We start from the raw sequence: 144,179 nt of genomic DNA, 5'->3' as shown, positions 1-144,179 counted from the left end.
GATTCTTAATCTAAGAAATTAATTCAAGCTGAGACATTTGCAGGTGACAATGGCTTTTGAAAACATAAATGTTATCAGAAGTTTTTAGTTGTGTATAATATGGCAACATGACAAGGCCTAAAGCCCATATTTTTAAAATGTAACTCCTTTCTTAGGACTTAGACCAGCATGAGCTTCAAATCTGATTCTTACACCTAGTGCAAATCAATGCTAGAGGATTTCAATTTAATTTAATCAATTTAGAGGATTTCAATTTAATTACAATTTCTATTTAAAAAAATAATTAGGTGATTAATTTATCAATTACTAATGAGTAGTCTTTTTATATTTGTGCTATTTTATTCAGTAATATTTCTAAACAGAAATGTTTTCAACAAATTGAAGAACTAGTAAGTTAAAAGCAATGTCACAACCATTCCAATCAGTGGTAAAAGTAAGTCACAGGGAAGATGATTATAACATTATTTATACAAATTTAAGAATTAAAGGTATTTCCTTGCTTACCCAGTCACCTGTACATTTTCAGCTATGTTTCCTTTAAATAAAAGTATGAAACAAAAAGATATCATAGTTAAGCGACTTACCAAATACTCATGCCTCATGTATACTGGGGTCTTATAATAAATTGAAACTTTTTAATCTGAAAATAGATTGAATAGATACTTCTATCTATATGGCTTATTGTGGCGTTCTGCATTAATGAATTTTTGGATTGTACTTTATTGTTCTTTATGTTACGCATATGCTAAATACTGTTATCTCTTGTTTCAAATATAACTACAGTCAAAAAAACAAAACAAAACAAAAAAAGGGCTTCCCTGGTGGTGCAGTGGTTGAGAGTCTGCCTGCCAATGCAGGGGACACGGGTTCGTGCCCCGGTCCGGGAAGATCCCACATGCCGCGGAGCGGCTGGGCCCGTGAGGCATGGCCGCGGAGCCTGCACGTCTGGAGCCTGGGTGTCCGGAGCCTGCGCGGCCGGAGCCTGTGCTCCGCAACGGGAGAGGCCACAACAGTGAGAGGCCCGCGTATCACACACACACACAAAAATATATATAACTACAGTCATACTGAATAATTTAAAATGGGCCTTTTAAAAGCACATATAGGTCTCACATCATTATACCCAAAAAGAATATATCATTGAAAATTTTGTTTATAGGAGTCCACAGAGAAAACTCTAAGTTAAACAGAACCAGAACTCACAGAACCTTCCAGAGTCCACAGAGCAAACTTGAAATTAAATGGAACCAGAACTCACAGAACTTTCCAGAGCCCACTGAGCAAACTCGGAATTAAACAGAACCAGAACTCACAGAAGCTTCCAGAGCCCACTGAGCAAACTCGGAATTAAACAGAACCAGAACTCACCAGGAGGCTCCAGGCTCACAGAACCTTCTGGAGTCCACCATGAATCCTTCCCCCGTCAGGCCTGATGCTCGAGGTGGGCCGCCGCTGCTGTGCTGGGCTGTCCTCGCCGTCCGCACAGCCTGGCCGCTCTGACCCCTCCTGCAGTGCGGAATCTGCGGACATGGGCACTGTTTTGTGTTAGTGCCTCTCACTGTAGCGGGGGTGGAGCCCTAATCCTCCTCCTGGACCTGGATCATGGACTACCTGCCGGCCCACTGGCATCACCTGGATCTTGTTAAAGTGCCGAATCCTACGCTTTCAGCAGCAGATTGTTAAAGAAACTGCATTCAGCAAGGTTTCTCGATTATCTATAGCTACATACCAAATCACTCCAAAACATAGATGCTAAAAACAGTAAACGTTTATGATCTCACACCGTTTCTGAGGGTCAGGGATCAGCTTCATTGGATGGCTCTGGCTCAGTCCTTCCTAAAGCTGCAGTAAGATTTGTCCAAGGCTTGCCTGGGGCTGGAGGGCCACTCACCGTTTGGCCAATTAATGCTGGTGTGGCTGCGGGGGTGACAGCTTCTCATCATGAGGCCTCTCCACCTCACAGGACAGCTGAAGTGTCCTTACAGCATGGCAGCTGGGGCCCCACAGCAAGTGATTCAAGAGAGCCAAGAGGAAATCCCAGTGCCTCCAAAGTCACCTGTGTCATTTCACTGGTTGGCCTCACTCAGACTGGGAGGGACGACCAGGACCATGACTGCTACTGGGCAAGCTCACTGGGGCCAACATGAGGCTGCTGACCATACCCGTTACACTTGGGGAAGCACTAGCTTCTCCCCCAGCTCACACCCCCAATGCGTGGGGGGCTGCGCAGGTTTTTGAGATTCACTGTTGTTGGTGGCATGGGGCCTCCTTCAGGGCAATGGGCTGCTCTCATTGGCCAGTCCTGGAAAGGCCTTGTTCATCCCCTGCTGCAGAAGCCCGTTGGACGAATGCACCACTACTCACAGACCCGCCAACATATGGGGCTATTTGAACAGCACGGTGGCCAGTGAATGCCACTGTCTTTCCAAGGAGTTGAGGCAACTTGCTCTCCCACCACCATCTCCATTCCTCTACATCCCATCAGTGCTAGGTTTTGTTCAATTGCTATTTTTTACCCCTTTGGTGGGTGTGAAATGGATCTCATTGTTTTCACGTGAATTTCCAAGGTTACTAATAAAACTTATTAGCCGTTTAGATTTCCTTTGTGTGAAGTGCCACTCTTCTACTACGCTGTTTCTTCCTTGATCATTGGTGAACTTTATATATTTTGGATATTAATCCTTTGCAGTAACATGTGTTACAAATAAAAAGAAATTCTAATGATGGGTAAAATTACCAGATGCTGGGGGGGATGCAAATGGCTGATTAACTCTCCTCCTATGAGCATTCAAGCCCTAAATAATGATTACTTGACCTCACTCAGTAGCCACAGTCTTGAAGCAGACTTTTCTTTATGAAAAATTAGTATTGGAATGAGGTGCCACTTCTACTGTATAGCCAAGAACAGTCCCTTGGAGGATATTGCTTCATCGCAGAGAAGGATATAAAGACCCTCTAAGTCATGAAAATTTAAGGCAAACAGGAAATCCTTGCCAGTGAAAGTTTGTGTGTAGGTGTAGGTGTAGGTATGTAAAATGGGTATATGTTTATTGCTTAACAACGTTTGCCTTTCCCCTTTATGTGCAATGGGGAGATCCCTTGTTGGGATGTGCCAAGGTGATCCCATGCAGGCAGAGCGAACCAGGCTCCATGCGGAAGACTTATTCCAGCACCTGAGGAGACTGGGGCTGGGTTCTTCTCCAGTGTTTTCCACCTGGCACTGTGCTAAGCATTAGGAGGACAAGGCTGAGCATGTGAGTGTGATCTAAAAGAGAAGTGTCCTCAGAGCTCAGGGGGATGCTGCTGGGGTGATGGGAAGAAAAGAGCTGAATCAATAGTAGTATTGTAGTAAACATGAACAAATTTCCTGCCATCAGAATGTGCAGGACCACCTGTAACCTCACGTGGCAGAGACCAGAGCCATGGCATTAGTGGACTAGCCACGCTTCCTAGTTTTCTCTTTCTGGCTTCTTGCAGCAGGACCTATCTTCTTTGAACTAAGTCCCTAGTGTTCCTGCCAGAGTAGGGTGGTTGGGGGAGGCTTTGGGGAATAAGGGGACTTCCCATCACTGAGGGCAGTTGGGTGCTCATGTAATAAACTGAGTAAATAAAAGTGAGGTGATTGTGTTTGTACTCCAAGCTAGTAATGTGGATCATTCCAGATAAACTATTGACATGGATTTCTACCAAGTGAGTCATTTCCCTTATGGCTTTTCTCTAAATTTCATAAATGTATTCCCACAACACTTGCAATTAAGCCCAATGTTTCTGGGAATATAAGAAGCAAAGCACATAGTCTATCTGAGAAAAATGGATCCAGAGGGTAATAATGAGAGCTTTGAGAACAGGAAATCTGCAAAAAAAAAAAAAAGGAAAATTATGATTTCATAGATTCAGTCATTTCAACAGAAATCAGTAGTCAGTGGCTAAACAATTTTCAGAGTTAAATTAATGTTTTCTACCCTGAAGGATTATTCATAATAGTTATATGATTATGAATATATACTTATAAAGCATAAACATTGCTGAGAAAATTCTGAAATTGGTAAGATCTGTCCTTTGTTTTAGTAAAATTACTTTATTTTCCTATTGCATCATTAATGTATTTCTTATATAGTTCTATCACCTTTATCATCTTTAGCCCCCACTGTTTCAGAAAAAAAATAAAACTTCATGTTTACAAATTGACATTTATTGATAAGAGATGAGTATTTGTTTAAAGTGTTCTGTAATTTGTTTTCTTATGTTGCTTCAATTTATAAAATGCACTGTTTTTAAATAACTTCAAGATACATGGAAAATAAAGCATCATTAAAGAATAGTATATTTGAATAATTATTTAATATTAAAGATACATTTGCTTGTTCTTTTTTTTTTTTAACAGAGATTAAAGGCTCCTATATACTAAGTTTAAAAAACAAAAACGAAAAACAGTGTTTCCCTGGAGATTTGTTTTGAGACTGCACAGCTTTGCCGGTTTCCAAGTGTAGAGGATATTATAAGTGATTCCCCAAAAAAGTGATTTAGTGAAGTTCTTACAACCCTCCCAAGTTGATCCTAACAAGCATCCTCCTGCCCAGTGTAGCTTGCACCAATAGAACATGACCAAGTTCAGTTCAGAAACTAAGGAAAGCTTTAATCTTTGATCGGAGAATGGAGAGGTGTGAGCTCAGACTAGAGTCCACGCTCTGAGAACAGGCTGTGACCGGGATTGCGTTCTAGGGCTCCATCAACGGGGAGGGAAGTGGGCGGAGTTCTCTCCAGGCAGGCACAGCTGTGCTGCTTAGGCTCCAGCTTGCAGTGCCTTGCAGGGCGCTTGCGCGGCGTTTCTGCAGGCCCGCTGCCGCCATCTTGAATTGAAGGTGTTAGAGCTGAGGTGTCGGGCACCGCGGTTTTGCAAACTCTGACGTGAAGTGCCAGTTGCAAAGCCTCTGCGAGCGTCACCTTACGAGCAAGCACAAAGGAAAAAAAAAAGGTTAGACTTTATTTTATTACAGATTCTATTTTTAGTTCCTAGAAATTGTTAACGGGCTTTCGCCCTGACAATGTCTAAAAGGGAGTGCTTACCCAGTAGGGAAAGGGGTTGGATTACCGGAGGAGATGGTGTTAATAAAATTGTGTTTGGTCTGCAAAACTACCAAGCAACCCCTGTTCATCATGGTCTAGTTTTGAACAGAGGAACCACATTTCCTGGAGTAGAGGTTTTCATCCCCCACTGACCAAATGTTCTCGGTTGCCCATTTCATACACTCTGCCTTGTCTTGAACAGACATTAGTCAGGCTTTTCTCCTTTCTACAAGTTTCTGAATTTTAACTTCCCCCAAGTCTAAGCAAGAGCTGAAAGAGTGGTTCATGCCCCTTGTCAGCTCGTCCTGGGAACCAATAGGACCAATTATTTGTTCTGAGAAAATATCCAGGCTGATTTCCATACATGTTCGCCCATCCCTTATCTGTGATACATCCTTCCATGGGCCTAGAGAGCTGGGGCAGATGGAGAATTGCTTGGATTCCTCTCCATATTAGCACTGGAGTAAAAACTCATTTAACAGTGAAAACTTGTGGAAAAGCCTTAGCCAAAACTTATCTATTTTTATTGTGGTCTTCCCCATCATGGATAAAAAGATAAACAAGCTATCTCTTCCTATTTATCTTCATAAACAGAGGCATTGAAGATTAACAAAAACAACCACCATAACAAAATAGTTTGTATCAAGTCTGAATTTATTAACTTGCGAGGAAAGAGAGAGTCATATCACTCTGGAGAGAGTTCAGCGATTCCCTCTGCAGCGTAGGTGCTTGATATAGGACCAAAACAAACTGTTACTTTAAAATATGATAGGCTTCTCACGACATTTTTTGATTGGTTACTAAAAAAAAATCTAAACATTTCTCTTTTGACTGATCATTTTTCATCATGACATTATTTGGGTGGGTATTAAACTGGGGCTCAGCTGGGTGGGTATTCTTAACAAGTTCTGGAATGGTTTAAGAATCATGCAGGCATATAGACATGTGAAGATTTAAGTAGGGAATTCCTTTACAGAAGTCAATGATATGTTTCTGAGATATTAATCTCTAATACAGTAGGTGAAAAATGTAATGGTATCACATTTGTGTCAAATAATGGTAGAATGTATGTTAGGAAAGTGTTATATTGCTAAAGCCCAAGAATACCAGATTTCTCATTGTCAGCCTTCTGCATTCCCATGAAATCTTAAAGGAAGTGTGTATTTAGCATAACATAGACCAATGAACAGAAGTCTAACAAACTGGGTTAGTGTCTTAAAATGTTCCTAGGCCTTAAACTCAAACCATAGTTTTAACATTTAATTAGTTTGCTAAGGCTGCCATAACAAAGTACACTAACTGGGTGGCTTAAGTAACAGATATTTACTGTTTCAAGATGGTAGAAGCTAGAAGTACAAAATCAAGGTGTTGGCAATGTTGGTTCCTTCCGAGGGATGTGAAGTACTGGGGAAATATAATTAAAAACAAAATCCTCACCTATCCAAGAAAATAGCCCCATGTAGGTAAGTAGACAAAGAAAATACCTTTATTATTGAATAAGCATTAAAGCAGAATGGGATGCTCTAACAGGCAATCCCCTAAGAGATTGCAAAGACAGAAAAAGCTCTCATCCTTTTATATAATCAAGCAGATACAACCCATTACCTACATGTTCTCAAGATGAACAATAATAAGTCCTGAGGTAAGAGTACTTGACAGCACCATTTTTCACACATAGCTTATTCTAGACTCATCTGGTAAGTAGGGTGATCACCTTTGTTATCTAACTGGCTTTATGAAGGGAAAAAGCAAACTTCTCATCTTTTTTGTAACAGGAGACAGTTTTGCAATTCAGAAAAATTACCCATAGAGATTAAGCTCCTACCATCCCACAAAAACTGGGAAGTTGGAGGGCTGTCATTTTAGATGATTAGATTTCAAAGAGATGGCTCCCAGCTCCTTAAAAAAGACATTCCTGGGTCATAGAGCTGACAAAAAGCTCATTTAGTTTCTAAAAATATTTACATACATTTCAAAGAGGCAGTGAAAGAACTTATACTTGCAAGTTTTCTAAAGTAAATGATCTGAGAAAAGGGAGGTGGAGGAAAAGTATCCTTATTTATGAGGCAGAATTAAAATCTTATTTTTAATTTTTATTTGTTCTTACAGAGGGAACAGTCTGTTCCAGGCCTCTCTCCCTGACTTGTAGATGACCATCTTCGTTCTGTTTCTTCACATCATCTTCCTTTATGCTTCTCTGTTTCTGTGTCCAAATTCCTGCTTTTTATAAGGACACCAGTCAGGTTGGATTAGGGCTCACCCTAATCAACTCATTTTAACTTGATTTCTTTTGTAAAGACCCCATCTTTATTTTTTTTCTTTTTTTGTAATTCTTTTTTTTTTTTACATCTTTATTGGAGTTTGATTGCTTTACAGTGGTGTGTTAGTTTCTGCTTTATAACAAAGTGAATCAGTTATACATATACATATGTTCCCATATCTCTTTCCTTTTGCGTCTCCCTCCCTCCCACCCTCCCTATCCCACCCCTCTAGGTGGTCACAAAGCACAGAACTGATCTCCCTGTGCTATGCGGCTGCTTCCCACTAGCTATCTACCTTACGTTTGGTAGTGTATATATGTCCATGCGTCTCTTGCTTTGCCACAGCTTACCCTTTCCCCTCCCCATAACCTCAAGTCCATGCTCTAGTAGGTCTGTGTCTTTATTCCCGTCTTACCCTTAGGTTCTTCATGACATTTTTTTCCATAAATTCCATATATATGTGTTAGCATACGGTATTTGTCTTTATCTTTCTGACTTACTTCATCCTGTATGACAGACTCTGGGTATATCCACCTCATTACAAATAGCTCAATTTCGTTTGTTTTTATGGCTGAGTAATATTCCATTGTATATATGTGCCACATCTTCTTTATCCATTCATCTGATGATGGACACTTAGGTTGTTTCCATCTCCGGGCTATTGTAAATAGAGCTGCAATGAACATTTTGGTACATGACTCTTTTTGAATTATGGTTTTTCAGGGTATATGCCCAGTAGTGGGATTGCTGGGTCATATGGTAGTTCTATTTGTAGTTTTTTAAGGAACCTCCATACTGTTCTCCATAGTTGCTGTACCAATTCACATTCCCACCAGCAGTGCAAGAGTGTTCCTTTTCTCCACACCCTCTCCAGCATTTATTGTTTCTAGATTTTTTGATGATGGCCATTCTGACTGGTGTGAGATGATATCTCATTGTAGTTTTGATTTGCATTTCTCTAATGATTAATGATGTTGAGCATTCTTTCATGTGTTTGTTGGCAGTCTGCATATCTTCTTTGGAGAAATGTCTATTAAGGTCTTCTGCCCATTTTTGGATTGGGTTGTTTGTTTTTTTGTTATTGAGCTGCATGAGCTGCTTATAAATTTTGGAGATTAATCCTTTGTCAGTTGCTTCATTTGCAAATATTTTCTCCCATTCTGAGGGTTGTCTTTTGGTTTTGTTTATGGTTTCCTTTGCTGTGCAAAAGCTTTGAAGTTTCATTAGGTCCCATTTGTTTATTTTTGTTTTTATTTCCATTTCTCTAGGAGGTGGGTCAAAAAGGGTCTTGCTGTGATTTATGTCATAGAGTGTTCTGCCTATGTTTTCCTCTAAGAGTTTGATAGTTTCTGGCCTTACATTTAGGTCTTTAATCCATTTTGAGCTTATTTTTGTGTATGGTGTTAGGGAGTGATCTCATCTCATACTGTTACATGTACCTGTCCAGTTTTCCCAGCACCACCCCATCTTTAAGTAAGGCCACACTCTGAGTTTCTAAGGTTTAGGACTATGGTGGGGGGGGTGGGGGGTAGGGATGGGGCAGAGTTCAACCCATAACAGCATCATACTACCACCTGCAAAGATAAGAGACTGAAGAAATAATCATTACAAAAAGAGACAGAAGACACAGATTGCTGGCTGGAAGTCTGATCCAGCAGGAAAAAGGTTAATTCTGTAGCCCACTTTCTCAGCCATAGGAGGTATAGAAAGGCAGAAAGAGTGAGAAGAAGGAAACAATATCATTGTTCTTTACAAGGGAGTTGTCACTTTTCACACTCCTGCTGCATGAAAAGAGGAAGGAAAAAAGATGTTCTTGATCTTTTAGTTCATTATAATTTTATCAATTAGTAAAAGTATCTTAATTAGAGATAAAAATTCAGAATTTGCATCTAAAGCCTGAAAAGATCTGCAGTTCTTTCTGTGGATTGTCTCAAAATTGCAGGCAAACATTTAATTGGTGAAATGTAATTAAGAAGCAATGCCCTTCCCCCAGGGGCCTATGGAAACTCAGGGTTACTGCCCTGAGGCAGGTAACCACTTGTTAAGAACTAGTATATTGTAATCCTCTAAGAATAGGATTTTTACTCATTACAAGAGTATAAATCTTCTTGTTTGATAAAACAGATATAAGAAAATTTGTCTACTCTTTATCAGCCACAAACCAAGAGTTCTGTATTTTTGTACTGATATATTTGTAGAGAAACTTGAGAAACATTATTGAAATTTGCTATCCTATCTGCCAGTCTCTGGTGATGAAAAGAGCACCAGATGGAATATTTTAAATCTTCTAGAAGTGCAGTTATATCAACTGAATTTTGAGCTAAGCCACAAATCACAGACCATTTGTATTAGATGCAGGGAGTGAGAATGGAGAACAGCCAGGTCTCCAATTCTTATGGCCAGTTCTTACAAGAACCATGGCAAATTGTCACATCAGTTCCCTTCATGTGAAACCTAGGGTTTTCAATAGCTAGTGCCTTTATGTTTGTCCAAAACCTTGAACAGAGAAATTCCCACTCAAGACCTTAGAGGAATGTCAAAATCATGGATCAAGTAAAGCTATGAATGCAGGGGTAAGCCAAAGTAAACATAAGTCAGAACAAGGGTCAGGATGGATAATGCATAAATTAGATGAGACAGAAGGATATACAAGCACTAAGTACAAGTGATGAGCTATGAAAACCACAGATTAAGAGAAAAAATTAGCAGATCAAGAACAAACCAAAAAACATTCACAATAGTTCCTAAAAGGTAATTTCAGTCTAAGTTCAAATGGAAAGAAATGCATGTACTTAAGGTGTGTATTTTTTATTAAAAAAAAATTCAATATTTCCCAGTTGTTACGTAGTATACGGTTGAATTAATTTAAAGAATCTGGAGTAGAACATTAAATAAAATATTTTATTTTAGATTAAATTAAATGCATTAAAAGTATATACTAATTTTATCATTGAAAAATACTTTTGAATCAAAATTAATTAACTATGAGTTCTCAGATATCTCACATAAAGAAGAGAATTAACAATATCAATATACACAGTGTACAATTTGATATGTTATTGTATAAAATGTAAATATTATACTAAAGCAAACTGTTTGCTCTGTTTCAGATTCTTTATTCCAGTATATACCCCAGGTATAAAATGGTACAATATATGAGAAAAACACAAATTCAGAAAAAAGTAATTAACAGTCAAGGCAAGACAAAGTTCATTACATGATTAATTTTAACAAAATGGTGGATCAGCAGAACTCAACAATCTGATACATGTATTATACAAAAATATGTTGAGTAATATGTTACCTAATGTTAGTTGTTCCAAGCATGTAATTGAAAAAAAAAAACTCCATATGAAGAATAATTAGCTGTTTAAAAGAGTAAGTTAGATCTTAATTTACTTGATGAGTATCTGTGATTCATTATTAGCTAGAAAAGCATGTCAGAGGGCAGTTTTATTAAACATACATGTTCTGACTTTGTAATGTATGTATGTAAATACATATATACATACATGTGTATGTACATACATATTATATAATACATACATATAAGCATGCAATTTATTTCTGATTTGCTATATAAAATTAACTTTTCAAATTAAAAATTTATTTAACTTCTAAATAAATCTAATATGTAGAAAGATGAAATATGTTCTAGTTTTAAATTGATGAGATGGTGATTTTTGTTGGCCTTCACGTCCCTGCAGAGAATTTTTTTAATGGTCTCTGAGGAAAGATAATGATGCAGTATCCCTGAGTGAGTATCTCAAGAGAGCACAAGATTATAGTTTTTAAATGATAATGTGTTTGAATTAAAGTTTGGCCCAATAATGAGTTTACACCATTTCATTCTTTGTCCTTGCTTAAATCTCTTTTCTGAAAAGGAGGTATAAGACTGTTAACAGCTGATATTGTCAGAGCAAATAATGGTAATATAGACATCTTTTCTGAGGGATTTTGACAGAATGTGTACCATGGAAACAATCTCTCGGCAACAAAATCCAAATTGGGAAATAATCCCCAGGTCTACTTACCCTTTTTACTTTTACTTTTGTGATTTTCTTTAAGCTATTTTAATTTCCCCCATTAAAGAAACTCCAGGGATAAAAATCTATGACTACATTAATGCTGCATTCTATTTGAATTAGAAAATCAAACTGCAGAATCATGGCTTTGAATGTTCCCTTAGAAATAATCAAGAGTAGCACATTCATTTGAGTTATAAGGAAACAAGCTCCAGGATGCCAGTGTGCATTTCCCAAGGCCAAGTAGCTAACGACTGGCAGAGCCTCCAGGGAAATACAACTCTCCCTATTCCTTTTCAGGGACTATTGTACTTAAACTGTAACAAATACAGAATATAAATTGAAGGAGTCATCCATATAATTAGGAATGAAGTATATTTTACACAACATATATTATTTTTTTTAAAAAGGCTTGAGTATAAAATACTTCCTTTATGAAATTTTCCCATTAATATTATGTTTAAAATTCATATTGATTAGAACTGATACTTAATAATTTTTAATGTATATTAAATTGAGTTTTAAATATTACACTATATATGTTATTTCTTGTAAAACACAGCAGAATAATTATGTATAAGAAAATCATTAGGTTGTCCTCAATTGTAAAAGAAACTTTTTTCAAATTAGACCAAGAAAATATGAGTAATGATTTATGAACAGTCATTGGAAGAATAAGTGTTTCCTCTATAGATAGATATATCATTAACCTAAATATATTTTGTTATTTGATTTTAATTTGTGTTATTCATTTATTTTTTATATAGCATGTATTTTCTTACTTGAGCGCCTGCCATCTGTTCAAACAAACAAAAAGTTTGCAGAATCCTCTTTTAGCTTGTGCAATTCTTAACAATTAATTTCAGAATTGCTTCTGGCACCTTGCTTCTGTAAAGAAAAAGAAAAAAAAAGCATGTTTTTGTTAGTTTAAAACCAGAATGTTTCTAATAAGTCTATAATGGCTCTGTCTTTGGAAAGTTATATATTCTATGGAGCACTATTTCTCTACATAAGTGTGTCTGTGTATTTTTATTTAGCTGTCCTCTCAGCAATATTTAATAAGGACATTCTATGAGCTCATTTTGAAGTGGACATTAGTGAAGTAATTGTGAGCAAAGCACACAGGCTCTGCTGAACCTTGTGGAGTCTCTATTTAATGGGATAGACAGTAATCAAGCAAATAATCACAAAATATACAAATACATGTAAAATACCATAGCTCTGATGAAACAGTACATGTAACATTGAATAAATATAAAATAAATGAATAACTTTGAAATGGTGTAAGAGGAGGAGTTGATTGTTTCAGATAGACCAGAGAAATCTTCTCTGGAGATGTGATTTAAGTTAAATTGGAAGGAAGAGTACACTTTTGCAAAGTGGAATGATGTGTGAGGCAAAGTTAACAGTGTCCTAGGCAATGGAGACAACAACTGAAAGTGTCTTTGAACAGAAGCATGTCACATTTGCAGAAATGTAAAAAAGGACAAAATAGCTGGTATTCAGAGAGAAGGGGGGGGTGTATCTGAGGCAAAACTGGAGAGGCATATAGGAGCCAGACCTTCTGTGTCATGTTAAAGAGTTTGAGAGCAATGGGAATGCACTGATTTTTGTTTTTAGTTTTAATTTTAAGGATATGGAGGGACATAAATAAGATTCAAGCGTTGTAAAACTGTTCCTGAATATGGAATAAATAAAATGGTTTGAAAGAGGCCATGATACTTGGAGGCAAATTAAAAGGCTGTTGCTGAAATCCTGGAATGATCTGGCAGCATCTTGGAGAAACAAGGTAGTTTTGCATGTGGAAAGAAGTAGACACATTTAAACAGTGTATAGGAGAAGAAAAATTGACAGAAATGTGAGGATGGATTAGATAAGGAAGACTGCAGGAGAGTGTTATATTGTGGTTTCTGGCTTGTATTACTGGGTGGAATCAGTTGTCATTTACTAAGATAGGGAATGCTGGAAGATAATCATTTTTGAGCATAGAAAGATCATGACTTCATTTTGATCTTGTTGAGTTTAACTTGCCTTTGAGTCAGCCAGGGAGTGATTCAAGAAGGCATGTGGACTGTAGGTCTACAACTAAGAGTATTTTGTGATAAAGAGTTTTATATATGGAAGCAGACCTGGCTAGAAGTAATTTTTTTTTTGGCGGTATGCGGGCCTCTCACTGTTGTGGCCTCTCCCGTTGCGGAGCACAGGCTCTGGACGTGCAGGCTTAGCAGCCACGGCTCATGGGCCTAGCCGCTCTGCGGCATGTGGGATCTTCCTGGACCAGGGCTCGAACCCGTGTCCCCTGCATCGGCAGGTGGACTCTCAACCACTGCACCACCAGGGAAGCTCTAGAAGTAATTTTTTTAAAGTAATTTTGGCAGACAATGTAGAACAGTTATTAAAATTGTGTTCATCCCAACCCAGTTAAATGCAATCATACCCTAAAATCCACTCTCAAATATGACTGTTACGCAAATGAGTAATATCTCCTCTATTTTTAAATTAGTGCTGATCTTTAAACTACTATTTAGGAACATATTTAAATTTCAAGTAAAAATTACAATCTAACAGACACAAAACAAATAGTGGTATCTGAATGGAATACTCCTATATACTTACAGATTCAAGTATAGCCCAAAATAAAGTCCCTCACCCAAGACAATGTCATTGGCTTGATTTGCTTTACTAGTGAAGATTTAGGCTTCAGAAGCACCAAAGACATTTTAAGTACTCCAAGTAGATTACTGAAGGCACTTATGCTGAAACCCTAGATTTCTGAGACTGTGTAAATAGTGCAATTTAGAATATTCCTTATTTTATTTTTTTTAACATCTTTATTGGGGTATAATTGCTTTACAATGGTGTGTTAGTTTCTGCTTTATAACAAAGTGAATCAGTTATACATATACATGTGTTCCCATATCTCTTCCCTCTTGCGTCTCCCTCCCTCCCACCCTCCCCATCCCACCCCTCCAGGCGGTCACAAAACACCGAGCCAATACCCCTGTGCCATGCGGCTGCTTCCCCCTAGCTACCCACCTTACGTTTGTTAGTGTGTATATGTCCATGACTCTCTCTCGCCCTGTCACAGCTCACCCTTCCCCCTCCCCATATCCTCAAGTCCGTTCTCCAGTAGGTCTGCGTCTTTATTCCTGTCTTACCCCTAGGTTCTTCATGACATTTTTTTTTCTTAAATTCCATATATATGTGTTAGCATACAGTATTTGTCTTTTTCTTTCTGACTTACTTCACCCTGTATGACAGACTATAGGTCTATTCACCTCATTACAAATAGCTCAATTTCATTTCTTTTTATGGCTGAGTAATATTCCATTGTATATATGTGCCACATCTTCTTTATCCATTCATCCGATGATGGATTATGTAGTGTCCTTCTTTGTCTCTTTTAATAGTACTTATTTTAAAGTCTGTTTTGTCTGATATGAGAATTGCTACTCCAGCTTTCTTTTGGTTTCCATTTGCATGGAATATCTTTTTCCATCCCCTTACTTTCAGTCTGTATGTGTCTCTAGGTCTGAAGTGGGTCTCTTGTAGACAGCATATATAAGGGTCTTGTTTTTGTATCCATTCAGCCAATCTGTGTCTTTTGGTGGGAGCATTTAGTCCATTTACATTTAAGGTAATTATCGATATGTATGTTCCTATTCCCATTTTCTGAATTGTTTTGGGTTCATTATTATAGGTCTTTTCCTTCTCTTGTGTCTCTTGTCTAGAGAAGTTCCTTTAGCATTTGTTGTAAAGCTGGTTTGGTGGTGCTGAACTCTCTCAGCTTTTGCTTGTCTGTAAAGGTTTTAATTTTTCCATCAAATCTGAATGAGATCCTTGCTGGGTAGAGTAGTCTTGGTTGCAGGTTTTTCTCCTTCATCATTTTCAGTATGTCCTGCCAGTCCCTTCTGGCTTGTAGGGTTTCTGCTGAGAGGTCAGCTGTTAACCTTATGGGGATTCCCTTGTGTGTTATTTGTTGTTTTTCCCTTGCTGCTTTTTATATGCTTTCTTTGTATTTAATTTTTGACAGTTTGATTAATATGTGTCTTGGCATATTTCTCCTTGGATTAATCCTAAATGGGACTCTCTGTGCTTCCTGGCCTTGATTAACTATTTCCTTTCCCATATTAGGGAAGTTTTCAACTATAATCTCTTCAAATATTTTCTCAGTCCCTTTCTTTTTCTCTTCTTCTTCTGGGACCCCTATAATTCGAATGTTGGTGCGTTTAATGTTGTCCCAGAGGTCTCTGAGACTGTCCTCAGTTCTTTTCATTCTTTTTTCTTTATTCTGCTCTGCAGTAGTTATTTCCACTACTTTATCTTCCAGGTCACTTATCTGTTCTTCTGCCTCAGTTATTCTGCTATTGATCCCATCTAGAGTACTTTTAATTTCATTTATTGTGTTGTTCATCGTTGCTTGTTTCATCTTTATTTCTTCTAGGTCCTTGTTAACTGTTTCTTGCATTTTGTCCATTCTATTTCCAAGATTTCGGATCATCCTTACTATCATTATTCTGAATTCTTTTTCAGGTAGACTGCCTATTTCCTCTTCATTTGTTAGGTCTGGTGCATTTTTATCTTGCTCCTTTATCTGCTGTGTGTTTTTCTGTCTTCTCATTTTGCTTATGTTGCTGTGTTTGGGGTCTCCTTTTTGCAGGCTGCATGTTCGTAGTTCCCGCTGTTTTTGATGTCTGTCCCCAGTGGCTAAGGTTGGTTCAGTGGGTTGTGTAGGCTTCCTGGTGGAGGGGACTAGTGCCTGTGTTGTGGTGGATGAGGCTGGATCTTGTCTCTCTAGTGGGCAGGTTCACGTCTGGTGGTGTGTTTTGGGGTGTCTGTGGCCTTATTATGATTTTAGGCAGCCTCTCTGCTAACGGGTGGGGTTGTGTTCCTGTTTTGCTAGTTGTTTGGCATAGGTTGTCCAGCACTGTGGCTTGCTGGTCGTTGAGTGAAGCTGGGTGCTGGTGTTAAGACGGAGGTCTCTGGGAGATTTTCGCCGTTTGATATTATGTAGAGCTGGGAAGTCTCTTGTTGACCAGTGTCCTGAAGTTGGCTCTCCTACCTCAGAGGCAGAGCCCTGCCTCCTGGCTGGAGCACCAAGAGCCTTTCATCCACACGGCTCAGAATAAAAGGGAGAAAAAGTAGAGAGAATTAGTAGAAGTATGAGGAAAGAAAGAAGGAAAGGAGGGAAGGAAGGAAGGAAGGAAGAAAGAAAGGAAGAAGCAAAGAAGGAAAGAAGGGAGGGAGGGAGGTAGGAAGGAGGGAAAGAAGGAAAAAAGAAAGAAAGAAGATACAGTACAAATAAAATAAAGTATAATAAAGTTATTGAATTAAAAAATATTTAGAAAAAAAAGGGACAGATAGAACCTTAGGACAAATGTTGGAAGCAAAGCTATACAGACAAAATCTTACACAGAAGCATACACATACACCCTCACATAAAGAGGTAAAGGGGGAAAATCATAAATCCTGCTCTCAGAGATCCCCTTCTCAATTTGGGATGATTCGTTGTCTAAAGGAGGGAAGGAAGGGAGGAAAGAAAGAAAGAACGAAGGTAAAGTATACTAAAGTTATTAAAATTAATTATTAAGAAAAAAAATTTAAAAAAACCATGGACGGATAGAACCCTAGGACAAATGGTGGAAGCAAGACTATGCAGACAAGATCTCACACAGAAGCATACACGTACACATTATGTGTGTATACACATACATATTCACAAAAAGAGGAAAAGGGGAAAAAATCATAGATCTTGCTCCTAAAGTCCACCTCCTCAATTTGGGATCATTCCTTGTCTATTCAGGTATTCCACAGATGCAGGTACATCAAGTTGATTGTGGAGCTTTAATCCGCTGCTTCTGAGGCTGCTGGGAGAGATTTCCCTTTCTCTTCTTTGTTCTCACAGCTCACAGGGGCTCAGCTTTGGATTTGGCCCTGCCTCTGCGTGTAGGTCGCTGGCGGGCGTCTGTTTTTTGTTCAGACAGGACGGGGTTAAAGGAGCCGCTGATTCGGGGGCTCTGGCGCACTCAGGCCGGCGGGGAGGGAGGGGCACGGAGTGCGGGGCGGGCCTGCGGCGGCAAAGGCCGGCGTGACTTTGCACCAGCCTGACGCAGGCCGTGCGTTCTCCCGGGGAAGTTGTCCCTGGATCCCGGGAACCTGGCAGTGGCGGGCTGCACAGGCTTCGCGGAAGAGGGGTGCGGAGAGTGACCTGTGCTCGCACACAGGCCCCTTGGTGGCGGCAGCAGCAGCCTTAGCGTCTGCCGCCCGTATCTGGGGTCCGTGCTTTTAGCTGTGGCTCGCTCCCGTCTCTGGAGTTCCTTTAAGCAGCGCTCTTAAACCCCTCTCCTCGTGCACCAGGAGACAAAGAGGGAAGAAAAAGTCTCTTGCCTCTTCGGCAGGTGCAGACTTTTCCCCGGACTCCCTCCCGGCTAGCCGTGGTGCACTAACCCCTTCAGGCTATGTTCAAGCCGCCAACCCCAGTCCTCTCCCTGCGTTCCGTCCGAAACCGAAACCCAAGCCTCAGAGCCTCAGCTCGCAGCCCCGCCCGCCCCGGCGGGTGAGCAGACAAGCCTCTCGAGCTGGTGAGTGCCGGTCGGCACCGATCCTCTGTGCGGGAATCTCCCCGCTTTGCCCTCCGCACCCGTTGCTGTGCACTGCTCCGCGGCTTCGAAGCTCCCCCCTCCGCCTCCCGCAGTCTCCGCCCGCGAAGGGGCTTCCTAGTGTGTGGAAACTTTTCCTCCTTCACAGCTCACTCCCACTGGTGCAGGTGCTGTCCCTATTCTTTTGTTTGTTTTTTCTTTTGCCCTACCCAGGCACGTGGGGAGTTTCTTGCCTTTTGGGAGGTCTGAGGTCTTCTGCCAGCCTTCAGTAGGTGTTCTGTAGGAGTTGTTCCACGTGTAGATGTATTTCTGGTGTATCTGTGGGAAGGAAGGTGGTCTCTGCGCCTTACTCTTCCTCCATCTTCCCAATTCTCCGGAATATTCCTTATTTATCATGCTGTGGGAATTGTCTGATATTTAAGCTTATGATGAGGGCTTCAAATTGTATCTCTTAATTAAGACTTCATTAGTGTATAAAGTATCATTTGTTCCTTTAATGAAACATATAGTAAGAGAATAGTATGTGAAAAGCACTGGGCATACTTTGAACTGTAAGATAAGAGTTCTTACCTTTGAGCCACTTAGTGTATCAGAGTGAGACCATGATAAAACTAAAACGCCAGAGAGTGTTACAGAAGGAGTACAAAACTCAGAGTCAAGTAGTAACCCAGAAGAAAGAGTAGTCAATTCTACCTGGGGTCATTTCTACTCTACTGGGGGTTAGAGTCTTAAAAGGGTAAAAGGGAGTAAGTGCTCTTATTCTGGATAGAATTAATTTAAGTACAATTGATAGCAGAGATGTACTCTCTTAGATACCTATGTCACACCTTCTCTTCTCTCCTTTAAGAAGAAAGGAAAGGACTTCCTTTCCTTTCATTTAAGACTTCCTTTTCTTGCCTTGTTCTAAGATAAGTTTAGCTCTTTTCCACTGAGAAAGGGGAAGAATTGAGAAGAAAATTTCTCCCTGCGTCTACCACCAAATCTATCAAATCTATCTGAATCTGTTCTTTGTCTTCTTCCTATCACAGTGGATCACTGTTATGATTCTTTCCTAAGGCAAAAATATCCATTGTGCTTTTTATCCCTTCCCTTCTTTACCATCACTTCAGAAATTATCCCTGCTTTCTACTTCCTCTACCAGCATGTTTTCTTTCTGTTGAATCATTTTCATCAACATATACCTGGCTTTAATATCTCCCAACTTCAAGACTCTCCTTTGACTCTGAACCCCTTCCAATTAGCATAAACTTTGTTGGCTTATCACTTAGAGGAAATTATTTAAATTTGAATTTTTAAATCCTCTGGTCTAGTCCTCCCTTTCTTCTTCAAAAACACTTCAGTCATGATTCATTTCCCATGACTCCACTGACATAGCTCTTCTTGGAATCACAAATAGACCCTGGATGCCAAATCCAGTGGACAGTTTGAAAACATCTTTCTCAACCATGAGCAGCATTTGACAAACTGATCTTTTTCTAGATAATCTTATTCAGTCTCTAAACTTTTAAAATGTTCTATACATTGATGAGTGCAAATTCATATCCCTAGCCCAGAGTCTACTCCTTAACTCCATATAAGTATGTCCTAAGTTCTTGTACTTAGATGCCTAAAAAGTACTTCAAACTTAATGTGTAAAAAATGAAACTCTTGGTAATTTCCCATTAAACCAACACCTTCTACAGTACTCCAATCTAATGAAAATAGACCCTTTTTCTTCTGCTTGCCCAGACTGAATGAATCTGGGGAATCATCCTTGAGCCTTCTTCATCATATTTCATACCAACACGTCAATAATACTGATTGTTCCACTGAAATGTATACCTTGTCTGACCACTTCTCACCACTTCCACTGCAGCCATCCTTGACTATGACACCAAATTTGATCCTTTTAAAATATTTCACATCATATTGCTCAAAATTCTCCAGTGTTTCCCAATCCTCCTCAGACTAAAATCTAAATTCCATATAATGGTCCTCTTCTAGGACCATTACCTGAGCCACTGCTATGCCTATAACATTGTCTCTTACCTCTTTCCCTCTTTCTCAATTTCATTTTGACACCTTGGATTTCTTGCTCCAGAGATCATGCCAAGCAAATTCCTGTCTTGATGACTTTGTGTTTTTTTCTCTCTGCCTGGGAAATATTCCTCTGGGATTTTCGAGCACTTTTTTTCCTCCCATTTTTGCCTAGTATCTGTCTGCTCAAATATTACCACATCAGGAAACGTTTTACTAATACCCTTATATAAAATAATAAACACTAAAAAATACTTGTTTTGCTTAACCTACTTTATTTTCTTCATAGACTTAATCAGCTCTCTATTATATTGTTTAATGTCTATATATTTGTTTCTGTCTATTCTTCACTAAAATAGAAGTTGCATCCACTAGAATATGACTACAGTGAACTTTTCTGTTTTTATTCACAGCTGTATTAATGATGCAGAAATCTGAGGGTAGCACATATTAATCCCACACTGTTTTCTAAATAAACAATTGATTGATTGAATAAACAAATGAATAAATGAAAGGAATAATGTGAATACATTTCAGAGGTTACAGAAAACCCAAGTGTGTCTAGAAATATGCAAACATTAAAATATGATTTCAGAATATAATTAGAATTTGTTTGTGTAGGAAAAAATTAACATGGCTGATCATTGTTTTTCCAGATAAACAATAACTATTTTTCTATGTTCATTTATAAAATCTTAGAACTCAATTTTATTCAGGGTTTCCTGATATGAATAGTTTTGAGTGTCTATCATGTGTTTGACATCACAGTACGTAACTGATATAGAAAAATAAATGAAGAAGACTAGATATCATTGACTAGGGAGAACAACCATCATACAGTTTCTACATAGGAAAATAAGTGCTATGATTGGAGAGAGTAGTTTTAAAGTATACTTAGCAGAGTCTTTTCACATGGTCTTTATTGTAGGCTTTGAAGATTTAGCCATTAGATAAACTGTTTACTTAAAGCACCAGCTGGGCAGGTACACCAGTTAAAAAAATAAACTTATTAAAGTTTTTGATGCCTATAAAGACCTCCAAGAAGTTTTAAGACTGCCTCAATTGTCTTGTTTCTTCAAGTGACACAGATCGCAAGTCTTTAAACACATTTTTCTAAGGATAAGCCTACATCTTTAATTTTATCACCATACACTCAGTACAAGAGCCTTTTGCTTAATGCTTATGACTATATTTACCTAAAAACTGTGAAGAGCACCACTGAAGGCTGATGGATAGAGACATCTGCCAATGCAGATCTAAAATTTTGCTGGATCATTTCAATCTACACGTGGTGGACCATAAAAAGTTAAATGTGAAAGCACTCATTCTATTTCCTACTTTCCCTGACTCCAGTGTCTTCTTTGATTTTGCTCAGCAGCTATAATTGGGACACTTTAGAGTGACCTAACCAGGAGTTTCATTTGCAAGTGAGTAATTTTGTTTCCTGAGGTTCTGATCATCCTTTTGGTATTTTGCCAAGGATCATATTTTTTTAAATCCAAATATATTGAACGGATTCCTAAGAATACACAATGTTCCTACTGTGCAAAAATTGGTAAAGTAACCATCCTCCAAAATAAAGGGATCACACTACATAATGGAAAGCTATTTTGCATTGATATTATTATTACATGAAGTGAGATAGAATGACAAGAAGAGAGTCACAATAAGTGACAGAAGCAAAATCTTCAGAGAGAAAAAAGTGTGAAAAAGAAAGATCAAAGGACATAGAGAATTTATAAATTTTCTCAATAAGTAAAATGAAAGTTTAATGAAATTAATCCTTTTTACACATTGGATCATTTCAGAGAAATCTCTTGCTTACAGAGTACATTGAAACAGGTAAAAGTCAATAGAGGGCAAGAAGGCAATTTGAATCAAGATAGCTCAGAAAGAAGTAAGAAATTTCTAAAAATCCATCCCAAAGTAGAGAGTTTTACAAACTACCTAGTGAATACCTTGACACAAAATTGAATACACTTTTGCTGATAGGTGTTTTTTTATTTATGTGAAATATATAGTATTTAATGTAATGACTTAATAAATTTAAATATACATTTAATCATAAACTAAGTTCTTTGTGCCACATTCTATATTGGGTAAATAATACAGTATGTTTTGATTGACTTAAAATGAGGACATATGTCAGATGACGTAAGCTGAGTAAATAACTTTGTATTATTTTCCTTATTGTCCATAGTTGTCATGGAATAAACCCTTTATGATGAATAACAACTTAGTTTAGTTTTGTACAATTTTTCAGCCCTGGAATTGTTGATTAATTAAATTAATATGCTTTTTTCCTATTTTTCTATAATTGTAAGTTAGTATTTTTAAATAATTATTTTATGTTCACAGATTGTCAGGGAGCCATCTGGAAAGATCAAAGTGGAGTTTTATTGTAAGATTGATTCAAGTGTTTTATTGTAAACTTGATCCAAGATTACAGTGTTAGTTGATATATCATATAGTTCTAAGAATTCAGAAGAAGAAAATAAGAATTTCAGATGATAATATTAAGAGAAATATTACAGGTTCCCACATTCACTTCTGAGGAGGGTAATTGCCTTAAATGATATTATGAAAAATGTTTATGGGCTTATGCAAAAAGGCTAATTTTACATGAGATTGGAAATGATTCTACTGAGTTGACCTATGCAGTAACTTCTGCATGCTTTGGGGAAGACTTTTCTTTCAGCAGACTTGAAGAATTCTTTTGTCTTCTTAAATGAATACACTGGAACTTTTACTTCAATAAATAGCCATAAAAATCATGTGAACCTCAAAGAGTTATACTTTTGGCCCTCATTCTTTCACTCTGAAATGTAATGGGCCAATCATTTTACCATTCTCTTCCATCCCAATTCTTTCCTATGTCTTCAGCCTCTCCAGTTTTACTTACTTTTACTCTTGTTCTCTAAGTGTTTACTCTTCTCTAAGATGTTAAAGTGGAATTCTATCAGAGACACAGTGATATGATTAATGCTGTGATATCAGTCCCAAATACAAATTGACAAATGGTCAAAATTGTTGCCCTAGACCCTGTAGCATGAGTCTGGAATCTCTTGGATAGAAACCTTACACTAAACCTGAAGTAGTAAAATTACAAAGAAAAATTAATAGCAATGATTTTTCTGGAGACATATTTGGGGTGCTTTGTCTAGAGCGAAAAACTTCAGTGGGACCAGTAGAAGAGACTGAGAGGTATCATTGAAGTTTGCAAGACACAGAAGTCTGGGGTTTGTTCAGAGAATAGCTATTATTTTGTCTACTGATTCACTAAAATAATTTATCTTTCTTCCTTTGACTATATATAGATGACGGTTGCCCACTTCCCTTACATGTGGCTGTATGTTTACCTTCTGGGCACTGCAATGTGGAAAGGAGTTAGATACAATACTTCCAAGCCTTCCCCCAAAGACCCTCCTCTCTTTCTCTCTCTCTCTCTGTCTCTCTCTGTCTCTCTCTCTCTCTCTCTCTCTCCCTCTCTCCTGTCTGGCCAAATACAAAGGCTGATAGAATTGCAAAATGGAAGAGCCTAGTTTATTTCTTGAATGGCTGTATGGAAAATCACCCTCAGTATAACCACTTTGAACTAATGGATGAGCATAAAACAAACGTCACTTATTAAGCCGTTGGGACATGAAGGCTGTTTCTTCCTTATTGGTTAATAGAAGTAATTTTTGCCTAAGAAATTTGGAGGGCTTAAGATTTATACCGATGAGATACTTTGAAAGAGCTGTATTGAGGAAGCACACTGCTACATCTGGAAAACAAATATTTGTAGACAAAGTTCCAAGTATATGTGCATGTTTGTTTAGAAGTACCAGATGTGGACCACACAGAGAAAGAACTGAGCTATTTTATAGCAGCCTTCTTACCTCCCCTTCTTAATTTTTTGTGATCCAAACCTGGAAAGGTCAGGACTATTAGCTACCCAGTGAGGAAGGAAATATCAAGAGATATGATGGAACTAAACTCCAAAACAAAGAATCCACAGAACATTCCAAAAACCTATAGACACCATGTTTTCAACATTTAATAACTTTTGGCAATTTTTTGCAAGCTAGAAATGTATCTCTTTATCATATAAAAGTCTGAGCTAGTATTTTGGCTCTGCTTCATCTATTTCTTTCACCACTATCCCTAGTAATTTACCTTTATACATATATTTCCAACTTTCCTGCATTAAAGGCAGTGGAAGAGGCAAAGAGCACCACTACAGTGGTTGAACACATGAATCCTGCTCACATTCAGTATCAGTGATATGGCCACACTTGCTGCAAGGGACACTGAGGTATGATATTTATTGTGCATGACCATTTGCTAATCAAAAAGTATTACTACTTTGGAGAAAGACAGTAATAGATATTAGATAAAACCCAGCAATTTCTACCGTATTTTACTAAATTAATTTTAAAGAAGCAATTGCATTTGTATTATATCCCATGGGGCACCTTTCTTTAATATACTAGTAACATGTACCAAAAAAAAAAAGAAAACCTGAAAAGAAACCAACTAAATAAATACAATAAGACCCCTCTTTTATCAGTTCCCCAATTTTTAGATGGAATCTTCTGCCTTTGTCTTTTTTTCTTAATCTCTCATCCTTTAATTCACAGTAACATGGTTCTGCTGACACTATTTTACTGATACCACACTCATAAAAACAAAGCAAAACAAAATCTCTTGTTTCCAGCTCTTGTTCCTTATAATCTTCCTGTGTTATAGCTGCTGTGTATAGCTGTCAAGGTGACAAAGATAAAATGAACATAAGCCAGCCACTTGTTGCCTGGTTGGTGTGTGTGTGTGTGTGCATGCATATGTGAGTATGTGACGAGTAGGATACTAACGCTGGATTTCCAGATAGAATTTACTAAGTATGGGGCATTTCATATAAATGGCATGAGGATTCCAGTGCTGCTAAGGATAATATTTAGTAAATGTCTGAAAATCTAAAATGGCTCCTATTCTATATTTGGAGGACAGCAAATAGATAAGCTAAATTCAGTTTTTCTTCCAAATACATGACTTATTTGGTACTGTTAATTACACCCTTTTCTAATGAGAAGACTTGAGTTAAATTATTTACTAATCATCTTTTTTTGGTCATGGTAAAGTTATGTTGTAACAGAGAGATACAACAATAATTTAGTTACTTAAAAAGGATAGAAATTTCTTTCTCTTTCGTGTTATAAATCAAGGTCAGTGTTACAGTCAGCTGATAGCTGTGCTCCACACAGGCATGGCTCTGTTCTCTATGATCTCCAGCTTACGAATTCCGGCTTATATTTGAGGCTTGTGTATCTTCCTATTATAAACTATAATATTTAACTTATTCAAGAACTTTTTCCATCTTTAGACTCCATTATTTATCCTTAAGGGAGCAGATTTTTGGGTTGACTAAAATAAGCAGTTTGGAAGCTATGATAGCCCTCTGGTAAACTACTCCTGGATTATTATATAGTGGTTACATCTGCAGGATTTAGAGGCCGACTTACTGGGGAATATTTTCAACTTTGTTATTTATTAACTGTGAGAAGAACTTAAGCGAATTATCTAATCTGTGTCTATTTACTTATATCAGAAATGCATGTTTGGGATTGACATATATACACTCATATGTATAAAATAGATAACTAATAAGAATTTGCTGTGTAAAAAAATAAAATTCAAAAATTCAAAACAAAAGAAATGCATGTAATAACAGTCCTACCTCAATGATAGATTGAATCAATTAATAGATTTAAAAAGCTGAGAATAGTAGCAAAGCCATAGTCAATATTCAATAAGTAATATTGAATAATGTCAACTAAAATAATAAGCACTTTTAAGTAGGGTAAGGAATAAGGTAAGGTGTTGTCTCTTTTGTTTACTATTTTATCTCCAGTGCCCAAAAAGCCTGGTATGGAGTAAGCACTAAAATGTTTCTTGGGTTAATAAATTTTAAGGTATTTCACTAAAATATCTTCCATCATTTATATTTGTTAACACAAAGAATTCAAAACTCAAAATATGGTTTAATGTAATTGATGTATTCATCCCAGATATTTTCATTCATGTAACCAACAAATATATGTAAACTAATTCCAGAGTGTTGGCATGTGCTAAGGATAAGTGAATAAGTAGGATTTGATCTGTGTTATCCTGGAGCTGCCACACTGGTGCAGTAGACGGCCGTAGAAAAATAAAAGTAAGAAATGTAGCTAGTGCATTTAAAGCTTATATCAAAGGGATTTAATTTGTTAAATTTTTAAAAACAAAGGGAAATGTATACATCTCACCTGGGATGTTAATTGGGTTAACTTTTGAACTTCATGAATGTCCCTTACTTTACTGTCAGTTACTATATTTTAAGACAGTCTGTTATCAAGAAATAGGAATTATTTATTTTAGACATATAAGATCATTCACATATTTTCTGCTGAAATAGTGCTAAGATGAATAAAGTACAATAACCCACTAAATAAGCAAAAAGAATATTTTCTGAGAATTTATTAACTTCAGACTGTAGGAATCCAGTAATCTTTACATTTTTGCAAGTATATTAATATCAAGAAGTTATTGCTTTAACAGTAAGATCTAATACTTCCAAGTGATCTTTTTGATTTTGGTGTAGTATTTTTTTTGGAGTATGGAATAATTGCATAATCATAGTTTGACCTTTAGAGTGTTTTATAATAATAGACTTCTATACATGTAGGTTAACCAAAACTATGATTAGTTGGAATGTTATTACCACTAATATAGAAGTTTGTAATGCCATCCCAGACATATAAAATTGGATATAAATTAAATTGACAAATTTCTTATCAAAACTGAAATCATAGAATTAATATGGATTGACTATTCTGATAATACTCTTTCAAAAATAATTTGAAATCACTTGCTCTTCAGATTATCATTTGATTTATAACTGATATGACAGTTTCTTATAAAGTCTCTGAAGCAAATCACAGTCCCGTAATATCATGTTCAGGTTGATAGGAGATACTGTCTGCCTTAGGTTATAAGAATGCTCACCAGGGTTGGGGCCTTTGGGAAGAGTTGACACAGTTATTCAGCTTGTTCAGAATCCCCTTAGGAGATTCGTAGGAGACAAGTTTAGGCCAATTGACTGAGTGATCTGCTGACTGAACAGCTACTAGGTATGTATTAAACAAGTTTTAGTACAAAGCACTATGCTAGAGTGTTCTTCCAGGTGTTAGGGGAGAATTGTTGTGGAATCCCCAGGGGTGGAATGAGTGTGACTGTCTCTTCTAATTGCACTGAGCATGTTTATAGGGGTAGCTCCTGGCTGAGTCTGCTCAATGTTTGTGGGAAATGATAGGGATATAGTGCTTATACCTCTAGATATTCGGGTTCCTTTTGAAAAACCTGTTTGAACTTCTGCTAATTAATTTCAGTGGTGCTTTTTAGCTCTAGGTTTCCAGGGCTGTCAACATTACTTATTTAGCCAGTGATGATACTATAAAATCTTTTGAAAGCAATGCAGGGAAGTGCACAAAATCATATATTCTGGAGCCAGAGTGTCTTTTGTTTGAATCCTCAATCTTCTTCCTTTTAGCTATGTGATTCTGGTAAAATATCTCTCTGTGCTTTGGTTTCCACAAGTGAGGAATAGGGACAATAATAATACAAATCTTATAGTAATTTTGAGAGGAATAAGTGCATACAGAGACATAAAGCACTTAGCAAAATGCCTGGCACATAAGCTCATTCGGGAAGCATTAGCTTTATGTGTGTTAGATGGGACTTACACTAAGATCTCATAATAGACCTTTTTTGTTGTCTCTCCAGATAAATTTTCCAAGCTTCTCTGATCTGCTGTGTTGACTTGCTCTGTGCTGCAGGATGCTAAAATATAACAGTGTGTGACTACATCACTGGGCTTCCATGTCTTTTAGCTTCCTATAGCATTTAGCTAATGGAAGACACCAGAAGTAGCTAAGAAGAGAGAGATGTCAAAATATTGATGCCCCTCTCCCCTTGCTTTGTGTGTGGTATTAGACAGATTTCTCGATACAGATCCTGATTAGGAACCTTATTCCAAATTTTGTTCCTGTCACATTGCTTTAATCCGTATTGTTTTTGGAATTGGGGGAAAGTCTTATTGTCATTGGTCACTGGGTGCTTCACTCTCTCTTGTTGGTTCTCTTAACTCTGTTCTCTCATATATAATCCCTTTCTTCAGTTAAACACATGGAACATGTTGGATATGACATCTTTTTTGATAAATTAAATATAAGATGAGGACAAAAATATGTCATTAAATACTTCTCTGAAGCTCACTAAGAGATTCCTGAAATGTCTTTGCTCTCCAGTCACCAAGCACCTACTCTTCATCTAATTTTATGTGCTTAAGGTTACAGGGAAGCAGAGGGATAACATGAGACGTCAGATTTACGAAGGATCTTGTTCATGGAAAATTGACATTTTAACTTGCCTCCTCAATGTGCCGGGTAGGAAATGATTCTTCCTTAGTGCTTTCACTATTTTTTTCTGTATAATAAGCCACCCTAATACTTAGTGCTATAAAACAAAAGCACTTTCATTTAGGTCACCATTCAGTGGGTTGGCAGTTTGGACTAGGCTCAGGTGTGTGATCCTTCTCATATTGGCCTGGATATTATTTTCTGGACTTGATCACGATTCTGGGGCATTTGCTGGAATAGCTAGATGCTCTCTTCATATGAGTGTGATCTCTTATCCTCCAGAAGGTTAGCCAGGCTTGTTCAAGTGAGGGAGGAATAGGTCTCAGGGAATGGGCAGAGCTGCAAGTCCTCCCTCTTGAGGTATAAGCTTGGAACTTGTACAAATCACTTCTTCCACATTCTGTTAGATTAAAACAAGTTGAAATGCCAGTCCAGATTCAAGGTATTGGGAAATAGATTACTATTGTGGTCTGAGGAGTTGTAAAGAGAATCTATGTCCATTTTTTCAGTCTACCGTAGTCCTACCTCCCAAAGTCAGGTGAAGTGTTACTCCAAGAGAATCAAGCATAATTCACATAAGCAGATCAAGGATATCTGTTAAAAATAAAATCTGACTTTTTCTTCTTAATTAGATGCTTTCTAAGCTCCTGAATAGGTGATTTGCTCTAGTGCTGTCAAAGCAGAATAAAGAAAATGGACCAGAATACCTTTTAGGGAAAATCCAACATGTATCTCCTGATTTTGAATGGTGAGCAAAATTCTGGAGGCTCTTTCCACTACTGCTTATATTCTTAAAACTATTATACTGAAATAGCTCATGATGGTGGGGTGAGAACAAAGTAGGAATAACTGCCTGTGGAAAAGATGGAAGCTGTCTCTCAATTTCTCAATCCTGCCCCCTTCCCCACTTTCTCCATGACCCTTAAGAGTATCTTAGAACTTTTGAAATTCCATATGAAGGACTACAGAAAGCACAGAGAATTTTCCTGAAGTAAAATGACTAATGATCCCTAGAAAACAAGAAAATTTAAATCTGGGAGTGAGAAGACAGCTGGTCAAGTCAATAAATAGTACTATACAGAATTGCCTAATGGCAAGGAGGTGACTTTTTTACAGATACTGTTAGAATTTGATGGTAAAAATTTTTATGTTGTCTTGAGTTTTTTAATTCCATTAGGTGTGCTATCAAAATTTTAATATTTAAAGTTGTGTTATTAGCACAAAAATTTGACCATCATTGTCCTAGTGGGAATATACTTTCGTATCAGACATTAAGCTACAGAGGTTCAAACCCTATTGTCATTTGTGCTCAATTAATTTCTAGCATAGTGCCTGGGTCTAAAACACATGTACACAACAAAGCAATTAAATGTTGTGTCCATGCAAAAGTCTACAGCTTAGTATAGAACAGATTTTAGTGTAATGACCTTAACAGTAGTTTTTGTAATGTTTATGTTTGTAAGCATTTGTTTTTATTTTCCCTTGAAACTACCTATGAGATGCTAATCAGAATATAATAAAATGCATGTTCTGTGGTGTGTGTGTGTGTGTGTATATATATATATATATATATATATATATATATATATATATATATATTGTATGTTTACACTTGATTCTTTTCCCATTTGAAATTTTATACTTGCTCCAAGGAAGTAAATTTTCTAAGAATTTTTATCCAGATTTTGATTCCAGAATTTATTTTGCCCCTTTGTACTTGACAGTCATAATATACTCATATGCATATTCCTATTCATTATAAACAGTTTCAGAGCTGAAGATTTCTCCTTTGGCAATGTATATTACTGAGTAAGCTAATGATGATGGACACTTGACAAATCCTAAAATGGAAATGGTAAAAAACATAATTTAAGATAAGCAAGATAAACCAGGGGAAGATTTATGGCCTTTCTTCTTATTTACTGTCTCCCTGGCCACTTATTTTTCTCCTGTCAATATGCATTGATAGGCTTGTATTAGTAAAGAACATTTGTCTAGAAAGTTGATGAATGCTATAAGAGAACATGAAAACTTTCATATGAGCATATTATTGCTTAAATCATTGTCATCTTGGTTCTCAGTAGATTAGAACTTAACTCATTTTTCTATGATTGATTTTATTTTATTTGGGATTTAATTTTAAGTTAAAATTTAATGAGGTAATTTCCTTTCCCTCATAATTGAAGAATAAGGATAAACTTTCTCCCCTTTTTCTCAGAACAGTATTCTCCTTTTGGAAAAATTCTGAAAATGCAACTACCTTTTGAGGTTTGAACATATTTTTTAGCTTGGGGCTTTTCTTTTTGTTCACTTATATTTCACTGCCTTTCCCTCATATGAATCTGTAAAAAGAGATTTTCCCTCAAAGATGAGTAGAATTTCCTCTTAATCTTAAATTCACATCCTTGATCCCAATTCACAAAGGTGTTTTTACCGCATATGCAGAAATTTATCAACAATAGATGCCCAAAATTGTTAAGTACACATTTGTTTTTCTTCTGAAATATTCCTTTATTCATAGGCTTCTGTTGCCTGGTGGCATGCATATTTATTCTTAAAAGGAAGGTGAATATAGTATTTAGAGAATAAATAGAATATTTTTTGTTAAGCTGCTGAAAATAACAAATCATGCTAATTAATTAATTTGTCATATATGAACTAACAGCAAGCAGTTTAACTCTACTAGTTTCAACTGAATTAAAGTCAGTTTTTAAATAAAAATTTTTAGGAATTCAGATCACTCTTCCATTTAACATCGATTTGCATTTAAATATCTTTTAACATTGTTTCTAAATTATTTGTTATTCAGTGAGCAAAACTGATGGTTATTGCGTTAAAGTTTTAATGAATAAAGGTTGAGAATATTTAATATAATTTCATGATAATATGTATGAGAGTAGATTATTAATGAAAAATGCAGAAAATGTTCTGTCATTATAGCTGGAAGGTTAAGGAATTAATTTTACAGACCATGAAATGGAAGTAACTTCCCCACTATTTTATTAACCAATGCTTAGATAAGTATAATCAACTCCCCTGTTCAGAGCATGTCTCTTCTCTTATTTAGTGACACTAGATCGACATTTCCATCAGTTCATTAGGTTAATATAATTCAATAAATAATACCCAAGTAAGAACCAGATCACATTACATGATTATTTCTTGATAAGATGCCTTATTTCATTAAGCAAATACATCAACAATTATGAAAGTGCAACAAGTGTGAATCTGTTAACTCCATTTTTTATAAGTTATGTAGTTTATTAGCATGATGGCATCAATACAGGAAATCAAGGGGATACTTAGAATAAGCTTCACAGATAGTTTTTCTCTATTGTTTGGATAGTTGTAATTTAAAGTATGTGTTTTTCCTATAAATGTTAAAATCGAGTATAAAAACATACTCAGATAACATATGAACTGTCCTCTACATTTTCAAAATATTTCATTATGTAGATGCCAACAATGACTAGGAATCAGTAAATGAACCTGCTTAGCACAGTATTATTTTAGTTTTACCCTTGGCAGTGTTTCGAATTTTTCATCATTGAAAACTTGTCTCAGCACTTCAGAAATATTTGGATTTAGACAAATTTAAAATCATGCTGGGGAATGGGTGTGTGGGGCAGAGGGGAGGGCCATCAAAATGCTACCTTGGCTTACCTGTGATTTGATTTAATTGAATACACATGGCAGAAAAATAAATAAATAAATACATATATTTTATTCAGTGACCAGAGAAAGAGGTAATGGGACTACTGTCACCATTGCCCATTTCCCTTCTTTCATCCTTGTTAGAGATGCCCAAGTTCCAGATTGTCCTCTTTAGAATTAATATGGCTAATGACAGGTATAATGTACAATAACCCTTCTTGGAATTAGATTTAATTGCTACTAGGCCCCATCTTCATTGCTTGCTCCACAGACTAACTCAAAGAGGTCTTTCAAAAGTTTTAAAGTATCATGTGGAAATTCAAAATGTAAGGTCTCACTTCTGACCTCAAATCCCTGCTCTTTCATTGTGCTTTCTCTGCCCAATCCTGTGCAAGGAAACAGGGCAAGTTTCCCACTGTTACCCACCTTCAAGGTATGAATACCTATTGTTGTTAGTTTTAACAGAAGATTCAAAATAAACTCAACTCTATTTTAGCTTTTAAAGAAAAGTAGACATATTTAATTCTATACATATTTCCATATTACTTATTTTTCAAGGCAAAGTAATAATATACATAATTCTATGGGAATTTCTCCAGTCACAGGTAATTTTCCCACCTAAGGAAAAATAACCAACACAAATATTGTTCATTTTGTTGCATCTTAGTTTTGCTGTCAGTGATATTGTTTGGACACTATCCTAACATTTTATTATGTTTAAATAATAAAAAATATGTATTGACTCTGATTCTTTTCTATAATTTAGAGATTATTATATATGTTGTTATTTAATAGTAAGCATTTCAATGATGAAAGTTTCCATTGCTCCATCCAGCCTATGCTTGATGTTCATGCCATTAAAGAATAGTAATGAAGCACTCAGTCCTTGGCTCACTCCAAGAACACAATAAATCTTCGTTGTATGTGCTCCCCTGAATGGCTTGTTTTATACTATAGCAGCGTATACATTTTTAATACTTTGTTTTATTATATTGTAGTTCTGTTAGACTTTGCTATTTATTATTAGATGGCTTCAGTTTCACATATTATTATTATCTAAAACTTCTGTAATCAGACGCCTCACTGTGTTGTGGGTAGAACTTTTCAAAACCTTTGAAAGACCACTTAGAATATATATGTATATATATAAATATATATATATATGCACGCATACATATAATGGAATATTACTCAGCCATAAAAGGAATGAAATCTTGCCATTTGCAACAAATGGATGGGCCTAGAGGGTATTAAGCTAAGTCCGCGGTCCCCAACCTTTTTGGCACCAGGGACCAGTTTCGTGGAAGAAAATATTTCCACAGGCCAGTGGTGGGGTCGGGGGGGGGTGTTCTAATGCGAGTGATGGGGAGAGATAGGGAGCGGCAGATGAAGCTTCCCTCGCTCGCCTGCCACTCACCTCCTGCTCTGCAGCCAGATTCCTAACGGGCCGCGGACTGGTACCAGTCCACAGCCCATGGGTTGGGGACCCACGGGCTAAGTGAAAGGTCAGACAGAGAAAGACAAATACTGTATAATTTCACTTTTATCTGGAATCTAAGAAAACAAATGAATAAATATAACTTAACAGAAACAGATCACAGATACAGAGAACAAAGAGGTCATTGCCAGAGGGGAGGGGTTTGGGGTGGGGAGGAAAAACATAGTTGAGGGAGATTGAGGTACAAATTTCCAGTTGCAAAATAAATGAGTCATGAGTATGAAATCTACAGTGTGGGGAGTATAGTCAATAGTTATGTAATATCTTTGTACGGGGATAGACGGTAACTAGACTTATCAAGGTGATCATTCTGAAATATTAATCACTGTGTTGTGTTATAGGAACTAACATAGTGTTGCAGGTCAATTTATACTTCAAAAGCAAACCAACAAATAAACTCATAGAAAAAGAGATCAGATTGTAGTTACCAGAGGCGGGAGGTAGGGGGATGGGGAATAGGATGAAGGTAGTCAAAAGGTGCACACTTCCATTTATAAGATAAAAAAGTACTAGTGATGTACAACATGATAAATATAATTAACACTGCTGTACATTATTCATGAAAGTTAAGAGAGTAAATTTTGAGTCCTCATCACAAGGAAAAAAATTTTCTATTTCTTTAATTCTGTATATGAGATGACAGATGTTCACTAAATTTATTCTGGTAATCATTTCATGATGTATGTAAGTCACATCATTATTTTATACATGTTAAACTCATATAGTGCTATATATCAATTATATCTCAATAAAATTGGAAGAAAAAATATAATGGACTACAATATTAGACACAAATAAGCAGTGCCATCACTAGGTAGATATGTAGACCAAATTATTTTCAATGCGCTGGGGAGAAGGATCAGGGAAAGCAAGCTGACATGACATGTGGGAATCAGGACATAACTCTGAAGGAGAGATCCAGGGAAAGCCCAGGTTGATCAGGGGAGGAGGTACCTGCATACAGTTGGCGTACAGGGTAATTAATGTCTCAGTTGAGTGGTTTAGTGACTGAAGGAAAGATTTCTTCAAGGAGTGAAATTGGTTCCCTACATTTTTGGACTTCTAAATTTCTAGAGAGAAAATTTAGACAATTGACACAGTTTGGAGTTAAACTAGCAATAAGGACACACAGAAAACCAAGCCAGAAATAGCAGGGAAACCATAAACCATAGCATATATCATTTTGGTTATATTGAAATAAATTATAGTGAAAACACAAGCCACATATTTGTGAAAGATACTTGTAATATACATCACTTTAAAATTATTGCTATCAAAATTATATAATTATGTGTTTAGAAACAATAAGAAAATAAAAATATCTAAAAGAAAACTATTCCAGACATGAATTGGCAATTTGTGAAATTAACTGAGTGACACATACACATAAGAAAAAAATGCTTAATTTCACTAGTAAATTCTTCAAGAAAATCTAGAGGAAATAATTTATAAGTAAAATATCTTGAATTTTAAATGCTGACAATAATATGGTGATCTTTATGCATGTTATTAACCCTAAGTTAGCTAACAATATCCCATCAAACAATAGCAACAAAGACTGCAAATCAGATAATGTTGGTGCATTGCTATTTTGAATGTATAGATTTAAATAATGGGTGTTTCTATTTCATATAAATTATCAAATAATATTTATTCTTTAAAAATAAGCACATATTATTACTGAAATTTATTTAAACATATTTAAGTAAGAAAATGTTTTCTTAGATTTGGTCAGTTACCTTCACCCTTACTCTACTATCTAAGTACTAGAAAATTGTGGGCTGAGAACAGTTTAATTATTAGAAAATTGTAAAAATAATTAAAACAGCAGAAGCAAAAGATATTTATTTTATTCCTCCTTTGTGTTGGCTTCTGTTTTGATTCTCACATTTGGAACTGATGACCTGAAATCTAGTAACTCTCACTACTATATTCTTTGAGAAGCAAAGATCATTGAGTGTAATTTTAGTTCAGTGTGAAGCTTTAAAAAAAAACTGGAAAAATTATTCATGCTTTTTTTGTAATTTTGAAAAGGCCTTTTCAAATAGTAACTTGATGATTAACCAAAATTCAGTAAACAATATTTTGATTTAAAATCTAGGCTATAATTAATATCATATTGAAGGCATGCACACTTATAAATTTGAGTATAATTATTTTTGTTTACATTTGTTTTTTAATCTCCTATGTATTCATAATATTTTACCAAATTAATTATTATATCTAAATTTTGCACATTCCTTTCCCCATTTGTAAAATATTTGCTGCTTTTCAACAAGGTATGAGGCACTAACCTAGACACATGGGATATTTTAGTTAATATAGCATATGAAAAGATTATAATATCTGAAAATTGTCAACCAGAGGTACCAGTCATTGCTGGAGGAAGTTATCAAGAGGATGTGACTGCTGGTTAACCTGCACACTGGACCCGGGCAATTGGAGGCTCCACACCCACTCTCCGCCCTTGGAAAGCACCTTCTGCCAACCATTCCCACACCAAGGAGTTGTTTTAAAGACACAGCCTTGAGAGAGTAAGGTATGTTGAGACCATCTGGATTGAATACGTGACTGGACCCAGGTAAGGCTTCTATATAAACCTTTAAGATTTTGGTGGGAGATTGCAGAGATCTACTTGTCTTAAGGCCACAAAGGCAGGTCTCACATGTAAGATTCCTTGGTTATTAAAACTGCCACATATTAATCTGGGGTAGCCTGCCTCTTCTCTCCTTGTCCTACGTGTACAGGGTCCAGTTTAAGAACCAAAAAGAATTCTAGTAGAAGTGGGCAGACAACAATTAGATGACCAACAAATTATGTATAATGTTGGATGGTGATATTTGCTGAGAAAATATTTATTTTAAAATAAATGTGGAAAAGAGAAATGGGTTTGGAGGATTGCAGTTTTAAATAGATTGTTTAATATAGTCCTCATCTAGAAAGTTAGATTGTTTAATATAGTCCTCATCTAGAAAGTGGCATCTGACCCAAGACTTACAGAAAGTTACACAGTTAATTTCATGGCTATCTGGGGAAAGATTGTTCCAAAGAGAGTGATCAGTCAGTTCAAAGGGAAAAATGTTAGCATCTTTAAGGAACAACAAGAAACCCAGAATAACTGAAGTGACATGAGTTAAGGATATAGAGGCAAATAAGATCAAAGAGATAATATGATCAAGATCTAGTAGATCATTTGGGAGGACTGACTAATTTTGAAGAACAGTTGATAAGTTTTGAGTCAAGAAATGAGATGCTCACCCTTATCTAATTAAAATAAACAAAAGAAAAAAGAAATGCAACCTGCTTTGTATTTGGTGTTCAAATAGATGGTAGGGGCAAAGGCCAGTAAGAAAGAACACTTAGAAGCATATTGCAGTTATCCAGGTAATACTTTTAGGCCAGGATTGTAGCAGGAGACGTGATGAAAAGTCATTGTATATCAGATAAATTTGAAGGTACAGTCAACACGATTTTCGAAAATATTGGATATGAATGAGAGGAATGAAGGATGACTGTAAGGTTTTTGGCCTGGGCAAGTAAAAGATCGATTTGTCATCAACCTACATAAAACAGGTGGAGAATAGGATAAATTTTGGGTGAAAATTAAAAGTTAAAATCTGGACATATCCCACTTAATTAGACATGCAAGTGGAAATTTAGAATAGTTAGTTGTATATATGTTTGGATTTTAAGAAAGGGGTAAAGATGGGAGGTCTAAATTTCAAAAATTTCAGTTTACGTCTGTAATTATTGCTATATCTATATCAAGATACAGATATAGATATGTATAGTAACTGAAAGAATAAGTAAGATCATCAAGGGCCAGGATTTAAATAGAGAAAAAAACAGATTAGAGCCTGGATTACTCCAAAATATGGAGTTAGGAAGAAGAGGAACCAGTAAAGAAAACTGAGTAAAATAAAAGAAAAAACAGAAGAATGAAGAATCCTGGAAGCCAATTGTGCTTTTGCCAGGATAAAAGGAATAATCAACTGAGGTCAGTTCAACCACTGGCTAAGGTAAGATGTTGTTACTTTTTTTGTTGTATTTGTTGGCTTGTTTTTGTTGTTAATGCTCTTTAGTTTTCTTTACTAAGTTTGATTTTTAAGTCATTGGAATCTATTTCATATGTCTGAGAGCAGGATTGAATGTAATAACATTCAGGTTGTGTGTTAAAGTTCTAATAATGTAGGTAGCTTCCTCTCAATGAAAAATATTCAGATATGAATATAGACAGATATTATATTTTCTGAAAATTATTGAACATGCAAAATAAAACAATTATTGTTTTAATTATATTTGGAACAGTGGTTACTCAAATGGCTTTACTTTAATTCTATCTCAAGTGTAAGCAGTCAAAGCTAATTAAGTTATTTTGTTTGAAAAGTAAGCACACATTAAGTATTAATTTCCTCAGATATTACCAACTCCACAGACAAAGAGAATCAAGTGATTGAAACTAATATTATCGAGTGTATTGTGTGCATTTAGTGAAATAAAATTGACCAAACCAATAGGGTAAATATTTTCAAGTCTATTTTTCTGGAGAAGTTAGGTAATTTTTTTACTTGCCAGTAAGGAAATAATAAAATCTCATCTGACTCCTAAATACATTTTTCCACTGAAGGAATTTCAAGCATTACTGGAAAATTATGGGAAGTATCAGTATTACACAGATCTGGTAATTTATTTGATCAAATCTGACCCTCCAGTTTATAGCAGAAACAATCATGTACCTATTAAGTATGAAATCTGTTAACTCTGCCCTTATGAAGACTCCAGTAGTACATCATTGATTTCCAGATGAAGGAAAGGAATAACTCTGAAATTAAATTCAATATTTAATTGCCAAAAAATGGTAGTTAAATTAACAATTCTTCATAATCAAACTTAAAAACTTAATATGCCTTATCTGGTATCAGTATGATTTTCTCATAGCAATTATAGGTCTACAACTGAAGCTTGGTTTGTTGTGGTGCTCTTAGTATTTATGGCATGGTGAACTCAGGCAGGCGATGCAACTAGCAATTCCCCCATTTCTGATTTGACATAATCTCTTCTTTTATAAATAGTTGTTACTCATATGGTAATTATGGGCCTTCTTAGAATGTGTTTACTTATTGTCACTTATCCCCCTGGTGATTATAGAATAAATGATTATAAGGGGCATTAATAGGCATCTAACTCATTTTTTCTTACTACCTTAAGCCACTCTATGTAATCCTCCTCAAATATTTGTCTGATTTATGCAGGAAGACTTCTAGCAATGGAGAAACTAATTACTTATTAAGTTTAAAAACTAATACTTTCTTAACTAAAACTAAAAATTTTCTGTTTTCTGGGCAATTCCAGTGATAAGAAATTTTTGATTATTTTTTAAATACCCAGTATGTTTTTGTTTTCTTAGCATTAAATTAAACCTTTAATATGTGTTAGGTACTGGTGGTAAAATTATTGAAATAGTCTTGGTCTTTAAATATTTTACAACATAGTAACAGAATACATAAGTGCCTATTTATAAGTTAATAAGTCGTTGCTATTTTAAAAGGCTTGCTAACAGACTAGTCAAAGCCAAATTTCTATATAAATTCCACCTAGAAATTACCCTGGGCAAGATATTTGTTCCTCAAAGGAACAATAATACAGGAGAAAAAGAGGATAATTCATGACATAGAAAATGGATATCATGTAATCTCCTTGTGAAGTTTCTGTCTTTCAGTTTAGGTTTTATTCTCCAGGCTAATCCAGGGCAAGTTTTCTACATTGCAGTCTTTCAAAATTTGCAAATGATTACTATGCACAATTATCCCTCTCTATTCTTATTTCCTATGTCTTAGGTTGTCTATATTCTGTTTTCTGGACAGTCCCAATCATTAATAAAACTTTACATTCCTTAAGGTTCCTTATCTCCAGTCTACCTGTCACTAGTTTTTTCAAGATTTCTTCAAATACAGTGGCTTCCAACATCCTCAACAAAATTATCAATAAAAAAAAACTCCACTAATTTGTTAATGCACATTTTAAATGTTACCCAAATTATATTTCATCAATTATCTAATCATAAAGAGAAAAGTTGGAACTATCATTTCTCATTCTGAAACTATACTATTGATGAAGGAAGAGTGGTTTAGATTTTTTTCTTCATCTACACATCACTGACACATAGTTCATTTACTCTCAATAAATTTTACTGGTTGATCCCATAGGAAAGGATTGTACAAAAAAATTAAATTGTTCACAAGTATATTTATAATATTTTTGTATTGTAAATGTGTCTCACATCCTTATCGATGGGTAGACATCAGTGATTCAATAAACACTTGTCCATATTCAAGTGGTTGCAGGAGAAAATCACAACTTGTACCAAAGCTCACTATAGTCCTACCACATTCTATTTCCAAATTACATGCAATAATTTAGCTGCTTTTTCCCCTGAGTAAATCATGTTTTACCTTTAAAGATGTTTAAAAAATGTTATAAGTGAGATTAGAACTGCTTCTAGGAATTAAATAAAGTGAAATTTATTTTTATAAATACTATTTTATTTCACAAAAATATAAAAATATAAATATACATTTATAAAAATATGAATGAATTAACAGAAAGACATTCTTCAACTAAATAAATATGGCAGTAATAGTCATTCCTATTTCTTTAGAGATATATTTTTTCATATTAATTTACAAAGCAGTTGCACAAAGTTTCATTTAATAGTAAAGGTGACTGTCAGTCAGTTAAGAAAACATTATTTATAAAGTTCTTATATCTAAGCCAAGGCACAAAAAGCCTTTTATGTACTTTTTATCGGTTATTGATGTGATATACTTTCCTTCAGAGATTGTTAGTCAAAGAGGGTGAACTGGTTATTATTACTTTTTAAAATCTATGTCATTCGTGTTCATTCACAGAAACTTACTGATTAAGCAAACTTTTACTAAGACAACACCTAAGTATTGTTTGTAATTTTGATTTTTAAAAAATTTTCCTCCAAGGAAGAGAATGCAGGCCACTCCATCTAGTAACAAAGAGAGTACTTCCACTGATGTCCATGAAGTCATACCATACTCTTAATCTCGGTCACTATCATCACCCCCATACATATCAGCAAGTTTTTTAAAACGAGGCCCCCAGTCGCTGAGGTAACCGTAATCTTGGTTACAATCTACTGTGGGAGATTCCAGAGAACTGAGTGAATCTGCTATGGAATCATTTCCTTCATAGGCGTACGTTGCCAGTGAATCATAAGGAGGTGCACTTGGGTCTGAGTCATTTTCTTTTAATCTTCGATGGATAAAATCTTGCACATCAATATTTTCCCACAGAGGTACAGTCCTCCTTATCTGAAAAATTGTTTCAGGCATTACATCCCTTCTAAATTTACTATCTTCTCTTGCTTCTGGATTCCTTAATGTGCCAATGTCAAAAGCTTGGGTATCTTCTTCCCCGCCGCCTTCATCATTGTAGGTCACAATGTTGTCCCGGACATCGTCTTTTGAAATTATCAAAGGTTCCTTTTTTCTTTGCCTCTTCAATGCAGCAAACAGCACAACTAAAACTATTAACAAAAACAAACAAAAAAACAAATACAACAACAACAAGAAGAAAAAACCAAAGAGAGAAAATTGTGAGATTCCATGATTCGGGTTTAAATTAATATAGTGCACTTTTGTATTTGTGACCTTGGTGTGGTGTAAGAAGTGTTAAGTTCATTTGGATATAAAGAGTAACTATCCTACACAAATACAGGATGATTTGGGCCAGTGACTGGATGTACTATATTGATAAAGAAACAGATATTGCAATGCCATTTATTTACTTTCAAGACTCAATCTCCTATGGGGCTCTGGCACTGAAAATCTTCAGTTATGGCGAATGCATTTAGCCAACTATAAGTATGTAATACCTCATTCTTCCCCAATGCATGTTTGTTTCAAAATACTAAAATTCTAAAGCTACAATCATTATTATCCCAAGAGAAATTCAGTACCAATTTAATATTATCTTAAGGACTCAAGGGAATACAGGCAAAGTATTGCTCACATATATGCATATGTCATGTGTATATGTATGTATAATACATGTTATGTGTATATGTATCATACATATGTACACACACACACACATAAATATATGCTACTAATCTCATCTATTCCCATATGTCACATCTGTTTAGTTAATTTCTTTTATTGACCTGGTTTTGAAAGCCTGCTTAAAATCTGAAATATAACTCTATAAGCTACAGTATAAAATTAAAACTCAAACTCATCCTTACCTTGTTCTCATCTTACAGATATTACCCTATTTCTGAGGACTTCCTTGATATATAGTTGCATTCAAACTTTGGGGCTGAAATGTTAATTGTGCTCCCTGTAAATGCTGTATTATTATTTACATGCTTATGTTATCAAGTTAACTATGAACTTCCCCACATATGACATACTTCCTTATTTCTTGTTATACTACTGGAATTTAAATTATTATGCATGTATTTGACAATGAACATTTGAAATATAAATATATTTTGAAATTAAAAATTACATTTTAAAACATAAGAAAGATCACATGATTTCCAACAAAATACGTTTCCATAGAAAATGAACCAAGTACATAATTTTATACATAAGAAAGTTAAGAATTAAAGAATATTTTCCAAAAGCATACTTATTTCTGGGGAGAAATAAAAACCAGGTTTTCCTTACTTTATGGAAGTTAAATGTTTTGTCAATACTACTGAAGTCTCACTGAAAAATAAGAACATGTTGCCTCAGAAACCTACCATTCATTTTCTCTGTCTTTGTTTTGAGATTACACAAACTCATTTCCATTGAGACTGCACTTCACCATGGCCCTTGAGGCCTCTGTAACTACACTTAGGGCCCATACAATGCTATTGTCATATTGGCCAATACATTTTCCTCAGCTCTTACTAATTGGTAATAAGAAAACAAAAGATTCATTAGAAGTATCTTCACTAACCTCTGCAGATCAGGCTTTGGGTGCCGAGCTATATTCAGAATCATGTTGAAGACATTTTAAAAAACTTTTCATTAATAATGAGACATATCTATACTGTCTTCTGTTAAAGGATGATCATAAATTAAGTCCAACATAGACCTGAAATCCACAAATCTAGTGAATCATGCAGTAGAAAAACAGGGTTCTTCCTAAGTTTAATACTGAATGAATTAATTTATAAATTCTCTATGCGTAGAAGAACAACCGTATAGTCAAATAGTTTTAAGGTTTTCCTAACTAATATAATGTTTACGAACTTTCACAAATGGTCCTCAGAATCTGCTCTGAGGGTTTTCTGCTTTGTCAGGCCACAATTATCTGCTGCTTTTCCCTTGACTGAGGTTTTTAATCTGGTGTATGTGAACGGAATTCAAAGAGACTAAGGTAAGGAGTAGAAAAAAATGCTATATTCTGTAATATAGAAAGTTACATTTTCACTATAACTTGAATTTAACATTTTTTTCTATTATGGATATCAGCATAAACTGTAGTGATAGTAACAGTATGTGTGACTTTTAAACCAATAGAAATCACAGATACTTTATATTGTATTATAGTTAGGATATATTACAAATAATCATTAGACTTGTTCTAGAACAAAGCTCATATAACAATAATTAAACACGTTTTGCTTTTATGTATTTTGTTTAATTTGGATAAATGTATTTCCTTTTGTGTTACATGTCTTATTTTTATAAATTTAAATTATTATTCTAAATAGGTCCATAGCTTCATCTTCACTATGAAAGGTGTCCAAGGAACCAAAAAGATTAAAAAGCCCTGCCCTAGGTTTTAACCCGCTACTTTGCCTTGTAACATAGATATAAACTATGAATTACATTTCTTCAAACTGTATAGCAGGATAGGTCTAAAATATTATTGTCCATGCTATATCACCATTTTGCAAAAAGCAGACTCTTCTAACTTCAGAGATATAGAAACTATGTCCAGCCATTAGTATAAAGACGTGAAATAACAGCAAGGATGCTTAAAGAACTTCTATAATGAAACCTTATGAGTTAGAACCCATTTTAACTAAAATAATAGAAAATCATTCCACATTTAGGCAATAAATTGAGAAGGTAAAATACAGGAATTGTGTGCCTTCTATATTTCCTGGGGCAGAAAGATGGCAGACTTTTCAGAATAAAAGAAGCCTTCTAGGATTTCTGCATAGAGAAAAATATTATCCAATTTAGTTGGATAATGTTATAATATCTAAACCTATCTTTTTGGGTGGATTATGTTCCCTCATGTATGCATGCATGTCTTTATGTGTTAGTATGTGTTATATTAATATTGAAATTAAAAAATCAAATTTGAAATATACATATTTCCATATTGTCCTAAATTAGGAAAGTAGAACTATTTGAGCAAATAAAGCAATATGATATCAGTAGCACTTAGCTAAAAGCGTAAGCCAACATTTAATCTCCATGAGGATACAAAAATATTTTATGGAGGAGTTGAACTTTCTAGCAGCAGGTGGAGATGTGGACTGCTGCTGCTGCTGATGGTAGTAGTGTGTTAAGTTCTAAACCATCCTACGAAAATGTTTTTCTAAATAGTTGGATCATCATAACTGAGACAAATGTTTTCCCCTCACTTTCATCAGTTCCCCACTGAAGTCCTGCAAGAATATCTGGCCAAAGGGATTTTATCCAGATAGCCTGAGAGGATTTGCAGTGAAAAGGAGCCAGCACATATGAGCACTGGGACATAAATTTGGCTAGCTCTCCTGCCCTAAGCATTCATTTTGGATGAATATTTGATGGAAACAAGTTTTGGGGGAATGTGTTACAGTGGAACAACTGTTTAATTGAATTAAATCATTGTCCTGTTAGGGCATGCTCAAAGAAAGCATTTGCACTTGGAAGCATGACTTTATTTAGAAAATATTGCTGGAGTAGGTATGACCACAATGCCATAGTGATATTTTAAGAAATGAGCTTAAAATTTGGTGTGTTGTGCCTACATTTAACAAATTTTATGAAAAAAAAAAGTTTATCTTACTGTGACAAGTTAAATGCACTGGCCAATTCCATTTATGATATACATAACTTAGTATTTGTTAGGAATATTATTTGTAAAGTAGTCTTTTGTTTTGAGGATAATGCTTAGAAAGGTGGATTCTGAAATAGAATAATCTGGGTTTTAATGCTAGTTAAAACACTTTCTGAATGAGTGACTTTGTGTAAGTTATCTAACCTTTCTGTAGAAGAATAAAAGCATTTACCTTATAGAGTTGATATGAAAATTAAATCAATTATTAAATGAAATGTCCTTAGAAATGGGACGATCTTAGTTAACACTAAACACTATAAATATAAAACATATTTTAAAATATACGTATATATCACTAGCTATTATATCCTTGTTTTCGGTCTCTTTAAAGCTAGAACTATCCACAGTCAAAAACTCAATTGTTTTTCAATTGGAAGAACAATTTTAATAACAAGTTAAAATTTTCAGCCTTTAGCTCTAAAGAAGAGTGCTTTTCAGTGTGCAATCACTGGGTAATGAGGGAGAGAATTCCTTGAGTTGAATGAGCATATCTCAGGGGCATATCTTTCAGGGGCATAGTTTACCAAGTAGTATGACGACACAGAGAAGGATAGCGATGAGAGCTCCCGTGCTCAGGCCAGCAGAGAGGACCAAGGCCTCGGCATTGCAGGACTGCATGTTACCTTGATTATCACAGGCACACACACGAATGGTGAGTGTGCCAGTGCTGCTTTGGATTGGATAATCATTGTCAAAGATTAAAATTGGCAGCAGATACGTGCTCATTTTGTTGCGGCTATACCCATCTTTTCGAGTCATGATTCCTGCTGTATTATCTGAAAAAACAAAGTCAGACCAGTTTTAAAATTTTGCCTCTTAAGGTTTCATAATATTTGTCTTCAAAAATGTTCTGTACCTTTATTATCTACAATGGTGAAGTTTGGATTGAGGGGAAATTCTGGCACTGGTTCAAAGAAGAATTTGTGGCCTCGGGGAGGATCATCTTTGTCCATGACACTGACAGTCTGAATCAACTAAAACCAAAGAAAAATTAATTAAATAGAGCACACAAAGCAACTCTTGTTATTACAAGATATTTTAAATCAGTGTTTGAGCTTTAAATATATCACTGAAATTAAACAAAAAATTCCATTTTCAGAAAATTTTGCCAAGATTTTTTTTGTAGTTCTGTCTAATGTAACTTATTTAATGAAGAATGAAAAATGCCCATCAAGTATCAGTTTGCAGAGCACCTCTATGGATCATTATCTGATTCCTGGCCACTATAGTATCCAAGAAAAGAAAAGAAAAATTTGATCACGCTAGTCTTTTGTCTTTTAACATTGTTAATATATACTACCAGCCCATTTTATTATGAATTGGTTACCAATATGTTGCCTCCACGAGATAATGATTGTTTCAAAGGCAAAGGACATAACAGAGGTGTTTTTTTAAAAAAAAACAAAAGTGCTTAGCACAACCACTCCTGGAGATTAAGGAAACTATAAATATAGTTTTGGGAATATGAGCAATATGCCATATAATATGAGAAAGGAGAAGATTTTAAAGCTGTGGGGCACCATAATTACAATCATATTGCATACTTTATTCAAATTGTTTGCTCTTCTTTTTAATGGTATTTGCAAAATTTAGAAGAATATACAAATAAATTCTTCTAAAGTTTTGTAAAATCATTGTTGAATTTGAGAAATTATAGCACCTCTCCCTCCGCTGTGCTCCCTGTAGGTCAGAGGTGTACCATAGTGTGAAGATGGAGCAGCAAATGACAGGTTGGGCAGAAAAATTCCATTGAGCATTTTATTGTGGATAAAACACAGAGCTACACATCAGGGTGCCTGTTTTCCAGTCCTGGGTCTGCCGTCTGTGTGATTTATAATTACAGTCATTTAATTACCATTACTTTCAAACTTCTCTTCTACAAAAACAAATAGTGGCACCACTTCCAGGTATAATAGTCTAACATTCTGTGATGAAGAATTATTAGAATTTCACAGTAGTTTAATGTATCCATTGTTTTGGTTATTGTGTATCTTCTATGGCCATACCAACCTGCATACTCACTAGTTAATACTTTTTCCTCTTTGATATTAACTATAATTTTGTTCATTTTATTGACAGAGACACATGTAACCTTATGTTTCTTTATACAATACTTCTGAAAGTGCATAATTATTAATATAAACTTGATATGATTTTTCTCCTTACAAGATTGGCACATGACATAGAAAAATTTATATAAGATCTAATATTCTTGCTCAAACTTCTGTTCCAGAATAGCAGTAATGTAACAAATATTTAGTAATATTTTAATCATAAACATCATTGATCCTTTCATTGTATGACTCTGAGTTCTTGAAATGATTAGATGAGCCATTGTTTAAACATATTTTAAGAGAGAATATATATCAGTAGCTTGACATCTATATTATGTTTTATTTTTAACCTTGTTAATTTTAACAGGAAAATTGTTTTCCGATTATATGAACAATGACATAGACATGTTAATAGCAGTAGTATATATTAAAAGAATTTTAATTAGTTAATATCAATTATACTTTATCATTATCAAATATTTTGTAATATATAAATAACTCACATGAAACAAAAAAGCATGCTAATAGATAAATAAATAAAGAATATCTACAGGCTATTTTCAGTTGACTTTGTGTGCCTTCAAATTATATGTTTAAGACCTAATCCCCAGTACCTGTGTTGTGACTTTATTTGGAATAAGCTCTTTGCAGGTGTAATCAAGTTAAGATGAGGTCATACCGAATTAGGGTGGACCCTAATCCAGTGAATGGAGTTCTCACAAAAAGAGGGAAATATGGACACAAATAGAGATACAGAAATAATATCATATAACAATGGAGACAGAGATTGGAGTAATTTGGGTCCACAAATCAAGGAATGCTAAGAATCACCAGCAAACACAGAGGCTAGGAAGTGGCAAGGAAGGATCCTCCCCTAAAGCCTTCTGAGAGAGCATGAACCTGCTGACACATTGATTCTGGACTTCTAGCCTCCAGAACCGTGTCAAAGAATACATTTCTGTTGTTTCAAGCTATCTAGTTTGTGTAAATTTGTCATGGTAGCCTTGGGAAACTAACATAGCTATAAAATGTTTAGCCTCAATAATTTTGGAGGAATTCATGTTAAAATTGTTATGAGGGCTTCCCTGCTGGCGCAGTGGTTGAGAGTCTGTCTGCCGATGCAGGGGACATGGGTTCGTGCCTCGATCCGGGAAGATCCCACGTGCCGTGGAGCGGCTGGGCCCGTGAGCCATGGCCGCTGGGCCTGCGCGTCCGGAGCCTGTGCTCCACAACGGGAGAGGCCACAACAGTGAGAAACCCATGTACCGCAAAAAAAAAAAAAAAATTATTATGAGATTTTACATATTGGTAGATAGTATTTAAAATATAGTGTTGCCCAATAAATGAGCAATTATACACATTTGGTGGAAGTTATTACTAGGTATATAACATATTCTGAGCACTATTTGGAAGCATTGATGAGTATTTATAGATAAAATTTATTTCTTCTTTGAGGATTTCATCAAAGAAAAATGATTCCAGGTAGTATACAACTATACATGTATTATAATGCTCACTGTAGTGCTGTCTGCTAGAGTAACATTTTGTTGGTAAACCAAATTTCCATTAATAAATGGGTAGTTGAATAAGCTAACTAATGTGTAGCTATGCTCTGAAAAGTAAGCAGCAAATTAAAAATAATCGAACTGAGAATATGCCCATTACTTGTTACGAAGTGAAAAAAGGAAAACAATTTTTTTTTTTTCTGCGGTACGCGGGCCTCTCACTGCTGTGGCCTCTCCCGTTGCGGAGCACAGGTTCCGGACGCGCAGGCTCAGCAGCCATGGCTCACGGGCCTAGCCGCTCCGCGGCATGTGGGATCTTCCTGGACCGGGGCAGGAACCCTTGTCCCCTGCATCGGCAGGCGGACTCTCAACCACTGCGCCACCAGGGAAGCCCAGGAAAACAATTTTTAATCCAAAAAACTGTGTAATGATTCTTTGCTGGTGAAAAAAAAAATAAAAACTTCATTTGTATTTATGTGTATGTAAGTGGAATGTGGTATGTACCTCTTTCTTAGTCTGCTTGAGCTGCCATAACAAAACACCATATACTGAATGGCTTAAATAGCAGAAATTTATTTTCTCACAATTCTGGAGGTTGGAAGACCGAGATCAGTATATCAGCATAGTGGGCTTCTAGTGAGAGGTCTCTTCCTGGCTTTCAGACAGCTTCCTTCTTGCTACATCTTCACATAGCCTTTCCTTTGATCGTGTGTATGACAATAGAGGGTGATCTCTCTGGTGTCTCTTCTTTAACGGACACTAATACTGTCAGATCAGAGCCCCACTTTATGACCTCATTTAACCTTAATTCCTTCCTTATAGACCCCCATCTTCAGATGATACAGCCACACTGGGGGATAGGGCTTCAACATATGAATTCTGAGGGGGCAGAAATATTCAGTTCATTACAATCTCTACTGGAATAGAAGAAAGACTATATTTCACTTTATTTTCTATATTAAAAGAACATGATAGAATAGAATTATATATGATTCTTACCATCTACCTACTTTTTCCTTAAGGAAATATCTAAATAACTCGTTAAAATTTCTTTCAATAACATTTATGTAGTTTGTATTTGTAAAATACAGTATTTGTATTTGTAAAATACTGTAGTAGTGTAAAAAATGAACATATTCTGCATTTTCTTAAAATTACTTCAGAGATACCTGAAATATTACTTTATATGAGGACTTTTTAACTCTTGTACACTCTTTTTTATCTCACTAATATTAAAGTCAAAAAATCAGAAACAAAATATAACTTGTCTCAAACCAAAATGTCCTGATTGAGCAACTCAAAGTAGCAAAATGTAATCAACAAGACAATTATTATGATTTCCTTTAGATTAACACAATTTTATTTTCATACTTCATGTTTTATTTAATAATGTATGTTCATTCTATTCATGATTATAGCTCAGTATCAGTATGATTATGAATCCAGGTAGGAAATTTTTATATATGTGATATTCATTATGTACCTAGTCTATAAATTAAAGCATATATTATAATTTTTCCTATTATATCATAGATTATAAAATATTTAAAAAATCATCTTTTTAAGATTATTGTGATTTTTTTGGTAAGGAGAGATAAACAAGTGACAAGGAAGACTGACAATAGTTTGCATGAAAAAAAATGTGCAAGTAAATTAATGTAGTGTCATCTGCCTTTGTGAAGAGAAAATTTTTTGTTAAGTTTATAATAACTTACCTGCCCAGGTTTTGCATTTTCACAGACAAATGTTTCATAGTACATGGCAAGTTCTGGAGCATGGTCATTTATATCCAGAATTCTGATGAAAACAGGAATGCGACTACTTTGTTTTGAGTTATCTGCAATGAGAACATGTGTAAGATTTCAGTCTCATTTACAGAGTAGTAGTGATATTGCTTGCCCCGTTTGTAACTTAGCAACAGATCATTTCTGAGGTGTTCACTTCTTGATTGGATTGCTGATGGATATCTCAGCTTTCTTACACGGTTCAGATGAAGAGCATGACAGAAAGAGGAGAATATAATTGAGAGTGAATATTATTTGTAAGAGATAATTTTCTTAGACTGATTAATTATTTTTATGAGGTTAGATTATATTTTTATCCTACAGTGAGATGTAAAAGAAAATCAAGTTTAAAATAAAATGAATATTTGATAATCATTAAAATAATTTAAAAATCCAACACATTCTAAATCATTTCTCTCAGCTCTTGCTGAGAGAATTAATTCAGCAAGAGTGGAAATTCATTCCACTCAAGTAAAAGAGTCTACTTAATGCTATTATTTTACTATTTTGGTGAAAAATAATGTGTTCAGGTGGATGTATTTCCAACTTACTTATCTCTGTGGCTGTAATGGTGATGTTATGCCAAGGGGTTGACTCCCGGTCAAGAGGCTTCAAAGTGAAAATAGAACCATTTTCTGAGTGAATACTGAAAATGCGGTCCATATCCGAATGCCGATCAACAGAGTATCTAGCAGAAAAGAGACTCATAATTCCAGGCATTGTTTTAAAATTATTAATTCATCTACCATTTCTTAAAGTTATAGGCAGTTCACAAGATGGTCTGATAAATATGACAAGTAAAATACCGATAATTTTCTTGAATTTTTATTTAATGTAATTGTCATTTAGATAATTTGATGTAGTTGGCTGTTTTCATTATTACTATTCTATGATATGTGTACTTCAGAGTCCTTAGTTACACTCATGAATCCTTGTGGCAGCTTTTAAGTGAGTTTTTAATTGTCACTTGATTAATTTATCCTATCATAGACCTATTGCAGTGCTTGAGACATATTAAAGTCATATTAAAGTTGATAGAGTCAATTGCATTGGATAAATTGAAATTATGTTGAAAATAACACATAAAAACATATGTCCACAGAGTCCTTAATAAGTGAATATGCAGAGGCTGTTGTAAAATACATGGCTCTTGAATGGTTCTCTATTCAAAGATCATTTCAGCTGAATCAAAGGTCTTCCTCCAATCTCTCCCTTTAGCCTTTTCCAAATAAAAACTGAAATGACAAAGAACCACAGATGTACTAGCTACCATTTTTGCATGTTTGAGATTTCTGCTGCTGAGTGTTTAATTGAGCCGTGTAGGAATCTAATTGTGTCTCAAACATTAATGTTCATATGAGTCATATGGGGATCTTGGTAAAAACAGATTCTGATTCAGTAAGTCTAGTGTGGGAACTGTTATTCTGCATTTCTAAAAAACTCTTAGGTGAATCCCATGTTGTAAAGTCCATAGATAAGGCTTTGTATAGCAAGGTTAAGACCATGGGATAAACTGGTTAGAATAAGGACAGCCAAAGGAGCAACAATGACAAGAGAACTAACACACTAATCAGCATCTGGTGGCATCCTCATTTTTCTAGGTTTCTATTAAAGACACTTAGCAAATGAACTCCCTTTTAATCTGGTGAATTAGGGAATTAACAACTCCCATTTTAAATCCATAATATATCCACTATCAGGCACTGACTTTGACAAAAAATAAACATTTAGGTTTCTAAACATTGTGAAACATTGGCAATTTTTAAAATATTGGATAAAAGTACATTTATCTAAATTCGATGATTTCTTTGGGTTATTTTAATAAAGAACATGTGACTTAGTCCATTATTATAAGGACTGTGCTTAACTTAAGGGATCCGTTAGTAAACTCAGATTTCAAAAATTTTAACAACTTAATATAGTATATGATGGTGCTTACCTAATTTACTTTCTGCTAAATTTTGTAAAATTATTGTTTCAAACTCAAAAATACTGCTTCAAAGTGAGTATTTGGGCATGTGGAAAATATACATATTACATGTATATATATATTAGATTTCATCTCAAAGATAAAATAGCTAAAATCTTAGCATAGTTGGTCTCAGATTTCTTCCTGTACCTCACTCCCAAAATAAGAAACCAGGACATTCACCTTGTTATCCTTTGGAAGTGTTGTGCAGTGTACAATAGAGCTACGTGGAAATGGTAGTATTCCCTTATTTTTGCAATAATTATGATTGTAATTTTTCTACATGGTTGCTATAAAAAGAATTTGGGGATTTAGAAAAAAAAAAACTCATGTGACATATGGTCGCTGCCCAAGATTAACTATCCTTCTGGGGTGGGAAATCCTAAGTAAATAGAGAAAAATTTTAAACCTAAATATAAAAATAATTATATAAAAATGCATAGTAGTGTATATATTTCCTAGAAGCAAAAGTTATGTTGAGTTTTTACTAAGCATTCATTGTCAGACAAGGATCTGAGAAAGTTCTTATTTTTTAAAATACTCATTGATGTACTAAGATCAAGAATAAAAGTCATATGAAATTTTCTTTTTAATTTTTATTCCTTAAATAGTGCTAAGACAAAAGATAATAGAGTGTTTCCTATGTCTACATTTCAATCCTCCTACAATTTAGTTCCTAATGTGGCCTGAGAAACATTGGAACATTTAAACATTAAACATTGGAACATTTAAAAAATGGGTTTTTTTTTCCTGAAGTCCTTACACCAAATTCTGCTTATGAATACAAACAATCCTAAAAGGAACACAAAGAAAGCAAATAAAAGAGCATAACCACATAACCACATCTATGTGTTGAATGAATCTCAATTCATAATATTCACCTGTATATATTTATCTCCATTATTGGAAAGGTCAGTCGTTAACCATTATCTGCTTATCGCTGAATAGATTTTGGATTCCTTCCTATCACTTGCATCAAAGATCAGAAGTAAATTAAAAATCACTTTTTACCCATTGCTACATGCCCTAGAGATTAGCATGGAGATTTCTATGATTGAGGAATAGTTAACAATTCTAACATTATACAAATCTAGCTTTGACTCACTTTGAGCTTATGTGGGATCAAAATAGGTCTGTGTTTCTGGCTGCCCTACTCTTAGGTTCAACCTTGAAAAGCACTGTTTTCAAGTTAATAATTCATGAAGGAGAGTCACTTTGATGATTTTTAAATAGTTCACTTTAACATTAACACTGCAAACTTCCAGATCTGTATTTATAAATTTGCCCCACTGCAAATGATGTCTTGCAGTTTTTCAAAGCCCAGAGATAATTTTCATTTATTTATCAGCCAGTGCTCTATTTTCAACACAAAATAGGATGTTCTGGTTTACCTATTAATAATAAGTACACTGGATTACAACAAATGACCAAAAAGAGCCTGTTAAACACATAACGCGAGACAAAACTGTCTCTATATCCCAGCAGATGGCTTATTAAAACAATACTTTATTGATCTCATTATATTGAATTTATAGCAATAAGTTTTAAAAAAGATCATTGGCATAATTTTTTGAATGAATATGTTTTGCAGAAACAGGAGCCAATCACATAGGCAGCAAAAATAACAAGGTAAAAAGATCACAAGTGAGCTGACACTGTGGAAGCTGAACTCTGGTTCTAGTTTGTTTGTTTGTTTTTTAAGCTCTACAATTAAGAATTAAACACATAGCAGATCCCTATATTTTCACCTACTACAAAAAAACATGTAAATTAAATTACACCAGAACAAATCAGTAATATGTAGGAATACATCAAAGATAGTATTCCTTTTCCTTTCCTGAATTCCAGGTACATCTTCCACTAAGTCAATATAATTAGGCTATGAGTTTGCTCATTCCTTTCCAGGTACTGCTTTCCAGAAATGTGTTTTCTAGCTACAAACTATGAAACCTTCCTTGAGAATGGCTATACTGCTTCAACAAATAGTTCAAACCTTTATTTTTTTCCAAATATTATTGACATGATTTTAAAATTACTATTATTTTACTCTAATAAAATCAAGCAAATATTAAAGAAGTACTGGTATATATGAAGGCACTTATTCCAGTTTATGGTGGAATCATGTACATTTTATGGTGACATAACTAAATTTCTCACCAGCAAGTTTGTTTTGTATTTACTTCTCTATTTGACTGTGGTAGAACTGATTTCTTCTAAAATTCGTTGAACCTTTAAATATGTTGAGCATAAAATTGGTGTGAAATGAGACAACATGTTCTTTCAGAACCTGTAAAGCTATAATCAACCCTATAACTTAGGAAATCCATGATTACTAATGAGGTGAAGTGGAGCTGACAACAGCTGCTAATTGTAACCATAATCTTATGTTGCAAGTGGCAGATGTATTTCAGAAAATATGTTTGTTGAACAGATTTACTGGTGGGTGAGAATTACTTCCCAAACTGTCCCTGGAAAATGTTCCATGATGTTTATCATAGCCTATTTCTGCTCTGGGGATCAGTCATCCTTCTAAATGCTATCAGAGCAAATGAAAGAGTTAAATATTATAATGTCTCCTTGTTGAATTATTGCTGTTTTTTCACACTATAATTGAATATCTAAAGCTTTTTTTTTGCATACATTTTTATGCTAACAGGAGTCAGTCTAATGTTATATTTTCAGGCATGGCCTTATATTTTGTCAGACTTGACAGTATAATTTTAGGAACATAATTTCAGATTCATTTGTTCTCCAAATATTTTTCTTCCCTTTGTCATAATTCTTGAGATTTTACAGGTAAAACTACTGCTCATTGTTTTTTCAAGACTTGAGTACCCTATAAAAAGTAAATATTTTTGGAAGAGCTATAGACTTAAAAAGGTATTAGCCACTTTTATATACCATAAAACAAGGTTGCAAGTTTTACTATCAGTCTCTGATCAAGAAATTTTTCTCCTAAAATTGTATCATGAGGAAATTATCAGATATATATCTCCAGACAATCTAAATTTTCATCAGTGATGCATTACCTACATGATAGTATGTTATCTATACAATAGAAGTTTATCAAGAACTGTAATGACATTAGCAAATATTCACAATTAGTAAAATACATAAACCCATATATATTATATAAGCTCTACTTAATTAAAAAAATAGGAGATTGATAAACTGTTTAAAAGATGAAGTACTTGATGGAAGTAGAATAAATAGCACTGGAGTATCTACTGAGGGGAGAATTATAGATGTCTTATTTGCTACAAAATTACCTATGCAATCCATTTTTTCTAAAATGAATGGCTACAATTATATTATCAAAAACATGTTCAAAATGATATTTTGAATGTCCTCTTCAAATATAAAATGACGGGCTGGATTTACCACACACACACACACACACACCCTGCCAAAACCCACTAAAATCCAAATAAAAAATATATATGAAACAATTATTTTTGAAGCATTGGATACCAGGAGACAGAGAGGGTAATTTCTGAGAAAAGAGGAAGAAATGAGGTGATCCTCAAAACTGGCTGCTGCCTGGGAGGGTTTCTAAACAATAATGCAGGAAGTGGGAGCCCAGATGGAGCCTGTCAATCCCTTGAATTCAGGAGATAATGCTGAGAGTCCAGGGAGACCAAGGTGGGTAGAATTTGCTGGGCAGAGGACTTCATAGGATAGAGCTTCACAGAGAGAGAGCCACAGAAATATTAAGAGGATCCTGCTCAACTCTTCAGCTGAGTGCTAATCAGAGCATGCATGAGAGCAGATAAAATGAAGCCATAGATGTAACCAATTATAAGGGCCAGAGGGAGCACAATTGAACTGGCATGTGTCTGGAAATAATTCCCATCAGCCAAAGTAGAAAACTCATAACTCATGGGGCTTTGATAGAATTTCAGAAATGTCTTACTTGATTTATGGGGCAAAATTAGATCTAGACAAAGGGCTGCTAAAGCAAGGGCCAAAAGGTTTAAGCTGTTTCAAGTAACTTAGCCATACATCTGAACACAGATCAATAGTATTTATAGAAATGAAAAGCTATCACACAGTTAACACAGCATAAACACAATACTTGTCAGGCAATCAAAAATCACAGGTAAGCAAAAATGGGAAATGTGACTGCAAAGAAAAATCTGTCAATTGAAACTAACCCAGAAATGACATGGTTGACAGAATTAGCTGACAGTGGTATTTAAAAAGTTATTTAAAATGCATTCTCTATATTTAACTAGAGGAAAGGTTAAGGAAATAATATAGGTAGATAAATAGATAGATATAGATATATATCTTCCATAGAACTTCTAGAGGAGAAACTACAGTCTGTGAGTTGAAAATTATACTCTGATGGAATTAAAGCAGGTTAGATATTGCAGGAAAAAAAATAGTAAACTTGAAGATGAATGGGAAACATTTTAAATAATTAAGGTGGGGGGATTAAAAATTAGAGCACCAGTGAGCTGTGTTGCACTTTCAAGACACCTAACATAATTAAATGATCTAAAAGAGAGGAGGGTAGGGTAAAATTATTGAAGAAAGAGTGGTTGAAAAGTTTTCCAAGTTTGAGAAAACTCATAAACTCACAGATCCAAGAAGCTTAATAAACTTCAAGTACAAAATATATGAAGCATGTTATAGAAAATCACATCATAATCAAATTGCTTAAAACCAGTGACAAAATTTAAATGCATCCTAAGGAACAACTAAGTTACAAAGAGAAAAAATAAACATAAAGGCAGTGAAAAATCTTTACTATAGAGCTAGGTAAAAAAAAAAAAACTACCCTCAATCTAAAATTCTATACCCAGCAAAAAAAAAAAAAAAAAAAAAAAGGAAATGAAAGAGTGATAACATAAAAAAAGGAAATAAAAAGGAATGCAAAATAAAATACAGTATTAATCCAAAGAAAGCAGAAAATAAGAAAGATGAAACAAAGATTGAGCAATAAGAAAACAAATAGCAAGATGATAAATTAGACCTAATAGTATCAATAGTCACATTAAATATACATGGTCTAAACATCACAATTAAAAGGAACAGAATGTTACATTGTGCAATAAAGCAAAACACAGCTATATGATTCTTTAAGGAACATATTTTAAATACAAAAGCAGAAATTGACTAATAGCATTATACTTAATAATGAAAAACTAATTTCTTCATAAGGCAAGGAGGAAGGAAAGGACTTCTCTTCTTATCACTTCTATTTAGCATTGTCCTGGACATTCTTGCCAGTGCAATAAAGCAACAAAAAATATAAAATATGTTCTTGATATATAGACATAAAACCACAAAACATGGCTGAAAAAACCCTCCATGAGTGGAGAAATGCACATTGTATATGGATTAATATATTCAGTATCATTAAGTTATTATCAATTCTGCCTACATTGATCAATGGACTCAACACAATCCCAATGAAAATTTCAGGAGACTCTTTTATAGCACTTGATATATGAAAATGTAAAGGGCCTAGAATTACCAAGCAACTTCAGGTAGGAAAAAAAAAAGTTAAATGATGAATACTACCTAATTTACAGACTTTTTTTATAAAGCTATACAACAGTATGCCATTTTTGTAAACATAGATAAATATATAATTGGAATAGAAGAGACAGTCCAGAGTTAGTTTCATACTTATATAAACAATTGAGTTTTGACAAATGTACAAAGTTTATTCAGTGAAAAGTATAGTCTTTTCAACCAATGGTGCAGGAAACATATAGGAAACTAACCATATACAAAAAAGAAAAAAAAAACTTTGATCCATAACTCACACCATATAAAAATTAACATAAAATGAATCATAGATATAAATATGACTAAAAGCAATAAATCTCCTACATGAAAAAAAACAGAATGAGAATTTTGAGATTAGGCAGATGCTTCCTATATAAGACACTAAAAGCTTCATCCATAAATTTAAAAGTTAATAAACTGGATTTTATTAAAATTGAGAATTTTTGCTTTTTGAAAGTCACTTTAAGGAAATGGATATACAATCCACTGACTTGGGGAGAATATATTTGCAAATCATATACCTGATAAAGGACTTGTATCCAGTGTGTGTGTGTTTGTGTGTGTTCGTGTGTGTGTTTGTGTGTGTTTGTGTGTGTGTGTGTGTGTGTGTCTTCAAATCAATAACAAAGACATAACCCAGTAAAATTTAGGCAAATTTTGAATAGACACTTCATTAAAAAACATATATTGGTGACATATAAACATATGAAAAAAATGCTCAACATCATTAACCATAAAGGTAATGGAGATATTATTATACATCTATTAGAATGGCTAAAATTAAAATAGTTGACAGTACCAAGGGTTGGTGAGGATGTAGAGAAATTGGAACCATCACACATGCTGATAGGAATTTAAAATTGTATAACCATTTTAAAAGTTAGACATATAACCACCACATGTTCCAATCATAACCCTCCTAGATATTTACTCTAGAAAAGTGAATGCATGTAACTATACAAATACTGATACACAAATATTTGTATGTGTACTTATATACAAATGTGTGTAAATGTATTATAATATCCAAGTATTTGAAACAACTCAAAATATCAATGAATAAGTACAGATAAGCAATGAACAGATAAGCAAATTGTGGTATTTCCACACTTTGGAATACTATTCAGCAATTAGAAAATTAAACTATTAATGTACACAACAATACGGAAAATCTCAAGATAGTTATGCTAAATGAAAGAAGTTGGACAGAAGAGAATAAATACTGTATGATTTCATTTGTATAAAGTCAAGAAAATCCAATCAAATTTAATCTATATTGCCATAAAGTAGTTCATTGTTTGCCTGGGAACAGGGTTTGGTTCCAGGATGTTTGGGAGGGAAGTATTACAAAGGGGAATTAGGAAACTTTGGGGGACGATTTTGGGGATATTTTAATAGGTGTACTAACATGCTTCACCCACCAGTGGGCTGGTACTTGCCCTGGGACCAGCCTCATCAGCCAGTGGGCAGGCACAAGCCCCAGGACCCCCTGGGCGCCATCCCTACCCCACAGAAGGCTGGCACCAACTCTGGGACCCCTGGTCCCTGAAACCAGAGACTCCAAGACCCAGCTCTGCCACTAGTGCCCAGAACTAGCCACAGTACCCAACATCACCCACTTGTGGGCAGACACCAGTCCAGGGATCCCCTGGGACCTCGCCCTGTCCAACAACGGGCTGACATGAAATTCAGGATCCCTGGCCCCACAATCACCCCAGTCACCAGCTCTGCCCACCTGTGGGCCAGTAATAGCCCCGGGATATCTGGGGCCCCAGAGCCAGCTACCATGTCACCCTGCCCCTTGAGACCCAGCAGCCTTCAGCCTCCACACAAGGCAGAGCCTGGTAACCAACTAGACCTGGGGCCAGCCACTCCTACCAGACCATCTGCAATACTCAATCTGCCTCAACAGAAGAACCATGCAGGCCACATGAGGGCACCCCTAGAGGATATAGCTCTGGTGACTAGAGGGGAGTGCACTGCTGGAGCACATGGGATATCTACTATAAAAGGTCACTTCCAGGGTCAGGAAATGTAACCAACCTACCAAATACATAGAAATAAAAACAGCAGATTAGGCAAAATGAGGTGACAGAGCAATATGTTCCAAATGAAGGAACAAGATAATACCCCACAAGAAGGAGTAAGTGAAGTGGAGAGAAGCAATCAACACAATAAAGAGTTCAAGGTAATGATCATAAAAATGTTCAAAGAACTTGGGAGAAGATTGGATGAACAAAGTGACAAGTTAGAAGATTTTAACAAAGAGTTAAGAAAATATAAAGAAGAACCAAAATACATGAGGAATACAATAACTGAAATAAAAAATAGACCAGAATGAATCAACAGATTAGATGATACAGTAGAACAGATCAGCAAGCTGGAAGAAGACAGAGTAGTGGAAATCACTGAAGCTGAACAACAAAAAGAAAAAAAATAATAAAAATAAAGGAGGACAACTTAAGAGACCTCTAGTACAACATTAAGCATACTAAGATTCACATTTTGGGGTCCAGAAGGAGAAGAGAGAGAAAGGGGCAGAGAACATATTTGAAGACATTATAGCAGAAAACTTCCCTAACCTGAGAAAGGGAACAGGCATTCAGGCCAAGAAGCAGAGTCCAAAACAGGATCAACCCAAAGAGAACCACACCAAGATATATTATAACTAAATTACAAAAACTAAAGCTAAAGAGAGAATATTAAAAGCAGCAAGGAAAAAGCCACAAATTATGTACAAGGGAATTCCCATAAGGCTATCAGTCAGCTTTTCAGCAGTTACTATACAGGCCAGAAGGGAGTGACACAGTATATTTAAAGTGATGAAAAGGGAAAAACCTACAAGCAATAATACTCTCCCGGGCAAGGTTTCATTCAGATTTGATGGAGATATCAAAAGTTTTACAGACAAGCCAAAACTAAAGAGTTCAGCACCACCAAACCAAATTTAAAGAAAAAGGATTTCTCTGAGTAGAAAAGAAAAGCGGAACTAGAAATAGAAAATTACAAAAGGAAAAATCTCTTTTGTAAAGATAAGTATACAGTAAAGGTGGTAAATCAACAATGTATGAAGCTAGTAGGAAGGTTAAAAGACCAAAGTGGTAAAATCATCTATATATATATAATAAATAACTAAGGGATACACAAAACAAAAAGATGTAAAATATGATGTCAAAACAGTAAATGTGGAGTGGGGCTGGGGAGTAAAAAATGCAGGGTTGTTAAAGTTTGAGTTTAAGAGATCTGAAACTTAAAATAATCATATATATATGGATGGCTATATATAAACCTCATGGTAACAACCTCACGGTAACTCTCAACAAACAAAAGTTCAGGACCAGATGTCTTCACAGATGAATTCTACCAAACATTTATAGAAGAGTTATTACCTATCCTTCTCAAATTATTCCAAAAATTTAAAGAAGAATGAATAATTGCGAACTCATACCAAGAGGCCAGCATCATCCTGATACCACTCAAGCATCTATAGCAGATACATACATGCAAATGGAAAGGAATCCAAGCAGAACACTAAAGGCAGCCATCAAATCAAAAGGGAGAAGAGAAAACGAAGAAGAAAGGAACAAAAAAGAACTATAAAACCACCCCTAAACAATTAACAAAATGGCAGTAGGTACTTACCTCTCAGCAATTACTTTAAATGTAAATGGACTAAGTGAAAAAAACATAATGACCCAAAACCTTTGGGATACAGCAAAAACAGTTCTAAGGGGAGGTTTATAGCAAGAAAAGCCTATCTCAGGAAACAAGAAAAACCTCAAAGAAACAACCTAACTTTACATCTAAAGGAGCTAGGAAAAGAAGAAAAATTAAAATCCAAAGTTAGTAGAAGGAAAGCAGTTATAAAGATAAGAGCAGAAATAAATGAAATAGAGACCAAAAAAAAAAAAAAAACACAATAGGAAAGATCAATAAAACTAGGAGCTGGTTCTTGGTAAAGATAAACAAAATTGATAAACTTTTAGCCAGACTCTTTAAGAAGAAAGAGAGAGGGCCCAAATTAACAAAATCAGAAATGAAAAAGGAGAAGTTACAACCTACATCACAGAAATACAAAGGATCATAAGAGATTATTATGAACAATTATACACCAAGAAAATGGACAACCTAGAAGAAATGGACAAATTCTTAGAAATGTGCAACCTCCCAAGATTGAACCAGGAAGAAATAGAAAATTATTATTTTATTACCAGTAATAAAATTGAATCAGTAATTAAAAAAAAAATCCCAACAAACAAAAATCCAGGACCAGATATTTTCTCAGATGAATGCTACCAAACATTTATAGAAGAGTTAACACCAATCTCTCAAACTATATTCCAAAAAATTAAAAAGGATAAGAGGTCAGCATCATCCTGATACCAAAACCAGATGAAGATAACACAAAAAAATTACAAGCCTATACCACTGATGAACAAAGATGCGAGAATCCATAACAAAATGTTAGCAAAATGAATTCAACAATACATTAAAAGGTTCATACCCCATGATCAAATGGGGTTTATCCCAGGGAAGAAAGGATGGTTCAGTATTTGCAAATCAATGTGATATACCACATTAACAAATTGAAGAATAAAAATCATATGATCTTTCAATAGATGCAGAAAAAGCTTTTGACAAAATTCAACATTCATTTATATAAGGAAAAAACTCTCCACAAAGTGGGTGTAGATGGACTATACCAAAATTCAACATTCATTTATATAAGGAAAAAACTCTCCACAAAGTGGGTGTAGATGGACTAAAGAAGGCCATATATTACAAGCCCACAGCTAAAATCATACTCAGTGTTGAAAAGCTGAAAGAGTTTCTCTAAAATCAGTAACAAGACCTGGATACACACTTTCACCACTTTTATTCAACATAGTTTTGGAAGTCCTAGCCACAGCAGTCAGACAAGAAAAAGAAATAAAAGTCATCCAGATTAGAAAGGAAGAATAAAAACTGTCACTGTTTGCAGATGACATGATACTACACTTAGAAAATCCTAAAGATGCCACCAAAAAAATACTAGAACTCATCAATAATTTGGTAAAGTTGGAAGATACAAAATTATTGATAATATACAGAAATCTGTTGTATTTCTAGACACTAAAAATGAACTATCAGAAAGAGAAATTAAGAAGACAATACCATTTACAATCACATCAAAAAGAATAAAATACGTAGGAATAAATCTAAAGAGGTTAAGGACCTGTACTTGCTAAACTATGCAACACTGATGAAAGAAATTGAAGAATACACAAACAGATGGAAAGATATACCATGTTCATGGATTATAAGAATCAGTTCTGTGTATAATGTATATAAAATATCCATATTCCCTAAGGCAACCTACAGAATCAATACAATCTCTATCAAAATACCAAAGTGATTTCTCACAGAGCTAGAAGAAATATTCTAAAATTTGTATGAAACATGAAAGACCCTGAATAGCCAAAACAATCCTGAGAAAGAAGAACAAAGCTGGAGGTATCATGAGCTCTGATTTCAAACTATACTACAAAGCTACAGCAATCAAAACAGTAGGGTACTCGTACAAAAACAGGCACATAAATCATTGAAACAGAATAGAGAGCCCAGAAATGAACCTGCACTTACATGGGCAATCTACCACAAAGGAGGCAAAAATATACAATGGAGAAAAGATAGTCTCTTCAATGAGTGGTTGTGGGAAAACTGGATGGATACATGTAGAAGAATCAAACTGGACTACTTTTACACACCATGCATAAAAATAAATTTAAAATGGATTAAAGACTTAAATGTAAGAACCGCAACCATAAAAGTTCTAAAAGAAAACATGGGCAATAAGCTCTTTGACATTGGTCTTAGTAATATTTTTTGGATATATCTACTCAAGCAAGGGAAACAAAAGCAAAAATAAATAAATGGGACTTAATCAAACTAAAAAGTTTTTGACCAGTGAAAGAAACAATCAACAAAATGAAATGGCTGCCTACTGAATGGAAGAAGATATCTGCAAATGATAGATCCAGTAAGTGGTTAATAGCCAAAATAGATCCAATAAATGGTTAATAGCCAAAATATACAAAAACCAAACAACCTGTTTAAAAGATGGGCAGAGGTTCTGAATAGACGTGTTTTCAAAGACATGTAGATGGTGAACAGGCACATGAAAAGATGCTCAACATCACTCATCATCAGGGAAATGCAAATCAAAACCACAGTGAGATATCACCTCGCAACTGTCATAATGCTATTATCAAAAAACAACAAACAACAAAGGTTGACAGGATGTGTACAAAAGGGAACTCTCATGCACTGTTGGTGGGAATATAAATTGGTGCAGCCAATGTGGGAAACAGTGTGGAGATTCATCAAAACTATTAAAACCATACTACCATATGATCCAGCAGTTCCACCTGGATATTTATCCAAAGAAAAAGAAAACACTCATTAGAAAAGATATATGCACCCCTACGTTTATTGCAGCATTGTTTACAATATCCAAGATATGGAAGCAACCTAAGTTCCCAGTGGTAAATGAATGGATAAAGAAGATGTGGTATATATGCATATATACACAATGGAATATTACTTAGCCATCAAAAGAATGAAATTATGCCATTTGTGACAGCATGGATGGATCTAGAGTAAATAAAATAAGTCAGACAGAGAAAGACACATACTGTATGATTTTGCTTGTATGTGAAATGTAAAAAGCAAAACAAATGATCAAACATAACAAAACAGAAACAGTTATAGATACAGAGAACAGATAATTTCCAGAGAGGAAGGTATAGGGGAGGAAAGAAGTAGGTGAGGGAGATTAAGAGGTACAAACTTCTACTTAGCAAATAAATGAGCCATAGGTATGAAATGTATAGTGTGGGGAATATAGTTAATAACTGTGTAATACCTTTGTAAGGTGGCAGATGGTAGCTAGACTTATCATGGTGATCATTTTGAAATGTATAGACATTTTGAATTACTATGTTGCTCAACAGGAAAAAACATAGTGTTGTAAGAAAATTATACTTCAAAAACAAACTCATAAAGATCATATTTGTGGTTACCAGAGGTGGGGCTAGGTGGAGGGAGAATTGGATGAAGGCAGCCAAAAGGTACAAATTTTCAGTTATATGTAAGTACTAGTGATATTGATATAATACACAACATGATAAATATAATTAACACTGCTGTATGTTATATATAGGTGTTGTTAAAGAGTAAATCCTACGTGTTCTCTTCAGAAGGAAAAAAAAATTCTGTTTCTTTAACTTTGTATCTATATGAGGTGATAGATGCTCACTAAACTTATTGCGTTAATCATTTCATGATGTATGCACATCAAATCGTTATGCTGTACACCTTAAACTTTTACAGTGCTATATGTCAATTATACCTCAATAAAGCTGGAAGGAAAAAAAAGAAATTGCCTATTGTGGGAAATGGAAAAAATGATGAAAAACTAGACCAAATTCTCAGGGACAAAAGCCATATTTTGCTTTTTGTATAATTTTGTCCTTGAGGCTTTGCTTTGTACCACTGAGGTCGGTCAAAGCAGTTTATGAATGTGAAACAATATTAATTATCTCTAATTAATAATTTGGTCAGTAAGAAAGCAAAATATATCTGCTAAAGATATATTGGCTGTGCATTCAGATCATCAGTAGTTTAAACCTCAGTCTGCTAATTATTTGTTCAGTGTCCTTAGTAAAGTTCCTTAAACTCTTTGCATCTCAATTTATGGTTTTTAAAATGTAGGTGTACTTGTCAATTCCAAACTGCCAATCTATCCCTCCTCCTCCCCCTTCCCCCCTGTTTAACCATAAGTTTGTTCTCTAAGTCTGTGAGCCTGACTACTTTATTTAAAATTAGATAATCAATAAGGACCTACTGTACAGCACAGGAAATTTGGCTGAGTGTTCTGTAATAACCAAAATGGGAAAAGAATTTGAAAAAATAATAGATACATAAATATGTCTAACTGAATCACTTTGCTGTGCAACTGAAACTAACACATTGTTAATCAACTTTGCTCCAATATAAAATAAAACTTTTAAAAAATGTAGGTGATAACAGTTATACTCACCTTATAATGTTGTGATGAGGTTTAAATGATCTAATAAATATAAAGCTCTTTGGATAGTCTCCAGCTCATAGCAAGGGCTCAATAAATGATAACAATTATTTTATAGAGGAAAGGATAGGCAAAATATTTGTCTCATGTCATGAATCTGGTGCCACAATTGAAGTAGAAAAGACATTGACTACTATTTTTTGAAAATTGCAAAATCTATCAAGAACAGATACTGAGCATTTATAGCTATTGGTATGGACATTCCCTTATCCATTTTTAATATAAGTGGTGATTTATTTCTATTGCAATATTGCAAAGAACACACACAAAAAATGCACATATAAGAGTTGCCAAAACCAATCAGCCACACTCAGTTTCAGTAAAAAATAAATAAACATTTTGGATATAAAAGTGCTGGAACATATGTGTAGACCACTGGAAAACTAGATTACTTATTCATTTCATTTTAGGAGTTTTGTTTTATATAATACGAAAATTTTAAATTAATCCATTTCATGTATGCTGATACAAAAGTGTCAGTAAAATAATCTTTTATGCATTGGTATCATTATGTCATGTTTTTAAATTAATTAACAATACACAAAATATATAATTTAAACCTGAACATTTATTTAAAAGAGGAAGTTAAGTCAATTCTATTCTAATTAACCTAAAACTAACCAAATATTTCAAGCTAAACTCTGAGTACTAACTACAGATTAAAATTTCACAAGCTTTCTTTATTTTAAAAATATATTAATTGACCAACAAATTAAATATAAACTAGGGCATATTTAGTTCAACAAACATTGCTTTGTAAATTAACATGAATAGTTATTACATCTTAAACTAAATTTAATACTTATAAACTCAGTATTGTGCTCACTGATTTTCTATGTGATGGTATGACATGAATTCCAGGAAATCTGGGCATTCCCAATAAATATTTAACCATTTATTTTCCTTAATTAAAAATTAAATTTGATCAAAAAATTTATTGAAATATAGTTTATTTACTACAATATTGTGTTAGTTTTAGGTATACAGCAAAATGATTCAGTTATATATACATATAAATATATATATATTTTTTTTACATTCCCTTCCATTACAGGTTATTACAAGATACTTAGTACAGTTCCATATGCTATACAGTCGGTCCTTGTTGGATAAAAAATTAAATTTTAAACAAAGCATAATTTTAGGTATTTTACTAGCCACACATTAACAGACAATATATTATTTGTCTGTCTCTTTTGTCTTCATCAACATACCTACCCATCTTCATCCACCCATCCTATTCATCCATTTATGTCACAACTATATTTATATTCTCCTTAAGCATAGTTTCTGGCATATTTGAAAACTTTTAAATGGTTAATACAATATTCAAATTTTGGGAAAGTATTACACTATTCTGCAGTATACTATACCAATTTTTAATAGTTTTACTGTTCTCAAATATCACTCATTTTACCAATTCTCTGTTTTATTAATGGAATATAATTGATATTTTGCTTCTCAAAAATTTTGATGTAAAATGTGCCTAGGGACTATTTTCAAAAGACGTTTTTCATCAGTTTTCAAGGTATCTCTTAAGCTTTTCTAGAAGAACTTCTTTTCAAATGTATTTGTTTAGATATCTTATTATTCGAACTATGATTTATCAAAGAAGGGCAATGAGACAAGAATTACATCAATAACTAAGGGATTAGAATCATGGACACTGGAGCCAAACAGCCTGAACCTCAAACCCAGCTTTGCCAGTGACTAATTATTTGGCATTATTTAAATGTTCAGTACCTTAGTCTTATCATTTACAAAAATTATAATAACAGGAGCTACCTTGTAATATGTGATAAGAGTCAAATGAAATAATATATCCAGAGCACTTAGAAGACTGCCCAGCTAAAAGTCTGTGCTATGGAAGTGTTTGGTTGTATTACTGTACTTGATCATACATGGTACATTTTTTTTTCACACAGCTTATAAATAGTGAGGTTATCATTTTTCTTCAAACTTAAGTTTTCTCAAAATACTTACTTTATTAAATTGTTCATGGCATCTGGGTCATATGCTGTAACCTGTCCAATGATGCTGCCTTCCTTTACATCTTCATCTACTTCTATCAAGTAAAAAATTTTACTGAACACAGGAGGCTCATCCATATCTTCCACAGATATTTTGACCACAGCTGTGTCTTTGAAAGGTCCCAGGTACAGGAATCGTGGATCAGGGTGAGTGTTACTTGCATCCACTTTTAAAGTGTACAGCATTTTGTTTTCATAATCTAAATTCTGAAGTTAAATAAAATAAGAAAAATTAGTATAATATAGCAGACATAAAAATGGAAGACAATTTCAAAATTTAATAACCACCTCTCTTAATAGTCCCAGTAATTCTGGTTAAATAACTTTCCCAATTATTGCTTCATGGGTATAACAAATAAATTAGGAAACTTTTTTTGCCTTACACATTTATAAGGAGTAATTCAATATAATAGTATACACATTAAGATTGATTCACACTTAGTAATGCATTTTACATTTTGGTAGTCATAGGTAAATGAAGTATTATCTAGTAAATACATAGGCTATTTATTACTATATTATTATTATTAAAGTTATAAAAATTTTAAATCAGCAGAAACATAAAATTGAGATTTAACAAACCATTCACATAAGTTGCTTCCTTAAGTCCTACAGTTCTAAAACTGTTTTAAAAAGAAAAAAAAATTATTAATCTGACCACTGTGGAAAAAAAGATGTGAATGAAAGCAGGGAAATTAGGGTGATATAAAGTAATCAGTATTTAGCTTGATTATTCTGTGTAACACTTTATAATGTTCTCCTCTATTGCTTTAAAAATCAAGCATCTTCAGGCTTCATCTATTTTAATAAACCATCACACTTAACAATTTAAATATTTTAAACAGTGAATGAAATAATATAATGGAGAAATATAAAACAAAGACTTTTGAGAGTATCTAATCCTTGTTTGATTGTTGTCTACTATAAGCACAAGCTATTGAGGTTTTATATCAGTTTTTAAGTGTCAATGATAAAGATGCTTAACTTATTTGAAGTGAAATCGCAACTATTCCCACTTATATGAAGGATAGAAGCATGTAAAGGATGGGAAAAATAAATCCTAGGCTTTTCTTCCTTGAAAAGCAAAAATAAACTTTATAAAGCACTCAATGAGGAAATGAAGACAGCAAGAAGAAACCTGTTTGACAGTTATAATCCCTTCCTGTGTATCCTTGTCAGTGATGACATCAAACATGTCTGCTCCGTCTCCTTCAGCAATGCTGTATTCCATCTCAGCATTTTCCCCCACATCAGGGTCATTGGCTTTTATCCTTCCAAGATGAGTTCCAAGAGGTACAGACTCAGGAGAATAAAATTGATACGTACCTGAAAATTAAATCAAAGCTGTTTCATCTTTAGATAACAAAAATCTTTCATTTCCTCTGCCTTTTTTACTTAAATAAATTAATTTCAAATTAGAGTTTTTCATCATATTGAATTGTAAGCCATCAAAAATTATAGATTTATTAAGTTAGAAAAATAATTTATAAAGGCAGAGTACTCTCATTTTGTAAATGAGAAATATATGTTCCAGAAAGATTAAGTGAATGTCTCAAGGTTATTTAGATAATAGATGGTAGTCCTGATATTAGAATCCAGAACTTTTGACTTAAGAGGGCAAGGACAACAATTATTTACTGCTTATCTGAAGCATTCAACGTTGTCATTACACATCTTTACTTATACTAAATGATTTAGAACATGCATTATTCTTATATTCTAACTCAGGGATAGAAAAAACGAAATCCACACACAGCAAGTTCGTTCTTTCTTTCTTTTTTTTTTTTTGCTTGTTAATGTCTTTAAGTGGGCTATGAATGTTTCTGTCTCCTGCAGTTTCAGCCATTACATTGTCCTGTTCATGAAAGCATTTTAGTTTGTGAGGATTTATTTAAGAGATAATAGGAAAATATCACAAAAAATGTTAATGAAAGTTAGAAATGTTTTAAAACATTTAATGTATGTTGAAATCTATATAAGGCCAAAGGCCCTCTATGTTAGTTTATTTAATTCTAACATTAGTCCTTATAGAATGAAGGCAGGTGTATTATCTTCAGATAAGGCTCAAGGAAATCAACCTTTAAAGCTGGGAAAAGCAGAAGGCAAAACTAAGTCTCCCTGACTTCAAAGTCTGTTCTTTTTCCAATTTGCTTGGTGGTTAAGAAGAGGGACTTCTAAATCCAACTGCCCTGGATTTGAATTTTCATCACTAGGCAAGTTAGTTAAATTCTCTAACTCTTAATTTACACATCTATAAAATAGAGATGATGATAGCTATTAACTCATAGGTTTGTTATGAAGATTCCATGAAATGACGTCTTTAACATGCTTAGCCCAGTTCTTAGTTCAAGAACATTTTTACTATTACTATTAGAGTTCCAAACCTTCTGCTGAGATTATAATAGATCATAAAATTATAGAGTGGCAAGTCATTTGAGAATTCATCACATCATACTTTTTCAGTTTATGTTTAAGGAACCTGAATGCAAAGTTTAGATTTATGTTAATTAGTCTTATTATTTACATTCTCAGCAAAGTTTATTTTTTAATATTTGTCATTTGTACATGTCCACCATCTAGAGCTGTATCATCAAGTATTTCAAATTTGATTAGCTTAAAAAAAATGCTTTACTGTATTGGAATCAACGTTACAAATTGAAATTTCAGGGCCCTTAACAGAACATTTCAAGATAGGACTTCTTATAATTTTATTTGCTGCAACATAGAAATATTTTCAGCAGAGAATTAGTCTGTTTTTGTAGGACCTCATGGCTTGCAAAGAATCCATGGTTTAACATAGAAATCGTGACAACTGAAAGGCTATTAACTGATTTAATCATCACAGGTAGGTAGGTAACAGATACCAGAAAACTCTAACATATCTCAGATGCCATCACAACCAAGTTATTTCATGAGATTATGGGCCAATAAGAAAGAAAAATGTGGCTAATTAAACTAACTTGCATTGATTTTAATATAGTATCTGATTTCAGAGATGTTAAAACATCAACAAACCTGTGTTTTAGAATTGATTAAATAAGGGATTATAATTCTTACATACAAACAAGAGAACTGAGGCAAGACAAGTGATAGACATGGGATTTGCAGCCTGGTGGTCAGACTTGACAGTCCACACTCATAGCCAGGAAATAGATGAGAAAAAGAACTAGATGATCATAGGAAATGTTGGGAAAGGTAGTCCGGAAAATTTTATAACTCTTCAAAGGTAGAAGAAGATAATTAAAGTTGCCAAAAAGAACCTCATTTCCTTGTTTTCTCCATTACCTACTCAATGATGAAATGATCCTAGTCACTGTTAATAAATTTGTGGGAAATTGTGATATTCTGTGGGAGGAGGGGTTGTGGATTCATCTTTATCCATAAACTAGTAGTGAAACTACTAGTAAAAGTATTAAACTGTTCATAGTGTGTTTGAGAAACTTTCCACATGGTATCACTGAAACCTCTCTTACTCTGGGGAAATCGAGGAGGATTGTTGTTGACGTCTGTCAGAGTGATGTTCACTGTGGTGGTTCCAGAAAGGCCTCCCATCTGGCCACCCATGTCTTTGGCTTGTATAACCACTTGGTACTGCTCTCTATTTTCTCTGCTCATGTCTGGTAATGCAGTTTTTATTATGCCTTTTGGAAAAAATAGACAAATATTTTGCAGTTCAATCATTGTGTTTTAAAATTAAGCCATGCAAGATCCATTTTACAGACATTAATTAGAACACACAGATGGTAAGATGTCAGTGTACCTAGATAAGTTTTTCAATCCATACGTAACCAATTTAACATAATTCACGGAACAGAAAATAATTCTTCCATGGGCTGTTGTTCAGGAAAAAATTTTTGCTAGATCAATTTAATTATCCTTTTGACTAGAAAAACTAACTTTAGTCAGAAGTCTTTAGATGAATAAGCTTAATTTTGATGATTGTCACATTGTTTTTGGTTTTGAGTATTTCCTAAGACATGTAATGTGTTGAATCTCTGTGAAATTTTGTATTTAATGTAATAAATTTAAACTCAATAAATACTAGTCTAAAGGGCTAAGGATTCAAATCTTTTTAAATAATAGGAATTCTGCTTCTGTATCCATGGAATAACTATCAATATAAGGAATAAATAAAAACATGATACTTAATAGCTTTTTAAATATAGAAAATCTATAAATGTGCATCCAGATGTATTGCATAATGAGAAAGAGACCAAGTATTAGATGTTTTTACCTGATTCTGGGTCCACTGAAAAATATGGCTGTCCTTGCAATATGCTGTAGACCACTTTGGCACTATTTCCATAGTTGGCGTCATCTGCATCTGTTGCAGTCACTTGTATAACAGATGTACCTATATGAATCCCCACCCAAACACAGACACTTAAGTACTTATGAAACCATATTACTGGGAATGTGGTGTGTTAAACCATGGTACATGTTTCAAGAAATTTGTTTAAATTATGCTGCTAAAACTCACTTATCTTTCATTTTTTTAAATGTAAATATTCCTTAATAATATTGTTACTATTATTGAGCTATCTAAAAAAGTCAAAAGCAAAATTTATCATAAAGATGAATATGCACTAATTGGTTGAAAATACTGTGACAGAAAACAATTTTTCACTGAATACAGTGCACATACAATTTTCAATTAATACATTTATTGCTAACTGGAAATGTGAATTCAAAGATAAATCCAACATTGAAAGCACTCCTACTGCTTTTTATTCTGATAAATTAACTAAATAATGTAAATTGAAAATAAAGAGGTCCTGTTTTTATCAAGACACAAAAGGTAAAATTGCCAACATTTTTGGTATGCAAGATATATATGATTATTGTATCTGTGCCTCTCACTGTAATGTAGTTAACATAGTCATATATAATTATACCTATTGATATGCTGTGTATTATTTGCTACACATATGTAGATCAGCAGATATACCCCTCCAGAGTTAAGAAAGTGTATAATTGTCTCACATGCAATACTATAATTTACCAATACTCTCAGTTTAATTTTATTTTATAAAAATTAAATTATTTTCTCTTAACCTTGTCACATATAATTATGTTTTAAAAGATAAAAGCTTTAAAGGAGCTAGTTTTAGGAGCTAAAGGTAATGTAATATATTGATGGACCTTTCTTATATTTTCTAGAACTCTATAAAGATTCAAGGCATGATTCTAAAACTACCATTAACTAAAGCCTACCATGTATTCCTTGAGCAAAATGAGTTTGTAGGACATTTTCTAGTATATTACACACAATTTTTCAAAATGTTGACTCTGATACTTACATAGATTTTAAAATTCTTTAGAAAAAGTGAGTTCCACGTTGGCTCTGTAACCTACTTTAATATCCAGCATACATTACACACGCATAGCTTGTCTAATTGAGTTGTAGTGAATGTTTCTCAAATTTTGCATATATTTGCTTATGCAGATTCTAGAAATTAATATATTGAACATTAAGATTAAACTAACAGCTTTATTTTCCATCAGTATATTTGAATATATGAATTTAGGAAGTATTTTTATGTTTTCTCAAAATTAATTAGTGTAAGATGAGAACTTGAGCTCTTCCTCTTGAAGCCTCTGTTTCCTCAGCTGCAATGGAATTGATATGTCCTGTGAGAGGACACAGTACAATTTACTCAGTCAGTCCCAGGTGTACTGTTTTATCATTTAAAAAACATCCACTCGTGTCCCAGTTAGACCAAAGCAGAAATCATAAAGAGATTTCCATCCCACAATAATGTTCAAATGTTCAACTAGAGTGGTTTTCAGATTTATATTTATTTTTATATAACCTTATGTGAACATAGATTAATAATTGCTTTCATACTTGAAGGTTATTTGAAATATGAATTATTAAGCATAACCAAGATGCTAAATGCAAGTAGTTAATTCATTGATTTCATGACATTTCTTTTGCTACCAGACTCATTTTTCTTTGGCTGTGGCTATCATTTCATAATGGGCACAGGTAAAAACACACCTTTATCCTTTTTTGACACTTTTAATAATATGTTTGTTGTTAAATTTGTTTTGATCATTTGCTCTTTATCATGGGTATATGATCTTCGAACCTACCTGAAAATACTTGGCCTAAAAATAATAAAGAATGGAAATCAATCCTATAATGCAGCTAAAATGCTACAAATACCCATATAAAATACTGTTCCCCCTCTCAGAATTATGGTAATAATTAGAATGTTGTTAAACACTAATAAACGCTGGTAGCATATCACTGATACGTTATTTATAATAGCAAAATGAGAAAAAGAAAAATATGTAGTGTGTTGAACTCTAGAGAATCGCTAGATTTTTCCTTAAATATAAGGACATTTTACAGTTCATACTATTTAGTAATAAAATTAGATAGAAAATGGTTTATGTGTTTTGTACTAATTTTATAAATATTTGCTTATAAAGACAGAATAAAAGGAAATACACCACTTTGATTTTTATATCCCTCTAAATTTTCTGAGCTATATATGCTTCATTTATTCTCAAATAATTTAAAAGAAGTATTTACTTTTTTTTTTTTTTTTTTTTGCGGTACACGGGCCTCTCACTGTTGTGGCCTGTCCCGTGGCGGAGCACAGGCTCTGGATGCGCAGGCTCAGCGGCCATGGCTCACGGGCCTAGCCGCTCCGTGGCATGCGGGATCTTCCCGGACTGGGGCACGAACCCATGTCCCCTGCATCGGCAGGCTGACTCTCAACCACTGCGCCACCAGGGAAGCCCAGTATTTACTTTTTTATTAAACAAATATTAAGTAAAATATAGTGAAGCCTGAATGACAAATTTATGTCATTTGTTATTATGTAGGTTTTGTGTGATGTAAACTCTCCAAAGGAAAGGGCTATGTCTGCTTTTGTTCAACATTTTATCTCTAAAGCCCAGTAGAGTTTCTAGTTCAAAGTCATAACAAGATCTAACATTTACAAATTGCTTAACGTAGACTAGGCAGAGTTCTCAGCAGTTGATTTGTATTATTATTTTATCCTCATGATAAACATGGGATGCAGGCCTTGGAGCATATAGAGGTTGCTCATGATTACACAGCTAGTAGGTGATAGGATGGGATTCGATCTAGCCAGTATAAAGAAGCTTCATTCTAAATACTGTATTAAATGGCCTGTCTAGACATATGATTAGACACATATTTGAATCTACAGGCAGTGTACCTTGAAGAAAGGGCCTAGTTTAGGACATGAAGCATTCAATGGTGAGTTACTTGTGTGATCTGTGAAAAATTACAGATAGATTCCTTGTTGGGCAGACAGTGTGGGAGGGGAACTGGATCAGTTTTTGAGGGACCTACCCAGTCAATGAGAAACCTTCAAAATTGCACAATAGGAATTTGCCTTGAGGGAGATGAATGCATGCAAATACAGAAAAATAATAGATAATCTTTAATCAAAGTATAATGACCACAAAAAATGGAAAACATAAAATGTAGGAATCTGCTACAAATACCTAATTCAAAGTGTATCTCATTTTCTTTCACTATATATCCTCATGTATCATCCAGATTAAGTGTTCTGATCAGAATATGCTAATGTGTTTCAGATTTAAAGAGTTCATTGGAGTCATTTGATTTTAACTACCAATAAAAGGGATGGGGAGGAATATGTCTGAACCAAAATGAAATGTGGCGTATTTGATAGAAAGAAGCAGAGGCAGAGGGAAAAAGCAAGGAGAGGATTTGGTGAGACAGAAAAAGAAAAGACAAATATATTAAGACAAAAATAATCACGTGGGGGGGACAGTATAAAGGAGAACATTGGACTACAATGTTGGAAAGAAGGAGAAAATGGGAATAAAGAATTTTTATATTTTATTCCATTAGACTTCATTTACCCTCAAAGTTAATAATAGTAGTTTTCAAGTGTTTGATTTAAATTAAAATCACTAATATAATGAAAATAAGGTTAGAATTCAATAATTGTACATTACTTCATTTAGAGAGGAGGCATTCTTTATTATGTGATTATGCACAGGCTTTAGCTGTTAATATATGGGTTACACATAGCCTGACAAAGTTCCTAAGTATCACCCTTTACATTTCTCTGTAAATGGTTATGTGTATAGGTAAAAGCAGAGAAAATCACATCTATAAAACTATAATACGTTTATTTTCCTTTAAATCAGGTAGGAGAGTTACAAAAGAACAATACATTTTCAGGATATAAATACATATACTTTTTATTTAGACATATATTTTATGTGTATACATATTTAATATCAATCACTCAGTAAAGGTGGATATGTTTGTTTTTCTTTAAGAAATTATTTGACTTACCCATGTATTAATTACAATAATGTCAAAGTTATATACTTAAAACTGATTTTGAAATAATATTCAACTAAATGTCAATTTTTCAAAATCAGTTACATGTTTGGGATATTATAGTAAGTTTATATCACTTATTTTTTTAGAAATATGATTTAAGAGTCAGCTCTTATCTCATTAACAAATCTAAACCTTTCATATAATTATAGCTAAATGTAGTTACATATACAGATAAAAACATTGCATAATAACAAATGGCATTTAAAATTATGGGCAGGCTTAAAAAATGAAATGATTATTTTCAGTTTTCAGGATAAACCATTGCTGGATGGAACATATCTAAAATAATATTAAAAAGACTTGGGATATTGTTGTTATGCTACCAGGTTATTTGATCTTAATTCAGTTCCTTAATCTTTCTGAATCCAGGGTTCCTAATTAACAGAATGGGGATTTAAAGTTCTATTTCCCATGCCTACCACATCAAGTTGTTTCAATGATCAAATGAGATGATCAAAAGAAATTTATCAAATACAAGCATTAATTGTTTTTATGCAAAATAATGCAAACAAAACTGTCTAATACTGCTGACACTATTTGATATTCCTTTCATTTCAGGCCAAAATACATTAAACTTGACTGCCATTTGAATAGCATTTGAGTAAAGGTAAAGACGTTTGTTGAAATGCAATGGAACAGTTGTTCTCAGTAATCATTTTAGATGTCAGTTACAAAATAGCAGGAAACATTAGGAAACATACAACCGAAAATAATTAGAAGTGAGATAGCTAACACTAAATAGTAGTTTCAGTTATAGTTCTTATCTTGAAAGAGATCACATCTAACTGTATGTCCATGATAACTACCTTAGCAAAAAATAAAATAAAATAAAAAACTTAGTTTACATGGATTAACATATACCTACCGACTCCAGACATTTCAGGAACACTGGCAGTGTACAAGTCTTTTGTGAATTTTGGTTCATTGTCATTGATATCGTGGATTTTAATTATAAATTCAGATTCAGGCTCCACCTGCCGCCCAGTCTTTCTGTCTATAGCCTTGGCACGAAGAACGTACAGGGACTTTTCTTCTCTGTCTAATTTCTTTGCCGCATGAATATCTCCTGTGTTTTCATCTATTACGAACAGACTGCCAGCCCCATCTCCTGTTAATATGTATTTTAAATTTCCATCTCCTTTATCTTGGTCAGTGTGAAGCTTCAGAGAGGTAGAAAAGAAGAGTTCTATAAATATATGAATTGTTATTACAGAAAAAATAATTTTGGCAAATATTAATTTATCTCTACATGACATCACTGAAACAATGATTGCAATGGTTATCTTAATTTTCACTGTGGAGAGATTAAACATTTTAGTTTGATCATTCTCAAAATTTTTAAACACTTATTTGTATGAGACTACATTTGAAATAAAATAAAAAGTATATATATATATTTCTCAAAACACAGTATTTCCAAGACATTTTTGAATAGAATGCTACCAAGATTTAAATGTCTAGTACATTAACAAAAAAAATCCATTGGTCTAATAAATCTTAAGTGTAAAATATTAATATACTCGATTACGTCAAAAATCACTAAACTCAAAGAGGTGATGTGAGAAATTTCTGACCTTATTATGATGATAAGTTTAGGATATATACCATAATTTTAAATGATTTTACCTCCCTTCAGTATAATATCACTTGCAGATGCACAGGCTCTGTCATCAGAGACCAACCAGAGACAGAATATTAATCTCATAGATTATTCTCTACATGACTTTGGGAGAGTACTCTTTCAACCAGGATGTTCTCACTTTTGGAAGTTGATGTATTTTATAGACATTTGAAATTTCAAGTGATATAAAACACACAGGGCTTTTCCATTGGTCATATAAATAATTTGATGAAAATATTAGGATTTTTTTCATAAATTATCTTCCTTCTATTCATTCCCATCTTAAAAGTAAACTTCTTAGTATAGAAGATTTTTCACTGAGTATTTAAAACAGACAAACGGATTGTGTATTTACAGAAATTTTGAGTTGGAAAAAATCCTAATGTTTTTGCAAACCTAACACTGTTCTGAAACTTGAATCTTTACTAGCCTATGCCTGCTCTGTTTTCTTCCATCATATACTTCACAATTCCCAATACATTCTTACTCCATCTATTTCTTTAGTGTCCCATTCCATCTTTGAACAATTTGACTATTTGAATCTATTTTTTATGGTAGCCAAAATTACAGACTTGAGATTCATACTTTACTCCTCCTTTACCCAATGTTAAAATAACCATATGCAGCCTTTTCTTCTCTGAAATATCTCCCCCACCCATCCATCTGTCTCCATCTCTATGGCTACCACCCAGGTTTTGTTCATCATATCTTATCTGTACCACTGCAACAATCTTCTAATTGATGCCTACCTCCCTCTTGTTCTACTCCAAACAATTTTCCATACTAAAGAAGCTGATTTTTCTATATCACAAATCAAGTCATATTACTTCTTAGCTTAAAAATCTTCAACCAGGTACAGTGCATAAGAACCATGAATCTAAAGTCTTATAAACCAGGCTTGGTCTCATGCAAATTTCTGTTATATTGGGCAAATTGTGTGTGTGTGTGTGTGTGTGTGTGTGTGTGTGTTTAATCTAAGCCACTTCTATTAAAATTCTTTTTTAAAAGAATCGTTACTTTTATTGTTATTCTATTTCCTTGGACTCTATAGCCTTACTTATGCATTATCCATAATCTTGTTCTCATCTCCAGATGTGTTTTCTGTCACCTTTATCCACTTTGCTATACACTCTGTACATACCAATTGTTTTGTTTTGCTTGTTTTGTTTTTTTCATTTCTCAGAAGGCCTGTTCTAGCTTTCATACCTGATGTTTGCAGATGTTTCTCTCACCCTTTAACACCCTTTCTCTTCTCTGTATTTTCCCCTAACTAAATATTTATCAAATCTCATTAAAAAATTTTTTTCTTAAGGATGCTTTCCCTAACCCTCTCGACTAGAATAAATATTCCTGCTCTGTAATTATAAAGCACATTTCACTTTCCTATCATGATACCCCATTTGGTAAAATTGTTTGTTGTGCCCACTAAACTGTAAAATCCAAAAGAGAAAGATTGATATATATATAAAAAATTTCTATGGCCTCAACACATATTTCTTAAAAACCAAATATTTTCTTTTTTTAACAATATGTTTTTACATGTATAAAGCAGGTTTAGTTGTCAGTGATTATTAGAAAAATCAGATTATAAATAACATAAAACTTGCCTTTTTTTTATTAAAATTACATCTTAGAAATCTCTGTATGTAAATAAAATTATTTTAATGATTGCATTTTTCAAATAGTTTTTTCAAGCTACTTTATAATAAATATTTTTGTACATTTATCTTTGTATTGCTAGTACTTTTATTCTAAGAGGAGAAAAAGAAGATACTTTTAATGGAAGGAAATAATTAGGAAAATATGAAAAAGATAGATGTATAGATAGATAATTTATATGTATTAGAAGCTTTATTTAATTTGGCAAAAAATGTTGAGACAACTAAAATGTTCACCTTATTAATGTTAGAATGTGTACAATGCTATTATAGTCATTAAAATTATGGTCTACATATATACTGTTGGATGTAAATCATTTAAATGAGATATTATGTTAAAATACAATGTCTAGAGTATAATTTCAACTTTTTATACCTTTATTTTTCATAAAAATACTCTTAACATATACATAATATTGCAAGCAGTTGTATAGTTTTAAAATGTTTCCCTTTGTTTTTAAGTTGTACATGTTTTATACATTTTTATGAATAAATTTGTATTAATTTCTCCATAAAATAAAGGAAAACTAAATAAAACTAGTCTGGAGAGATATAGGAAATAAACTACACGATGTCTCCCACAACGTGTAGTCTAGTGTTCTCACATTTATACACAGAAAAAGAAACATGAGAGATTAGTCAGTTATCAATATTGTCAAATATATTGTCAGACTGAAACAAATATAATCCAGGGATAATGCTGCAATTTACTGAAAATTGTGGAATATTAAGTGCGGTGGGGCAAAGATTGTGTATTGTCAGGAGTCCCTATCCCATGCTTATATTATGGAAATTATTAATAAGTAGCCAAAATAAAAGGCAGGAACGCATTTATACTGTTACAGAATTTCTGTGGAAATTTGCATATGTATACACAAATGAAAATTAGTTTAAAATTTTCTATATCCCTCCCCACTATCTTTCCATATATTTAACATAACACTATAATAAATATTGTTATATCTTTATTTTCTGCATTTAATAAAGATTTAACATTCTATTGTGATGATTAAAATGTGCAGGAAACTGAATCTGTGTCTATCACACTAAATTATATATGATTCTACATGTTGGATTCAAACACCTGTGGAAACAATTTACTTCTCAGAGATTTTCTACTCATTCAAAATATGTTGACGTCTACAAAAGTATTTAGTCAAACATAATAATAATCCTAGTAATTATACTTTCCTCTGAATGGTTTTATATTCAATATTTAAAATTTCAAGGAAAATTCAGTATTATAATATGGTGCTTGGACTGAGGATTATGTCCAAAGGGAAATTAAAATATTTATGGAATTACAAGACTTTCAGAATAAGTATGTTGTCTGAATATATTAAATTTTAGTTACTAAATCTTTGCAACAAACAGTAATATTATTTTAGTCATTCATATATTGAAATCATTGTAATTTAGATTTATTATTCTATTTCTACCTGTTTTAAACCCTGTCCCAATATTTCATATATATTCCTTATTCTGTTAATTTAAAATGCCATTTTAAAAGTACTATTTTACACAAAGTCAAACACATTTTAAAGCATTGTCTTTAATTCACAATTTCATTTTAAGAACAAAAGCTCCCAATAGTTATTTCCTGGTGCAATATAACAAAAATGAAAACTACTAGCTTAAAATACTGAATTTCTCTATTATGTACATTATTAATTTTGAATTATACATTTAGAATTGATAGTAAAACCTATCATACAATAACTTAAATATAAACAAAATTCTTAAAAAATAAACCCAGAATTCAACATTTTGTAGTATCATAAGAAAATAGAAATCTTGAAAATATTGTTTATCTATTATAGGACAAAGCCCACATAAAATCCCTTAAGAAATAAGAGTACCAAAAAGTAATTATTTTCTTCAGACATCAATAAACCAAATAGTCTTCGTTTCCTGGTCATAACTTAGTTGCCTCTTCTGAACTTGAATAAATACACTGAAAGCAAAATAAATCATGGATAAATATTTTAAATGCTAACTATTATTTTCCAACATTACATTTTTAGTTTTGCTCTGCTACAATTTTTTTGTTTTTAGAAATTTTGAAAAAGTAAATATGTACATGCAAAATAGGCTAAGAATTTAAACTGTGATGGTTAATTTTATATGTCAATTTAACTGGGCCACAGAATGTCCAAATATTTGGTTAAATGTTATTCTGAATGTGTCTATGGGGATACTTCTGGAAGAGATGCACAACTCAATCTGTAGACTCTGTAAAGTAGATTGTCCTTTCCTAAAGTGGGTGGGCCTCATCTAATCCTTTAAAGGCCAGAATACAAAAAGACTGAAAGTGGGAGAATTCACTCTTTCTGCCTGCTGTCTGTGATTCAGACTGGAAGTTACACCACTGAGTCTCCGGTTCTCAAGCATTTGGACTTGGACTTGAAATATTCCATCAGCATTCTGGGTGTCCAGCTTGCCAACTGCAGATCTTAGGACTTTCCAGGCTCCATAATCATGGGAGCCAATTCTTTACATATATATGTTTATATAATAATATAATATAAATGTGTATTGGTATATAATAATGTAATGGATATGTATTTATATATTTTTTCCAGAGAAACAGAATTAATTTTGTGTGTATTTATAATATATATACATAATGTATATATAAATATAAATATATATATATATTACAATTTATAAAAATAAAATCTGTGTTAGTCTGGGTTTTCCAGAGAAAGAAAACCAATAGTCTTTAGGGAGATTGGAATGTTAGAGTAGCTTTGTCGTTTAAGATCTAGTCACCCACACTGAGAGGGTCCAGAAGACATCTTTCACCACTATGGTGAGAAACAAATAGTGAGAGAGCCCAGGCATCCTTGAAGAGCTTTGTGATCACTCTTTTCTGTAGGCCAGATCTTATAGTGGGAACTGCTATCAATGAATTGGGAAACCTATATGCAATGGGAGTAATTGGATCCCAGAGTGACGGAGGCTAAGTTCAGCACTCACCTGCCAAAAGATAGGTGGCAGGATTATCATAATGGACAGCAGAGTCAAAGCAGCAGTCAGAATAGTCTGACTCGCACAGACGTATGGCATTGGCTAATTGATTACAGTGTTCCTAGAAGTAGATAGGAAGGCTACTAAATCCGTACTTAACCCGTAAAAGCAGAAAAGTTCAAGGTCAAGAGAGCAAAACACCAACATAAATCATAAAAAGAGTCAATCAGTTCCCAGTCCTGAGCCAGTTTACAGACTCAGAATCTCTTGAATAAAGAGGATGCCAAGTCTTCTTGAAGAAGGACCCCAGTACCCACCAAAAATTTGTACTCTTAGTCTTTTTCCCAGCCTTCCCTAAAAAACCTATGCCTTTTACCAGGATAACTGTGCAGTGAGGAAAATAAAATAATTGGACATTTTGGTATTACTGGACACTGACTCTGAACTAATATTGATTCCAGGAGATCTAAAATATCAGTGTGATCTACCTACGCAAGTAGAGGCATATGAAAGTCAGGTGACGGATGGAGTTTTACCTGAGGTTCATCTCATACTGGGCTCAGAGGGTCCCTAAACCCATCCTGTGGTAAATAATAAATTGTCACTTCTGGCCCATCCTACAACCAAAAAAGAGGCACAATGGCTAGTGGGCCTCTTTGGACTTTGGAGGCAGCATATTCCTCATTTGGGTGTTTCATCCCTATCCATTTACCAAGTCACCTGAAAAGCTTCTGGCTTTAAGTTGGACTCAGAACTTGAGAATTCTCTGCAACAAGTCTGGACTGGTATGCGAGCTACTCTATCACTTTGACCGTATAATCCAACAGATCCAGAGGTGCTTAAAGTGTCAGTGGCAGATAGAGATGCTGGTTGGAGCCTGTGACAGGCCCCTATAGGTGAATTGCAGTGCAGACTCTCCTAATTTTGGAGCAAAGCCCTGATATCCTCTGTGGATAACTAATCTCCTTTTGAGAAAAACCTCTTGGCCTACAAACTGATTGCTTAACTGTGGGTACCAAGTTACCATGCAATCTGAGATGCTCATCATGAACTGCATGTTATCTGACCTATCAAGCCATAAAGTTGAGTGTGCACAACAGCATTCCATCATCAAATGGAACTGGTACATATGTGATCAGGCCTGGACATGCCCTGAAAATGCAAGTTACAAGAAGTAGTGGCCCAAATGCCCATGGTCCCCACTCCTGCTACACTGCCCTCTCTCCCCAGTCTGCACCTGTAGCCTCATGAGGGGTTTCTTCTTCAGGTGATGGAAGAAGAAAAGTCTTGGGTCTGGTTTAAAAAGAGTTCTGCATGATTTTCAGGCATCACTCAAAACTGGACTACAATACTACAGTCCCTTTCTGGGACATCCTTGAAGGACAGTGCAGAAGAGAAATCCTCTCAGTGGACAGAACTTTAAGCAGTGCATGTATATATACGTGTGTGTGTACATAAATATGTTAACATATATATAACCTATTCAACATGTTATATGTGTTCTGTTTCTCTGAAGAACTCAGAGTAAAGTTTGCAAAATCAAAGTAAATTCATCTCTAATCAATCTTCCTTTAAAAATTAGAAATAAGGGTCTTTTGCTTGCTTATTTTAATTTTTGTTTAAAGTGTTTTTAATTGCAAAAGTATGCCATATTGCCCAACTCTTATTATGAACAATCAATACACATCCTTAAAATTATATTTGGAATCTTCTAACATCTTGCTCAATTTTTAATGAAGAAAGCCATAGAGCTGTTGCTGACAGTTGCTAAAAATAACCATTAATAACAATTACAATATATTTCTGATGTTTTAGTAATGTTAAAATGCATTTCCAATATATTTGGAAATATATTCTGTGTCAGTCTTAACAGTATATTTTTTGTGTTTGTTTCAGATAAAACAATTTATTATCTTTAAGTTTACTTATATTAGGTATGGGCTTCATGACTGTTATATTAATATCGAGTTTTATGATAAATAAAACCTAAATAGAAGGCCACTGATATGCAATATATTTACACCATAAACATTTCCAGTTTGGGCTAACCTGGGTTAACTGGGCTTACCCTCTCATAGTAAGCAACTACAAATCTGGACAAAATATATGAAGCCAATGTTTTCGAGAACTGAACAGCAGAGGGCAAGCAACGAGATGAACTATAAATTCACTCTAGCCTAGCATCCTGCCTGCGAAGAGTTTTACTGCAGGGAAGTGGAGCCTATACAGAGATTAGTGATTCTGCTGGACATATATCCAATTTCAGTGAATTTCAATCAAAATAATTAGAAAAAATGTAAATCTGGGCACATCATTGTCAAATCGATGAAAACTATGATTTAGAGAAAATATTCATATTTCTTAATTTTTTGTGATTTCCTCTTTGATTATCTAGAAGTGTACTATAAATTTTCCAAAATTTTAATGTTTTCTAGTTATTTTTTGATCAGTTTTAAATCTGATTCTATTGTGAACAAAGAGATCTTTAAAGCATCCAAGGAATAAACATATATTCAGGGAAAAAATATAACAATAAAGACAGCTGAATTCACATTAGAAGTGATAAAACCCAGAATTGTTCAGTAAAATAACCTTCAAAAATGAAGAAATAATAACATTTTGAGAAAAAGAATGGCGAGAGAATACACTGTAATAGGACTTTCATTTCAAAAAATACTAAATGAGTATCTTTAGGCTGCATAGAAATATTCCTAGATTGAATCCTTGACATAAAGAAAGAAATGAGGAGCCATGGAAAGGGCAAAACAGTTGCTAAATATGAGACGTTAAAAATATTTCTTAAAGACAATTGACTGTTTAAATCTAGGATAATATCAATATATTATGAGGTTTATACAACACAGTAAAAGTAAGTTATATAGCAATTATCGCCAGGTGTGTAAAAGGTAAATGGATTGTACTTTTTGCAAAGTTATAACATTTTGCAATATGGCATCATATTCCAGTTGGACTTAAGTAAATTAAGGATGGATATTTATCTTTATAATCCTTCCATAATCCTTAGCACAACTGGTAAATATTACAAGAAGATAAAGCTGAAAAGATAGTAAAAGTAAAATGCAATACTAATTAGGGGAGAAAGAAAGATGGGGAAATTGAAACACTGTTCCATAAAGAAAGGCAAGAAATAAAAAAAAGAATAAGTAGAACAAATGTAATACAAGTAAATAGTCCAGTACATATTAATGGACTAAAACCTCAAGTAATAAAGAGATTTTGAGAATACACTAAAAAATAATTAACTACATGTAGATTACAAGAGCCATGATTTAAATATAACCAAGAACACAAATACATCTGAAGTAAAGAAATAAAAAACATAGGAAATAATAATTGTAAGGAAGCATATGGGGCTATATTAATATCAGACAAAATAAACTTTGAGAAATTATAAAGAGGAATGTTTTATAAAGATAAAAGGGGCATTATCTCAGAAAGATATAACAATTATTGATATTATTGTGGATGGAACAAAGATAAATTTTAAAATACATGAAGCACATTTCATAAAACTAAAGTAGTAGACAAATCCAAATCACAGTTGAATTTTATTATGGAGATGATTAGCTTTTATTTCTTATAAGAAACTAATACATTAGATATATAACTGAAATTATGAGATTTTAGAATAGATCACAGTGAGTCATTATACTATCCACATGTAATTAAAACAGCAAATTAACAATTTAGGTACAAAAAGCAGATAGGTTCACTTAATATTGTATGTGCATATTAATAATGTTTTTAGAATATTTTTTGATTTACAGGAAAAATACAAAGATACTACAGTTAGTTCCCACATACCTCACACCCAGTTTCTCTCTTATTAATCTCTTATATTATTATAGCATATTTCCTACAATTAATGAGCCAATATTGACAAATATTATTATTAACTAAAGTCTGTATTTTATTTGGAGTCCTTTACTTTTAGCCTAATATCTTTTATCTGTTCCACATTACGTTTAGTCCTCGTATTCCTTAGGCTTCTCTATACTGCGATGGTTTCTCAGACTCTCTGTGTTTTTTATTACCTCCATAGTTTTTAGTCATGTATTTAGTAGTATGTCATGTATTTAGTAGTATGTCCTTCTAATAGGATTTATCTGATTTTCTTTCTCAAGATTATACTAGGATTATGTGTTTGGGGAAGAAAGACCACAGGGGTCAAGTGCCATTTCATTACATCATATCAAGGGTATTTATTTTCAACATGATGTATTATGGTTGATGCTAACTTAGTTGATTTAGTGTTTGCCCAGTGTCTCCACTGTGAAGTTACTCTGTTTTCTCCCTTCCCTTAGTATATTCTTGTAAGGAAGTCACTATGTTCTACCAACATTTAAGGAGTGAGGAGTTATGCTTCACCTCCTTGAAGGAGGAGTATCTTCCTAAATTACTTGGATTTGCTCTACGTGGAAGATTTGTTTATTCTCTTCCATTTACTTATTTATGATTATGTATTAATATCAGTATGGTCTCTTTGGATTTTTATTTTATTGCTCCAATGTTTGCATCTTTGCCCTTTGGGAACCCTCACAGTCAGTTCTTGTGTCCTTTTGACACACCCTCATCTTCACTGTGTGTTTCTGTGTGTGTGCATTTTCTCAATTTCTAGCAATACAAGATATTCCAGGACCATCTTGTGTATTTCCTTTCCAAGTCCTAGAATCAGCCATTTATTCAGTAAGCCTTGGTTCGTTTTACTGAAGAATGGCATTAGAAACCAAGATCTGGATGCTAGGTTGCTACTAGGAATTTCTACTGGAGTATTGCTTTTAGAACTGCTCAGCAGTTCATTGATAGAACAATGAAATTATATGTGGGTGTATACTAAGCCTTGGTTCCTTTTACTGAAGAATGGCATTAGAAACCAAAATCTGGATGCTAGGTTGCTACTAGGAATTTCTACGGGAGTACTGCTTTTAGAACTGCTCAGCAGTTCATTGATAGAACAATGAAATTATATGTGGGTGTATACTAATCCAGGTATATGCATATATCTATATGAAAGTAGCTGTATCAATATAAAGTTCATTCTATATTTATGCTTGGATATTTTAATATACTAATTTTAATAATTATAGAACAAAAAGACAAATACTAGTAAAGTTATAAAATATTTGCACAATGCTATTAACCAAATCAATCCCAATAATATTTCTATAGCACAAAAACTAACATCTGCACAACACATATTTTTTTCAGTTACACATGAAACATTCACCACAATGTGCTCTGTGCTAAATTGGGCTGGGATTGACCAAAATTCTGGCCCACAGCCTGTTTACATACGATCTGTATTACATCTTTCCTCTCCCTTCCCCAAAATATATATTTAACAGTTTATGTCATATATGGAGTCAATGCAAACTCTATCAGAATTCCAGGAAGTATTTTTAATAATACATTGACAACCTAAAATTAAAATTAACATGAAAATACAAATGGCCTAGAGTAGCCTAGACAATCTCGAAGAAAAACAAAGTAAGAGAACTTATATTCTATATTCCAAAACTTATTGTATGCCTACAATAATGAAGCCAGTGAGGTATTAGAAACACAAACAAGGACAAACAGAAAATCTAGAAATAAACTCACAGGTATACAGTCACTTGTGTTTAGAAAAAAGTGCCAATGCAATTTCATTTTGAAAGAATTCTTAGTAAATCCTGCTGAAGCAACTTGATATCAGTATTTTAAAAATGAAGAAACTTCAACCATACCTCACATCATCCACAAAAATTAATTTGAGATGTATTACCGACTTAAATGTGATAGCAGGAACAAAACATTTTGGAAAAAAAAATGACTTCATGATACAAAGGTAGGCAAATATTTCTTATACAAAACCAGTAAGCACTAACAATAAAGAAAATGAAACAATATTTTTGATTTAATAAAAATTAAAATATACTCATCAAACGACAAGGAATTTTGATGTTATATGGTTTGGTGCATACACATTAAGTGCTGTTTTGCCTCTTTGGAGAACAGACCTTTTTATCATTATGTATTGTACCTATTTATTCCTGATAAGTGTTTTTGATCTGATATTGGCTGTGACTGAAATTAATGTAGATCCTTCAACATACGACTACTCCTAGCTTGGAATATCTTTATCTCTTCACTTTTAATCTTCCTGTATCTTTATATTTAAAGTGAGTCCATTTAGACAACATCTAGTGAAGTTTTGCATTATTTATCCATTCTCTATCATTGGTGTATTTAAACCATTCACACTTAAAGGCTTTATTGATGTAGTTGGTTTAATATCTACCATATTTGTAATTATTTTTATTCATCACCCTGATTCTTTGTTTCTTTTCTTATTTGTTTAATCTTTTTCTGCCTTTTCTGGTTTTATTAAACATTTTCTAGATTACATTTTCTCTCTACTCTTGGCAAATAAATTATAATTCTTTAAAAAAAGAGACATAAAAGAAATTTAAATTCGTATTACTAAGTGAAAGAAGCTAGTCTGAAAAGACTATACACTGTATGATTTAAATATATTATATATTCTGGAAAAGGCAAAACTTAAGAGATAGAAATATATCAGTGGTGCCAGGGCCTTGGGGGGAGTAAGGGAAAGATGAACAGAGGGAGCACATGGGATTTTTAGGGCCCACTACACTGTATGACACAGTAATGGTGGATCCAAGACATTATCCACTTTTCAAAACCCATAGGACTGTATGACACAGAGTAAACTCTAATGTAAATTATGAACTTTAATTACAATGTTACAATATTTGTTACATCAATTTTAACGAATGTATGGCATTATTGCATGTTGTTAATAATAGGGGAAGCTATATGGAGAGGGAACTCTTCTTTTGGATCCATTTTTTGGTAAATATAAAACTGCTTTAAAAAATAAAGGCTGTTAATTAAAAACAGAACAAAAAATGCAAAATCACAAAAAAGTCAGTGTAAAGAGAGTGAAAATCAAGCCATAGACTGGAATAAAATATTCGCAGAGTACACATATTAGGACAGGCCTCATCTCTATAAATATGAAAATATGACAAATCAGTAAACCAAAGAAAAAGAATCCAACCAATACAAGATGGGTAAAAGAACAACAGGCATTTCATAGAAGTAGATACTTGAATAGTCAATAAACATAAAAACGTTCTCAACAATGCTATTCTTCATCAAAATGCTTCAACCTTGAAAGCTCAATGGGTAATACTACACATCTTCCAGAATACCTGAAATTGAAAACTAAATTGACAAAGATAGGCTGTGCAAAACACTGTCCAGTTTGAAGGGTAACTTATTTTACAGATCTGATACACTATTTTGCAGTTTTTAATAAACTCAATTATATACTACTTATCCAAAGACCAACTATAAGCACTCCTTAGTATGCACCCATATATGACAATGCACACTTAAACACCTGTATAAAAATTTTATATTGTATTATTCATATTAATTTTTATTGTATCAAATTTTTCATATAAATTTTATGCAAAATAATCTGACAATTAATAGACTTGATAAACAAATTATGTATATCCATACAGTTAAACACTACTCAGCATCAAAAAACAAAATGCTGGGGCTTCCCTGGTGGCGCAGTGGTTGAGAGTCCGCCTGCCGATGCAGGGGACACGGGTTCGTGCCCCGGTCCAGGAAGATCCCACATGCCGCGGAGCGGCTGGGCACGTGAGCCATGGCCACTGAACCTGCGCGTCCGGAGCCTGTGCTCCGCAACGGGAGAGGCCACAACAGTGAGAGGCCTGCGTACGGCAAAAAAAAAAAAAAAAAAAAGCTGATGCATTCAGCAACATGTATGCATTTCAAATACAGTACAGTGACTAAAAAAAATCAAACATACAAATGAACATCCTGTATGATTTTATTTATATAAAGGTCAAAAACAAGCAAAACTTATTTAGAGGATAATAAATCACAATATCAGTATATCGATTGGAAAGGTCAGAATGGCACTTTCAGAAATGATGGAGACTCTATACCTTGTTCTGAGAAGTGGTCACAAATGTGTGTGTATGTGTGTGTGTGAGTACATGCAAACATATATGATATCATCAAGCTCTTAAGAATAGTTGAATAGTTTACTGTTGTATGTAAATTATGACTTATAGTCACTATAAAATGATGTTCTTTGAACAATATTAAAAACAGATGACAGCTCAGAAAGGCAATAGAATGCTAGGGCAGTGCCCTAGTTAGATTTATAGAGCTAGCTATTTGGGTTAATGAAATGAAAGGACATGTTGGGGCTCAGCCAATCACTGATGGGTTGAGAGATAACAAATTCTCCTAGTACCCTGCAAAATATCTTATGTGTCCAGAAGTTCATTCAATATCAACAGAAAAGGAATTGCTTGAAAATGGCTGTGGCTAAAGTTCCTAAGAACTAGGACATGACATAGCTCATAACACATGACCTCTACTGGTAGCCCTAAGGATTACAAATATGTGTTAGCCAGGCCTGACACCAATTCTCATTTCAGTTTTGCTAATCACGTAGTAGATGTACATCAAAAAATACATGGAGAGGTTTAGAACGGCAGTTTTCTGTCAATGTGGCGTACATGGGTATAATTCTTCTATTCAAGTTACACATTTTTTTACATTGTTATTGCCATACTGAAAGAATCAGGGAAACAAATTTTTTGAACATATCACAACACTTATTACACGTAGAGAACTGCTCTATTCAATAGACAATAGAAACACTTGTTATTAAAAATGTGTGGCTAAAAAGACTGGTTTGTCTTAATCATTTAAATGAATATGTCCTAAGTTTGAGTATGAGAGGAAGTAATGTGAGATCCTCCCTGGAATTGTTTATAGAATCTAGAGGTAGGAATTGAGGAGTGGAGGAATGCAATTATGAAACACTCCATCTTTCCATCTAAGAACATTTTTCTTCCATTATTCCTTCTCCAGTGATGCCAGACCCATTTAAAAATGGTGTATATCTAAAGAATGCCTAAGGCTTGATTTAGATGTCATTAAATTTACTGTGCATATTTCTAAAGGTATTTAGGGATGAGTCATAATATCAATCCTTGTGGCCTAATTATGCCTACCTATGAAATGTGGTTCCATTACCAAGCAGCAGGGCTTGTCCTATTCAAATCCCTCATCTGCCTAGAGATAAGGGTGGGAGAAGTCAAGTATTAATAAGGCTGCTTTTATTACCAGCTCTATGTGTACATAAGCCTGCTAAGCTTAAAAGTCATTCTTGGGTGGAAAAAAAAGTAATAAATAGAAATGGGAGACATAACAAATGAAAAAGATACTCATAAAAGGATTTAAATACTAGGGAGCGTGCAACTATGCAATTTCCAAATGAGCATCTCAGCCCAAGAGAGTAATACTCTTAGTTATTCCCCTCATATCTAATGATGACCAATGGCAAGTAAAGGGAGAAACCACAGGACTTGTTATCCCCACAGAATATTGAACTCCTGCTCATTATTCCATGGCAACAACATATGTGGTGGCTTGATAAGCACCAGCCCCATTGTTTCAAATATACTGTGGGTATGTTAGGAGCTTGTCTGGAGATTCTCAGTAGGATTGAAATAATATTCCTAGAATGTTGTCAAGATGATGAAAAAGTCTTTACACAAATAAAGGCATTAGAAAAGCTATTTTCCAGGAGACTGGGAATGGCTGGAAATTGGTCTTACAAGAAAACAAAGCTCTAATTATGTGGATTAATTTAATAATAACTTTAGCAGAGCTGTCAACAATGGTGACAGAGGGCTTATTCAGTACAAGCATAGGGAATCAGATATAATCCCTGATGGCTTTAAAGGTCAGTAACTGTGTGTCTTAGAGAGCCAAGCAAAGGAAGTTCAATTGTATGAATACCATATTAAACTTAAACGAATAGTGGATCATTGCAAAAAAATGTGGCTTTTATCATTGTTTTCTAATGGCCTGAATATCATAAATTTAAAAATTACAACAATTCAATTCATTGGGTTTGAATAAATAGAGGAGCAAAACTGTGTCATCACTACTGGGTATATATAGATGGACTGTGTAACACACTAACACTTGGACTCCAGTGTCCTAAACCTTTTCCTATTATCACTGGAATATGTTATGTTCACAAACCAAGTGAAACCCAGAAGTCACAGTATAATGTTCTTCGGTTACCATCTCAGTCAGTCAAAAAGTATGATACATAGGGATATTACTACATTAACCTCTCTGACAAAGCTATACAATGAACAAATGCTTTGAAAATTGATTTATAGAATTAAATTAAAACCAGACTTCTGTAAATGATAATTCATCAGGATGAGAAAATATTTTATGATCTGAATTGAAGCTGCCACTTGATGAAAGCCCTCTGAAAACTGTCCAGAAGAGGAAGTAAAGTTGGCCTTATGAAAATTAAACATTCAGTAAATGCTTACATTAACACATATAAAAAGGTCACATGATTTTGGTCACTGAAGGAATAAGAGTAATTGCACTGACAAAAGAAGACTAAAACAACTCTGAAGACATATCATCATGTACAACAAGTTTTGCAAAGGAAATTCTTATTAGTGTATGACTAAAAAGTCCAGTTCATTGTCATCACGTTAGTAAGATTCAACTTTGTAGAAAATATAACACAAAATATAAGACAGAAAATGAAAATGTGTCTATGAAGCATACAGTATGGAATACTGACTGAGGACAGAGGATAAACTGGGAAATAGTTCACCTATAAAATGTTTTCTTTGCATTACTGAAGAGACACTCCTTAGGTTGAAAGAAGACAGGTGAACATGATCTAATCTCATTGCAAACATGCAAAGAATAGATGTCCTAAAAAAAAACTAATGGTATTTAGTAGGAGGAAAATACTTACCTTCAAAGTGCTTTAGTAGACTATACCTTGTTTAGGGTTGCCTTTGGTAATTAAATCAAGAATCTGTGATTAATGAGGCATGCTGTCTGGAAAATATCATGTAAGTTATATCAGTATAAAATGGAGATGCTTCATAACCTAAATACACCATGTTTTATAAAGCAAGTGACTGCCCTTCTTACTTAGACCTATTCTTTAGATGTGGGCTTGAGATGCACCAAGTAGGGATCTGGGAAGCCACACTAAATACCCTGCACCTCTCCCTCCTTCCTATTTTTCCATAGATTGTATGTGTCCTTGAAACCATTAGTAAAGCTTACTGCTGGGCAATAATCTCTGATTTATGTGAGTCTGATCTGACAATTCTCTATCATTTGTCTTAGCTCAGAAGGAAAGGACAATCATTTTTCATTTCTTAATCAGTGACATCACAATGCTGTTCTCACAGATTCCACTTTTATTGATTCAAATGTGCCTACGAAACTTCCATCTTCAACACATAGGTCCAGTTAAAAAAAAAAAACCACAAGAAAACAATTCTCCTTAGGAATTTTGCTGTGCTAAAACTAACGTTCATGGAATTAATCCAAAATGTTTCCATTCCTTAAGGAACAAACAGTTTAAGAAAAAATAGTCAAAGTTGAACAGTGAGGCTGTTTTCAAAACAGTAAAGGAAACTAAAATAAATATGTAATTAGGAAGCATGTTATATAATTAATATTCTATGTGGTATCAGCATAAAACAGACCACCTGTGGTGGATTCTTCACACCAACTTCAGTGTAACCTCAGTGTTTATAGAAGCTACACATTTCCTCATTTTTATTGGAAAACAAAGTTCATACTTAGTAATATATCATTCTTCCTTAAAAAACCTAATGAGACAGTAATTTGACATATACAGACATTACATAACTTTGATTAAATTATTACAGAGTGAATTTGAAAATTTGACTATCATTCTATTAAATTTTTCTCTATTATACTTCAAGAATATTTTTTAAAATAAAACTTATGCACCTAGTGCACTGCAAGTGTGCTCATAAAGCATTTTCTCCTAGACTTTTCCATGGATACTGCCTTAAAGAATTTATTATTACACAAGAAGAAGAGCCCTTATCCCTGTCTTCTATTTATACTTTGTCTCTAAGTAGTTCACCTATTCAGATATCTACATACAAATTTTTTGTGAATGATACCACATGTGACATCTCCATGCTAATTTTTCCACTGTCTTTTCAAATCTAACATTTAAATGCCTGCCTTTCATACCCATCAGTTTGTCAAATAAGCCATTTAAAACTTTATATAGTCCCAAAAGAATTCTCTAAGTCATCCACTGCTCATCCCCTCACCTTGCCTTTTCCAGTAGACTCCATTGTGGCCAGTAGTGCTACCCATTGTTCAACTGATCACATCAAAAGTATTTCCTCTCTTTTTCTCATCCCCTTTATCCAGTCTATCTGCAAGTAGTCCTATCATCACACTTTTTCTGTTAATATCTTAGTTCCAGCCACCACTGTTGATCACCTATAAGTAATCAGTGGACTCCTAATCAGTCTCCCTGAATCTGTCACTTTTAGAAACCATGTTCCACACAACAACCAGACTGATTCTTTCCAAAATAGGATCAATTTATGTAAAAGTCGCTTGGTTAAAACATATCCATGGCTTTTTATCTTTTCATTGTGCTAAATCACACACATATACACACACACACACACACATACATGCACGCACAAAGGCGAAAGCTTACCATGGCTTCCAAGAACCCACATGGCCTTGACTCCTTTTACCTCTCCAAATTTATCTAGGCATTATTTTCCTCCTTGCTCACTAAACTATAACCGTATTAGCTTGCTTTATTCACCATGGATCTCTATATAATTGAGCACAACCCCTTCAATTGAGAGTGACAGATGAATTACTGTGTCCAAGGTCATGCTAGCATTTTATTGCAGAAACGTATTTAAATCAAGATTTCCTGACTCCTCATCATTGTTCACGCCTTTTTATAAATATGTAAATTCCAATTAACAACAACACTTTCCACAGCTTCCTTCACTTCTGATTAATTATCAATGAACATTAATTCTCTACCTAACTAGATTTCTAGAAATTTAGAGTGTTTTCTTTTTGGTAACTACCCAATTTTTCCCATTCTTGAAAAACTAAATCACCGCTCTTTGCATCTTAAAAACCCACCTCCTGGGGCTTCCTTGGTGGCGCAGTGGTTGGGAGTCCGCCTGCCGATGCAGAGGATGTGGGTTCGTGCCCTGGTCCGGGAGGATCCCATGTGCCGCGGAGCGGCTGGGCCCGTGAGCCATGGCCGCTGAGCCTGCGCGTCCGGAGCCTGTGCTCCGCAACGGGAGAGGCCACAGCAGTGAGAGGCCCGCGTACCGCAAAAAAAAAAAAACCCAAAAAAACAAAACAAAATAAAAAAAAAAAAAAAACCCACCTCCTGAGGTGAAGGTAGAAAAATACAATGATAATTTAGAAAAAAATGACAGTTTTCAAATTATAATAACTTTGACAAAGCTTCATAAAATCAAATGCTGACTGTTATGTATGTCATCATAAACTTCAATTTAAATAACAACTTAAAATGGGCTGTTAGAATATTATCATAACAAGCTGTTAAACAGTCACTGTAAACTAAAACCAAACATCACTAGTCTATCATTCCACAATTATTCTGTTCCTTTTTAGCTGTTGGCTCTCTCTTTACACACATTAGCTTCCACTATCTGGAATGTCTTCTCCCCACTTCCCTGAAGCGTTAACTTCTGACTGTTCTTCAAGGCTCAGGTTAAATGTTACACTATTGAGAAGCCCATAGTTATACCCTGTATTCGTTTTCTGTTGCTGCTGTAACAATTTACCACAATCTTAATGGCCTAAAGTGACACAAATTAACTATCTTCCAGTCCTTACAGTTTTCTAGGTCAGAAGTCTGACAGGTCTAACTAGGCTAAAATCAAGATTTCATCAGGGGTGCTTTCCTTTCTGGAAGCTCTAAGGGAGAATCCACTTTCTTGCCTTTTTAAGTTTCTAAGGACTGCCTGATTCCTTGGCTCGTAAACCCCTTCCTCCACCTTCAAAACCAGCAATAGCAAGTCAAATGATTTTCATATGGTATCTCTCTGAACTTTCTTTTGTGGTTACATCTCTCTCTCTCTCTCTCTCTGTCTCTCCCTCTCCCTCTGGCCATCAGAGGGATTAGCTGATTAGCAACCTCCATTTTCTTTTGCCATATAATGTACCAAAGTCACAGATTCTGGGTATTAGAATATAGGCATATTTGGGACCATCATTCTGCTTATCATATATTTTCAGGTACAGTTTCTTACACTAATTGTTCTACAGTTAGCAGATATACTAGTTATATACCATACACTAAGCTAAACTGAGCATCAGTATAATGTAGTGGTTTAAAGTATGTTTCTTAGAGGCAGACTGACTGGATCCAAATCCTAGGTCTGCAAATTGATATTATGTGACCTGAGCAAGTGATTTAACCTTTTTGTATCTCCATAAAATCATCCTAACAATAGCAGTCATTGTTAGAATTGAGGAATAAATTCGTTAAAATATATAAAAAACTTAGAAAAATTCCTAGACCATGGTTAGTGTTCAATGAACATTAGACATAATCATTAGCATAATTCAATGAAGTTGTCCTTCCATGTGCTTTTTTCACTTATCTGAAGACATTTAATTATGTTTCTATCCTTAGTACTTAGCTTTTAATATTTCCTTAAAATATTATAGTGGGATTAAGTGAATAATTTCTGTATATCTGATTTTTATATTTCATTAACTTGTTCCTTCAAAAATATCCATTTATTTAGTTGAATTTTAATATTGCATTATTTATATTTAATGGATTTTAATATCACATATCAAATATTAAATAAACGTCTCTTTGAAATTTATAATCAGGTTTGGTGCTGGCAAATTTGATGCACAGCAATAGGCATGCTGCAGATTCCATGCTATACAACTTTATGCTTTCTTTAAATTAGTGAATACATTCTGGCACTTATCTTATTTTAAACAAATTACCATTATTTTATATGTGAATTCTATTTAAAGCTTACCTCAAAGTCATTGAGACTTCTAATTTAAAAAGACAGATTAAGGAAACATTTAGTTTTCTGTTCTTTCTCACAAGCCAAATGAAATATGAAAAAAATACTCAAGTGAATGAATTTAGAATAATGTTGAGAACAAAGATGAATACAGTAATTAATTCTAGCCAATTCCTGGAGTGGAGCAAATGGGTGGGAGGATTTACTAACACGTGATTCTGAGAAAAGAGACACAAAACTTACAGAGCAACAACGAAGAATACTCTAGAGAGGAATGGAGAAGTTTGTTTTGTTTATTTTTTACATACTAAATCCTGAGATTAACAGAAAAGGAAAGTGAAAATGAGAAGAAAGATGAACATTGAAGAAGTTAATCCAAGAATGGTTTAAGCAATTGCATCATTGGTTGATTGAGTTTTATTACCCTTTTTCCCTAACCAACATGGGGGAAAGAGGCAGTTTACCTTCAGATTGAAACAGGAGATCTAAACAAGAGATTGAAGCAAGGCTCTCTAAAAAATCAGAAATCTTTCTTACACTAGTCTCCCTTATTTATTTAAGGAAAGAATGTCCTCCTTGTTTGCCTGCGTGATTCCCATATGTGCCTCCTGAGATAAAGTCTGTTATTCTGTAGAGATCTCTCATATGCACAAAGGGAAAGGTCACCTACAAATTATGGAATAGGGGGTATAATAATAGACATAGATATGAACAGACAAAAATGCTTATGATTGGTTTGAAGAAAACTGGTGACTTGAAGGTAAGTAAATTAAAATTTAAAAACTGCACCCAGAAGATAGTGCATCCGTACAGTGAAGACAAATTTACTTTAAAAAAATTCTAAATTGTATGTTTATTATATCCAGGAAGAACATAATTCACCCTAGTAAAATATTTCACTCTAAAAGAAGTGCAGTTAGAAATCCAGAAGGAATCTATGTAATAAGAACCTATGCAAAAATATTAATAGAGTGACTGGTCAAAAGTAAGGATAAAAATAACATGGTGTCAAAAATTAAGATAGATCAATGACCTAAGTTTAAGAGCTAAAAAATATAAAACTCTTAGAAGAAAACATAAAGGTAAATCTCTATGACCTTGGATTTGGCAGTGGATTCTTACATATGACACCAAACTTACAAGCAACAAAAGAAGACTTAGATAAATTGGATGTCATAGAAATAACAAAAACAAACAAACAAAAACTGTTGTGCATCAAAAGACACTATCAGGAAAGTAAAAAAGTAACCTACATAATGGGAGGAAATATTTTCAAAACACATATCTGATAAGTGTCCAGTATCTAGAATACATAAAGAATTCTTACAACTTAACACCAAAAGACAATACAATTAAAAAATAGTTAAAGGACTTGAATAGATTTTTCCCAAAGATGATACACAAAAAATCAATAAAACATGAAAAGGTTTTTGTAACATCAATAAGTGAAAAATATAATTATCATATGCCCCAGCATTTTCACTCCTAATTGTATACCCTCCAAAATTAAAAACATGTATTGAAACAAATACTTGTACCTGAATGTTCATAGCAGCACTATTCACAATAGCAAAAAAGTGGAACCAGAGATCCATTACTGGATGAATGGATAAACAAAATGTGGTGTATTCATATAATGAATATTACTCAACTATAAAAAGAAACAAAGGACAGATATGTGCTACCGTGTGTATGAACATTAGAAATATTATGCTAAGTTAAAGAAGCTAGAAATAAAAGATGATATTATATAGATTCCATTTATATGAAATATCCAAAATAGGTAAATACTTAAAGATAGAAAAAAGGTTAGTAGTTGACAGGGCTGGAGGTAGGGGGACTGGGTAATGATTGCTTAGTGAATGTAGGGTTTATATGAGGGGTGATAAAATGTTTTGGAACTAGGAGTGATGGTTGCACACTGAAAATGTATGAAATTCCATTGAATTATATACTTCAAAATGATTAATTTTATATTAGTAATATTTCCATAAAAGTTTAAAAGATGATAAAGTGATGAAACATAAGAATTTGGATCCTTTTACTTTTGAATTTCTTTCTCTCCTGTTATCATGAAGTTTTACAACACTACATAAAGAGAAGGTATCCTAGATGCTTCCAATGAGGAGATCACCAGCCCAGGAATATTCTTATGAACAGCTTTGGACATTAAAAGACAAAGGAGTGATCAATGCTACTCATGTTCATGTTGAAGTAATTTTGAAAATTAATTCTATACTCAGTAAAGTTATTAGTTAAACGTGAGAATAAAATCAAGACAGTTCATTCATGGACACAGTTTACCTTCCATATGCCATTATCAAACAACTGAAGAGTTTAGACATCACATTAGACTTTCCAATTAATCATATTGTTATGGCACTGGAGGTTTCCTGTTGAGAATGGTATTCATACATTTTGTCAACATAAAAAAGACTAATCAGTTACCACAAAAAAATAAATTCTCTGTAAAGTATCAATAGTTCAATTAAGAAACAAACTAAAGAGTAGCATGATTTTAATGACTAGTAGATATTGAGGAGAAAATTCATATGATCTTGAAGCTTTGCGTATTTTCATTTGTCATTTAAGTGACACTAATTTTCAAACATACATTATAGCTCCCAGTTGTAAACTGGTGTATCATTTGGCATATTCTGACCTTTTGAAATTTTAGATAGAACTGCACTAACCTCTTCTAATGTCCTACTAAAATGCAGAGTCCTCTCCATCTAGCTGAACATCCCATTTATAATATTTTTAAGTAAATAAAATGAGAAAAAACTTGACAATTTCTATCCAAGCCAATCAATGAACCAACCAACATACTACTAATGGATCCATACATAATTTTAATTTTGTTGTAGGAGATTTTATTTATTATATGAAAGCCCTAGCACAGCATCACCTTGACCACTATACAGAAATTTAGCACTATGTGTTCATTATCTTAGAGCCCTTTCTGCTGTCAAATGCATGGTGTTATTACTAACTTTTATTGACCTTTCATCAAAGCAGTTAGCCTCCTGTCACCAGCAGTCTCCTTACCTCTGTCCTCTTCTGTTGTACTACCCACCAATAGGAGCAAAAAGCCCTAGACTTTCTCATTTTACTATATTTTGTGTTGGGTTTGATTTTGCTCTAAAGATCTCACTCTCTAATCTGTTTAACAATTTTTTTCTAAATAAGAATTATTTTCTTAATATAAATAACCTTCCTAAAAACTAAGACATTATATTTTCCTACAAAAAAAATCTATTCTCTTTCAACAAGTTAATATGCAGTGATTTCATGAGGTTATAAAAGTTAAAAAACTACACATGTTACTATTATTTGCAAATATAGTTACTATGATACATGTGAGTACTGAATAATAATTGATCAGAACTCACTAAATCATATTAGAATTGATCATTTAGAACTACTGGTAATTATATAATCTTCAATCTACAGCATTTAGACTTTTTTCCTTTTAAAGGAATAGTGCTTCTTTTGTCTAGAGGAAAATGTAGAGCATAAAACAGTACCCAAATAATTTACATTCCTTTGTAGGATAGCAGCTAATCGAGCTTCTGGCTTCAGTCCACTTCGGGGTGCTCCCTGCTAGACTACTTTTAAATCTATTTTGGATAAGCCATTTAGGTCTTAGACTCCCTCAAAATATATAGAGAAAATAAGGCTAAGTACAAAGAATGTCAGTTCTATCTTTCCTTGTTTGTGGTGACAGCAACTGTTCATTGCTGACATTTGAGCCCAACAAGAGCATTACAGATTAATACTTTATAGCTTGCTACAAAGATGTGAAATGAGCACCAAGTCAATCATCAATCAATCAATAGCCACCATTAGCCTTCTTCTAAAAGTTCCTGGAATAGAAAAACCCAGGAGCTTTTACTTCATTATTGTAGATATTATTCTAGAGTGATGGGCACAAATGCAAGTTGACCTTAACCATATATCATATGAACATTAGTGCAGATTGGTAATTATTCCTTTTTAAAATAATACAGTATTTCACTGGACATTGTGAAGTGTTCCCCAGAGATCACTGGACTATATGTGTGTGTGTGTGTGTGTGTGTGTATGTGTGTGTATATATATATATATATAAAATCAGGCACTTTTTTAGGCGTTAGGAATATAACAATGAAATACATGAGTGAAAATGCCTGCTGAATGGAGTTTACATTCTATAGAGAGAAATGGTGAAACAGTGAAAGGTACTCACACTATCTTTTTGAAATTACACCCAGCCGTTTAAACCTCTATTTGTTATTTCTTATAGTCTTCTTTTACTTTTTCATTAGATGCATATTATAGACCCTACTGTGTACCAGCAACTATGCAATACATTGTATCTGCAGAGGTAAAAAACATAAACATTAATTTAATGGATTAACATTTTAGTGGAATGCAAAACATCCAAACAAAGGAAATATAAAATGGTGTTATTAAAGTATATATAGAAATATGTTCAGAGAAGAGGAAACCCAGGGAAGATTTGAGGGTAACTTTTCTGGAATTGGTGATATATGAGGTAAATTTTGAAAGATGAATAGGTGTTATATCCAGTTGATGGGAAACAAAAGAGGTGAGAGATGGTTCAGGACACTTAAAAAAGAACAAACCATTTATAAAATGCTGGAGGTATAAAAAGCATAATCCAATCTAAAGACAATAATGATTTTGGTATGATTATGATTAGGCAGTCTAACCTTTGGTAGGGGAAGAGCCTAGTATTTAAAGAGAATGATGGGGCCAAGTCTGGACAGGATCTCATGCCAGGCAAAGTTGAATTTAAGTGTTAGTACTTTTCCTTACTATGAAAGCAATATGTGACAATGATAAAGAATTAAGATATCCTACAAACTGTATATAAAGATCCCATCTGTCTTACCTCATTGACCTGAAATACAGTCTAATATATCAGAGGTATAAATATGCAATATTAACTGGTGTTGTCTGTCCTCCTAAAATTTGGTGTCCTGTACTTTTGTTTTTGTTTTTCTTTTTTTTTTACTAAATAATTTTCCTTGGAGAGCTTCTCATATCATTTTAAGTAGTTTCCTATACTCATTTTTCTCTGTGAAGGTATTGTTCATTCTTATTTAAGCAATTTTCAGTGAATGGATGTTTAAATCGTTTTTGTTGTTGTTGTTGGTTATAATATAGAGTGATATATTGAATAATAAATACTCACATACATATAGCTTCAAATATTTCTGAGCTTGTATCTAATGGGTACACTTCTGGTGGGAGAGTCACAGTATCAACTATTAACTATTTTATCTTTTGTCATTTTTGGATACTTATAGCTAAAATACACTTCAAAATCCTTGCCAAGTCTCAAACTTTTTCATTTTTACAAGGCTCATTGGAAAAGAACAACATTTAATAATTGTTTGGATATTATTTTTGTTATTGTGAGTGAAGTAGAGAATCTGTTCTTATGTAAATTGGCCAGAAAAAGATTTTCGGGATGATTATCATTTTAAATTTTGGAAATAACATTGTGATAAATTAGAGCATGGAAGTAAGCAAAAGCAGAGATTCCAATTAAGTGGGTTGTTAAAATAAATTTAGCTTTTTCCCTTGGGTGTATGCTCCTGATCCCCATGACACTGGGCTATAAGATTTTTGTAAACATTCATTGTAAACCTTAGATGTCATATAGCATAGTGCCTAGAACTAACAATACATAGTTGTAGCATTTAATTATACTGTATTAATACTTTAAAATTGAAAATTTCCTTTGCCTGATATATATGCTTATTATTTCTTTTAATTCCCTTTTTCTTGTTTTATTGCTAACTGACCTCAACAATTCTATATTTTTATTTTTCTTCTACTGATGGATGGGTTAAAAATTTATATGTGTGTGTATATATATATATATATATATATATATATATATATCTTTTTCAAGGTAAGTCATGGGTCTAAAACTTTCTTCATAACAAAACCAATTTTAAGTTCTTGAGCATTTTTAATGACACTTTGAATTTTTAAATTAAAATGAATGTTTAAAATATAGTAGTAAATCCTGAATTCTAATATTTTGAGAGATGTCAGGTTTTTGTTTTTATGGAAATGTCACAAAATTAAATAGTCATTGACTTTTTCTTTATACATATAATTGAAATTATATAGTTACCGACCTTAAATTACTCTTCTGTGTAATCAGTTAAACTTTTTCAAGTAGCTAGGTGAGTGACCATAAGGCACATTATTTTACTGTAAATAATAATCTTTATAGATTTATTTATAGCTTTTCTAACAAATTACCTAACCTTAGAAATATATGAGAAAAAACAAACTCACTATATCAATATATATACATATACATGATGTACGTGGCTCCACATGTCATATAAATAATCTTCCCAACACTGTGTTGCTTGGATATTTATGACCAAGCTTCACTTTTCAAGTTATGTCATATTTACTTGGCTAGTTAGCTAAAATAAACATAGAAAATAACTAAGTCATTACAATCCAGAGAAGTATGACAGAATAATTGAGTATACCTTGAAGATTTTTCATTAGTAATCTTCATTTCTCTGCCCTCACTGAATTTTTCCATATATTTACATAGACTGCATCTTATTTATTTGAGAACAAACTCACTTTGCAAATTTGACCTTGTCTTGTATACTAGTATACATATAAATAAGATGATATTTCTCATAAATGTTTCAAGTCCTACAGTAATTCAGATGTCTACTGTGAATACAGTAAGAACAGTCCTGGGATCTTCACATATAATTCAAATTGAATACCAACATAAACTTTCATTTCCTCTAACTTTTCTGATCCATAGTGAGGAAAAGAATGTTAGCAGTAAAAAGTTCAAAAAGGCTTCTGACACAGAAGAGGCCATTCTTATCACAATTCACACATTTCAGCTACCTTTTATTCTATGAAATTCCTTGTAACATAAATGCCAACTCTGCTTCTTTTCAGCTTTATGCAAAGCTAAAAAAGGGAGCTTCTATTTCTAGCTTTGACCAAAAGTCAGAAAAGACAATGTGTACTGTATGATTCCAGCATTGTTCACCATAAAAATGGTCAAGATGAAGCACATATTACAAGGAGTGAAATGACATGAGAGAAAATTAGGATTCATTTATCAGTCATATTATATCTCATAGAATAGAAATGAAGGTTATAGCCTTCAACACTTCATTTTAAAAAGTCAATTTTTATACTCTGGGGAGTGCTAACTTCGGCAATGTATTATCACTCTCACTATTTTATTCCAACTTTAGAGAAATAACTGTTTAGTAGGAACAACTTTAAATAGTATTATCCATTATTATCTCAATGCACAAAATTCATTAAATATAAAAACCTGCAAGTCAAAAAGAAGGGAGTTTAGAGTGAATCATTATCATGCATCATAGTATTTGTATATGTTGCTAAAATCAACTACATGGTTGAAATGTACTTTAACAACAGTATTTGTCTTAGAATATTTGCTTGCAAAGTTTAATCTCCTTACAAAGAAAGCTATTCTTATTGCTCTGATGTGTGTGTGTGCATATGCCTGCACTGTACTAGGGGCACTGAATTTGAAAAGGACTTTGTTTTTATTCACAGCATGTATACAACTGCATACACACACACACGGATACAACTGTGTGATAAGAACATTTTAAAACCCTATAAAATATACAGTAACATCACAGAGAAAACAGCAACTGCTAACTGGCAGATGGATAAATGAATCATAAAGAGTGATATTAAATATAGACCTTTTAAATTGAACAAGATTTAATAGTCAGAGAATTGATTGGAGAGGATAAATAAACTGTGAAGAGATGGGGGTTAAAGGGCACTTTAAACATAGTGTGATTATGCTTGAATAATAGTGAATATTCAACTGTTAACAGTTTTAAAAGAATTGTAATCTCATTCAGATTTGACAGAGAAATCAAAGCTATAAAGACAAGCAAACGCTAAAAGAATTCAGCCCCAACAAACGAGCTGTACAACAAATGCTAAAGCAACTTTTTTAGGTAGTATACACAAGAGAAGGAAAAGATCTACAAAAACAAACCCAAAACAATTAAGAAAATGGTAATAGGAACATACATATTGATAATTACCTTAAATATGAATGGATTAAATGTTCCAACCAAAAGACACAGGCTCACTAAATGGATACAAAACCAAGACCCATATATATGCTGTCTACAATAGACCCACTTCAGACCTAGGGACACACACAGACTGAAAGTGAGGGGATGGAAAAAAATATCCCATGCAAATGGAAATCAAAAGAAAGCTGGAGTAGCAATACTCATATCAGATAAAACAGACTTTAAATAAAGAATGTTACAAGGGACAAGGAAGAACACTACATAATTATCAAGGGATCGATCCAAGAAGAAGATATAACAATTATAAATACATATGCACCCAACATAGGAACACCTCAATACATAAGGCAAATGCTAACAGCTATAAAAGAGAAAATCAACAGTAACACAATAACAGTGAGGTACTTTAACACCTCACTTACACCAATGGACAGATCATCCAGACAGAAAATTAATAAACGCAGGCTTTAAATGACACAATAGACCAGATAGATTGAATTGATATTTATAGGACATTCCATCTGAAAATAGCAGATTACACTTTATTCAAAAGTGCACATGGAATATTCTCCAGGATAGATCACATCTTGGGTCACAAATTAAGCCTCTGTAAATTTAAGAAAACTGAAATGATATCAAGCATCTTTTCCGACCACAGTCCTATGAGATTAGAAATCAATTACAGGGAAAAAAATGTAAAAAACAGAAACACATGGAGGCTAAATAATACATTACTAAATAATCAAGACATCACTGAAGAAATCAAAGAGGAGATCAAAAAATACCTAGAGACAAATGACAATGAAAACATGATGATACAAAACCTATGGGATGCAGCAAAAGCAGTTCTAAGAGGGAAGTTTATAGCAATACAATCCTACCTCAAGAAACAAGAAATATCTCAAATAAACAATCTAACCTTACACCTAAAGGAACTAGAGAAAGAAGAACAAACAAAACCCAAAGTTAGTAGAAGGAAAGAAATCATAAAGATCAGAGCAGAAATAACTGAATTAGAAACAAACAATAGCAAAGATCAATAAAACTAAAAGCTGGTTCTTTGAGAAGATAAAAAAGATTGATAAACAATTAGGCAGACTCATCAAGAAAAAGAGGAAGAGGACTCAAATCAATAAAATTAGAAATGAAAAATGCAAAGTTACAGTGGACACTGCAGAAATACAAAGTATCATAAGAGACTACTACAAGCAACTCTATGCCAATAAATTGGACAACCTGGAAGAAATGGACAAATTCTTAGAAAGGTATAACTTTCCAAGACTGAACCAGGAAGAAAGAAAATATGAACAGACAAATCACAAGTAATGAAATTGAAACTGTGATTAAAAATCTTCCAACAAACAAAAGTCCAGAACCTGATGGCTTCACAGGTGAATTCTATCAAACATTTAGAGAAGAGCTAACACCCATCCTTCTTAAACTCTTCCAAAAAATTGCAGGGGAAGGAAAACTCCCAAACTCATTCCATGAGGCCACCATCACCCTGATACCAAAACCAGACATAGATATTACAAAAAAAGAAAATTACAGGCCAATATCACTGAAAAACATAGATGCAAAAATTCTGAACAAAATACTAACAAACAGAATCCAACATAAAAGGATCATACACCATGATCAAGTGGGATTTATCCCAGGGATGCAAGGATTCTTCAACATATGCAAATCAATCAATGTGATACACCATATTAACAAATTGAAGAATAAAAACCATATGATCATCTTAATAGATGCAGAAAAAGCCTTTGAAAAAAATTAGCACCCATTTATGATAAAAACTCTCCAGAAAGTGGGCATAGAGGGACCATACCTCAACATAATAAAGGCCATATAGGACAAACCCACAGCAAACATCATTCTCAATGGTGAAAAACTGAAAGCATTCCTCTAAGATCAGGAATAAGACAAAGATGACCACTCTCGCCACTATTTTTCAACATAGTTTTGGAAATCCTAGCCACGGCAATCAGAGAAGAAAAAGAAATGAAATGAGTACAAATTGGAAAAGAAGTAAAACTGTCATTGTTTGCAGATGACATGATACTATACATACATCCTAAAGATGCCACCAGAAAACTACTAGAGCTAATCAGTGAATTTGGTAAAGTTGCAGGATACAAAATTAATGCACAGAAATCTCTTGCATTCCTATACACTAACAACAAAATATCAGAAAGAGAAATTAAAGAAACAATCTCCTTCACCATTGCAAGAAAAAGAATAAAGTACCTAGGAATAAAACTACCTAAGGAGGTAAAAGACCTGTACTCAGAAAACTATAAGACACTGATGAAAGAAATCAAAGGTAACACAACAGATGGAGGGATATACCATGTTTTTGGATTGGAAGACTCATTACTGTCAAAATGACTATACTATCCAAAGCAATCTACAGGTTAAATGCAACCCCTATCAAATTACCAGTAGCATTTTTTACAGAGGTAGGACAAAAACTCTTAAAATTTGTATGAGACACAAAAGACCGCAAATAGCCAAAGCAAAATTGAGGGAAAAAACAGAGCTGGAAGAATCAGACTCCCTGACTTCAGACTATAGTACAAAGCTACAGTAATCAAGACAATATGGTGCTGGCACAAACACAGAAATATAGATCAATGGAACAGGATAGGAAGTCCAGAGATAAACCCATGCACCTATTGTCAACTAATCTATGACAAAGGAGGCGAGGATACACAATGGAGAAAATACAATCTCTTCAGTAAGTGGTGCTGGGAAAACTGGACAGCTACATGTAAAAAATGAAACTAGAACACTCCCTAACACTGTATACAAATATAAACTCAAAATGAATTAAAGACCTAAATGTAAGACCGGACACTGTAAAACTCTTAGAGGAAAACATAGGAAGAACACTCTTTGTCATAAATCACAGTAAGATCCTTTTTGACCCACCTCCTAGAGAAATGGAAATAAAAACAAATAAACAAATGGGACCTAATGAAACTTAAAAGCTTTTGCACAGAATAGGAAGCCATTAAAAAGACGAAAAGACAGACCTCAGAATGGGAGAAAATATTTGCAAATGAAGCAACTGACAAAGGGTTAATCTCCAAAATATACAAGCAGCTCATGCAGCTCAATATCAAAAAACAAACAACCCAATCTGAAAATGGGCCGAAGACCTAAATAGACGTTTCTCCAAAGAAGATACACAGATTGCCAACAAACACATGAAAGGATGCTCAACATCACAAATCATTAGAGAAAGGCAAATCAAAACTACAATGAGGTATCACCTCACACCAGTCAGAATGGACGTCATCAAAAAATCTAGAAACAATAAATGCTAGAGATGGTGTGGAGAAAAGAGAACTCTCTTGCACTGTTAGTGGGAATGTAAGTTGATACAGCCACCATGGAGAACAGTATGGAGACTTCTTAAAAAACTAAAAATATTACTACCATATGACCCAGCAATCCCACTACTGGGCATATACCCTGAGAAGACCATAATTCAAAAAGAGTCATGTCACACAATGTTCATTGCAGCTCTGTTTACAATACCCAGGACATGGAAGCAACCTATGTGTCCATCAATAGATGAATGGATAAAGAAGATGTGTTACATATATACAATGGAATATTACTCAGCCATAAAAAGAAATGAAATTGAGTTATTTGTAGTTTGGTGGATGGACCTAGAGTCTGCCATACAGAGTGAAGTAAGTCAGAAAGGGAAAAACAAATACCGTATGCTAATACATATATATGGAATCTTAAAAAAAAAAAAAAGTTTCTGATGTACCTAGTGGCAGAACAGGAATAAAGACACAGACGTAGAGAATGGTCTTGAGGACACGGGGAGGGGGAAGGGTAAGCTGGGATGAAGTGAGAGAGTAGCTTTGACATATATACACTACCAAATGTAAAATAGATAGCTAATGGGAAGCAGCTACATAGCACAGGGCGATCAGCTCGTTGCTTTGTGACCACCCAGAGGGGTGGGATAGGGAGGGTGGGAGGGAGATGCAAGAGGGAGGAGATATGGGGATATATGTATATGTATAGCTGATTCACTTTGTTATAAAGCAGAAACTAACACACCACTGTAAAGCAATTATACTACAATAAAGATGTTAAAAAAATTTTTAAGTTAAAAAAAGTTTATATTTTTATCATTGAAGTGATACCTAATAATGAGATGGGTCTTTCAAATTAATTACTCGATGTGCTTTCCATATTAGTTCTATACTATGACTTCAGTTAATGGCCTAAGAAATTGGAAAACCTAAGTTACTAAGTTCAGTGTAGCCTGTGGAAAGTCCTGCTAGATATCTGATTACATAATTATATCACTTGCTTTTGTACTTTAGCTTGCAGTCACCTTTATAGCCTCTATTTTTGTTTGTATTCTTTACTTCAAAGTTTCCTTGAAGATTAGCAGTGCAAATCATATTAACTATTGATATACATTTGAGACTGAGTTTAAATTCATCACAAACATATAACTGTAAAACAATATCCAATTTCAACTCCTTCCATGACCAAGGCTTTTCAAGTAATTCTAACAACAAAACCAACAGCAAGAAGTTTCACTGATTTGAGTGTGTGTCTCTCTAGCGTAATATATCTTCAGAAACGTGTCAATAAATATTTCTTTGTATGGACTTTCATTTTTGTACTGTGATTTCATTCTCTGCTTTAATATCATGAATGAATTTAAGGTTAACACAGTGTTTATAATGCATCTTTACTTTTTAAATCTCATTATAAATTAACAAAGTAACATGTATTGCTTATAATATTTAATGTGGCTCAATTTTACTAACTTATTTTGCATAATATATTTTAAGACAATTTTTCCCTCTTCTGCTCCATTTTGTTAAAATCGTCTTGTTGTTAAAGAAAGGCCATCTTTAATGAGCAAAATAATGATTTTTGTACTTATGAAAATTAATACATATAACATCACGATATGTGATATTTCTTTCCTTTTGCAAAACTCCATTAAAGCAGTTTAATGAGTTTGGAAGACATCCGCCTGTTCATTTTCAGTTCTATCTTGTGCTTAATCAGTGCAGTGATTATAATAGTGATGATAACATCACACTCTTGTGTTCAAAAACCTAGATTACTTTCAACATTGAATTGAGTGCTAATAAATGCCAGACACTGAACTAGGGGGAATAATCTATATTTTCAAAGAATAAGCCAGTCTGAATGGATATAATGGAAGTATTTTTATGAAATGCTCTTTATGTTTATTTTATATAACCCTGTTATGTACATAGTAGAAGAGTAGATAGTTCAAAAGAGGCAGGCTAACTAGTGACACCTGACTTCTGCCCTCATGCTCTCACTGATGTACTGGTAGATTGAGTGGTGGTGTTCAAAACTGCCCTGGAAAGAAGGGACATCTATCATTGTTCTCAGTGGGCATTTGAGATAGGAATGGAAAAGCAGAAATGTGACTCTAAAATAGGCTTGCTGGTCCAGACAAGAAGTGAATAGAAAACATTTACAAATGGCCACAGCAAATTTCCATTTGAAGGTCTGAGTTCTTTGTCAGGAAGAAAACAGTGCACCATCATGTTTCTTAACATGCCAGAGAACCTTAAAATACCAAGGATCGTATTGTTTAGAGTAACATATCACAGTAAGGAACTAATTCTCACTACCACTTATGATATAAAACACTCTGAAAGTCCTACCTGATATAGTAAACCATGAAACAGAAATAATAAGTATACCTTTGGGGAAAAATAGAGCTTATTTTGACTTAGCACATTTGAAATATTTTTAAATCTTACAATATTGTAATAAGCCTTACTGGTTCATGAAATGTGCATAGTCACATCATGATGTGATTTCTCAAAAGCAGTCTTGACGTTTAGGTTTTTATCCTCACAGGTAATTTCACTGGACAAATATATCCACTGAGAATAATTATGGAAGCATGACCCAAATAAAGGATATACAGACAGACAAAACTGCTTGATGACAGGAAACACCAATCAAAAGAGGTGGTGTTGCAAAGCCTATGACCTTGAGTTAAATTTTTGTGGCCTAATATCATTACCAGACTTTTCCTCTAAGGGTACTTTCCTGATACAGTTAGGAACATATAATTAGAGCCCAAGCAGGAAGAAGCAGTATTACTGGGCTGAGGAGACACTGATTGGAGTTTGGGTTTGCCAGGGTAGATAGAAACTGGAGAGCACAATCTTAGGGAGGAGAGGGTCACAGAGAATGGAACCCTCACGTCTCTGTTAACATCTCCAAGTTGATATCTAAACTTCACATGCACAATATCCAACTCCAAGAAACTTAGTAGAAGATGTCAGCAAGAAGGCTAAGGAGTTGTGAATTTCATCAGCAGGAAACAGAAATTAGAGTTCAATCTTGCCGAGTTATTGTGGGTTTGCAACTACTCCTATAGAGCTCAGAAAGAGACAAGTCCTAGAAATAATGACAAAACTGAAATGGTTCAGCCACAATATAAAATCTGTATAAATAAAAAGAGTGATAAAACAAAATGGGTGAGATGTTGATAATTGGTAAATCTTGCTGAATGCTGTATAGTTCTTTGTACAATTTGAATGCCCCTCAGAATGTTTGAAATTAATTCTAAATAAAGTTAAAAGAAATACATGGGGATATTGATTATGATGGCATTTAATCTTTAGATTATTTTTTAATCTTCTAATCCCTAAGCATATTGTATTTCTCCATTTTGGTCTCCTTTAATGTTTCTAGCATTCATAGTTCAACTAGAATTCATTGAGAGTTCCAGCTTGTTCATATCACATTCACTTGGGATTTTCTGTCATTTTACTCTTGGTCATTCTGGTGTTTGAGTGGTTTAAATCTACATGTCCATGCTGTTTATTAATTTTGTAGAACTGGCCACAAAAATAAAATGATCGTACATTTTAAAATTTGGTGCAAAAAGATCTACTGGTCTAAGAAGGCCAGTGAATACCAAGCAGGATTAATAAAACACATTTGGTATCAAAGTAAGATACTTGCTAAGACAAACTATTGAGAACTTTAAAAGCAACCAGAGACAAATACTAATTATATACAGAGCAACAATGGTAAGAATAATGACTGACTTATTAAAAGTAATAGAATCCACAATGCAATGTAACAAAAATTTAAAGTGCTGAAAGGAAAAAGTAAATAAAAACTGTCAAATCAGTATATATTTCTATAACCAATTAAAATATTTTTCAAAATTAAAAGTCAAATAGTGATATTTTCAGATTAAAAAGAGGTAAGAAAATTTGCTTCCAGCAAATTCACACTACAAGTGATGCTAAAGGAAGTCTTCAGTTTGAAGGGAAATGATAGCATACAGAAATTAAGATCTACATGAAAGAATGAAAAGCATGACTGGAAGTGGTAATCATGTAATATAACATATTTTTTTTAAATATTTGCTTTTAAATAAATAATAAAATGCCTAAATAATAAACATTAGCAATGTATGATGCACTTTATAATATATACAGAAGGAAAATATATGACAAAAATAGAATGAAGTCCTACAGGCAAGAGAAATTATATTGTTGAAAGATTACTGTAATAATTGTAAACATGTTATAAACAATTATAAAATATATAATATTAATTCACTTCACAGTATAATAGGATAAGGATGAATTATAAAGGACATAAATTCAGATATTTAAAAATATGCAATTAACAAAAAAGATGGTAGGAAAGCAGAAACAAAGGTATGAAAATAAATGGGCAAAAGAAAATAAGAAAATGGCAGACTCGAATCCAAGTATATCAATAATTGCATTTTATATGAATGGTCTTAACATTCCAATTAAATGTTAAATATTATCAGACTGGATAAAAAAGCATAAACCAACTCTGAACTGTTTATAAGAGCTGCATTTTTACTATAATTACACAGAAAGACTGAAAACAAAAGCATGGAAAAAGATAAACAAAAACACAAACATAAGTGAGTTGGCATGGATAAATTTGGATCAGGCAAAGTAAACTTCAAGCAAGTAGTATTATCAAAGATAAAGGTGATGTTTCATAATAATGAAACATCAATTAATCAGAAACATAAAAGATAATTGGCCATGCACCTAATACTTGCATAGAAATAAATGAAAAAATCGACAAACGTAAGAAGAGAACTTTTTAAATGGAACTGTTTAATATTCTTCTAACAGTAAGAATTGGACAAAGGAAATACACAAATTTTAATGACAGAGAACTGAAAAATACCATCATCATCTTTACCTAAGATTGCAGAATACTATACTCTGTAACTAAGCAATGCACATTTTTTTTCAAGTATTAAGACACATTTACCAAAATAGTTTTTAAAATGTTTTTTTCTAAAACCAATAACACACAATAGCAACAAATCTTGATTGTATTCATAGAGAAAAAATAGAATATACACTGGGGGAGAATGTAATTTTAATTTACAAAAACCTTTTGTTGTTAGAAAGTACTGAGGGAGTTGAAACTTCACAAAATAACAAACATATCACTTCCCACTGTAGGAGAAGAAGGCCTCTTTCCCCTTAGATTTGCCAAGTTACTTATTCATTAACCTTGAACCCTTGTTTTTGCCTCTAATTTTTAGTTTATAGTTCTAACTATGATGATTTATAGCAATCACATCACTAGGAAATTCTGGCTGAGAAACAGAATATTTACTGAGGAAATTCCACTAATTATAAATTTAATAGCATATCTAGAGTGACCACAATTACTTTATGATTTAAATCAGTGTAAAGAAGGCTAGACAATTTTTAGAATAACTTTCTAACACCTTTCCCATGAACACCACCATCATAGCTATAAGACCCTTAACGTGAGTTATTAGGATTTATTGTGGACAAATTACAAAATGTTTGCACGAGGAAAGTTTGAATATTTGTGATTATCTGGTAAAAATGTCTGTGTTCACTGGAACAGGGAAATATGGCAGTTCCTAAATTAATGAATAAACAAACATTATTAATTTAGAGAATGATTCCAGTTTAGGTGAAAGTTTAGGTATTAGGAATTCAGTCCGTTGGATAAGAAAAACAATGTGTCATCTTTCCCCTAAATTGAGACTTCTATTGGGTCTTTCTCCTAGCAGGCCAGCAATAATAGCATTTAGCTTATTATAGATAGAGAATTTCCTATCTACAATAAGCTATTTCTATCTCTTTCGAATATAAGGACCAGTTCATCTTATTGACTCCTATTTTTAGGACTCAGCATAGTGTCCCACATTGAACAGCATAGTGTCCCACATTGAACATAGGTGTTCAGTTTTTCAAGCTAATTGAACAGTAATGCACAGGGTTAACATCCATATTAAAATACAGTGATAAATTTACAAATAAATATCCAACATACAAATATACTATGTTGTTGAAAGAGAAGTCATATAAATTTTCTGAAATGCAGTTGACTAATATACATCCAGAACTTTAAACTCATTCATATCTTTGATTCTGCGAAATTCACTTTCAATAATTTATCCTAAATAAAGATAATTTTTTTGAATTTTTAAATTCTATTTTATTTTTTTATACAGCAGGTTCTTATTAGTTATCCATTTTATACATATTAGTGTATATATGTCAACCCCAATCTCCCAATTCATCCTAAAGATAGTTTAAAACACACTAAAAATTATCAGGTACAAAATTTTTATCACAGAGAGATGTGAGTGTGTGTGTATGTGTGTGTGCGTGTGCATACGCATGTATAAAACCAGACAGTCTAAATAGAACATTTGGAAATTTTTTAAATGATTATGATTATGTATACGACATAATATGACATGGCTAATATTGACATTTTAACAATATCCAAAAACACAACATCGAATGAGAAAGGCAAAATAAAATATTCATAAACAATAGAAAATCAAGAATGTTAAGAAAATACAACTAGTAAATAAGTAGAAATATGTAAACAATTTACCTTGTCTTGGTGGTATGCTTATAGTTATCTTTGATTTTTTTAATTAATTTTTAATTTTCTAGACCTGTTTTTTTGTAGGTAGCACAAATTCCTTTTATTACAATGATAATAATGATAATTACTACTACTACTAATAATGATGCTTGTGCTTAAATACTTTCCCCTATCGCTCTCCCTGTACCCTCCTGAAGAATCTACTACTTCTATTTCTTTCTTTTTTCTTTTGTTTTCTTCCTTTTTTAACACTGATGAGTATGTAAGGGTGCATTTGATCCTCTGAAAGTTTGGAAGTAGAGGAAGAGAATGTTGGAGTATTAGAAACAGTTCAAAAGCAGCGAAATTGGTAGAAGATATCAGGAAAAGTCACACATATAATTGGGAATCATACTAATAAACATTTTCTACCACATTCTAATATTTTTTAATGTTTTTTTACTTATATTCCAGAAAAAATATGCTCACTAATATATTTTAAATGAAAATTTTCCTAGAAGTAGTTATAATTCCTAATCCATCAGAACTTATTTAACTTTTAATTCTAAATACTTGTGGTAGTTATTTTGGAGTGAAATGATTCTAAACTGTATGTGCTGTTTTGAGGTCCTAGAGCAAAATGGGAGGGGCTTGGTTACAATTAGGGCCCTCAAGTATAACAGAAATATAGAAAGGGAATCAACTTTGGTGTAACGTGTCAGGAACAGGAAATATATTTCTTTTAATTTTGCTCTTTCTGTGCTTTATAGTGTCGATCTCTCAGGACCCAGATTAATAAATACTCAGTAAAGATCTATTGAGATATCAACTGAATATTAATTTTGAGTAAATATGTCAAATATTTTGAGAAAATAAGAAAAAAACCTTAAATCTAACACTGATTCAAATCCCAAATGTCACAGATTCTAGGAGATAAATTACTAGACCAAGATAATTAAAATTGTGCCATAAATAAGGTTTTGATAGATGATTTCATAGCTTTGACAGGAAATTCTAGCTGGGGAGAATGAAGATGGGCTTAATGTAGGAGGATATACTTGATGTAGGACTTAAAGCAGAGAAGAGATGAGATTATGGAAAAGGATGTTAGATACTCTGTGGAAAAGTGCCTGTGAACATGATCAGATAGAGGTCAAGTATTTGGAAAAGGAAAGCTTTCACTGTTTTAGGAGCCAAGGCTACTTAATTATAGGAATATAGAACATAGGCAGGAATACACAATGATACTGAACTCTGAAATCTACCTAAGTAAATTTAGGTTATTTTTCTATATACATTTTGTCCAAGAGATTGATATCATTCAAGAAACAGTGTATAATATATTTTTGAGAATTAAAAACTAAATAAAGTCAAGTGAAAAGACTATATTTAGTGTGCTGATGCAATGGTGCAGAGATGTGGTATTACAGTACTGGCAGCGAGGGGATTGGCAGTAAGAATGAAATGATAGCACTCTATTGTAAAAGTAGATTTTGTAGAATTCAGTATGAAATAAGCTTTTGTAGACTGTCCTGAGCACCTAGCCTTAATGCTTAATATTTTTCTCATATGTTCTTAGTTTTAAACAATGAAACTGTAAAGAGCGTTTTGGGGTACAGTGTGCCCATAAATCAGAAGCAGCTGGTACATGTACTGCACCATAAGTAATGACATTCTAAAACCTTTATAAAGATCATTTATTTAGATTCTGAAAAACACTATAATGTGCTGTAAAAACTTATTAAATATCCTTCAGGAAATTTCAGACTTTATTTCTATCTCTGTACAAATCATACTGCCATACTCTAAAAGCCTAAGAGAAAATCGCTTATCCAAGAACATCATTTTATATATGCTTTGGGAAAATATCCATATTTAGTGCACACATCAACATATGAAAGTTCAAGAGAGAGAGTCATCCCACCATTTGATAATCAAATATAAACCAGATTCCTAACGATTTGGCAACTGGTGTTTCTGTTTCCCATCATTTTAGTTAACACCTACACCAGTACTATCCAGTTGTAACCAAGAGTTTCATGAATGTTAGAATTCTCTTCCAGTTCAGAATTCTATGATTATACTTTGGATAATTTCAGCTGTGGAATAGTAAACGTTTTGGAATTAAAACTATGAAAAAATGAGAGCTAATTCTGTAAAAAAGATACCTTATTGAATTTAGATGGTGACTATTTATAGGCAGTTCGACAATTGCACTTAGCAAATCAAGTACAAATACATACCTCTGGGACTTCCCTCGTGGTCCAGTGGTTAAGATTCTGTGCTTCCAAAGCAGGGGGGGCGCGGGTTTGATCCCTGGTCAGGGAACTAAGATCCCACGTGACGCGTGAAGTGGCCAAATAATTTTTTAAAAATACATATCTTTTAACTAAAATGTATTGGTCAATTAAGTTGATATTTCAGAATTATTGTATGAATACTGTTTCCTTTAGAATTAATAAATACTATCTCTGTAAATTTATCTCTTCATGTAATAAATATGTTTTAACAACCAGATATTAAAATACTTAAATCTGCTCAGTTCTCAATAATTATAGACATGTGAGCAATCGATTATTAATCCATGATAGCTATGGATTTTTCAAGATCTAGATCTAATGTGTAAAAAATCAATTGCATATGAAGTTTCTCTAACAGAATAGTAGGAGACTTTGCTATGCTTCTTGTTAAATTTAATTCTTCTCTTGAGCAGTATTACTATTCTGCCCAAGTAATTCAGTCACATGTGTCTGTTCAAATTACTGTGAAACTACATGGCAATTGTTATTACTTTGTAATCTTCCTGAGTAAGAACCAAAGGTGTCCCTTATTATAGAAAACAGAATTAGTAAACTTCAGTTTGCATTATTGTGAAAACAAAAATTGCTCTTCATTTCAACACTTCTGACTTTTCTCTCTTATATTGCAAACATCTGAAATGACATAAAATATTCTACAGTATTTCCTTATAAAAAATCCTGATAATTCATCCTCTTGGTCCTTTGGTACACCCTGACACTGAAAGCAAATTGATCATCCCAGATTTGTGCTCCACCCATAGTGAATTTGTACAAGAGAGTTTAACACAGATTCACATCCCATGCTGTGTGTAAAAACATCTCAGCGTGTTTGGGTGTTTCATAGTAGTGGTCTGACTTCATCCCATTAGACTAACATTTGTGTAGATGTGTGCATGTGTGTGCACATGTATATTTGTGTTTCTTTTCTCTGGCCATATGTAATCCCACCACCTTGGATTTATCCACGTGCAATTTTTAATTTTTTTACTAGCACTTCCTTCCTACAGACCCAGCTCCCTCCACAATCCTAGAAAATATCAGAAATTGGGAGTTAAGAAATCTTAATGACATTTTAATTTAACTTTTTTGATAAATTATTCATCAGCAGAGACCAATACATTTTGGTAACTTTTGGTATATTGCAATTGCATTTTGCTTTGCTTCATATAACACAGTTATTATTTACCCATAACTTTAAATTTCGAAGAAAGTTTTTTTTAATCATTTAGGTGCACATGCATAATATTAAATCATATCTAGCTGATTAATAAGGAATTAAGTCCACAAATTAGTTTTTTTATTTTGAGGCTTACTATGGTTACTGACCTAAACTAACTACCTGAATAAATCACATTCCCCACACTATGCTACCGAAAGAATTTACATGATGCCTTCTGCACATCGCCATTTGTCAAATATTTTAAAATAATCATTAGTGATGTGGAAAGCTGCTGTAAAAAATAACTATCACTTTCAGCTTCTAGACTTATATAAAAATTCTTACCTTGCCTACATATTGTGTGTCTGTACCTGTGTACTCTTCCAACAAGAAGAATTGATTCCACATCCAGCCACGCTTGGTGCGATGTAGCGTTTTACCATCATCTTGTGTCAGACCCACTATCCTTTCACTTGGTAAATCACTGTTAGCTTTTTCTTGAAATGGGATAGCATCAATTGTATGAAACATATAGGTCCAGATGAATAGTGGTAGGCAGTGATAAGTCCTCATTATCTGCGGCTTCAGCAGGAAATCAAATTCAGTGTACTTTCTGTTTCCCCTGAAAAGTAGCATGAGAAAAATGGTTTATTAGGTTGTGTTTCATTTTCACATAACTTGTAAACTATAAAACTTTTCTGAATGTTATTTAAATGTTATAAATAATATATCATTAATACATTATTTTTCCATGTTACATCAGTGAACTGTCATTAAAAACTCATATATCATACAGGTAAGTAGGGAGACATATATAATACAAATAAATTAAATAGGAATTTAACAGCTGACTTTACTACCACTGTATTACAGCATGTAAATGTGAATATATTAGTAATTTAAATATTCATTATTTTGAAAAGATAAGCTCCAAAATACACCAAAGATCATATCAAGTGTTCCTAAAGTCCTCAAGACTAATAAAAGTAGAATATTCATTAATATATACATATATATGAATAAGAACACTGTTTTCTGTTCACAATCTACCAACTTTTGCAAGCTGTTCTCCACCTCTTCCTCTTCTTCTCCTCCTCCTTATTCTTCTCTAATACATTGAGATGTTGCCTCAAGGCAAATTAAATGATACCAAATATACTTTGGATTGTGTCTAGCATTACCTAGCACTGTACCATGTTGATCCTTTACAATCAATAACATTTTTTCCCAAAAATCAGTTGAGTAAGTCACTCAAATTTATTTGAGACTGAGGAGAACATGCTCTCCTCATGTTCAGGAACATTTTACCTTATAATTAAAAACAACATCACATATATTTCCTAAAATAATAAAAAAAAACAGAGCACACAAAATTGGTATTGCAAAATTAGATATGAGGTCTTACCTATGGGATAATTGATCCAGAATTTTGAAATAAACAATGTTTTTCTATTGAGATAGTAAATTGATTCTTCTTGAAGTAAAAATAATTCATTGGGTATTTCAAATTTAATTTTATTTATTAATAAATTTGTTTAATTAGTAAGGGATTTAATCTAGAAGATGTGAGATATTGCTGCTGATGTTAATGATTTGATAAGCAATAAAAACCCATCTGCAACTAGTGTAGGCAAAAAAAAAAGAATTCATTGGATTATAATATCAAGTTGTGGAAAGGAAAGAATGAAAGGAGTGTAGAAGCAACTGGGCATTTCCTGCTTATGAAAACTAGAATTAGGGGCTTGAGTACTTGAGCTCTCTCTCTCTGTCTTTTCTCTCTGGCTTTGACCTAAGCCTTCTCAACCTGATGAAATATACAAATACATGAAGTTCAGATTTAACATCATCCAATCCAGAAAGCAACTGATAGTCCTTTCTGTCTTGAGTTTAAAAAATTCTGGAAATGGACTCTAATTTACATGGCTTAGGCCAGATGTCCAATGCTGGACCATATATCTGTGGATTCAGTTGCAGTTATCAAGTCATAAAGGTCAAATATAAGCATCTAGCTTGGCTTTATCCCTTATTATCTGAGACTTTTGGATATTTACCCACATCATTATGTTTCAACTACTTCTTGTATAAAAAGAGAATAATCAATACCTGATTCACAAGGTATTGTTATTAATTTTACTTGAACTTTTATCACAAAGTCATAGTTATTTGTAATACAAAGATTTATTTAATTTTTACAGCATCATATACCTGTGAGAAAACTGAGGTGTGAGGAATTTAAGTAATTTGACAAAGATCATACAGATAGTAAGTGTTGGAGCTAGTTTTTAGATCCACAGCTTTAAACAATATTTTTTACATAAGATAATACATGTAGCTTATAGTACGTTAGCATAGTGCTAGCATACAAATTCTCAACATGTTAGTGTTTTCATTAGCAACATCATCATCGCCATTATCAGCCATGTTTTCTTCCAATATAGTCATATATATATATTAATCTATCACCAACATAACAGAGTAAAGAATGGATGCTTGCTATTGGTACAGAGCTATTAGCTTGTCCAGCTATATGTACCCTAGTTTCCATACCTATTATTTAAAAAATGTTCTTACTTAACAAAATACACATATGTGGCCACAAATCTCTCATTCAGAATGAGAGAAATCAAAGTCACGTTATTGTCTTTTACTCTGAAATCTTGGGCAATGATAATTATTCTTGATGGGAGAAATTTTCACATATTGAGGTATGAGGAAGTCATTCTGGCTTATACATTGTTTAACTTGAACTTTATGCTAATTAAAAGAGTGTATCCATGGCTTATTGAACATGCATTGTACATCTGCTTTAACCATTTAAGAAAAGAGTGCATTTAAAAACCAAAATGGAGTAATTGTGGTTCAGTCATCCAAACTGGAGATGCGGGGCCATTGAGGACATGGTTTTAGACACTTTCCTGCATCACTGAGAACTTGAATTTCCTAAACTGTATCAGACTCAAGGACACCACCTGCATTCTCTAAACAACATCTCCTAGCAGCTGCAACATTATGATCTCAAGGTCTCCCCTTGATTACGCAACCATTTTGGACCCCAACCAATCCTTGATTAACAAGGATTGTTGTTCTTGCTAGCTCCAATCCTAATTCTTGACAAACAGCTTATGTAATTTTTTAATGTATAAAGATTTTTGCCCTTGTAAGCCTCCTTCATTTCATAGTCTGGCGGAACACAATTCAAGTTCTTGAATCTATGTCTTTCGGGCTAAAGTCCTCAGCTTGGCCCAAATAAAACTCTTTTTATTCTTATTATAGATTGTTTATTGATTTTTCCATCAACATCCTTATTTTAGATTGTTTATTGATTATTTCCGTCAACTTTATGTGGCTATTACCAATCCTGTAAACTACTGGAAACTGGTAAATTTAACCACAACCTGTAAAACTCTGAAATAAATGTCAGAACACTACAATGTCAAATAATGCTTACAAAAAGTGTAATGGAAAAGTAATATCTAATGCCCAGTAGATTAGAATATGCCTGCATTTTATTGATCAGGGATGGTGCAGTAGAAAATGAGCAGCCAGAGAATCTCAAGAATAATTGTTAATTCACTTTGATGAAATACAACAAATTCCTTAGTTGACTACACTGGGTAACCTGGTTTCTTCCCACTGGGAAATTTCCTTTGGCCATGCTGATGACACTTGCAAGAGAAATTGAAGAGCATTCTTCAATTCCTGTGGCCTGTTCTATGATGTCCACTTTGGGTAGAATGTAAGCCTTTAAGCGAAAAGTTTAGCTGTATATTAGATGGAGCCAGAGACTTAGGCAGAGACCAGGATCCCATAGGCCACTATAAGCTATAGTAAGAAATTTGTTTTCGTTTCCAGTGCAAGCAGTTGGAAGACTTTAACATGCCATGTTTAGAAAAGATCAATCTGGCTACAGATCAGAACATAGGTTAGAGGATAGGAAAGGCTTTGGTTAAGGGGGAGACAGTTAAAGTCATCACTGTAGGGCAGAAAGAGATGATGATGGCTCATAGAGAAGTTTGAAGTGGACACTGTTATTCTACTCAGGTTTCCTTTGATTCTTTAATATGGGCAACACACACACACACACACACTGCATGCACTACAATTTTTGTATGCTTTGCTTCTAATGGCCTGCACCTGCAACTCTTTGAAGGACTTCCCTTGGCTACTGGAGCCACTTTGCTCACAGGCACAGAGAGCCTAAATGCCTGCAAGTTTACAACTGTCTCCCTTGGAATCCCTGAGCCATTGTCTAACAGGTACAGAAGTATTAAAACCAACATGTTATTTGCATCCCAGAGCTCCCCTAAAGAATCATGCTAGGCTTCCCTGGTGGCACAGTGATTGAGAATCCGCCTGCCAATGCAGGGGACATGGATTTGATCCCTGGTCCGGGAAGATCCCACATGCCGCAGAGCAACTAAGCCCGTGTACCACAACTACTGAGCCTGCACTCTAGAGCCCACGAGCCACAACTGCTGAGGGCGTGTGCCACAAATACTGAAGCCTGCACACCTAAAGCCCATGCTCCTCAACAAGAGAAGCCACCACAATGAGAAGCCCGTGCATGGCAACGAAGAGTAGCCCCTGCTCTCCGCAACTAGAGAAAGCCCGCGTGCAGCAACGAAGACTTGATGCAGCCAAAAATAAAATAAATAAGTAAATAAATTTATAAAAAAAAAAAGAAAAAAAGAATCATGCTGAGGCTGGAACTGACTGAAATTATACTCACTTGGATTCTTCTTCCTGTCTTGCTTTCCCACTCTCTCCCTCACTTCCTGACCTAGAAGCAATCTGTTAACTTATCACTGGCACCCAAATCCTTGCCTCAAGGTCTGTTTCTGAGGAACCAGACCTAAGACCAGAGTAAGATCTTCATAGTCAATATTCAGAAAAGGAAATACTACTTTCTCATGTATTGATTATAAAGGATTAAATAAAGGAGAAATAAAATATAACTCCTAGATTATTAGTTTGTGAACTAGGTAGATGATTGAGTTATTTTTTATTTTATTTATTTTTTTTGCGGTACGCGGGCCTCTCACTGTTGTGGCCTCTCCCGTTGCGGAGCACAGGCTCCGGACGCGCAGGCCCAGCGGCCATGGCTCACGGGCCCAGCCGCTCCACGGCATATGGGATCTTCCTGGACCGGGGCACGAACACGTGTCCCCTGCATCGGCAGGCGGACTCCCGACCACTGTGCCACCAGGGAAGCCTGATTGAGTTATTTTTGAGTGTCATTTATATCAGGGGAAAAGAAAATCTATTAGAAAAATAAAGAATCATTTTTCTTCTTGTTTTTGGTCAAAATGAAGTCATTTTTATACTGCCACTACTAACATTTCAGATAATTAACAATAGGAAGCACAGTGATCCACTGTTCTACTGATTTTATGTAATTTAATTTATATATTTATGGCAACCTTTTAAAATAGATCCTTTTATAATCCTTCATATCCCTCATATTATTATAAGGAAACTGAGGCACAGAGAGGTTAAATGACTGCACAAGTTCATATAAATAGCAACAGAAGATTGAAAATTAAATCTAGGCACTCCCTTGCACTTGGGCTCTACTACTCTAGAAATAGCTTACTAACATCTGTGATGCTGGCAACCAACATTTATTCTAACTTGCCTTCTGTGTTGTAGGCACTGTGCTAAGTCTTTTTTCAGACACCGTTTCTTTAACACTCCTTGTAACAATATTATAAGGAACGTATGACCATATTAGAAAGAGGGGTAAACTGGGGTTGAAGTAACTTGCTAAAATCACAGAATGGCAGGCACCTGTGGGAAAGTGGAAGGCATCCAGGATTTGAATTCTGTCAGACTGATGTCAGTGCTCCTGATATTAATTGTAGTGCTGTTAAGTAATATTCCTCCATATTCACCCACCTGGAAGCCTCCTTCAGGAGCTTTACGTGCTTGCCCAGATCAAGTTTTTTGCCTTACTTATACTCTGACCTTGAACAATCTTACCTGGCTCATCCATAGTCAACTCCTCATTATTTTCAGTTTCTATATCATATTTTGCTTTCTTGCAAAGTCTTCCATAGCAACATTTTCAAAAAGAGCTTACCCAACCTCAGTCTCTACTGATTTCTTTCATACCATCCATTTATTTCCTTCATATAATTTACAATGATTTTAATTATACCTTTCATTTAGTGGATTATGTTTGTTGACTCTTTCCTTTAGTTATAATGTAACTTGTATGGTGGTGAGATATTTTGTAAATCACTGTGTCCTACATGAAACAATTATTGACATGCCATAGGTAATTTAAAATGTATTTGTAAAATTAACTGGTTAGTTGATTCATGCCTAAAATGGATAATCCTAATTTGAGCCTGGGATCACATATGAGATTGACAATATTCAATTGCAAAAGCAAGCTGTTAGAGATATGGAAAGAGTTTAACTGGGAGGAAATGTGCCTTTTAAAAGAGTTCTGGTGTTTTTTCTAACAAATGAAATACAGTCTGCAGTGAAGTAAGAGTAATAATCATAAAAGTTCGCATAACATGGGATTAAGTATGAACTTCACAAAGTGATTGATATAAATTATACAGTGTTTTAACAGTGAAGCCCTTTTATTAAATACCTTCATTTTCCTCATAATTCTAGGCATAATTCTTTCACCTTTAGGAAAAATTAGTGTATCCCTCCCGGGCCAATTTAAGTCCTATACATTCCTCAGCTCTTAGACAAAAGTGCACATTATAAAGGATTTTTGTCACATTTGTTTTTAAAGTTAGCAAGCTCTTATCCCATAGGGTTTATTAAAAATTCTTCATATCCTTTATTAATTCAATAGCAACAAGCTGATTACTAAATTTTTCTATGGTTAATTATCTCTATCAGCCTTAAATGCTCTGCATTTTAATCACATTTTTTGTTGATAAATAAATACCATCAGATGCATTATGAAGTGTAATATTTTAAGTTTGGTTTAATTTTGATTTTGTAATCAGGGAATTCACTTGAATCTTGTTAACTTTAAAAACTGAAAATTATTTTATTATAATTCCCTTGTTCTCTTAATTATATTTCAATTGCATTTGTGAAAAATGGCTGTTGGCTATTTGTGAACCAAGAAAAAATGTAAATTACTATAATTAAATAGGATGTTCAGCATATAAAATCCACATCCAAAATTGAATTATATCATTATTTCTTATCACTATAGTTTAAACTCAGATAAAGTATTTTCATTATCCCAATCATGTTTTTCAGGCAAAGTTTCTCAGATAAAATGTACATACAAAACATGTGTATGTGATTGATTTTAGTATATTATCATTTTAAGATTTGTAGTCAACAAAGTACTTCCACATACATTAACGTATTTATCCAAAAAAAAAAAAAAAACTTCTGTGCTATAGGCATATTTTCTGAATCCTTTTCCAGATGAGATATATAAGGTTTGGAGAGATAAAGAAAGCTATTTGTGATTACGCAGTTATTTTGTGGATTTGGCAAAAGGCATACATATGTTGTTTGATCTTTCCAACACACTATTGTATTTTTTTATACTGTTTGGTGAAATAAGTCTGAAATTTCAGCTAGTTAAATGACACATATACAAAGAATCAATTCTGTGAATATGAACAGACACCAAAATTACAAGTCTTTTAAGTCTTGTAATCAAGGAACTATTTAGGGATATGTTTTAACATATCTATTTTTCATAGTAATTGATAATTCTTACATTTATTATATAAATATATGTGTATATATATGAAATTGATCATTTTTTTGTTATATTTATTTAATTTATATATAAGTTTGCTAAAATAATTTACTGATATTTTTGGAAGAATTTCATGTCCAATTATTATCACATTATAATTTGGGATTCTATCTTTAACTAAATGTGATAAAACTATTTCAAGAAAAACAGACATTAATGGAATAAATATGAGCTGCCAGCTTTCTATAAGCATCCTTAATAGTTTCCACCACTAAACTAAACTTCAAAAATTTAGCTTAAGGTCTTCTCTAGAAATCTGAGAGTGTAAACCGGTGTCAGCAGAGAAGCTCTACAACAGGTTTTGCCAATATCCTACCAAAATAACAATAATAACATTATACATAAGAGAATATAAATATATACATATAAGATTATAGAATATAAAGACATGTAAACAACTTATTGCCAGCATCTGAGAAAAATAAACACTGTAAGAAAAGTGGAGCTAGATTAAACAATAAATAATGGTGGATGATTCTCTATGATTTATGGAAAACATATCACTTTCAAACAAAAGGAGTTAGGCAAAGCAGGTTTTTTCCCAGTATCAGTCCCCTGAATGGGAATCAAGGGATCAAAACTTCCCTAAGACCCTCTATTACAAAGATGCCCCCTTTGTAGTTGGCCAAGATACTACTATATCTATTCAATTAAGGCACCCCCTATAATACAACAGGACAAAGAAAAAATGCGACATATTAGGGGGTATTATTTTGGACATATTTTAATTTGGAGATATGCCTTATAAGTGAATCATCTTAGGGTCAGCGATGGAAAAACTATTAGGAGAGAGCTATGTTCACAATTTCTTTAAGAAGGTTGGCTATCAAGGCATTATTGATGTAGGGAACAAGTGGAATTTGATATCATCACAAATGGGGATATTTTTAGTCTGTGTGTTCTGAAACTCTGGAAACTGGACAAAAAGTTTTTCAAGTTGGTGTGGCAAAATGACATAATATGCAGCATGAAGTTGGGCTATAATAAAACTAAGGGGACTGCACACCATTTTATTAGCATAAGCACATGCAGTTACACTTTCATCTGAGGGAAAAAACAAAGCACAACGGAGAGTCTATGAAGATGTAGGAAATCAGATAAAGAGAAGGCTTTCCACAGGAAAAAATAATTAAGCTAGTACAGAAGTTAAAGTTTCCCAGTCTCAACACTTCTCGCAGTCTGTGAGCTACTTATTTTTCTTTTCCTGCACCTTAAATTTCTGCTCTTACTTTTTAAATTCACCAATAAAGAGTGAGAAACCCTAGGCCCCCACTCTCGACCCCAGTAAAAATAGAACCCCAGACCCATGCACTAGCTATCGCGCCCTCTCTCTTCTCTCTCTCTCTCTCTCTCTCTCTCTCTCTCTCTGTCTCTCTCTCCAGCTCCTCCTCCCCAAGACCTACATGTGTGCTCCTAGGTGTGCCATGTGCTTTCCAGGAGTTGTGAGTAATAAACCTTCGGGTTTTTTTCCCCAGAGTTTTCTGATGGTTATTGCTGAGGGTGTTTTGCAATCATAAGAAACACAAGGACTTGTCTAGCCACGACATTGCTTATCAGTAGGCTCAGACTAGCACAAAATGTAGATCAGTGGGTAAACAAATTGTGGTATACCTATATAATATTATTCAGTGATAAAAAGAAATGAGCTATCAAGTCACACACACACAAAAACGAGGAAACTAAAATGCATAGTGCTAAGTGAAAAACTAAAATGCATATTTCAAGTTCGATAAAGCTAGATAATGATTCAAACACTATGACAATCTGGAAAAGGCAAAAGTATAGAGACAATAGAAAGATCAGTGGTTGCAGTGGTTTGAGAGGAAGATAGTAGGGATGAATAGGTGAACAAAGGTGAACTTTAAAGCAGTGAATTCTGTATGATACTGGTTACATGACATTATACATTTGCCAAAACCCATACAGTGTTACAGCACAGAATAAACTTTAATATATGCACATTAAAAGAAAAAATCATTTAGGAATTGGGGACTGGAGAGGTGAGGTCCAAGAAGGAATGCAGACTACTACAAGATAATCTAACTTTAAAATTGTATGACACAACCTGAGTGAAAGGAGGAGGAGGGAAAGGTACTGCCCTAAATAACTCTGGAAATGAGTCAAGTCTCTAAGACTAAATGGAAAGAAATTACATGTATGCACTGCATTCTAGTTAATAAAGTTGTTTCTTCTGAGGGTATAGGTTAACAATTACGCTGTTCTACATTTATACTGAAATTGAATAAGTAAATGGATGACAGATATTGGGAGTTACATTTCTTGCTATTGTTGTGAGAATTTACAGATAAGCAAGGAGAGGAAGACAGCCTGATCCATGTGGTAATGGATTAGAGTTGGAGAAGTCAATGAAAACTCATGTACTTTAATATAATTACAGATGGCTATATATTGAAATATTTATAGATATGTGTGTACGTACAAGGTAGTCTACACACATATGTATTCCTTGCTCTGTTAGCTGAGATGGGCTAGCAGCAATACCATCCAGTACCAGTGAACTCACCTAGCATCCAGATCTTTGTTTCTAATACCATTTTCTAATTAAAGGAACCAGGGCTCCTTGGAGAAATGTCTGATTCTAGGACTAGAGCAGGAAATATACAAGATGAGGCAGTAGCATCTTATAGTGCCAGAAGCAGTGAAGCAGTGCTTAACACACACACACACACACACACACACACACACACACACACACACCCTTAAAACACTACACCATCCCTTTAACCCTGCCCACACTCTCCATTAAGTCCTTCCCAATCATTCAGTGTGTCATCTGTTTCCTGAAAATATCCTGACAGAAACACTGGGGAAAATGTAAAAATGAACTAAATGTCTAAGACTAGGAAAAAGGTAAATAAATCATGCAATTTATATGTAATATGAGGACATATCATGAAGTCAACAAAAAAATCCATGTAGTAATTCTTTCACCAGATATATATAAAGTGCCTACTCTTTTTCTAGACATTTTTCTAGTTGAACAGAATAGCAGTTTCTTTAAGGAGTTTATATTCTAGGAATGTGTTCTACATGTATAACAAGAGAGTGTTTATGCCACATCCCTGAATAGGTTACTGACATTATAAGTCATTTATTGAATAATACTTAATCTATCAGGAAAATGAAAGAAGAATTTATATTTCAAATTTTTAATCAGTGGAGAAAGGTGTAAATGGATTTTCTACCTGTGGTTTCATGTCAGCTTTCAGTGTCAAAAATGAGCATCAGAGCCTGTCAGATGCAAGTTAATGAATGTCCCACATGCATCAGCCTACACTGTTTCTCATTTAACAGAGAGCACATAGTGCTAAAAATTGTCCATATTTAAAACTGTATTTGATTTGACATAGGTTTTTTCCTGAGTTAGCTCTAGAAAGCAATAGTTCAGACCAAACTGTTGGCCAGCTTATGTCTTAGGGTGGAGCAGGAGAGCATGGGAACAAGTGGGTGGGTTGTAGGATGTGCTTGGCAGTACCGAGGAGAGGAGGGTAAATTAAATAGCTATGAAAGGGCAAATTACAAAACAAATACACAAGCATTTATAATAATTACCACAGTACAGATGACAAGTTAATATTATCAAAAATCAAGAGAGTATTATGGATTTTAAACAAGAATTTTAACTTTTTTGTTTCATGAATCTTTCTGTCAGTCTGATGACAGAATAATATTTTTAATGCATGAATTAAGAAATAAGATATATAGTATTAAAAAGGAAATCAATTTTATTAAAATATAGCTATCAAATTATTTTTAGAAACTGGTTGTTATAAAATAATACCTATGCTTCTTAAGTAATGCAATAAATAACAAGACTTAGTAGCAGATCTGATTAGTTCCAAAATTGCAAAGAAAAAATGAGCAAACAAGATATTTAGTATATTTTATTTCTGCTAATGATAAAGTCACAGATAGCTGTAATACTTCTGTAGATGGATACCCATAAACATAATTTGGGGATATGTTAAACTTCAATTAGAGATTAGTACAGATATTAATGTAATGTTTCTCAGTTTAAATTTATGGACTCCATGTTTCAAAATAAAAGGGACTTAAAATTTGAAAAAAAAATGTATTTACGTTGACATTGTAGATGTAGGCAGAAGAGTGGAATGAACAGTAAATATGGAGAGAGGGATAGGGGTTAATATCCTGAGTGTGTCACTGTTTTAATGAGCTTAGGTGAGTTTATTAACTAGACTTTATTTTCATCATATCTAGAATGGGAATCATAAGCTTACCTTAACAGGAGATATAATAATTAAATAAAATCATGTGTATAAAAAGAATTTGAAATATAGTACATCCATGACACATAATTAAAGTCTTCCTTTCCTTCAAAGTAACCTATTGATTAGGTCGTTATATAATTGTATTCTATTACTGTGCAATAAAACATTATACATTTGCCTAGAATACTATAATGAGATTTGAGAGGGTTGTAACTATTACATTAACCATTTTACAGGCATAAGCACATCCGTGGTTTACCCTAAGTGCTAATCTGGAATCTGTAGTAGTAGACTCTATTGTGTTCCATGCTGATCTCATTTACCATGTTAATCTACTTACCAGCCAGCTGCTCTGAGGTTTGCCTGCTAAGTGCCTATAGCCTCTCCCTTCTTCTGAGAATTTTTCTGGACTGATGAGAACCACTAAACTAGGGTGTTTTCTTCCACTTTCTCTCTCCTGATTCATTCCCTATTTACAGTTTCCTCCTGAGAAGCACGTTTTCAGTCAATCACCTGTACTCAAATCCAAGTCTCAGACTGATTCTAGAGAATTACCTAAGATTATCTATATGGTCCGAATGAGCATTGGGTCTGTTAGAAGGGAGCCATTCACCTATTCTTCAAATATTTGTCTGGTGCCTACTATTGCCAGGCATACAGCACACTTTAGGTGCTTGGGATACAAACAAAACATGCAGAAAGAGAAACACTATACAATAAACACAATAAATATGAAAAACATATAGTAGAAAGTATTCAGTGCTATTGAAAAAAAAACTTAGAGCAATACAGTGGGATGTGAATATAGGGGCTGGGCAGGGGAAGGGAAGTGAAATCCCAGGTTGGTCTCATTGAGAAAGCGTTGAGTAAATACTTGAAGAAAGGGGAGCCATCCAATTAGATATGTGGGGGATGTTCTTTCAGTCATAGTAAAAGCTAGATCAAGGGTCCTACAGCAATAGAGTGCCTGGTTTGTTTCAGTTGTGTCTATCTGATAGAAGTAAGTGAGGGAGAGAGTATAGGAGAAGCAGGACAGAGCAACTGAAGGAGTGGCAGGTGGAGAGGGTTCTTGTAGCCCAGAGAGGAAAGTGTATGAAGGAGGAGGTAGTGACATCAAACCAAGTGATCAAAACTATGGGGACTGGAAGCTGACCATTGGATTGAAACCATAACCTTCACTATGTAATTAATATATTGCAGTGCTTTTATGAACAAATATAGACTGTCTTTTACCATTCAAGTGGTCTCTAAATGTTCAAAAAATCAAATGGTCTAGCTTTTAATTCCTAGAAGATGCCACAATCTCTCTTAGTGACGAATATATTTGCAAATGTTCTAATATCTGTCATGATTTCATTTTTCTGTAGAGTCAGCCTTGAAAACTGTTCAAATATTAAGATTCGGATTCTTACAGGTCACTGTTTGAGGCATGACCTCTGGCTCTTTCAAGTCCTAGCTAGGTGACCCTGAACATGTTATTTAATCATTGGTTCCCTGGTTGCCTTGCTGTGCCTGTTGTATTGTTGCTTATTTTAGTGTTTTGAGTTAAACTGGTTGATACACATAAACTAAATGTAATAGTGCCTGACTATACTAGTTTGAGTGGGTTAGTTAATACAGTGATAACATTATATTAAAACAATAATGTATATTTCTCACACACACAGCAAGTTTATCATAGGTCAGCTAGTGAAGGTCGTTCTACCTCATCTTTATCAGAATTTCAGGCTGAGGGAGACATGCTCCAATCTCTGCTTCTACATTTGCCAAGGCAGGAAAAAAATAACTTTGGCATTTGGTCAATTCCATTAACTTTTCATTGACCAAATCAGGTTGCTTTGTCTAACTTCAAAGGTATTGGTGAAGTACCTTCCTACAAAACACTCAGAAATATTTGGTAAGTAACAAGGATGATCATTATAATTAAAGCCCTAGCTACCAAATATAAGGCTGATTCTTCCTCCTGGAGAAAAATATACCAAAATACAACTCACAGGTCACATGCAGACTTGTCATGAAGTTCAAATTGAGGGATTGTACAAAGGGGATAGCATGCAGTAGTCTGTACATCAAGTCCAGATGAAGCGTCACATGACCTGAGACCTATGAACTAAAATAGTATATCTATTCCCCACACATGCAACAAATAGGTTGAGACAGGGGCAATAGAAACATAATGCTTTTCTTCTGAAATCCATGGCAATTTTGAAATCATGTTTGCATATCCTACTATCCTGGCAGTGGAGAATTAGGCCATAATTAGACCTTATTCTTCAAGTCTGGTTCCTGAGAGGGTCTCCCTTGTCCACTGTTCTTTGTAGCTCTTCACCTTCTGGAATTCTTTCATATTCATTGATCTCTCTGACCACAGCTGAAGAAGGCCGTATGACTCCTTGACAGTTGAAAAAAAATTCTTAGCCAGTTTACTGGCTGTGGAAATTGATAGCCCAAAGATCATTTTAACAATGAGACCCAGATTTTTTGGTCTGGGCTCGTGGTTTTTTGGCAGTACTACTCTTAAAAACTAAATCCTCTTTTTCTATTTGGCTCTTTTCAGTTTCATGTGTCGAGAGACACTCCATAGAATATTTTCTACTTATACATACTTAGATTTTCTATACTTATTTTCTTACCACTGCTCCACAGGTCTTGCTATATTAACTTGATTTTAGGTTCCTTAGTCTTATTGGGCTTTACAGGACAAACCACAGCTTCAGTGTCTTTAACATGAGAAATTTTGTCCAAGTAAAAGGATTTATTGGGAACACTAAACTGGGTCCTGAATTATTTGCTGTAGGGTCAGACCACACAAGATGCCTGCTCACTTGCTCTCTGTACATTCCTTGCTAGACCAGTGCCTGCTTCACTTATACTCTACTCACATTACTGAACTTCATACATATTAGCAGGCCCCAGCTAATGATTGTTCTAGCTTTAGATCATAACATCTCTACTATGATAGCTTATCAAAGGGGCAGTGAGGGGCATCCCTCTCTGCTGGTTTCTCTGGTAACCCATGAGCCAACCTGCCCTCAATTCCCCCTGTAACTGGCAATCTCCCCTTCCCACCCTGGAGCAAAGACTGCCACCAGGTCCTGCCCACCTTCTGCAACATGTGGTGAGGTGTCCTCCAGGACCTTGCTTCAGACATGTAAGATCCCTCATCCATTAAACCATTGATGTCTCTGTTGCTGACTCCGGGCTCTTTCTTTGGTGTTGAAGCTGGGCATGTACAGGCCTTGTAGGCCTGCAGGGTGCAGCCCAACACGTGCTGATATAATCCATTCAGAAGTTTAAAAATAGAAGTGATGGCCATTCTCTTGATTTGCTTTTTGCTACAAAAGTTTTAGTCAGCCATTTTCACACCAAATACTATTTCTTTTTTATGAGAAAGCATCAAAAAAGTTGCCTCTTCCTCTCACCCTGCCGGTACCCCATTCATGCCATCTCCTTGTCCTTATATTCCTGCTAACAAGCTGGCAATAGCTCTCTAAATTTATCTCTTTTTTATAGTACTTTGATGACACAGCCATAGTGACAAGTACACCCTACTGATAGTCTGTTTTTCCACATTTTCCCCTATAGCTACAAGCTCATTGGTCCCAGAATCTGCCTTCCAAGTTATCACAGGTGATAGTTTTACCAAATATTACACCCCTGTATGAAATGAATTTCCATCTTTTGAGATTCTGACAAGGCTTTCTTGACTGCTGGATGGCCAGGCCTTAAGTCAGTGCTACAAATTTTATGGATTTTGTTGTTGTTGTTGTTGTTGTTAGGACAGCATATGACTTCTAGTAGATATTTATGCACCAGTCACATTGTTCCATGGTAACATAAAACTCTCAAATTCTCAGTGGCTTTGGAAACAAATGCTTATTCTTGCTCAGGGTATATAATCACTGTGGTTTTCCTGGGAGGCTGTGATAAATCTTATCACCAGGAACCCAAGGCAAGTTAAGTCCCATCTCTGTGCTCCCAGGATTGCCAAGAGAAGACAGAAGGAACATGGAGCACCTCATGCTGGCCCTTATGCTGTCCACACAGAAGAGACATACTCATTTGCACTCATATTTCAGTGTGCAAAGCACATCCCATGGTTATGTCTAAATTCAGATGTTGGGAAGAAGGATAAACAGTCTTATGATATATTTGGAAGAAAGAAATCCAGAAATATTCAGTCAACAGTTTGGATGATTGCTTAATTAGTATATGAGAGTACTTGTTATGTGTTGAATTGTGTCCCCCAAAAGATATATTGAACTCCTCACCCCTGGTACATATGAATGTGAGTTCATTTGGAAATAGGGTCTGGGAAGATGTAATCAGGTTAAGATGAAGTCATTCTTAATTAGTGTGGGCCTTAATCTGATATTACTGGATTATAAGAAGAAAAGAAACAAATGTAGAGTGAAGACAGCCATGTGAAGGCGGATGTACAGACTGGAGTTATGCTGCCGCAAATTAACCTCCCAGAAGCTGGAAGAGTCTATGGAGAGAGTAGCGACCTGCCAACACCTTGATTTCAGACAGCTAGCGTCCATAACTGTAAGATAATAAATTTCAGTTGTTTTAAGCCACCCAGTTTACTGTACTTTGTTATAGCAGCCCTAGGAAACTAATACAGTGCTAATTAAATATTAATATTTATTACCAATTTGTAATATTTTCTTGACTATACCTGGTAAAAGTAAGAGATTCTTTTTCATGCTTCAGCATCATTGACTACATAATATTTAGGTCAGGGAGTTAACATGAAGCATTTTTAAGACCACAAACTTGGAAATGTTTCAGAAAGCTGTGCTCTCTACTAGTTGTATAACTTTGGGCAAGACACTAACCTCTCTCTATTTCTCAGTTTCTTAATTTGTAAAACTTACAATAATAATAATATTCATGAGCTTCTTGCTAATTCTCATAAAAGGCTTACAAAAATGCTCAATTAAGGTTAGCTATCTTTAAATTACTTATGACTCTCTCTTTTCCAGACTATTATTCAAAATCAGAATAAGCTTTTTTTTAATCTTTATATCAAATCATCTTGCACAGAGCAGATTAGAAATATGCGTTGAGGGACTAAATAACTTAATAGACTTAAATACTTAATATTTAGTATATTGAATTACATAGTATATATCTTAATTTCTTTTAGAATTCAAGCTGAAAATATAATGTGATATGGAAGAAAACTGCATGAGGTACTCTGATATCATTAAAATATAAAATCATATATAAAGCATGAACATTTGCATTTAATGATTTTTTATTAAAAATCTATTTTTACTTCAAAACATATATACTTGCTCCTTTTCTCAGTCTATACAAATGAAATACCAGCAAATTTTCATTTGTATTCTTGAAATTTATTGTGAAAAAAATCTCTATCAGATCAATAATAAAGATTTCTTGGCACTGATGCCAATTTAAATGTTACTATAGCAATCACCATGGTAATGCTTTCAATTAGGGTTCACAGTCACAGCACAATGTGAGTCTAGTATACCATTTGGCAATTTCATAATGGAGCTACAGATTATTTAATTTTACCAGTCAAATAAAATCTAAACTGGCCCCAAAAATGAAAAAAGCATCAACCATGAACTATTCTTAGTTTTAAATTTCAAATACTCTCTATCTAAACTTTACAAATAGTCTAGTGTAAGAATATATTAGCATGGTTTCCTCTGCAAATCACCTATTCAAACACAACACAGTTACAAAGAAATTGCTTCATATCTCATTAACAGATATTAAAAATCCAGTGTTTATTTCATCTGGAAAGTTCATCTGCAAATAAGCTCACATATGATAGATAAGTCATTATTATTAAATTTTATGGAGGGAAAGAAATGGAGATGATAATAATGTCATTTATTATTGCTATATCTAGCATTTATGAAGCACATCTTACAGACCAAGCACTGTTCTAAGTTCCTTGCAGTTTTGGTTATCATCTGTTCTGCTCACAAACAGCCCATATATCCCTCTTCTAGCCCACTAGGATTGTGCTTCACTGCCATCTTGAAGTTCCCTATAGCTATTTAGCCAGTGAAGTTTGAGTGGATGTGATCTATGCTCTTTTGGGGAAGAAGATTTACAAACTGCTAAATAATCCTCCCACTATCTTTTTCCCTCTGCCATACCAAGTATCAAGTCTTCCCAAAGACCCAAAATGAAGACCACAAGAAGCTCCCTGATACCCCAACTAGGCTCCTATAATGAATATATAGGGGGAGAGGAAATTAAACTTTTTGTTTGTTTTAAGCTCCCTGAACACCCTAGTCCTTTAGGACTGATGTATCTACCTTAAATCACATAACAGTGTCAACATCCTCTTGATGAAGTGCTATATTGTTCCCATTTTATATACAAAAAAAAAAAAGAAAGTTTTGAGTGCTTAAATAAATTGCCCAAGTTAAACATCCATTAGGTGATAAGGGAGAAAATAAAAATCAGCTCTGAGAGCTGACAGCTGGTACCTGGCCTGGCAAGTAAGAGCTAGGTTATTGTTTCTTCTGATGAGCACAAACAATTTAACAGAATATCATCATTAGACGAGCTCCCTCTATGAGTGAACAAGGCAAAAATCATGGCCACTAGGCACCCCCAAAGTGACCAAATAGCTTCCTCTCTTACTATGTCTTTATCGAAGACAACTTCAAACTGTTTTTCCAGCTTCCATATAGAAATTAACATACCTGTACAGAATTGCCCCAGTTTCCTGATATTACCCAATCAAGTGCTGATTCGTGCTTTTAGAAGCACTTCCCAAATGCCCCAGCATATTCCCAAACTCTATAATAAACCTATCTGAACTCCCTCCAACCAAAATATCTCCAATTTCCCCATGATGGGCAGTATGCCTTGTTGCAGGAAGTTAATACACCTAACTTTGACTAAAACTTTTTTCTTGGTCATCTTTTGGGCATTGGGCTTTTTCAGTGATAATACAACCAGTATGCTGTAATCTAAATAAAGCAGTGTGAATTTTGAGAATTAATAAGATTAGTTAACATAAATTAGTTCCTTTCTTAAAGTAATTCCATGATAGACAGTTTTTACTGAACAAAACAAGGGATATGATTTAAACAATATGTCAAAGAACTGTAGTAAAATTGGCACTGATATGACTTATTGGTGTGTGTGTGTGAGTGTGTGTCTCTGTGTGTGAACACACACTTATGAATTTATAAGGAAATTTGTTAAGGAATAGACTCAGTTCCCACCCCACTGCCCAACATCATGTGTAGAGGGTTGAATCAATTATACTCCCAGCTCATGGGCTGTAATAATTGTTGGGTCATACAAGGACCTTCTCTTGTTTCTTGATTTATTTTTATTTTATCCCCATCCGCCACTCTCAGGTCCCCAGTTTTCCTAAGGATATTTCAATAAATAAGTACCTGTGAATCAAAAGTGTTTTACAATAAAATTAATTATCTGCATCATGTACCCAGAGGTTAGTATAGAATTATGGTCTGATTTGGAGGAGGACTAATGGACCAAGAGATCAAAGAACTCAATACACTGTCTGTGCATTAAAAGATGGGAACACCTAAGTGTAGCAGACAGTTTCAAAAATTTGAACATGTTATCTTTCACTTTACACATATTGCACATAATTGGATCTCTTTTTTAAGGCACTGTAACATTAAAAATGCTTAAAATTTAGTTAGAAATACTGCACAGCCAACAAGATTAATAAAGGTTTGAAATATCTCTATTAACCCACTGAATTCCAAAGGGAGAGTATTTACTATTTTCATTTTAAATTATCATGCTCTCACTATTAATCCTCATTAGGCTATCTCTTCTTTGCTATAAGAGGAAATCTAAGAAGTAAAAATGCATCATAATTAACCTTCTAAAATCAGGCCTTATTGAGGTTCCTTACACCTCTTGCTATGGATCCTTCTCTGTAGGAAACTCTTTTAAGTCTGCAGTAGGATAAGATCAATTAATTTTAATTTTTTTCTCTATATATTTGCCAAGGGAACAGATGATTGCTGCTTAAATGGCATCATTAAGCATCAGAGATACAAAATACTAAATGTAATATATTAAAGCCAAAAAACCCTCAAATGTTTGCTTCTTAGGAAGATACCTATTACACATATAAATTCTAGAATATATGCTCTGGTTTCCTGAACATTAATAGTGATTCCCAGAATTCTTTAATTCATGTTTCCATTGCATAATATTATAACCATATACCCTGCCAAACACTTGACACAGATGTCTTTTCTAAAAGGATTCTGCTCATTAAGCATATAAGGGTCACCTGTGTCAACACTGCAACTCAGAACATCCAGTATGTTATTATCTCCTAATAATAACTTAGTCAACAACTATTTCTAGTTCATGATTTTGTCATCCTGATCTAACAAGACATCATCATCATCAGAACTAATGTAGGTAAATAGAGGGACTGAATAAAGACAAATGCAATGTGTACTGACATTTTATATAATTTTTATTAGTGAGATAATCTATCCTTTAACATTTCTACATATCTTACTGGTTTTGAACAGTTTAATTTTTCCTTAATTATAACCATCTCAGAAATTGATACTGTAACATTTCAATATATCTCTAACAGACAGTACTGGCATATGAATACCCATTATTTACAAACTTTATCTTGGATTTTCCAGAACACTGATGGAATATCAAGTATGGGTTTTGGCCATGCATTCACAAGTCATTTCTACAATACAGTGCTGAAATCAATAGACTGTACTAGGCTGAGGAGAGAGATGCAGGTGAGAAAGATTGTTGTTCGATGAAAAAATACAGTACTCATCACAAAATGCCACTATGTGAACACAAACAATTAGAGGATTTGTATACAAAAAGTATAATCATTGTGCATTTTTGAGTCTGCCATCAATTCAGAAAGGGAATTCATTTGGCCAGGAGACTTAAAAACTATATGCTATTTACCTTATAATAATGCTTATCTAAGGTTTAGCTATTTATGAACTTTGAATTTTTCAGTGGTTGCATTAAAAAATCTGAGGATTTGGTTCTATCCATTTTGGGAGAAAGTTTATGTGTCATGATTGGCCACATAATTTTCTCCTGAGTAGTAGTTTTAAATCCAAGAGTAAATTAAGTCCAATGTGGAAATTACTCATGAAATAAAATTCTGTTTTCTTCAACCGACTGTTAAAAATGCTTTTGAGAGTATAAAACTTAGGGTATGATAACTTTTATTTATGAAATTTTTGGTGAAATTGAGAGAAAATTAAGGAAGCAGAAAGTTACAAAGAACACATCATTCCTTAATCCACAGAGAGAAAAGACATGTTTTTACTCATTTAAATTAATCCCTGATAGTTTTTGAAAGGGTTGCATTAAGATCATTTGGAGTTTCAGTACCAGGGTGTTATCAAGTTCTTTCATTATTTTTTTTTTCTTTGTCTCCTCTTCTTCAACATGAGAAGCTTCAAGCTTAATAAATACAGGAACTCATTACCTCAAAACTGTTCGTGTCTTCTTTCTATTCCTTTTTTCTTTGATTTCTGACATACATATGTCAAAGTACTTTTCTTAAAATATTTTTCTGCCTAATATTTCTTTTATCATAATAGACACTTTTTAGGTATATTTCCTTGAGCCTCACAAATGAACATATATGAAAAATTAGTATGGGTCTCTTATAGAGAAATAAATTAGGGCTCAGAAGGATCAAATCACTCCTCTAGGACTGGAGTTAGAACATGACTAGGTTGGAATATGAAACCATATGATCTCATTTCAGAGCGCAGTCTTGTAAATTCTCATTTACTTGCTAGACTAGTCTCTGGTGCTGCCACCTACATCAGTTTAAAGTTCCTTTGCTTACTTTGCAGAATTCCATTATCTAACCCATGCTACCATTTCAACCTTGGGATCCACTATTTCTTAACACATATGCTCTTTTCCAATTATGACATGCATGTGACAGAGATCGTATTATCTTTGGTTTTCATAATAAGCTGAAAGACATTAATTCTAATTTTTATTCATTTTTTAAAAGAAACAGTTTAAGGCCCATTATCTTTCTCAAAATTATTTGAATCAATTCCTATGTTACAAGTGGAATATTTCATAAGCAGGGGTAACCGAAAAAAAAGGGAAGCCATTCAGACTGATTTGGGCTTTTGTTTATTTATAGGAAGAGCAAAAGAAATTTGGTTTTCACATATTATACATAGAAAATTTATCAGATATGTATCACCTTCACTGAACTACATATTAAAGATAAAAAAAGTTAAGTATTTTTATATCTACCCAAAATTAGAAGAGATAGTATAAAATATTTCTGACCCATGGGTAGTTATTAGTGACAAAATATTATTGACAAAGTTAATAGAATTATATTTTAGATTCTATAATTACAAGGTGTGATTTGTCCTCATGAAAGCGCTTTCTGTTCTCGGGGGCCCTATAAATCATGTAGATATAGGTTAAGTAATGGTCTTGTGATTTCTAATTGAAAAATCCAAGTGCTCATGTGTTATGCAGGTATATTAAGCTTCCTCTTTAATAATGTAAATTTTTTAAAATGTTGGCATCTCTGGGATAATGTTATCTGAGTAAATTATTTTATTTTTTGTTAATCTCTTCCTATAGTCTGAGAAAAATTGAGGATTCTGGGCTCCCAAGTAACAATTAGTGTCAAGGTATAACACCTGTTGGTTAGAGAGGAGCCCTCCAGCTTCATGGCAGCAAAGCTGAGAGCAAAGGATGGAGATATCCGAGAGTTAAGTCCTGGGAAACTGCCTGGACTATTTGGATTTAGCAGTGAAATACTGTATTGTAAATTTCTTTCCTGATGTCTTCTGTTCCCTAACATCATTTTTATTTTATCCTTCTGTAAACGGTGTTCAATGTTATTATTATTATTAATTGTCATTCTGTCCTAGAATTAGTAGGGCTCAGGGAAACAAGCAGGAAGCTATTAAGGTTGAGCATTGAGATCAATTGAGAAACTTGCAGAGGAATCCTAAGCAAGTAGTAACAGGTGAAATCAGAATTTTGGAAACACTCCTAGAAATTTTAACGAAATATTTGGAGGGGTGGACTCAGTGTGTTTTATCATGCAAACTGGAACTAGGATTAAATATTTGGTTATGAAAGGAAAGAACAAATTTGAAGACTGGAAAAATTAGGCTGGAAAAATCTGCTACTACAGTTGAGAATATAGATCTAGAGATACAGATATTGATAGAGTGTGAGAAACAGATATATGTGACATATATGCTCATACTTTATTTGGAGAAATCATATTTGAAAATCCTCTTAAAATTAAGTAAATACTGATTTATTTTAAATAATATGTAGTTAAACTGTGTCAAAATACATCTTTAACTTTAAAATGAAGTGTTCAATAATTTAGCATTCAACTGGTAAAAAAAGTCCAGTTGTAGATTTGACTTATTTTTATTAGAAAAGTGATTTAGGTGATTAATTTTATGCAGTAATAATGAAATAAATATTGTCTCAAATATCATAAAATGCCAGTAGAAATGAAAGCATGTTAGGGCATTTCCTTGTATTTTCATATTACAATCTGGGCCAACCAAAAGAGGGAGCTGAAGTATTGTGCTAGGTAGCTTGATTTCATAAATGGATCGATTTCACATATGAATTGCACAATGTGTTAAGATGTAAATTTAACTCTGTCTGATATTGACTTATTAACATTGACATATTATGGGCAATACTTAACTTATGGTCTTAAAACTGAATATTCCCCCAAAAGAAAAGTATTTTTTCAGGCATCATGAAATTATAAAAATAAAGTAGAAAAGACAGAAGGAATATTAAGTAAAATCTCTTAAAATTGAGTCTTACAAAGGAAGGAAGGAGAGGAATCACATAAGCCTCAAGTAACTTGAATCACATGATTTTTCTCTACACTTGTATAAATAGGGCTAATAATATTGAGGCTGTTTCCATGTACATAAATACAATTAAAAGTAATATGAAATATGACACATTTATAAAATACACACCAAGAATGTATATTTTACATAACCAGCGATATCATTGGCAAAGAGATCCTATGTGATAATTATGTGTGGTTTATCCAGCACAGCTGCTACCCATTTTCCCCATAGACTAGGGCAAGATACCATTATAAATAAACGTTCATTGCCAAAGAAAAATAGAATCTGTAGTTCCTTATTACAAAATGTTATTCTACAATGAGATTAATTTAATTAGTGAATAGTTTAATTTCCTTCTTCAAAACATCATAAGGAAATCTGTAACTCCAGTAAGAAATCTAAAGGAGAGGAAATAATTTACCTATAAATAATTAATTTTCACGTAAATAGATTGAGAAAACAAAATGTTTAATTGACTATCAGATACTTGTATTGTTATGTTTCCTCAAGACATTACACTGAAACAGAGGGTGTTGCTCTTTTGTGATCTGGGAGAACTTATCTTACACACTCATACATTTCTTACTCTCATAACACTATAGAAAAAACATGGTTAGGTATAGTAATTTCTTCTAGGTTTAACTGAGGGGTCTAACACCTGAAGTACCTGAGAGATTATTTTTTGACATAAACCAATGACATGATATGCAAGGACAGAATCATTGAAAGACACCAATATATAAATGTCTCAAAGAAATAACTAACCTATATTCCTTTTTTGAAAAAAAAAAAAATATAGTCTACTACAAATTGAGTGTTTTTTAGGAATTCATTTGATATTAGAATTATGCATTCTTCAAATGAATCCAGTTGTTGTCTTTAAAACTGGCAAACTGACATACTTTTTTTTCCCCAAAGACTGAGCAGTTGTATTAGAAAATTGTTCCATTTCATGCAATCTTTGCTATAATATAGAAATAATTTATACACATAAATAGTGTTAAAGAGCACAGTTTTATAACTGCAGAAATATATATATAAATTCAATCAAATGAGATTACACTATGAATTATCTGAACAAAAAATGATTTAAGATAAATCATTTCTTTAGAAAACTATTTCTTTTAAGTGGTTGATGTTTAAATGGGTTATAATTGTCGTGAATATGCCAACAGAATGCGTGAAGCAGCACAGAATGCTTGGTGCTGTAAACATGATAAATTAATACATTTCTGAATATCTGTGACAATAATAAAATTCAAACTCATATATTTTTTAATGCACAGAAATTCTGATATGAATGCAGGAAATTTAGGCAATATGGAGAAGGTCAATTGAACAGATGCAGTTGATCTAATACTAGAGGGACATCAACACACAGGGATCCACATCTCAGAAAAGGCCTTCAAAAAGACCAGGTATAAGAGCATAATCCAGCTCTTTAGATACTTCCAAATTGTTTTATTTCCATTTTTCTGTTTTTTCCTCACAAGATGGAAGCTTGTTAGAGAAACAATGGAAACAGTAGTTTAATATAACTATTTTCACAAACTTAACTGACTTCAGAACTGAAAAAGCCCTTAGATGTCTGCTTATATCCCTCCATCATTTTTA

The 144,179-nt window shown here is 33.9% G+C and overlaps 1 protein-coding gene across 1 annotated transcript; it reads right to left on the bottom strand.

The window, feature by feature from the left end:
• Nucleotides 1–40,622: 40,622 nt before the first annotated feature.
• On the bottom strand, nucleotides 40,623–119,256 carry CDH9 (cadherin 9; the record flags this gene model as incomplete). The annotated part of the gene is made up of 11 exons (XM_082837241.1): nucleotides 40,623–41,110; nucleotides 45,159–45,410; nucleotides 45,491–45,608; nucleotides 49,909–50,030; nucleotides 50,529–50,665; nucleotides 67,578–67,831; nucleotides 68,763–68,950; nucleotides 71,098–71,265; nucleotides 71,859–71,978; nucleotides 76,855–77,149; nucleotides 119,029–119,256. 11 exons carry the CDS (start codon nucleotides 119,254–119,256, stop codon nucleotides 40,623–40,625), a joined length of 2,370 nt encoding a protein of 789 aa, XP_082693367.1.
• Nucleotides 119,257–144,179: the final 24,923 nt, after the last annotated feature.

This window comes from Leucopleurus acutus (genome assembly GCF_964270905.1).
Source record: "Leucopleurus acutus genome assembly, chromosome: 3".
NCBI classification, from domain to species: Eukaryota; Metazoa; Chordata; class Mammalia; order Artiodactyla; family Delphinidae; genus Leucopleurus; species Leucopleurus acutus.
Note: the sequence above shows the minus strand (reverse complement) of the source record. Positions and strands in the feature narration are given on the sequence as shown.